The sequence below is a fragment of the Leptosomus discolor genome, chromosome 3 (assembly GCF_034619465.1).
Source record: "Leptosomus discolor isolate bLepDis1 chromosome 3, bLepDis1.hap2, whole genome shotgun sequence".
Taxonomy (NCBI): Eukaryota; Metazoa; Chordata; class Aves; order Leptosomiformes; family Leptosomidae; genus Leptosomus; species Leptosomus discolor.
Window position 1 is genome coordinate 36,872,339 of NC_141393.1, and position 144,179 is coordinate 37,016,517.

The 144,179-nt window shown below is 41.9% G+C and overlaps 3 protein-coding genes and 1 non-coding gene across 6 annotated transcripts; 2 read left to right on the forward strand and 2 right to left on the reverse strand.

Moving 5' to 3' along the window:
• Positions 1–4,414: 4,414 nt before the first annotated feature.
• Positions 4,415–45,732, reverse strand: GPR176 (G protein-coupled receptor 176). The gene is made up of 3 exons (XM_086463397.1): positions 45,504–45,732; positions 7,201–7,453; positions 4,415–5,522 (listed from the first exon to the last, which is right to left on the reverse strand). Exons 1-3 carry the CDS (start codon positions 45,730–45,732, stop codon positions 4,415–4,417), a joined length of 1,590 nt encoding a protein of 529 aa, XP_086319523.1.
• A 5,178-nt stretch (positions 45,733–50,910) lies between these two features.
• EIF2AK4 (eukaryotic translation initiation factor 2 alpha kinase 4) lies at positions 50,911–91,099 on the forward strand. 2 transcript variants are annotated; one of them, XM_086463549.1, is made up of 39 exons: positions 50,911–51,066; positions 53,199–53,314; positions 54,485–54,587; positions 57,156–57,329; positions 58,192–58,272; positions 58,772–58,920; positions 61,193–61,308; positions 62,363–62,520; positions 62,945–63,480; positions 63,881–63,990; positions 64,550–64,710; positions 65,044–65,453; positions 66,183–66,252; positions 67,347–67,430; positions 68,654–68,776; positions 69,230–69,334; positions 69,559–69,616; positions 70,319–70,398; positions 71,099–71,200; positions 71,816–71,866; positions 72,824–73,060; positions 73,680–73,755; positions 75,433–75,554; positions 76,731–76,780; positions 76,874–77,042; positions 77,525–77,641; positions 78,350–78,415; positions 78,965–79,135; positions 79,713–79,847; positions 79,982–80,089; positions 80,842–80,970; positions 82,579–82,665; positions 84,027–84,139; positions 85,742–85,800; positions 86,877–86,974; positions 88,223–88,291; positions 88,900–88,944; positions 90,021–90,145; positions 90,589–91,099. In XM_086463549.1, the coding sequence occupies exons 1-39, from the start codon at positions 50,911–50,913 to the stop codon at positions 90,641–90,643; spliced, it is 4,974 nt and encodes a 1,657-aa protein (XP_086319675.1). In that variant the 3' UTR covers positions 90,644–91,099. The 2 variants fall into 2 exon arrangements, with proteins under 2 accessions (XP_086319675.1, XP_086319674.1); XM_086463548.1 differs by having other exon boundaries at positions 50,911–51,063.
• Positions 88,156–95,841, reverse strand: SRP14 (signal recognition particle 14). 2 transcript variants are annotated; one of them, XM_086463551.1, is made up of 5 exons: positions 95,811–95,841; positions 95,231–95,303; positions 94,523–94,635; positions 93,195–93,227; positions 88,156–88,255 (listed from the first exon to the last, which is right to left on the reverse strand). In XM_086463551.1, the coding sequence occupies exons 1-5, from the start codon at positions 95,832–95,834 to the stop codon at positions 88,196–88,198; spliced, it is 303 nt and encodes a 100-aa protein (XP_086319677.1). In that variant the 5' UTR covers positions 95,835–95,841; the 3' UTR covers positions 88,156–88,195. The 2 variants fall into 2 exon arrangements, with proteins under 2 accessions (XP_086319677.1, XP_086319676.1); XM_086463550.1 differs by lacking the exon at positions 88,156–88,255 and adding an exon at positions 91,963–92,850.
• Positions 95,842–115,790: 19,949 nt separating this feature from the next.
• On the forward strand, positions 115,791–115,906 carry LOC147415814 (U6atac minor spliceosomal RNA). The gene has a single exon (XR_015183443.1). It is a non-coding gene; the product is annotated as a U6atac minor spliceosomal RNA (small nuclear RNA).
• Positions 115,907–144,179: the final 28,273 nt, after the last annotated feature.

Consider the following 144,179-nt stretch of genomic DNA (forward strand, 5'->3'; position numbering starts at 1 on the left):
ATCTCACTCTTCTATTGTTGTCCCTGAAGAAAGCAATCAGAAAAATCAGCCTCTGCATATTCTTCACCACCTTGGGCAGGTTTAGCAGCTTAAAACCAGACCTGGAGCAAAGATCACTTGGGGCTGGTTCTTGCTGTTCCCGCTCTGTGTCCTCCAGGGGAGGGGAGGAAATGGCTTGCTCATGAGTGCAAGCATCTGGATTTCAGCAATTTTCTGTAAGATGTGTTTTGTTCTGTTTTGCTAAACTGCCTTTGAATTACAAATTACTGCAGATTACAGTGACCAAACTTGTGGTCAAAGTTTGATAGTTAAAAGATATCATTATAACTCATTTAGAAATCCTGCTAATATCCCTACTTTGGCACAGAGAAAGTCACTTCAAAAATAAGCAGTCTTTTGAAGAGATAAGAATATTTAAGTTTGAAAGCAAAGACTTCAACCATATCTTTGGGGGGGGGAGTCCTTTATGGTCAAAAAAAAAAAAAAAAAAAAAAAAAAGAGAAAAACCTAAAACCATTGATTATCTCATACTGACTCCTACATGGGTTAAGGCACAATTACACAGTAACTTGTAACAAACAATATTAGAAGGCAGGGATTTTGCTTTTTTTATGTTTACATTCTTTATCAAATTATGCAGTACAAGGTCAGGCGACACAGATGAGGGGAACTACCAGAGTTATGTGGGACATTTAATCACCTCCACAGCTGGTTACCGTCACAGCAGCTTATGGGACAGCTCCTGTTGAGCTGGAACCAGCTGCTAAATCCCAGTCCTACTGATCTGGAACCACAGCCTGACTTTCTTCTCTGTGCTTCAAGATACAGCCCACTGATACAGGAATATTTTCCTAGGAAACAGGGAGCAGAACAGAGAAAACTCACTACAGAAATCCAGCCAGCCTCTTCTGCAAAACACTTTTTATAGGTGTATTTTTAAAACCAGAACAAATGCATTCATTAAATTACTGCTGCTTAATAACTATTAGATCTGTTAGAGAGTAGAATACTTGGGGAGTTTCTCTGCTTTTCTCTGGCAGTTTATCCCATTGTGCAAAATACACTGTTGCCAAGTAGCCAAACAATATAGCATTATTTGGTGCTGAAGGACTGTGGGGTTTTCCTTTTTTTAATTTTTACATGATGTTTGTTTGAATTTAACAATAGGAACGGTAAATTGACAGTCTCCCCATAGTCTTTTCATCCTTTTTAAGGGATTTCTTCCTTTGCCTAGTATGAACTCCATCTTCTGTTTTTCTCCCCTAAGTGCTACAACAATGATTTTTAACTTTCCTTCCTCCAAGTTTATTCTCCAATAGCAAGATTAAGCCATTAAATCTATTTGCACAGGCCAAATTACCCCAGGCTTTCACTTCAATTCCCACAGCTTTGCTTTGTACTTCACTTTCTTTCATCAATAATCTGGAGAGAAAAATCTATCTTACCAGCACCTGTGGTGGTTAAAAACAACCATCATACCAAAAAAAAAACAACCCACTTTTGCTTATCTTTAATGTGATGATAGAGAACAAGTCTTGATTTTTTTTTCATATTGGATGCTGCAGAACATTTTGCCCAGTAGAAATCATTTGAACAAGCCAACAGACAGCAGTAATGACTCAAAGTTACCACTGTCATCAATGAAGTTAAAAATCAAACTCTACAAGTCAAATATTCCATCTTGCATAAAGAGCCTCCTGAATGACTATTTTCTGATGACAATTCTAGCACAGAGGCTGTACTATGAATTTTACACAGATTATTTTTTCTATGCAAAGATGCTTTTGTGTACTTTTTCCACTTCCCTTAAACATTCATGGGGATAAACCGTTGAAAGAGGGACTAAAATAAAACATTCCCAAATAATTCTTCACGTATGAAAAACCACCTTAGTTAATTTCTTGGTGAAAGGTGTCAATGTCTTCAGACACAATCTGCTAAAAAAAAAATACAAGCAAGTTTTTACATGTGTCCCCTTTGAAAGAACAAGGTATTTTTGTCTCAACAGTCTAGTCAAAAAACACCACAAATCCCTTGCTTTCCAGATATGATAAAACCAAATCCTATGCAATTTGGCTTTTTGAATTTAACATTGGCATTTCATTGAACATGAGAGTTGAATGGATAAAACTAAGTTAGCTTTCCTCAAATGAGTTCAGATCTGAGTAACCATTTATCCACACTCATTAATCACAGGGACTTCAACCAGTATCTATATGTAAGTGGGCCATAAATACTAAATTTAACAAAAATTCATAAGGAAGCTGTAACTCCTACTTTGCTTTTGAGGTATTTAGGATTTTTTGAATGGCATCTGTTCTTTCACTAACTTTGGAAAAACAAATACTCCATTAAATTGCTTTTTATCAACACTTAAGAAAAAGTCAGCTATGATACTTCTCTACATCTGCCACAGAAGGAAACCTTTTCCTGGAATATGTCTTCTGCCTGATTTCAGGCAAGCTATGTCTGCCTTCTCATCTCTGTATCTAACAAGCAGGGCAGCTGGGGTTCCCACTACCCATCTGGACCCACTGCAGACTGCTCCTCACTCCCAAGCTGAGTTCTTTACTAACAAGAAGTGAACTGCACTGAAACGAAAGATGAAATGGAGAAAAACATCATTTACACAGTTACTTCTAAATTTCTTTTTTAAATCCATTTTTATTAAAACATTCACTTTTAATGCCTTGTAGAAATCCACCACCTTGGAGCCATCGGAAGCTGCTGACTTTCTTCAAACATGTCAAAGGAAGAACAGGTACATCTCCAAATTCTGCTTCAGTGGAATTTTTTCTCACTTTTAACGTTAACCGGTTGGATTTATTAAGTTCTGTGAACTTGGTAAGATTCTTCACCTTGTCCTTTTAAAAGTATGCTTTAAAGAAAACTACTTTCATAAACAAGCGGTAAGTACACATAGAGGTTCAGCATGCACCAGAGGGCTAAAGTACAGGAGAACCACAAGGAGTACACAGATAGTAGACTGTGCTTTTAACAAACTACCCACAGAGACAACAGTGAATGCAGATAAGGAAAGAGGAAAGACTATCTGCAACCGAACAAGGACTAAAATGCCATAGTAACAATGGTTTCAGGTCATCTAACACACTGGTACAGTTTAAAATTCACACTCAGTATAAACAAGACCTGTGATGATGCAGGGGGGCAAGCTGCAGTGCAATGCCTGAACTCCCACAGAAAGGCTGATACCAGGGATGGCACGACTCTGATTCACTCAGGAATTAGGCATCAGATTTGAAAGTCTCATGTTCATACAGTGGGGTGGTCTATGCTGTGAGACAAGCAGAGTAGGATGGTTGGTATCCATATCTGTGAAGGCAGAAGGAAAACTTCCACCTCTGACAATAGTGAGCAACGGCATCAGTGAACCTTGCCTTTTGGGATCTGTTTTCAGCTTCCTCACTCAGCAGTTCAGTACAAGGCTACTAGCATTTCTCACCCATTTCTTTCATTTGCTAGCTTTCCCATAAGACAACAGCAGAATGCATCAGCAGATGAGTCTATTTTAAGGTTGACCCCTTGGTTACTTTCACAATACATACACTGAACCGTTGGGACATTTGAACATGCCCTTTATCACAGGATCAAAGTGTTCTATTTATGCCCTTGGCACATACATACTTGTTTACTGGAGTCAGAATTTGTCCTGCATGGTCTCCAATCCAGTTTTTACTTAAAACTACAATGATACATGCTTTTTTTTAAAAAAGGTCTTTCTCAGGTTTGACACACATGACAATTTGGGTATCTTTGACTTAGCTGAAGTTTTAAGCCAAAAATAGTGGTTTAGGTTTTAAGAAAGTTTAGATGTTTGGCAGTACTTGGTAACTAATTTGTGCAAAAAGTCCAGCAAGTTTTAATACTGATTTAAGAAATGGGCTTAACAGAAAACAGATGCCGTTAATAGTCCATCTTACTTCATTAATGAAATGTGCATAACCTTGCTGTGTCTATTTACAGGAGGTTAGGACTTATCCATTTTGCATCTCTCTTCTGCTCCCTACAGCCTTTCATATTAACTTACTTTCATACCCAGTCCATTTTAATACAACGGGAGGTTTCCAAGCAAATTGACTGCCATATTTCCATACTTCAGCCATTCAAAGTGTTCACAAAGCCACATCTACTTTTTGAAAGTTAATCAGGCAGGTATCGTTGTAGGGATTTCACAGATAAAACTAAGAATCACCATCTTTTGATATATTATTTTCATGAAAACATAGTAATAAGGAACACTTGTATACACATTTCCCTTTTGTTTGTTTGTTTTAAGTTATATTTGGCACAAAAAAAATCAGCCTGTAACAAATTTCAGCATAACAAAGATCCATGGGATCACACATATAATAGAAGGTGACCTTCCTCTGTCACTTAAAAGCTCCTGCTCTTACTAAGAATCCACCTTGGGAAAGATACTGACTTTATTGTTTCTGCTGATTTTTCTTTCTGCTTTACACTTAGGCTGTTTTGTCTGGATCAGCTCTTCAGGGGTATTCCCCAAAGGAGGCAGGAGTCGCTTCTTACTATTTCGGTTTTCTGACAGCCACTGTGGAGGCAGTTCAAAGGGTCCAAAACCAAACTGCATGGAATATTTATCATTTACCACATCAGCTTCTGTGGGCACAGCTGGCGCCACCTGCGCTGCGGAGCCTGCAGTCATCTGTGGTATAAATTTATGAACCAAAGTCTCTCCTACCTCTAAACTGGTGGCAGGAATTTCTTTCTGTTGAAAGTCACCAGAGCCAACAGATTTAGTCTCATTCTCCTCATCTTCCGTTGACTTGAAGATTTGTTGTTGCCCAATATGAAACATCTCCAGAAGCTGGCTCCCCGAACGGACACTGGGCTCCAGATTAGCATCTGCAACACCACCCAGGCTGACAATGTTTCTCCTGCTATACCTTCGGTGCAGCCGTATTAGTGTCCCCACTAAGCATTTCCGTACTGATTTGTTAATAGTTAAAAATAACAAAGGATTGGCCAGCAAAGAAACCTTGGGCAACCAAATGGCAGTGAGGAGCAAGAAGACTGAAATATCTGAAATATTGAGTATGGTACGGTAAACCACCAAAGTTACGTAGGGGACACTGCAGAAAATAAATATCATAACCATGGAAAGCAGCATGGCATGAAGCTCAGCTTCTCGCTGGGAGGCATAAGGGATAGAAATTGTATTCTGAGGGGTCCTTAAGGCAGCTATGATGACTTTTTTCTTCTGGCTGGCACTCAGTGCCCTGCGAATAAGAATCATGAAGAGAAACACCACAGCCACTGGTACAATCACAGTGGTGATGTTATAGATGATGACATATATCAGGTGGCCAAGGGAGTAACTCCAAGATTCAGAACAGGTGGACATGGCATAAATATCAGACACATTGGTCACAGCAAATACTGGAATGCTGGCCACTATGGCATGCGCCCAGATATAGATAACCAGGTCTCGGGATTTTGCATCAGATATTTTTCTTTCCAGGGGGTATAAAACAGAGTAGTATCTGTTCAAAAAAAAAAAAAAAAAAAAAAAGAAGAAAAAAATTACAACTGATGATACAATGCAAAGGGTGAAATCTACAATGAGCATAATGCTTATGAGACACCTCTCAGGAGCTATCTAAGCATAATGCCCCAAATCCCTAACTGGATTGCAAATTGACTACCCGCTTATGAGAGAAAAAAAAAACAAAAAAACAAACAAGGGTCTACCTTTGCAGGTCTGTCTGTAGAAAAAAACCTGAATATTCAAACTTCAGGATCACACTATTGACGATGAACAATTCTTTCAATAATTGGGGCTATATCACTTTGGCTGATGTGTATAAACATTATTTTGAAGATTTCATCATTTACTTAACTGTAAACTGAGCAGTATATTGCACACAGCACAAAATTTCAGAAAACACTATGGAGGCATAGATTGAAAGGCCAGACTTGTAGTTAATTTGAAAAGCTGCTTTATGATAGATTTTGTCTCTGGATACCTGGAAAAAGCTGTTGGTCGCAAATTACATGTAGCCATCTACTGGAAGTACAACAGGGTTTTGGTTTTGTACAAGCTCTGGTTGGCAAGGCCCTGAGCAAAACAGTAGTCGAACACTGAGCATTCTGTGTGCATTAAAAAAAAAAAAAGAAGAAAAAAAAAAAGAGATCTCTGACATGCACTTCAAATTTCAGGCACTGATCCATTGTTTGTTTACTACCGTGAACTTTTAAGCTCACAGAATTTTCATGAAACCTATCCTTTTACACTTAAAAGCAGTAGCAGTTTGTGCTTTTTGTGAGGAAGATCTCAAGTTTCACTGGTGAAGGGCAAATGATACACTGTGCCAGTGGCCACACTGGTGTGCATTACAGATAGTGATACTGCATTTATCAAGACAATAGAGACATATCACTCTATTAGGTATACAGTTTAGTTCTGCAGAGCTAACGTATTCTGTGGTGAGACACGGTAACAGACTAACAATAATTTTATCTAACATATAAATCCACTGTTTTAGTAAAGTAAACTGCATTAAACCAGTACCTTCCTTAAAAATTAAACCTTCCTTAAAAATACATAACTTACAGTCACTGTCAAGATGTGCATTTAGGTAGGATTAATAACTGCTAATAATAATAATAATAACAAGCAAAATGAATGGAATACAAAAACTGGGACAGTCTGAAGGGACACTTTCATTTTAGACTGACCTGCATACAAAACCTCTCTGAATTAATTCTGGTTGTCTTAATATTGTTTGGGCTTCTTTAAAACAAATCTATATTTGAAATTTGAAATTAATGGACAATCTACCTCAGGCACTGGTAAATTCTTACAACAGGCAATGGCTTTCAACTTCCACAGTTAAAAATGCGTGCCTTGTCTACAATCTGAAGTTGTCTGCTTTCAAGTTCCACTACTGAACAAGAATTACTAACAGGACTAAAGAAAGGACAAAAACTTCTCTAAGACAAATCTGTAGGCTCAAAGACCTTTATAAATGTCCAGAGATATCCCAGCAAACTGAAAAATAAAGGTTTTCAATATTACAGAGAGGAATATTTATCCCAATATTTTCTAGAAAGAAGCTGTACACAGTGAGCAAAGCACTGGAACAAGAACAAGACCAATATGAAAGGGAGAAAAAGTTTTTCCAAGAAAAATCAAGGATCCTGGCAAATTTGCCCTCTTACCTGTCAAGAGCAATGGCTGGAAAACTAAGGATGGTCACTGAGCAGAAGACTTTGTGCAGAAACTTTGCAATTCTGCAGAAGAGCATCGTATAGATCCACCAGCAGCAGTGTGGACTGGCACTAAGAGCAATGTCAAAAGGCACACAGACTAGGCTGGCACAGATCCCCGAGCAGGCCAAATTCTTAATGAATCGGTTTGTTACAGATTTAAGTACCGATGTTCTGCAAGTTGACCACAGCACCATGATGTTACCTGTGAGCAGAGACAGTAGGATAAACAAAGCAAAAAAACCCCAAACACTCAAAAAAACCAACCGATCAACCACCCCCAAAACACAACAATAGTTTTAACAGATTTGAATGTTCTCTAGTACTGCATATAAAAATACTTGTTTGGAGTTTGCCAGGAGTCACTGATTTGAACCATCACACTGCTCAAACTAAAACGTCTGTAATGGCTAGTGGCTTTATAAATCTGATGCCTGAAAACAACAGGCACCCCAGCTATCTCCTCCCAGCTTCTAGTAATGAATGAACTAGGGAATTTCAGAGGCAAATGCCTAAGCATGATATCCAAACTGCTTTTAGATGCTTATGTTATATTGACTCCTGCATTAAACGAGCCATATCCTGAGAAATTTGCTAAAGCGCTCATATTTTAATAACTACTGCATAATTCTTTTTTAAAGATAAAAATACACTGTAAGTAAATATAAATATATAAATAAATATAAATATGGTTTTAATCTGTTTGTGTAAGTGGATCACAGCAGCTTGCTTTTCTTTTCATGGGCCACTTCAATGGCACAATGGCACAGACATGCCTGTGTAAAGCCACATCCAGAAGAAATTTGTCGTCCCGTCCCCCCCACCAAGAGATTTTATATCTGCATAATAACATGTAATGAAACAAATGGGACAGGCAAAAAAACAAAACAAAAAAAGACTTGATGCACATAACCACAAAAGTACACACAGAATGCAATGCACCATTTTGGATATTCAAGCCCTAAACTTTTATTTCAAATAGGGTGAATGGATGGCAGTGAAGCACAAGTGCAGAGAGAAATCAGCATTAGCTAGTGTTTTTCCCTTATCATTGTATCTTATTCTATCCAGATCTCATAAAGAAATATAGTATCAAGGAAACAAATTTTCCGTTGCAAATTTCCCTGTGATTCTAACTCACGCAGCAACAGCACCAGAGTAACTGAAGCAATCTGTTCTTACTGCATGCCACTCTGGGCCCCTTCAAAGGCATACCAAGATGACAGAAAACTCACACTCAGAATAAAAGATTTTCTCTCTCCTTTAAAAACCTGTCTTTAGCAAGATGTTTGGGGTTTTTTTAAATAAAATAAAATAAAAAACAAAACAAAAGAGTATTACCAGTAAAAAGAACGCTTAATAGAACTGTGCAAGAATGAAGATGATTTAAGTCTCACCTTGAATGTCATAAACCACCCACAATTCTCAAAGCTTTTGCCACTTCCAATTAATACAAGTTAAAGACAATACCATAGGTGAAGGAAATGCAGACACCCACCATATGACCACAGAAATGGTTGCTTGGCCAAAGTGCATTTTATGCAGACAGAAGGACTCCCACAGACAGGTCAGCCCATGATGGCTGGCGATGAAAATCACACATCTGTACTTAAGCACTTGCTGCAAACTGCCTGGAGTGCACTCAGCTCCATGGGCCCAGCACACATGGAACTACACCACACGTTGTCTCAGCAATAGCTCTTCCTTGGACTGAGAAGTCCCCATCCTCTGTGCCTCCATGGTCAGAGGGGAGTGATCTTAAGGAGGGAGAGGGCACTGGGCAGCAGACACTCTTACACCTGCTCCCTGTCTTCATGGCTCTGGCTTTACCCTCCCACGGCAGATGACACACAAGAGGCAGCAAACTCTTACGCTGATCAACCACTGTGGCAGACACTTTCTGTGGTACCCAAGGAGATGGAGATGTACTAGTGCAGAGCTGAGACAGAAGGATCTCTGCTAGCACAGCTGAGCGGGGCACACACAGTACATCATGTAACCTGGTTCCAGCTTTCCACCCATGTCTGCACAGACACCATTTTGGCTCAGGCTCTAGCACCTCATACTTGAACATTTTCGTGCCATCTTCAGACAGAGCTTTTGAAGACTCACTGACAGCAACAGGAAATACAAACTTTCAAAGTCTGTTAAAATGGGAAGGCAGCAAATGAATGTGCGAGTTGTCCAGAGCAACTTAAAAGCACACATTTTTGAAGATACATGCATAACATATATTTCTAAGCAAGTTGTCCAATCGAAACGGAAAGGTGCCTAATGTTTCAGCTAAATGTTTGTCACACAAACAGCATAAGAACAGCACTAAACTTTGGAGGTTTCACAAGCATTCTCTGGAAACTTACAAAGCATCAGAATTATTTTCAGAAAGCATTCACCCTTTTATGAAATGATCTGACAAAGAAATGAAAGCACCCCCCCCAGTAATTCTTCACAGAGGTTTTAATAGGGAAAAACCTCTAGTGGAGCACATATCTCTAGATGCTACTATCCCCTAGCTAATCAATTCTAATGTGACTTATTAAATACCTCACTTTCCATAAGACACTAAGCAATAGACAGTCATTAAATCATCTTACCAGACAGCAAATCCAAGACAAAAATAAAATGTAATAGCTCCGTGCATGAGACTGATTAAACTATGTTCAAATTTTCATACTGAAGAAATAACTGCAATCGTTCTTTGTTATCCAGTTCACTGTGCAGCAGGCAAGTTGTCCTGAATGCTGGGTATTAGTGAATTAGCAAAATTCTCAGCATTGGCCAAATCATGCAGCTGCACTCAGTGCCTAGATCGTGTGAGAGGTAGCTATTTTGCACTAGCATTAACTACATGGTAAAGGCCAGCATCATCTTAATAACATGTGATTCTCCTCTATTTTATTTCTCCCAGAGACATACTATGCAGTACCACCAGATCAACCAAAGCATAGCTATCAGCATGAAAATACTGCTTGTTAAGACAACTCCATTTACTCTGCTGCAGCTGGACAGCATACAAAGTTGAGTTTAGCTTCCTACCTCCAAAAAAAGTTGTTCTTACTGCAGACTGTATCAACAACACATGTTGTTGATACTATGCATTGTTGACACTTACCAGAAGCTCTTTTGGGTTGAACCGGAATTGATTTATGAGGCAGTCAGATTTGTTAGTATTTTTGTAGGGTACCTACAAATACAGACAGTGAGAGGAAACAGCATCTTAAGCTGCTGATTGAGACATGAAAAAGCAGCTGCAGTCCCTCATACTTCTCTCTGTTGACACTACCATTCTTTGGCTTGATTTTTCCTCTAACCGATAAAAAATCCCCAAGCTGTTATTTGCCGAGCACTGTTTTCCTATGGCTGCCCACACAAAATGCCAGCGAGATCATACCCTTTTTCACACGGCCAATGTGTCTGGCAAGTGGCAAGTACCAAGGAACGCTAGAAAGTCAAGTTTAGCTTCTTGATAAAACAGTGCACTGTTTCAACAGAAGCATGCAGTATTAACTTTAAAATCTACCTCACAGACATACTATTGAGGTCTGCAGCACTTGAATGTCATTTGGAATTCAATTTTCTATATATTGTGTCATGTGTCTTATGCAAATTCACTTTTGGTAGCTGACAAAATATTGAGTTATGTATTTACTATCTAACGTGTTTTAAAGAATGGAATCATCATCTGGTTTTGGCAGGTGCTTTGGGCTTGACAACATATTCCACAGGCAGTATTCAATCAGTTGTACTTAAAGCTTCTTAGGTTGCCAGGAGATGCTCAGTCGATCAAATCACTTGTTTTCAAAAATATCTCTAACTCTCCAATTATTAAAGAAGTATTTAATAATATATGATTACAATGCCCTGGAACAGGGGAGAAGCTGAGGGGTTTGTTTTGGTTTTTAAATTTAAATCTTTCATCTAGTTTGAATTGCATTGCTTTTATAATCTTACTTGCAAAGCAAGTTTCACCTCCATTAGAATGAAGATAAATGAAGAATCAAAAAACAAATCAGAGGGTTTTTCATTAATACTTCAGGAGCTCTAGAGAACTCCTAAGGTATTCTTCAGGGTCCCACAGAGGAGCTTCATTCAAGACTCCAGATTCTCAACTGTTGAATTACTTCTACAAATTTTCATTATACAGCAGAGAGTCACAAGGAAATGAAATTAGCTGTCGTGCTGACTGATCCTAAATAGAAGTGGAAAGACTAAAGCATAAAAAAAAAAAAAAAATTGGTTCTAAGATGAAAATCAACCCTTTAGGCAGACAAAATAAAGTCAGAGCCTGAAAGCGGAAAAAAAGCCAACAGAAGTCTCCACTTGGGACACTGGAAAATTAGCGAGTGAATATCCCTCAGAAAAACATTCTTTTTCCACCCACCAACTATGAGTGACTTGTATATTAATAAGTTGCTCTGATGAACCAGATCAGCTTTCAGTATAGACTGGCAGGTCTTTCTGCTCATGCCTTCAAATAAAGTATCTCCCTTCATGCATCTCAAAGCCACCCACTCAGAGAAAAAAATACACCAGTAAGTCTGCACAGCATTAAACATTAAGAAGCTTCAGAACAAAACTGCATCATCTCCCATTTCATTGCTCCTCACTTTCTCCCAGCAACTCCTTTCCATGGAAGAGGATAACAATGTTCCAGGCAACACGGTAATTCAACAAGCATTATAGCAATTGCGCTCTAAATCTTTTCACAACGTCTAGCGGCACTTTTTCTGTTCTGTATGTATTAGTCATTCACTGCTGAACCCACGAAAGCCACTAGTCTAACACCAGTATTCTCCTTGGCTTACAACTGTACTAGGCTCACCGTGGGCGAAGCTGTCATTTTCTACCATGGGTTAGTTTCTTAGGTGTTTCTGCTGGATAACTGGTCTAGGGCTACATAACCTTGGATTCAAACTTCATAATGGGATTGTATTGGTTAGCTGGGAGGCATCCAGGGAAAGCTGGAGAGAACAAGCTGCTGGAAAATGTAGCATCTTGCTGTTTCCTCTAAGTCAATACTGCCTGGGACATAAGCGTCACTTATAAATGATCACATGGGACAAAGCATATCCCATATTGTTTGCACAGAATTCCACCACTAAAAGACAAACATGAATTGTTTTTCATTTAAAAAGAAAAAGCGTACCTTTGGTCTTCTCAGGGAATGAGCTGTATCTACACAAAACCCTTACTATACACCTGATGTTAACTTGTCTGTGCCTTTGAAAATTCCTCCAAGTAAAAAAGAGGAACAGGAAATAGTAAAGGTAACCACTGCATGAGAAGCAGCTCTTTTCACATTAGAAACAAACACATGTATAAAGCCTGCCAAACAAGGTCAAACAGAGTTCATTTTATCCTCTTACTTTATCATAACTATCAACATTCAATAACATCTCCATGTACTATATACCAACTCCACTATACTCAGCTTGAAAGGATGGATGTTTCCAGTCATCCCCTCCATTTTTTTTTTAATTGAGAAGTATCACAGATAAGACCACACAGTTCGTGAAGTTGCACAGAAATACACTGGAAAAGTAAAGACAAAGGTCCAGCACAGCATGCTGCCCAGACGTCCGTATAGCCTTTAAAGTGTTTCAAGTTCACTGTATCTGCAAGGAGTAACGTTCTCTGAGCATGAAATGTTATCAGAACACAACAGTCTGACTCAAAGCAGCAAAACAATATTTTTGCTCCTCTTCCAATTTGTACCCTCCTTGGATTTCACTGCCAGACATAAAATGTTGATGCAGGCATCAATAGCTGAGATAGTTTTGAAATACTAGCTCTTAGCAATAATTCAAATAGTCTGAAAGATTTTTAATAATACCTTTAACAAGCAGAAGGATGATCCCCATGGAAACCAGAGACTGCTATCTAAAACAAACACCTTGCCATGCAGTTGTTCAAAAAAAAACCAAAAAAACAAAAAAAGAAGAAATACTGTTCTTTGTGTTCTTTGTTGATTAACTCATGGAACCCAATCCATTAGCTGGGCATGACATTCATCTTACATTTTTGTTAACATTAATCAGTGCCTAACTGAATCAAAACAAAGCCAACACTCCAGCAAAATCCTCCTCCTCACAGCTTGCCTTCCTCTGCTTGCTGATTTCCCTCCCATCCAGAGCATGGTTCTGAGGATTCAGCCGCCCTTCCCAGCAGAGAGCCTCTGCGTACCCCACGCACGCCCTGTGCAGTGTTACAGGGAAGGAGCTGCCAGCCCTCTCTAAAAAAAAACAAAGCAGGAAGCAACAAAAAAAAAAATCAGAAACCGGGCTTTAGCCATTAAAACCTTCCATTAAAAACAATTAACTGAAAAAGTCCTAGGTTCTGCCAACATGATGAATGGGAAAAACTTCTCTTGTTGAAACACCAGGATGATTACATTCCCAACCCTCAATCTCTTTGTTTTGTTTTTTTTTTTTAAATTTTCTGAGGTATTTTGAGGAAAGTGTTTTCCGCAGAGCTTATTTTGTTCAAAGACAAACCTCATTCAAAAAGTGGTTCATTGGAAACATTTTTGGCAACCCACAATAAGAAGGGTATTTGGTAGCTACCTATGTTAAAATGGGTGTTGTTTACTTACTCATCTCCAGAGGGAACAGGGTACACGTTGGCTCATGTAGCTTGAAGGAATGCATAACTTTATCACAGAATCACAGAACAGTTGAAGCTGGAAGCGACCTCTGAAGATCACCATCTGGACCAAACCCCTGCTCAAGCAGGGCCGAATTCTTGTGATTCTTTATAATTCTTGTGTATTTTAGTTTAAAAAAGTATAGTCATCAGACTAACAGAATTGCCTCTATAGATGAAAAAAACCCATAAAACATTAACTTCCTGAAACCAAACCCAACCTTTTTTAATATTCTAGCCACCAACTTCAAACTTCAGCGATACAATAACAATTGCACTCCAGTTAAAAACAGTGGGCAATAACTTAATTTGTTAGTTTAACATATTTCTTTCGTTTTCAGTTTGTGAACATGTACAACCAAATGTTCTATATCCAAGATGAAGTGTCTGCCACACGAGACCTACCTTGCAATAAGCTTTGCTGTATACTGAACTTTTTTTTTCCCTTCATAAAACAGGTCATCTCCTTAATTTTAAGATAATGTTTCTCACTCCTATTCTTAGAATTCTCAATCACATGTTCCTACTTACAGCCTATGTATTGACTTAGAAGTATAGTTATGTAAAAGATTTATCACCATGGAGCTCTGGTCTGGTCAAACCCAGCTCAACTGAACTACATCAAGCACGACTTTGCCCAGTACAGAGTAGTTACCTGCAGAGCATTTCAGCATTGATGTAAATTATATTGGAAGCCCTTTCATTTAGACTGTGATACTGGTCTACACGGTTTCTGTTCCCAAGAAAGTGTACAGTTACAAGGTAGAAAAGATTTTAGGGGAGGAGCTAGTCCACAGCAGCTTAGTCCCAGAAAGTGAATATACGATTACCTTGCAGGAACAGACAAGTCATTGACCTTTTTTGCAGTATTGCCTAGAACTAGTCCAAGGCCAACACCTGCTTACGCAATCCACTGGCAGCAGCTACTGTGATTTCTTGTGAAGATGGAGTAAAGTTTGACAACACATATGAAGAAAATTAAAACTGTTCTTACAGCAAGCATAACTCGTGTGATATGATAGTATTTGTAATGTCAAAATCACTATGGGAAAGGACCATTAATATAATTCCATTTGTGACTTTTTTTTTACTTCTGTCCTGTTTTATAAATTTATTGTCTGTAGGCAGATTCTAAAGTAACTGCATCGTGCTAAAGGTCTTGGATATCCACTTGTATTTCTTTCAGATATACCTGTCTGAGGGGAGATAAGAAAGTGCTGCACCGATAATTCTCCAGTCCTTCATACCCACTGCCACTTTTTCCCACCTCACTTTTTGTACTTACTGTCCCATTAAATGGACCAAATTTCTGAGCAGGAACAATAATTTTCTCCCTTTCAATATACTACAGTCCTTCAACAGCTGCCAGGATCACTTCAGCCCATCAAGGAAATAACCAAACCCACTTATTTTGCTGAAGTACACTTGACTTGTCTGAATTCCTTACCTCTATATTAAAACCGATGTCCCCAAAGAACCTGAAACTATTCAAGCTCCTCAGAAGTAAAAAGTTTAAAGAATATTAAGTCTGCAACTTCAGGACCTTGGATTGTTCCCATGTCAGGAAAATATGACAAATTTATAGCATTATCTTTGAAATCTAAGCTAGGAAATTAAAAACCTGAAAAAAGAATGTCCAGATTTACTGCTCTAACCATAACAGGAATATAAATCTTGTCGAAGTTATTAACTTTTTGAATCACAGTGCCTAAGGGACCTGGTTGTTTTACTTATTGCAAAAATATAAGCAAAAATTTTTAAACCCAAGGACTTCACATGAACCCCATAAAAGTCCCCCATGACACCAGTCCAGTGTTTTTACCTCTTCTATAGAGGAAGGAAATAGAAATAAAGGAAACAGATATAGAAGAGGTAAAAATATTGGATGTCCACTTCATCAATATACATTAAATCATTAACAGAAGTACTGAATCCTACATCTCCTTTGCCAGTTATCACATCTTGTGAACCATCTGGCCTTTCTTATACCAGGCTTTGTGCCAGTCGCCCTCAGAGAGCAAATCTGATGTTGTGACTGGAACACTACAAGGCCTGGGATGCAAGTGAAGCAGGCAATTTTTCTGAACAGCCAATCTGTCTGTTCTTCATCATCCCTGGTACAAGAGGAATAGTTTTTGTCCCTTTGTTTTATGAAGAGCTCAGAAAAGGGCCATTTTGAGCTTGTATGTCATGAAACAACTGAGGGGATACAATACTAGCACTTCTTATGCAAGGTGATGTCAAGCAACAAAGCAATTTACTTGAGCTCCTCTGACCGCTGTGCTGAACCTAATTGTAAATAGCAGTTTTAACAGAGGGAGCAAGTACGTTTACGATTTGCTTTTAAATAACGATGCTATCTGCCAGTACCTCTTTGTTTGCAGAGCCTGTAGCCACTTCTGTTGGCAGCCTCGCTATGTACATCCAGACACATCTCTTCAGATACTCCTTTTTTTGCCTGACTTTGCCCACGTGCGCCTGAAATTCACACGTAGGCATGTCAGTGCTGTTAAGGAGATGTGGTCGCTAAGATGTGACTTTTCACATCACAGATGCGGCTCAACTTTGCTTCATTTACAGGGCCAGCCCCAGTCCCTACTAGGTTATTCCAGGAGAAACTTGCAGGATCCCTGTCCTCTCTGTGCAACACGACAAGGTCAGATTCAGGAGAAGATGGACAGTTTTGCACTTGTGAGGCTGTGGACAAACTTGCGCCTTTTAGAGCAACTCCAGCATTTGGCCTGGGCTATAAGCTGCTCCAGCATCCACAGTAAACAGGAGCAATTTTCCACCTTCCTCGATACCTAAGGACCTCCTGTGCTGTTCAGAGTCTTACTCACTCCTGCCTTCACCCTCATATCCATACAAAATGCTACCAGACTGCAACGCGGACATGGCGCAACAACATCGTCCTTATACAAAACTATTTTTTCTGAATCTCATACTTTTCCAGTTGTTCACTCAAGATATTAAGAGAAAACTTATAAAAGGAATTAGTTGCTGTGCCATATTGTAGTGTAGTAGATATGTGAGATCTATACTGCCTAAATGTATACAACCAACTGGATAATTTGACTAAATAACTGGTTAGCTGACTTTCCCTGGCTTATTTATTGAGGAAAAAAGGAGAAATACACACAATTTAAAATGAATGATACTTAACAGAGGAGCACAATTTAAAAAGCCTGTGGTAATTGCTAGTAGTTGGAAGACAGATTGTATTTTCCCTGGTAATTGAGGCTATCTTCCATTCCTGATTAAAAAAAAATAATTCCTACCCATTAGCATCAATTTTCTGAAAATTATAGAGTTTGTAGCTGAAAGACACCATAGTAACAGCTATTTGATAGAGCAGAAGTTATTTTCTGGCCACCCCACAGTCTTGTGATGCTTTTTTTTTTTGCTTTATATAACCAAAAAAGACCTGATGTTATTTCTGCATCAGTTTGACTGTGCTTCCCTTTCTCCAAAGTGCCAGGTTATCAGAAACAAAATTTTATTCTTTATATAGTTTTGCCATGCAGCCATTCACCAGGTCACCAGCTGGGCATATTTGCTCTTGATTCTTTATACCCAGATGTCTTCAGGCAGAAATTACATATGCTCAATACATCCTGTGAAGTGGGATTCATCTACATTATATTTAGAAACAAGCTTTCTTTCCTCCCTCCACAGCTGACTGTAATGAGTGGTTCTCTCCACTCCTCCCAGCCCTGTGAATGGGCTCAAACAATACTCACTAGGAAGAAGAAAGTAGAGCTGGGGACTCTTGACACATGTCTGAAACACAATGAGTTATAAACTGAAAAAATCATTATGACTCTAAATCAAATACTATTAAAAAAAATCATATGGAAAAAATATTCGGTCTAGTTACCAGAGTGAGGCATTTCACTGAAGAAATAGGAATTTACAGAACAAAACCAGATTTATTCCAACTTGCCAAAGGGAAGAGATGCGTTCCCATGTGATACCTCGACACTGGCAAGGTGCTTCAGTGTCAAAATCATGGTGACATTTCTGGCCTGACTGAATGCAAGAGGCAGGGTTTTGGTTTTTTTGTTTGTTTGTTTTCTCCTTAAAACATATACAGCCCTGAAGTAAAATTTGAGATTTTGTTGATCAGGCATTTCAATTACAAAAGCTACTCTTGATTGAGACTTTCCCCAAATTTCCTCTCTCTCATTCTTCTACAGTCCCACATGTATGACAGAACTCCACTATAGGACTTCTGTAGAGTCCACTCTCCAGTCTGCTTTCTTTAACTCTTCTAATAACTGCCCTCCCTTTTCATTGCTCAAAATCTTTCCAGCAAGAGACACTGCTATTCCCAGGTTCATTCTCTGCAAGACAGCACTGTTAAACCCAGAACAGCATTTGGCTTAGTGAAATGGGCCACAATCATTTGTCCTTCAAATGCCTCCACAGAAAACACTAAGAAAAAAATAATGTTGTTGCTTACTGCTTCCCTTTTATTAAAAAAAGCCAGAAATTCAGCTTTTGTGTCTCCACAGCAAGGCCAACAGATACTAGATCATCTAATCAGGATTGATGACTCAAAATCCAGAGAGACATAGAAGTGCCCAGGATTGACTGAAGTAAAGGGAATCAGATTCAGTTGCACAAACTGAAGAAATACTGAAATTTTTCTTGATCTTAAGAAAAGTTTCAAAAATTCTAGGTCTGGACACCATCTAGCAACAAAATTGTTCTGAGGGTAAGACAAGCTGCAAAACTGCGTAACATTCATCCCAAATACACCCCTCACATATGGAAAGAATTTTTAAGTTTTCTTTTAACTTTCCAAGAATCCAGCTGAGTGCCTACTGGAAAAAGAAGACAACATGGTCATTTTTACTGTAAGTCTCCTTTTCTTCCCTAGGGTTAGAAATACAATTACCCATCCATATTTGTAATTCCTAAGTGCTGGGCACAGCAGAAGATACTCTACACTGAAACCTGCCATAACACTGCCAAAACTTTGCCGTATGCTTCCTCGCACTAGCGTGGGCTTATGACCTAACATGGGCTGATGACACAAACTCCCTTGACAATCATCCATATACAGGATAAAACTTCTAACTTGTGTTTCGCTGATAGATGCAGCTGAAGAGAATTTTTTTGCTGATATATGGAATTTTTAGGTCTGTTAGTATATTAAAATTAAACTGATTGCAATATGATTTTTCAATATGCAAAAAACTGATACAAAGCTGGAACAACTAAAGTTAGTGTCTAGTTTTATTTTCTGAAACTAAAAAATTGATTGCCTTGCTACATATATATAACCCGATAAGGCATACCACGTATTAGCCACTTGCATGTAAAAATTAAATGAACCTAAGACACATGTGGCATATAACTAACCCTATAAAAGACAGCAGCCACCAGCAGAAATGAGAGAGAAGAACCACATAAGCATATCCTACCTCTTCCACCAAAGAGGACTGCACAGAGGCAGTGACTTGTTTGATTGGGCTGAATCAGCAAGTGGGTGTATCAAATCACTTACAGCTTGCTTTGTTTTCCTATACACATCTACAAACATATGCTCTTTAGCAGTTTTCTGGGGTTCTTGCATCTGTTCTCTGCAGTCATCTGTAAAACAACATTTCTTGTTGTGACGCAGGCAGTAAACCCACAAATAACGCAGATGTTAGTTGCTGTATCGTTGCCCTCTCCTTATTAGACATTCAACCCACCTATCACTACAAATCAAGGCATGTATTATTTATATTTCAGCAGTTGTCTTTCATATTTCTACGTTTCTCACCCACTTCTTCCCTTTTGCTTTCCTACAAAAGTTACCATATCACAGTGGTTGGGAATGCTTGCAAGATACATCTGGGTAACTGCCTCTTTCTTTTACTGAATCATCCACTGTCAGCAGGTGTGGTGGGTTGACCCTGGCCGAATGCCAGGTGCCCACCAAAGCCACTCTATCACTCCCCCTCTTTAATTGGACAGGGGAGAGGAAAAAAAAATAACAACAGGCTTGTGGGGTTGAGATAAGGATAAGGAGATCACTCAACATTTACCGTCATGGGCAAAACAGACTTGACTAAAGGAAAATGTAATTTATTACCAATTAACTCAGAGAGGAGTAATGAGAAATAAAACCAAATCTTAAAACACCTTCCCCCCACCCCTCCCTTCTTTCCCAGGCGTAACTTTGATCCTGATTTCTCTCCCTCCTCCCCCCAGCGGCACAGGGGAGAACAGAGAATGGGGGCTGGGGTCAGTTCACCACTCTGTTGTTTTCTGCCGCTTCTTCCTCCTCAGGGGGAGGATTCTTCACACGTTTCCCCTGCTCCAATGTGGGGTGCACCTCACGGGAGAAAGTCCTCCATGACTTCTCCAGCGTGAGTCTTCCCACGGGTTCAGTTCTTCATGAACTGCTCCAGCGTGGGTCTCCTCCATGGTGTGCAGTCCTTCAGGAACTGACGGCTCCAGCGTGAGCCCCCCTCATGGGGTCTCTGGCAGCAAACCTGCTCCAGCGTGGGCTTCTCTCTCTCCACGGGCCACAGGTCCTGCCAGGAGCCTGCTCCGGTGCAGGCTTCCCACGGGGTCACAGCTTCCTTCAGGCATCCACCTACTCCGGCGTGGGGGCCCTCCACGGGGTGTAGGCAGTCATCTGCTCCACCGCCCATGGGCTGCAGGAGGACAGCCTGCCTCACCATGGTCTTCACCACAGGCCTCAGGGGAATCGCTGCTCTGGCGCCTGGAGCATCTCCTCCCTCTCCTTCTTCACTGATCTTGGTGTCTGCAGGATGTTTCTCTCACACATTCTCACTCCTCACTTGCAGCAATTACTGCTGCACAACAACTTTTTCACTCCCTTAAATACGTTATCACAGAGGCGAAAAACGCTGTCGCTGATTGACTCAGCCTTGGCCAGCAGCGGGTCTGTCTTAAAGCCGGCTGGCATTGGCTATACCCGACATAGGGGAAACTTCTAGCAACTTGAAACAGAAGCCACCCCTGTAACCCTCCTGCTACCAAAACCTTGCCACGCAGACCTGTTACAGCAGGTGAATATGTTTCAGATCTCTCTACACCATATGAAAACAAAACCCAGAAAATAAAACCAATCCAGCAATTTCTCTTGGCTTCTGCACACAAAGTAGCAACAAAAATGTATGCCAAAAATCTATAGCGATTTCATCTCTTCCATGAAGGAACTAAAAGGTGTCCACTTACAGATGAAACACCTTCAGCTTTTTTAACTCCATTGCCTGAATGCAAAATTTTTTATTTTAAGTAATAGTTACATAATTAGTCCGTTAACTTAAAAAGAAACATAGACACATTTTGCACTCTTCAGAGTGAATATGAAGAGGAAGATTAAGTTTGCATATTTTACTAGTCCCTGGGAAATCACTATTACAAATCCAAAAGGTCTTCCAAGATAGCAGAGCCAAAGAAAAAGCTCTTATTAATTTATCTACAGGCGTTTGGCCTACTTCAACTAGTGACCTAAATACATGAAAAACATGTAGATCCTTTTCTGAGGCATTTAGAGATTTGCCTGCAGAGATCTGCAACAGAAGTAGTAAGATCAATGTGAATGAGACATGAATGGAAGTGAATGTGTGTGAAAGTATCAGAAGCAATGTCACGTATTGATAAAACAAGGACACCACTGACAGCAATAAAACCAGTCAACAGGGAGGAATGTGCTGTTTGCATCAAGACCAGGAGGCCTGTTCTCTCTTAACAGCCACAGCAGAGATCACTTGTCAGCAGAGAACTCAGGTGTAAGACAGGAGGATGGCAAGGAGTTCGTAGCACAGCAGCACAGTCACTGGTCTCCTGCCTCTTCCAGCAGGAAGAGAGACTGCAGCTACGAAGCTGGTGAAGGGCCTGGAAAACAGCTCTTACAACGGGCAGCTGAGGGAACAGGGGTTGTTTAGCCTGGAGAAGAGCAGGCTGAGGGGAGACCTTATCACTCTCTACAACTACCGGAAAGGAGGCTGCAGTGAGGTGGGTGTCAGTCTCTTCTCCCAAGTAACAAGCGACAGGACAAGAGGAAATGGCCTCAAGCTGCACCGGGGAGGTTTATATTGGATATTAGGAAAAATTTCTTTACCGAAAGGGTTGTCAAGCATTGGAACAGGCTGCCCAGGGAAGTGGTGGAGTCACCATCCCTGCAGGTGTTCAAAAGACTTGTAGATGTGGCACTTCAGGACATGGTTTAGTGGCGGACTTGGCAGTGTTAGGTTAATGGTTGGACTCAATGATCTTAAAGGTCTTTTCCAACCTAAATGATTCTATGATTCACAAAACAATGAAACAAAGCAAAGGGGTAGCAACCTCGCCAAGGAATTACAGAGGGTCATTAAGAACCACAGTAAACAGGACTCTGAGGCAGAAGATCCTCCCGTAGTAACTGTTGACTCCTGACAAGTTTAAAAGACCTGTAAAAAACCCGTTTCATTGTCATCCTCCCCATTCCCCACAAGTAATCCAGACCACTTGAACACACACATGTTGGTGCTCGTGAGCATGTGTGAGAGAATAAGGGCTGAAATCAGTGTTGTTTAAAAAATAAAATTATATTTCCCTTTTGTAAGGTTTCACATCCATTTTTGTTACACTAAATTCTTGAAGAATTTAAAACACCACTTTAAATTTAGTTTTGCTTTTTATTTTGTTAAACAGAACCCCCTTCTAAGTAATACTGGTATTATCCAGCACCAATCCCAAAACATGTCAATGCCTTGCAATTTGGACATAATTCTTACTGATGGAGGTTGACTGAAGAAAAAAGGCTTAAACAATACTGAACTTCTACTCACAAGGTCTCAGTTACATAGCCTCAGCAACTGTTCGCTCAGCAACACATGCCCAGAGCCCACCGCAGCCAGCAGGAATTAACCAGGGAGCAGAATCCAGGCTACAATTAAAGCATCCTGAAAGAAAGGCTGGTCTTTGCTCCGAGTGCACCACACTTAGGTTACTAGGGTTTTTTAATTTCCCAGTTTTACAATTCTTCTTTCTGCTTCTTCCCTCATGTAGCTCCTTTTTTCCAGCTACACCACTCAGTAGGATAAAATATATTATTCCTCCCCAGAAATCTTACCTTGCTTAGGTAACAATAAACTAACCACAGTAACATTATTGCATCAGATAGAGGCAGTCCAAACCAGTTCTGCATCTTTTCCTGGTCTTAGTCAATTTGAGCTGTTTCATATGAAAAACTAAATTCTTCCTTACTGAAGAGTCAACATTTTTGAACCACACATTATTATTTTTGATATGGGCAAAATTTTAATTGCTTCAAAACGCATCTTTTTAATTTATTTATTAGGAAGTTTATTTGAATTTTTAGATAGCTTTTATCGCGCTGATTATACTCACTTGTATCAGCAATGAACACAAAAACAACTTAATAAATACATTCACAAATACAAACACAAAATCATTCCACAACTAAAAACCCCACAATTGTATTGTTTGGATTTGGAACGTATTTGGGTTGTTCTATTAAAATAAGTAACTACACATAAAACTAGTGTTGGAAACAAGCAAATCTCATCAAAAATATATGATAAATGAGTTGCGGAAGAAAAAAAAACAACAGGGTTGTTGTTTAAAAAAAAAAAAAACCAACCAACAGTATTGTACATGGTGCACAATGTCATGTAACAGAAGAGCTACTCACATTACCAAACTGTCACTGAAGTTCCAAAAGGAAACCATCAGTGTGCTTACACTAAGAATAAACTATAAAAGAATCTCAAATACAAACCAACAAATATGTATATGAGTTGTTTTTCTTGTGTCAATTCAATCTGAATGGGTCATTTTATTAAAAAACAAATTAATAAAAAGGTGTTAGAGAAATTCCTTTTCCTAAAAGACATTGTAATAAGCCTTTCAGGTGTTAAAGAGTGCCAATGCAAGCATAAGCAACAACAATGAGGAGGCGCTCAAATATCAGCACAATCTCCTGTCAGAGGTTATCTCAACTCTTTCTGATTTTCCAGTGGGAGACAACTCATTGGCAGGAACTGTTTTATACTGTTTGCTACGAGACGTGTACTGGGGAAAAACACATTAGAATCACTCTGTAAGCTTTAAAGACAAGTTTAATATAAGCAAACAGAGGGCTCCACAGTGATGGTCATTTTAGACTGCGTAATTCTAATAACCTCTCTTCCATATTCTGAAAATGATACAAATATAGCAGGAAAAAAAGCTGCCTGTGTTCCAAAATGTCTTCATTAAGGTGTCTTCATTTTAGCAAACTAGCATATGGACTTCTTTCAGATTCTGTTGAGGCAATCCCATTTTCTTTTTTTTTTTCTTTTTTTTTTTTTTTTAAAGATAATTATTATTGACAGACTGCAAGGCTCCAATGCTGTCCTAGAAAAAGAAAAATACTCAGCACAGGGAGCTATATGACAACTTTCTGCCCCGTCCTGCCAACCCACTCCTATGTATGGAGAAACCCATGGATGCTCCATATCTATGATCCATCTGGATCTTTGTGCTAACACTGTACAAGTGCCACAACCTATGGCACTGCTTTACAAGCTTTAGTTTAGAAGTGCCTTCAGAAGAAGTCTCTTTTCTAGAAGCATAGTAGAGGAAGACTTCATCAATACAGTAACAAACTTGGAATTGAAACAGTAGATGTTCTAGACTGTAAGTAAAGAAAGAAAAACAAAAGGCCCACAGCATTTTACTGAGAGTCTAGAATTGCCTCTGGAGCCTACTCAATAAAAATTGAACTTCAAAAATTAGCACTATAATGATGCAAAAAAAATTCATTACATCGTAGGAACTCAAAGACACGTTTTTAAACCCTGACTCGTTCTTCCACCACTTGTGTGAGCAGCCCCACAGACCACAGGAGAACCTGCACACTGAGGAAGAGCAAGGGTATCCCATCTGTATCCTAAAGCAGAATTTACAAGACATAGCACTTCCCTGATTCCTATAAAATTCTTTTTAGTGGAGATTATTCATTTTTTAGTCATGCCTCAATGTTCCAACAGCAAACAAATCAAAAATTTCAAGGAAGCAGAAGTCAATTTACCATTTCAAGCTTTATTGGTAAAATACGCTAATTGAGAAATGTAACTGACAACTACGATGGTTAGATAAGTATTTCATAAAGCATCTAGTGTATACATAAATGCAAAAACCATTAACGCAGTATTAATGTTTGAGTAGCATATACATTAATAATTACTGTTACTGCATTGCTGTATAACAGCCTACTTATAAGTCTTAATCTGGCAGTACAGAGCAGCAAATACTGCCAGCATGTCAACAGCCTGTTCTGAGTTTAAATGGTTAAACTAAACAATGCATTGATTATTTTGTATCTAATTTGCAACACGTCTGGGTTTGGGGCTTTTTTTAAAAAAAAAGAAAAGCAACTCCCTCCCAGGCCAAATACTTGACCAGTGATTTCTGCCACATGGCTCATTACACGTAATGGCAGTCACGTAGCTTTATCTTCTGCAACGTTTTGAAACCACATACCACAGATGTGCCTGCTAGTGCGCAGAGAGCTCCCTTACAAACGTCAGTGGAAGGCACTACTCTCTCAAGGCTGTATGTTTTTCATGTGACCTGATAATGATACTCTGCAAAGAAAATGGAAATTAAAAATAAATTTTATAATGCCATACACTAAGAGAATTGTGGAATGACTCAAAGGACTATTTCCATTCCTTAGAAATGAGCAGACTTAATTGGGAAGGAATTGGAATATATCCCTTTTTTTGTCATTCTACTGATCCCAGACTGCCTGATTCATGAATTTGTTGTAAAATATTTCATAACTAGTTTTCCTTTGCTGAGATGATGGAGTCTCTGTAGGACGCACAAGACGACTTACATTATAAATAAACCTACTAAGAAAAGCTAAAACCAAAACAAAATGCAAAGCTGAGACCTGAAGCCACTTGTCATCCTTCAAGCAGGCCACTGTCAATGGATTTGGCTGTCCCAATGCTTATTCAGGTGAACATGATCATAAAGCTACCTTATCGCCCTCTCAGTCCTGCTAAGATTGGGACACAAGCAGTGACGGGAAAGCAGGACTTGCAGATCATCTCTAATTCTCCCTGCTATGCCAACTGAACGAAGAAGATAAGATGGACAGTTTTCCTCTACTCTTTGAACCCTTTCATCAGGTTAGTAAGAGTAATGCCACCCACAAAAGAGGGAGGCAGTTTTTTTCCTCTGAAATACAAAGGTAGGAAAAAAGGAAGCGAGAAGGAGACTACCCCTCGTATGCATATCACACATGCCAAGTTCAAATTCCACTGGTAATATAAAATACAGCTTTAGCCTCCCAGAGGCACAAACTCAGAGACTCATCTGGTCACCATCTTTAATTCTCTCTACAACAAAGGACCTGGCCCAAGCCGCCAGCAGAGTCCTCTTGCATCGAGAGTTCATTCCTCACAGTACCTAACGTCACCTCGGTGTGATCAGTGTAAACAATACCCCAGTGTTCCTCCCCGCAGCCTACCAGAGGAACCAGAAGGCATTATCTGGTTAAATTCCTATTTCCTTCAAATATCACATTTAGATGAACACTGATAATAGAATTACCGGATTCACACTGCTCTGAAAATACATAAAAACTGTAACTCTGTGCAACTGGCACTAAAATTATTCCCTCTCCTCTATTCTAACTTTTGTTTTGTTAACTTACTGTTTTACCAATTTCATGTTGCTGGGGAACAGAACAAATGTTGAAGAAGAAATGCATGCCTTCTCCTCTTCGTCCACATATATATTCTTACAGTAATTTTTTGTTTCTAAGAATTCTTTATCACTTTTAAAAACATAAAGATTTATAAAGACTGTTTTCATGCTGTGTTTGTTGGCTTCAATAGGTATTAGTGGGTAATTTTTTTTGCCTGAATGTATCTTCTTTCTGCCAAATGTTATGTTTATGAACATTATTAGTTCCATTTACTTACTGATCTTCCATTTTTACCCTACTTAAATTGTTCATGTTTTTTTTTTAAAAAGTACATTTCCAATACCTATTACTAAAGCTATATTGGAGCAGTCACGTACATTTCATGGAATTGCTCTACGGGTGAGGTCTTTGTGGCTTTTCAGAGGATGAAGCAGGAAAAAAATCTAATCTCAAGTTACCATTTCAGTACAACACCCACAAGAACTACAGCTCTGCAAAGTAATGAGAGGCAGAGGTGGTACAGGAGGCAACATCTTTTACTGAACCAACTGCAAAAGTTGAGGGGGAAGAGAAAGAGAATCTTGCAGGCTGAAAACAGACCTGTCTTGGACACGAGAGTTGTTCCATACTCTTTGATCTGTATTATTTACAAGAGCTCTTTTTTATCTGGTTTAGCACAAATCTGGTAGGATATTTCTTACATTTACTGAAATGCAAGTAAACAAAATGTAAAACAAAGCAGCGTTTATGACAAATGTGAATACTAAGTAATCTTCAAAGTTAAGTTTTGTGACTTTAATGATGCTGTCATTGAGACAAATACCGCAATAACCCTGTAGTGTGTACACAGCTCACCTGTTCATTTGGATGGAATAGTAGTACTTAGCTATTTTCATAAGCACTTTCCAGCATATTTACCTAAAAACCTTTACTCATGTGCCTTTAAACTTAATTTTATCTATTTGGATTATCATTGCACTTGCTCCGCACAATATTACACAGCCTGCAATCAGAGCAGGTGGAGGTAAAACTCCAGCGTAATTGCCGCTTTTTTTGTTGTTGTTTGGTAGCAGTGGCAGGATCACCTGAAGTACTCTATTTTGCTTTTTGTGGACAAAACTGATTTACGCTTACTTTTGTGATCTTTAGCAAAAAATACATTTAAAAACCACAGGGGAACACATAACAATGAAATATATTCTTCACTCTGCACCTTCCAAAATCTTGCCGTATTTACCGGGCCAAGAGAGGCTTATTTCTAATCATGCTGACTCAAGTGAATTAAGGATAAGACACTGAAAATAAACTAACTTGATTAAAGACAACCTCTTGTTTACCCTGGAGAAGTTGAAAATTTACAAATCTACAGCTTTAACAATGTATTCTAAAGAACAATATTTCCTTTATCATGAAAAACCTATATAAATGCATAAAAACGTATTAACAACACTAGAAAGGCAGGCCAAGGGTTTGGGGTTTTTTTAGAAGCTTTAGGCCACCCCAAACTTTATTAATCTGCTGGAACAAAAGAACCTTACAAAATGAGCCCTCTCAGTACTGCAACATGCCACAAAGATTTTGTTTAGCAAGAAACAGTCATGAGGAGTCTGAATGCTTGTGTCTTACGCACAAATCACATCATGACTTCATACTTTTGGATGCAAAGGGTAATAAACACTTTAGCACACTTCCACTCTACCTTGAGTCCACACAGATGAGACAGAGCAGTCCCATTGCTCCAAGCATGACAGTGAGTTTCCTGACACCTACTCATTTGTGCAAGGAAAACCAAAGCAAACTCCCATACGTTGTCTGTGACAGTTCTGAGGTCCAAGATGGACACATAAAGGAAATCTCAGATCTGCCAACAGTTCCTGAACTCAGATGTTACAAAAAATATCAGCTGTTGTCCCTGTTAGCAGCAGTAAACAAATAAAAGCTTAGCCAGTTATAAAGTTACATTTATAACTTCTGAGCACCTTTTCTATTCTACTTTGAAAATATTTTGCTCTGGTGACTGACTGCCCTACAAATCTTCCTATGAAAACCTTCATGAAAAGGAACCAAGGCCTTTAGCATGAACTAGATCAACACATGCAAGAGCATATGACCTGGTATAACATCCCATACAATAAGGAGGCCAGCAGCTTTACTTACCTAAGACAGTAATTCATCATAATAGCTGATAGTAAATCAGCAAAATATTTCTTTTCCAGGCAGAAGAAAATACAGGAATCTCCCTCTTTCCCACTAAAACATCACCAATACATTGGGGCTCTCAGTAACAAGCCCATCTGCTTTTCTCCTACCCCTACTTCTATGCAGAAGAGCCTCTTCCACTCCAACACCCTTTCTCTACCCTTTCTCTCTGCACATCATGGTAACACTGCTCTTTCCATGTCACTTGTTACCTGGAGTGAGACTTTGCTTCTTAGCTAACAAAGCACAGACGCCTCTCTCAGCCCTCGCCATGACAGCCAGGCGCCGCCTTCCTCACAGTGCACAGGGGGTTCATCACCCACATCACCTCTACAGTGGTGCCAGCCCTGGGCTAGGCGGTGCAGCTTGTGCTAGCAGCCACACAGAGATTTCAGTTGCTTTCCCTTACCAGCTACCAGAGGGTGCGAGATGCTGCAGGGAGCCAAGTATACTTTTTTCCCTTACTGTGCCTGAGTGCCCAAAGCAGGGAGAGAGAAGCGTGTTACAATCCGGTTGCACTGCCTGACAGGTTACAGCACCTATCACTTTTCTTAGCTTTTTAAGTGGGAACATAGATTGGGCAGATTGGGCAAGAAAGGCAGAAAGAAGGCCATCCTCCATCTGCCAGAAAGGTGTTCAGAGAAGCACTAACCACTGCCACTAATGCTCAAAGCAGGTTTACAGACGTACCTTCACACAGACATAATGTCATGTATCAACATTCATCTGGCAGATGTGCTTTTTACAGTTACATGCAAAAGCAGATTTCACACAGGCTGACTATGAGGGCCTTACTGGCCCCAGCTGGCCACACCTGGGACCCCCAGCCCCTGCCCATGCCTTTGGCAGCTGCGTTCAAGCTCTGACCTGGGTACACAGTCCTGGCATCAGCTATGCTAGGGGTGCGCCTGTCCCCTGCCTCTCACCCTCTCTTGAGTGGATCCCAGACTTATGTCACTTTATTTTTCAGTTAAAGAGATTAATCATTGTATGCTGCCACCTTCCTCCTCCTTAAGAGAGGGAACATTAAAAAGATGGCAAATACCTCACACAAGATCTACTCTTAACCTGTATATAGCTGTTTTGTTGGTTTTTGGGTTTTTTTATTTTGAACAAAGAAGCTCCCCCTCTATTCCAGTTGGGGCAGCCATCTCTACAGCTGGTTTCCTAACATGACAGCAAGTTAAAAACAACAAATCAAAAGCTCTCATTTATAATTAAGATCAAACCAAGGTTCCCCACTGCTTTGCTGAAATATATGGCACTTTCTAACGTGTGTTTCTCAGGTAAGTATTGCTGCAGTACAGGTCTATCATTTAATACTCCCTGCTGACTACTAACACACTACTAATATCTGGGACTGCTATTACATGCTGCTCTTGCGGTAGTTACCATGCTAGAAAGACAATTCTGAAAAAAAATCTCTGATTGCACTCAGTAGGTTTAGCAACAAAGCAGAATCAAAAGGTTACAGGAATGAGAGGACACTCTTCAGTCCGACTGCTGTCTTCTCCATAGACCAAAGTAATTTTCTGTAACCCATGTCCATATCTGGAGTCAGATTGCAGTCTTTATTCCAGTTCTTTACAGGCTTTGCAACTGCCAGAGTTAGAAAAAGCACAGAATTATTTTTTTAATTGCATGCTCCTGTGATGGTCTCAATTCATTATCAGTCTTTTGGGAACCCCTGAGCAGCAGCAAATTGTTCAAAGGACTCCCCAAATCGTGGCAGAATTATCCCACACAGTGGCAGAATCCGATTAATCAGAATAACTGAGAGTACTCAACAGCCCACAGGGATTTCTCTAATGAAGACTTTACCAATGTAGTGAATCATTTTGCAAATCAAACTTTATTTTAAAAATAACTTAACTGAAGCAAAATAGAAGTAGTTTTATTTTGTGTGTGTGGTTTGGTTTGTTTTTTTTTTTTAATCAAAAGTATGTGAAAATTTGCTTTCTAGAGCTTCCAAAGGTACAGCCTGGCCACTGTCTAGAACAAGAGACCAGAAATAGGAGTATTAAGATCGCAGGGTTCTGTAAGTAGCCACATTATCTTTGGAAGTCACTTATGGCCCAATTTCGCAAGAGCAGATAATGACCATCCTGAGTGACACGTAAGCCTGACATTCAGGAGATGGTGAACATCCATCTGTAGAACTTCTCAGGACAGACAGCCAAAACTCACTCAATTTCTGACAACTGCAGCTGTATGGACATATATGCATACCACAACCACTGCTCTATCTGCTATTACCTTCAAGTACTCTAGTTTCTTTTACTGTTTCTTTTGCTCTTTGGACTTTAGAAATCTGAATTATAAGCTCTTCGGACAACATCAGGCAAAGTGAATAGTGACTTATATAGACATATTGAAGGCTTTCAAATGCTGGGGAAGCACAATTCCAAATATTGGTCCATAATGCACAATACAAGCTCATCTTGAGTTTAAAACTTAGCTAAAATTATTGTCAGGGAAGGAGAAAAGAACAGTAAATTAGTTCAAGACATAGCTAAGGAAACCACTCTAGAAATTAGAAGCATTATAGACATGAATTGTTAGGTCAAAAAGCAAAGTTACATAGTTTTGAATAGTCTGAGGCTGGCCACTGTCTAGAATGAGAGACCAAAAATGGGTTCAGAAACTTTGTGGTGTGTGAGCACTTTCCATTCATTGCTCAAAGGATGCTGACACTGGCTTAAATGCACAAAAATTTATTCATGGGGTCCATAGGTGATAGCATACATGGACTTAAAGAGTTAATTTAGAGATTAAAAAAACAAAGGGGAGAGAGAGAGAATGGTAATAGGAAAAACTCTGCCCCATGGCGACAGGGAGGGAAGCAATGGGGTTGCAAGACAAATATCCTCCCCTTAGTGTCCTTGCCAGTGCAGTGGGTGGCAATGGTGAAGATGATGAGGCTGATGATGACTTCCACTATGCTTTTCCCTAGTAAGAATAGTTCTTTTCATCAGGAACCACCCAAATGCCCCATGTCCCACACACACTTATGACACTAAGCACTGCCTGGAGCACACCTCATCAGGTGTAAGAGCTGCATATGACTCATTGTTAAGCTTTGTGTACGTATATGTTTGGGTGATACTTATCAGAAATTTAAATAGCTATTACATACTTTGATACTAAGTCTTGTTCTTCCCTCAGTGTTAAACAAAAGGTTACAAAACAAGAGGTTGGAGAAGGCAGGGGAAAGAAGGGGAGATTTTTTTCCATTGGTGGCAATCACTTGTGTGTGTGTGAAATTATAATGATAGAAGTATCAAAGCTCAAGAGAAATAATTGTGTTATCAGATTAAACTAAGTGGTTAAAGCACCTGTCACTTAATAAGGCCAGGCACCAAAAACCAGCACACTATGCCAATATACTTGTCCCCAGGGTGTGGTAGTTCAACTCAAGTATCACCCTGGCATATGATGGCTGGTATTCCACTACCAGGTGTGAAAGACCATTTGAACATTAGTTTTATTTTAATCTGAACAGAAGTGCTGCCTCTGAATAAGAGTGATCATTTAAAGCACATTTATGTAAATGAATTCAAGTTTGTGTGTAAACACGCGTTACAAATTATAACATCTAAATTAGCTAGGGTATTGCCTGAATAAGAAGAGACAGTAGATAAAAGCTTTGCTCTTAGATATGAGAGATATTGTACTAGGTAAATAATCTCAACTATTACTTAGCAAAGCAAAAATATGTACAAAGATGGATACTGCTTTTTTTAAAAACAAATAAACAAACAAAACAAACAAAAAACAGGAAAGCTGGCCTCTTGGGATAATTCACTGCCTCTCTCAGAAAACCCATCTTTACAAGTTTACTAGATAAACAGATTTCATTTTTTTGCACAGTAAAAGTAGGTTTTTCTTTAGCACGCCTGGATAAATCAAACACATCAAGTCCATATCTAAATGAAAACAAAGATATTTGAGAAATTCCATCGCTTAAAACCAAACAATTAAACAAAAAATACTTTAAAGAACTGCTGATACCTTATATTGATCATGTTGTACCGAGAATATATGGAAATGCAACAGCGTTTTTGCTACCCGAGGCTCCAACACAGGCTGCATAGAGCCATTTACTTGCACTATGATATGTGCAGAATCAGTTCACGTTCAGGCTATTCTTATTGCTTGGGTTCACATATTCTTTCTACCATGCTGCAACGTAAGGCAGCCATCTCACCCCAAACTGGCACACCAGTCTCAGAGATAATCTACATTTGCACCAGAGCTGGATATACAGCACAGAAAGCCTATACAGTCAGTTTTCAACAATTTGAAAAAGGAGTGATCTCATTCTTCCAGACTAGTATTATTGGATAGATACGACCACACAATATATGAAGATGGCCTTGACCAAAGACTGAAGCAGACTCAAAGTCTGCCTGTCTCCCGGTCCACAGGGAAGCCTTGCAGACAGCCTGCAAGCAGCCTAACTCACCCTAATTCACCTAGGTGATTCCACCCCTCCAAGCAAAAATGAAATAAATTCTTTTTCAGATATCAAATTCTCAGGACTGCAAAGTTACCTGCTCTCTGAAAATCATAGAATGTATGAACAGAGACTGTTAACAACACTTCATCAATGATGCTAAGATACATGTAATTGTAACATTATTAACAGACTACTATGCAAATAGCTACCACCTTTGTTAGCTCTCTACGTGATATTAAATCATGTAGATCATTTACTAGCAGCATATATAGATACCAGAAGCTCTAGGGCTGTATTTGCCCTTCCTAGACATTTCCACATATAATTTCTTTGTTTTAGACCCTATCACATAGAAATGTCTTTGACCATGTTACCTGTGTTTTCAGTCACAAAGCAACCACCTCTGACCATTAGCACCAGCAAATGTAAGATATTCTGAGATGGCTACTTACTTGGATCTGTCCATATTACGCTCTAAGGCATTACTGGAGAAAGAGAATCCAAAGAGTAGTTCAGTGTTTTGCAGCTCCTTTGGAACCTGAAGTGCAATTTTACTTTCTTAAATGCTTAAAATAATCAAAATAAGTCTCCAGAGACCGATATCACATCATGCAGTATCAGCCTTTGCCAGCTGCATGGGTGTTTTAGTACCTCCTTTAACCAGATTCTTTTCTTCTGGTGACTGTGTTTTAAAAACTCAGTAAAACAAAAGGACGTCTTTGATGTGCTATTAGAGAGGCTTGTTACAGTCAGAAAATTTTTAGTGTGATGGTAATTTACTTCTTTTTTCAAATTAAATTACAGACATAGAATACTGAACTTAGCCAAATCTAGCATGAACACTAGAGAAGTCTACTGGATGAAAATAAGGATAATAGATAAAAATTTTTTATAAGTGAAGCAAAAGAACATTCTGTAATACACTATTGAGTTCTGCAGCTTTTTCTCTAAGTATTATAGTAATTCTGCTGACCTGTACATGATGTTCCTTGCAATGTTCCCTTCTTCTATTAATGCATCAATGTTTGGGTGAAGCAGGCAAAATAAGAACTGTATCTTTTTAAAACACGTGCTCAAAAAATATATGGACATGTTAAAGAGCAGCATATGTGGCAACATCCCACTATAATTTCCTGGTGATTAGTAGTCATGTACACACTGTTACTGTACAGATATGTGTAGTTTCCCAGACTTAACCTACACAACATGGAGACGTGATGTATCTGCAAAAAAAAAGATGGACATTCAGCCATCACAGGATATCTGTGCACTCCAAACAAAAGAGGATGAACGCTTATCTTTCTGCGGTGCGAGTCCACATAGCAAACAAAGGGCAATTAAACAGGACAGGTGGCACAGCTGTTTTGCCCACAAAAGACAGGAACAGTGGGAAGGCAAGCAAGACTGGCGAGTTTGGGGCTGGCCTGCTTCCTTTGGTGGCCACGTGCTTTGGGTAAGTGGGAGTTTGCTGAGGTTGCTCTGAGTGTCTGCTAAGCAGCTGCTGTGGAGGATGTGAGCGGGTGGGATGCGAAGAGGTCTGCAAGGTGGTCCCTTGATCCTGCCAAGGGGGCTGAGCATACCTGGGGCAGAGGCAACAACAGCACAAAAGGCAAAAGCAAAATAACGAGAGGAGCACAGTGAACAGGGGCAACCAAGATGGAAGAGCATGCTTAGGAGCCTCCACTGGCAAAGGTACAGATGAGCTTACGTCTCCACACACACTCACACATGCATGCACTCACTCAGTTTCTCTCATATAGGCTACATCTTACTTCACTGCTAAGCATCTTACAAAGAGTACAGTACAGTAGGAGGACAGTGTGCCAGTCAAAGCCCAGGAACAACACATGGTGCCACTGGCTGGAGTACAGTGTGTGCGTGCGTGCGTGTGTGTGTCTGTCCTCGTCCATCCGTCCATGCCCTCATTCTCTTCAGGTGGGAATGGCTAAAGAGCTAAGAGAAATAAGAAGGTCCCAGATGAAGCCAACACAGACACTACTGCATAGTCTCACCTCCAGTGCAGCAGCTCTTCTGCTGGGGATGCGAGTCTCAAGGAAAGACAGTATCCATCTGGGCAAGAGTGTCCTCTTGCATGCTGGATGTGCCTGTAGTAGAAAGGACTCCAAGGACAGGAAGCAGGAATGGCAGAAGGTTGCTTTACTAAGCACAGAGATGGTTGGCTTTGAGACACTGGAAAGGAAGGGCTACATGGTAAGTTGCCTGTCAGGTGCAAAAGGAGCGGACCTCCTGGGATCTCCCAGTAGCTCACAAGGAAGAACATGGTCAATGGTCAGTCTGCATCAGTACCAGCAACACAAGGAAGTGTTGGAGGGACATTCTGGAAGCTCAATTTAGGTGATCAACCAGGATACTGAAGCCCAAACCTTCATAAGCATTGTCATTAAGAGACTTAATTAAGAGCTCTATATCCTAAGGGTAAGCAGAGATCTGGAGTCTCAATGCATGAATGAGATGGTGATGCCAAGAAGGTGGGTTTAGATACATTAAGAAATGGAGCACCTTTTGGGACAAGACAGATCTGTAAAAGAAGGACAGGCTGGCTGTACCTTAACCAAACTAGAGTTAGGCTCAAAATTGCAGGAAAACATTTAAACTGAAAGCTGGGAAAAGCCAAAGGGCACAAAGGAGCACCTGATTCAGACTGACACAATCTCAAAGGAGTTGTAGCTAATGCTCCTCTGAAAAGGCTAAGGGAAATAAACAGCCTAATACAATAAATAGAAAAGGTGAATCAGACTACCCTCTCTGTTCTAGATACTTCTTAAAACTACAGATACTAAATTGAAATAACAAAAAAACACCTTACCTCAGTATTTTCCACTTTTTCCAATTAATTCAGGCAGTAACAGTAGAAAATGTATTTTAGCCCCTTGTGAGACTGAGTGCGTTGTTTGTTCTACAGTATCAGAGAAATGATCCCGTTATGCCATAAGAAACACAGACATACAACAAATGTAAGGCCTGCAGGAGTCTGAACACAAGCCAAGTGACACAAGGTATGTAGGGAAAGATAGAAGAGGCTACACGAGATGCAAGATCGCTTCGTATTTTATCAGTCTTCTGGAAGAAATTGTTGAGTTCTTGCATGGAATTGCTTTCACAGACAAGAGAGTAAGTCAAAGGCGACAGAAAAAAGCAGACTAAAAACAGAGTCTCTGTCCCCCCCAAAATTACTGGCTTTTTTCCTCCCCAAGAGAATTGGCAGAAAAGAAGGAAGGACGACATCTGTCAGGAAGTAAGCCAGACTATTCATGATGGAGAAGAATGTAAATTACAATGTTGAATATCATAACTAATAAAGCATTTTAAAGGGCAGCTGTCCACAGCACCCTCCCAGCAATCCCCAACAAGTCCAAAGGCCATGAGCAGAGAATAAGACAATTAGAGCTCTCCCTGCCATCACCATTTCAGCTTCACTACTGCTTTTGTAAGTACTATAATTGCCATTTGCATTGTCTCGCTGATCTAATGCCCTACCACGAAAGGTTATGTGATTTCTTATCCAGCCAGCCTTCCAATCCAGGATATTCTCCTTATTGCAATGTTTCTATGGAAGCTGGCTGACTACAAGGCACCAGTTCTTGTCCCTGCTTCCAGCTGCTAAATCTAATTTAAAGATACTAAAAATAAAAAAGGCTTACATGTAACAGTACTGTTTGGAAAGCAAGAAGCTGTACTTCCTACAGGAACGGCATTTAATCAGCAGTGAAATGAAGAGAGGTACAATACAATAATTGTTTCACTAGTATTTCTGCCATTTGCAAACTTTCTAGCAGTACCTAGCCTGCTCTCAAAACATCTCGAGAACTCCTTCAGTGTCAGATATTGAGACAGCAAGTATAGAAAACATAACACAGAGAAGTCCCAGGTCTTCCAGTTCAGCTGTTGCCCCAGTGACCACCTATACTGAATTCCCAAGAATGCAGAGTCATTCACAAATTCTGTGATGGGCCAGGAGGGTGCGGGACAAGGATCAAAAAAAGTACAGAAGAAAAACAAAACGTTATCTTGATCATTTGAGAATTTTTCCTTAAATATATACAGGATGCATATAAAACCCACTTTTGTTTTCCTCTGCAAAATGCTTTACATTGCTATCCCCACTAATACATGTACAACCTACAGGATACAGCAGCACCTAAACACTTACCAACATCTTTTTTAGGGATGAGTGGGGAAAAAAGTATACAATTTCCTAGATCTTGAAAAGTGTTCCCAGTAAGTGGCAAACTTACTTTTTTCCAACACCAGACAAATAAGAAATTAATAATTAAGATGAACAGAAAAGAATAAAAACCTCTTTTAAATGCTCATGGCGCCTGCTCGATAGCAAACCAATAAATGAGATCTGTAGCAGAACATCATTTAAAATTCTTCCTAAGTGCTCGGATTCATTCATGGCTGAAATACTAACTTACCGCCCATAATATTCAATACAAAATCTTGATGTATCTAAACTTTCACTGAAGTTTGAAACAGTCAGTGATGTATACACCAGCTGGCATTTGAGCAAACATAACTCACAATGAAAAGCAAAACATGACATCCAGTCACTTAGTTCAACAGCTCCGGTTCATAGCTGTCATTACAGTGTTCACACGAGGACTACAGACAGTATAACGACTGGTATCAAAGAGTTTCACCCTAAACAGGAATCAGTTCAACATCCTCAATACACACGATGTTCAAAGCGGTTGGCTAACCCCAAGCATGTGTCTGAGGAACCCTTTAGCACGCACAATCCTCAGAGCATCAAGCACGTGCATTTCAGGTATAAATCATTGCACCTCACACACTTCCAGACTGGGTAACTCGTTATTTTCCCAAAGCCCCTGTTTCAAAACGCAGCGGTGCTGCCTGCCTCTCCCCTCCGCCCAAAGCAGCCCAGGCCCCTCTGCTGAAGGAAGAGAGGTCTCCATGGCAACAGGGACCACAGGGGCTCTCACAGCCCCTCTTCTTCACCCATACCCCGAACTCCGCTTTTCTTCCCCAAGAGAATTGCTTAGTAGTTGACCTGAAAACACATAAAAATCAAAAGCACAATACCTATTCCAGCCAGACTTTAACAAGAATGCAGCCTGAACCAGGCTTACTGCTGCAGGGTCCGTTACTCCTGCGGCTTGGAAGCACCCATACAAAAATGAAGGGGAAAATTATTACTGCAATGTTACGATACTGTTATTACTATGCAATCATTATTACATTCACCTGACGCTTCTTATTAGACTTGATTTTCAGTCACTTTTTGCTTTGCCAAACTTGAACTATTCCAGGTAATCGGCAAAGTTGATCTATGCAAAGTGCTTGTTTAGAAGTTTTCATTTAAAACAATCCCAAATTTTCTAAGAGAGATACCAGCAGAAAGAATACATCATCCTTCCCATCCCCGGGCCTTCCCCCCCACCCCTCCCCCACCCCTCCCCGGTTCTACCCTTTTTCCGTGCAGGGCTACAAATTTTTGCTGGAGCTACTGCAGATGTGTCACTCGTTTTTTAAAAATCCTCTCAGCCTAGCCTTTAACCATGTACCTGCAGTATTTTTTACTGCAAGACCCCCTGCTTCATTCTTTATAGAAGACATCTGTAGCAAACTTCACTGGTAGCTATTCCAAAAAACTAATATTTATTCCTTATGCTAGTATACATTTGCCTTTATAAACATACTACCTAGATTGACAGTTACTTTAGGATTGTATCCCACAAGGGATCTATCCCTTTACAAATCAGGTGCTGTGACAATTCCATTTTACATCTCTGTGCATAGATGTCAAGACAAGGAGATGAAAATCAGTTTCAAGGTCAGGGAGAGGCTGTAGCCAAACAGCTCACGGGAAATCCTCAGGAACAGTGGAGAGCCTGGAGGCCTTCCCTCTCCTTGGCCTGCAGGACACCGGAAAGGCAGCAGGGGTTCACTTTCCACTTGGAAATCTGGTATGTTTCAAAGCACACTGTTTTCTTTCAAAGGATGCCTCCCTTTGATATCGTCACAGCACGGTTAGAAACCGGGAGGTAACCAATCTAACCCACGGCTTCCAAAAAAGTGCTATGATCACTAGAATAGAGTTCAAACTGTATCAGAGCATCCTCAGACTTTCCAGTGAAATTTCTTTCTGTACAAAGACAGATTTGGGAATACAAAAGAGCAAGTAACAAAGAGCTTCATTCTCCAAACCCCAATTAAGGCACTGATCTACAAGGTCTGGGAAAGCTTCCTGGATTTGGGATTATTTGGGATATTTTCTGTGCATTTTTACTAACTGTAAAAACTGCATATTCAGTCTGGGGAGTAGACAGTGGCACTACGGACATCACTTTCTCATTATAATTCTCATCAATGGCCTAGTGCGGGGGTTTTTTCCTCAATGTCTGAAAACAATCGTTTTTTTAAAGAAGAAATTAATGCAGTTTTATCTACATGGCTAGCATAAAAATTGTGAACAGACTCAAATAACCTCAGGAGCACATGCAGACCCTCAGACCTGGGAAATATGAAAATAGAAACTACACACCATGATAATGGCATATAATCTCACCTAAACCTAACATGACACAAACATTCAGCTACACCCATGCTATACACAGTAAAAGGACAACTCATATAAGCTCCCCCATTTAACTGCAGTATGCAGTTTATGGTATGCAAACGTGTATGTAAATAAATGAACTGTGGAAAAATCCATGTTAAGAGTGACAGAGCCCATACCCTGATCTCCCTCAAAACTGTTATTCCTGGTCTTCTTTTCCCTTCTCCTGAGTATAATAGAAGGTGATATTGCCCATGGCATTTCACCCATCAATTTTATCTCCCTTTCAAGCTAAGCTCACTGTGCATGCTGGCTACAAGTGCTCTTTCAAGATCCTCTTCATTTCCAAGGTCCCCTCCCACTGCTTGCACTCCACTGAAAGCAGCTGTGGCCACCTCCAGCAACTTCTCCCCACCAAAGCTCAGAAGTAACAGTCCCTTCTGTCAAAGGTTTGGTTGCTCTGCTGAAGTAGTAATTTGTCTCTACAGATTGATTACATGTAATGGCAAGAGAAAAAAATCCTTTGTAGAGCAATACTGCTCTATTCCTATATTCACTGTAAATCTGATCTCAAGAATTTTCAATGATAAAAAGGAAGCTATTAAGAATGTACTCACTTTGAAAAGGAGCCCTATGTCATCCCAAGCTTAAAATAAAAAGCATCTTTGAATTGCCATTCATCAGTTAAGTTGTCACATATTTAAAAGTCACTGTCCACAGGTATCCTTTTTCAAAGCAGTGATAGCCCAAAGAGTAAAAGCAGTAACTCCATATTCTTCTGAATCAAATAGCTAATATTTTTTCACAGTTACCATGTTCAAATACTCTATTTTCATAAACTGTTTATTCATTTTTGAGTAGCAGCCAAGAATATACTAGAGCTTTTTGCTGTTTTCATGCTGGAGGAGGGGATGGAGGGAAGAAATTTTCTGAATTAAAAAATACTACAAATTTCAGGTTACAAATTTAAATTCTTAAATCCAATGAAAAACAACCTATAAACTTTGCTCTATCCCTCTGACGTCAGACTGAAGGATCAGAAACCTATTTCTTCTGACTGCAAGTGTGCAGTAACACCAACAGCATTGGTGATGGCCCTTCGCAGCCTGGCTGCTCTGCTGTGCATTACTGAAACATATGGCAGTGCTAGCTGCAGTCCTACCATGCTGTAGTTAATCTTCACAGCATGCTCTGTGTATTAGAAGCCCAAACAGCCTGAGATACACCGCCAACAATGGAAGAGTGAGATCACTGCACGAGCTCTATCTCACCGCACAGTCTTCACGATGACAGAACAAACAAGAGAAAATCTAGAATGTGCCCAGTTTACACAGGTCTCAGAAGGGGAGAATGGAAAACAAAACCCCAAAAAGTTTCCTAGGGTAATATAACAGAATTGCTGCACAGCACGCTTCTCAAATAGCATACATTTCCTTACCTCAGAGCCCTCTTATCTGTCAAGCCAAGGCAGACAGATCTGCACAGCCAGCTGTAGCTTCCAGCCTGTTTGTCACTATGGGAGAAGCCAGCAGAGTCTCACTTTCCCGGCCCATTGATCTCAGCCAGTCAAGTCACAGTTGCCTCTCCACTGCAGCAGCAGGCAACAAAAACTGCTCTTCCCTTGAACAGCTCCTGAACTTCCTGCTTTCTGTCCTTGCCCTGTCAGAACATGCCCTATCCACACATGGCGAAGGTACAGTCAGCTTAGCATGAGAGAGTCACAGGCACAACCATCAGTGTTGCTCTGGGACATGCCAACCACTATGATCACAACAAATCATACAAAAGCTGAAGCCTAAAAAGCTGAAGCCTAACTATTCTCCAGCAAGGAGAACCAACTTCCCATGGACATGGGAACACTAGAAATTTTCCTTCTGTACCATTCCAATGGTACTAGTCAGTCATCTTCCAAACAAATCCCTACACAATCGGCAAAACTCATCAAATCTCTTTTTTTTTTTTTTAATATACATAAAGAAAAAAAAAATCCCAAGCAGAACTTTAGTCCTGCTCAAAGAAGAGTAACTTGAGAAACCGCATGAAAAACTGTGCTTTTGTTATGAACTCGTGGCCCTCTTCTACTACAACAATAGGTGGCAGAACAACATTGTGAAGTGGACAGACTCAGAAGGAGGACTCAAGCAAGAACCCAGAGACAGGCAAACAGAGTAACATGACAAAAAAATCATAAGAATGGAGAATATGGTCTCCATCTTAAAACCTTCAGTAAATTCACAAGGCAGTAGTTCTAAACCTAAATTTTATTTTACTCTTCCTTTTATCAGCTTCACATGAACACCACCATCCCTTCGGTAGCAGCTATTTGAATTTGCCAGCTAAGGACTCTAGCCAGTATTACTCTGACTGCAGGCCATCATTCACTTCCACAAGTAATCCTGACTTCGTCATCTTAGCCACATCCATTTGGTGGCAGGTGGAGGGAACTGGTCTGAAACAGGTAGGACAAAACAAAACAGTTCTTACAAGGCAGAAAAAAATTATCTAACCTGGGTCAGGCAGAATAGATCTGTGCAAGATTAGTGGAAGTGAAGCAATCAATCCCAATGCAAATCTCTACCATTCTTGTTCTTTTCTGATGACTTCTACATCTTTCAAAACAAGTTAGGACACGCAAAGCTCGAACCTCATGACACCTTTTACCACACAGGATTAAGTCAAGCAAAGGGAATCAGTACTGACAGCACGTGTTGCTTCTTATGCCACACTGCTCCCATCTGCATCACGTCAGTGAATGCAGTGGCCAGTAAAATCAGCCAGGTCTTCCCATTCATGCCTTTCACTTTCCCTCATATTTAAAGTAATGGAAGTTGCTGCATTACATACAGAAATTCCACACATTAGCTTTCCTTTTCCTAAGCCAATCAGGGGCAACTGAGGGGTCCAAAAAACAGTCATTCATATGAGAAAGTTGACAGAAGCAGCACAATTATTTTGGCTTCTACTCTCCTATAGTAACTTTTCTTAGAAGGAACAGATTCAATCATACTGTACCTGCACAGCTATGACCTAAGCAGACTACTGAGTGCAGCTCACCTGACCCCACACCAGAAACATATCTCTACACATGCACTTGTCATTCCAAAGTTCCTGAGGCACCCACTCACTTGATTGCAGGGAGTACCAAGTACACGTGTGGATGAGAAAAGTAAAGCAGTAATGAGAGGCATGGGTCTTTTCCCAATTCTTCTCCTGGTGCTCAGTACGCTTGTATTCTTTTCTGTAAGATGTTCCACATTCCCTGATTCAAGCAGAGTTCAAACAGTGGAACGAGAAACACCAGTGGCAAGCGTTTCCACTGTTTTATTCTAGCCCTGCCCCGAGTTGATAGCTTATAGGCTACAAAATGCCATTACTACAAGAACTGCTGTTACCAGCCATGGAGCTGCACAGAAGACAGTGTTAACAAGGCCTTCTAGTCTCACACGTACTTGGTACCTCACCTTGTGCATTTGGTAAGTTCATCAACATGTGCAAAGAATTTAAAGCTCCCCAGATAAATTCCCCAGTTCATGCACTCAGCTAAGCATCACAGACAGAAATGGCTTGCAAGTCTTGAATATACTGGAAATCTTTCCTGCACAGAGGCAAGCCGAGCTGCTGATCAGGATAACCAAACTGACCAAATTCCTCCCTCCAATGCCTCCTGTCCTGTGCAGAAACCTCATGGGAGGCTACAGCCAAAGGAGTGCATAACGAGTAGTGCCAGTTGGGTTCGAAGTACAGAGACACAGATTTACCCCATCTTATTCCTCAGTCCTTGAATATTAAAATCATAGGAAGTCTGATAAGCAAGAACTTCCACACAAGCAGTGGAAGAGCAACAAACATTAGGAAGGTTGCACAAACAGACTCAAAGTCACATGAACAGCTATTTAAACTCTGTCATTTAAGCACATTATAGCTTTATTAACTCAGTAACTCATGACGAAGTTATCTGAAGAACTCTCATCTCTAACTGCCCTTAAACACTGGAAAAGAAGGCAGTTTCAAAAAAATTAATTAAAATTGGTTCCCATTACTGTAAATTCACGAAGCTCGCTGATAACATTTGTCATTGGACTACTCATTTAAAAAAAAAAAAAAACAAACAACGTGATTTCCTCTCCTGTTTTGCTCTTTGATAGGCCTGGAGGAGTTACTCATCTGGAAGTTTCATCAGCTTCCCAGTCATCCAATCTGCAGATAAACCCCTTAGAACAGGTCCAAATCTTTTCATAGGGCCCCCCTCTCGAAAGCAAATTGCAGGAGTGCCAAACCATGACTTACAGTCTTGCAAAACTTATAAATATGGTATTTTTTGGTTGGTTGGTTGGTCGGTCAGTTTTTAAAAACTTCTAGCTGCAGAAGACAGGATTACATGAGTGTCTATTTTCTTCAAATAAAACTGGTGGCTCCATGCTCATGAAAGTAAGTCTGAACATATGATATAAATGTACACTCGAGGCTCAAAATGCTGAAGAACTAAAATTCTGACTTTTGCCATCCAATCTTGTTAATTTTAGGACATTATTTGCTGGCTATCATTTTGTGCCATTCAGTATCAAATATATGGAAAAGGATAGTCCTTTCCCCACGCTACCTATACACTAAACAAAAAAAAGCAAGAACCATGAGGATTAGCTCCACTGGATAGAGGAGTAAATGAGGCCAAAAGACTCAGTGATTTACAGTAATAACCACTAAGTGTATCACTGACAGAACCCAGAGTTCAACACTGTTCCAAGACTATGCTTACCAGCTTCCTAGAAATTATTTAAGTGATATTAATTATTAACAAGAAGAAATCAGTATTAGGATTTATTACCATAACCACAGAAATGGATTTTAGCATTACTCAAGATCATGAAAAACAAAATCAAATCCTTGATAATAAGAGCCATTGACCATCAAACCAAATCCTACTGAACTCTCCTAAGAGAGCTGGAGACTTTCTTAGTCAAGCCTTGTGTGAAAAGCCTCATCATCGCCAGTAACCAGCTCTGAATGATTCAGGTAGCATTAGCGCTTTACTGAAATCCATACTGGTCTTCCAAACAGTGCTAACTTGACTCACCATAAGGCTTATTTTGCCTTTTTTTTTTCTTTTGGGGTAAGAAATGCACATGTATTCCTAACAAAACAACATATATAAGCATCTAGAAAGCAAACGTACACACATTTGTAAAGTTGTATATCAATGTACTAGCAGTTCACCACCACATATCTAAAGTGTACGATTACTACTTCAAGGATGACAAGCAGGCAATGTTGCACAGGGTCACACATATTCACAGCACAAAGTACTTCCAAACGATTTGTTTAAAATCTGCAGGACACAAATACAGAATTACTGCAGGGTAAAACAGAAATTTGGTAAAAGTTGTTTGAAACACTCCATACCCTTTTCTACAGTAAAGAGAATAGATCCTATTACAGTTTAAAATAAGGGTGTTAATCAACCCATTTGGTTTTTGCCCATTTAAATTGATAAAAAAGTTTACTAATACATACATACATATAATGTACCAGTTCTCATCTGCGACAAGTAGCATTTTATAGTAATAACTTTTACAATCAAAAACCCACCAGGAACTAGAAATCATACACCTGAGGACCTAAAATGCAAAAAGAAGAGTCCCTAAGGCAGCAAGTGAAGCTAGTTACCATTCGGTCAGCAGTCCCTGAGCATACGGATAAACAAACCCCACCAACAAGAAACTCCAGCAACACTCACTCACCCAGCAAAGAGCCTACGAAGATGACAATTTGCACCGTGGTAGTGAAATGCCTGTAGGTCTGCTCTTCGCCGTGCTCCTCGCTCTCCACAGCGCCGGCCTCACTGCCGTTCCCGCCCTGCCACGCCATCTGCCCAGCCGAGGCGTTCCTCATCCCCAGAGCTCTGGCGACAGCCTGGTACGGGCCATGCTCACTTTCGTTCCTCGAGACCCAGCTTTTGTCATACCCCATGGCGAAGCTCCTGCCTTCCTCGCTGCTAATAGCCACAGGTTATCGAGCCCTTGCCTTTAATGACTGAATGGAGCCCACAGGCAGAAAGGTGCTTCGGAGAATAAAGCCTCGTCTCTGACACTCTGAGGCATCTTCACATTTCTGCATCCTGGAAAGCAGGGTTGGCTTTTCGCATTTCTAGCTTGTAAATCGTGATAGCCAGTAAGGAAAAGCAGAAAATAAAGCAGGCTCCTCCTCACGATTAGCCATCCCATATTTCTTGCTTCGCAATACCATGGCGTTTCCTCAGCACGTTTTACTGCAATAAACGTGAACAAGGCCCACACTGTGCCTCGCCTCGCCTCCCCAACACCACCCGAAGGCTGCCTCACCCGCAGGCACACGGGCTCGCTCCACGTTAACACCAGTTCGGAAAAGCTGGCGGAGCACAAGTGCTGTCCCCTGGCTCAGCTCTCAGCCTCGGCCTTAGCTTTCCTCACAACCCCGAGCCAGGGAAGACACCTCTTTCCCCGTGGCACGTCTCCTAGCGCTCTCTTCTCTCCTTCTGCCCACTCCTCCTGAGGCGAGACATGGCTCCGTCCCACGTCCCTCCTTGCTCTGCGTGACACTGGACGCCAAGAAGACCCTTACACAGCGTCCAGTGACTGCTCAGTAGCTTCCACTGCACTCCAGCTACTTCTCGGGGAAAATTAATTTGGTTTTGAATCCCAAGGCAGGGGGCACTCGAGCTTCCAATGAACCAGAAAGCCTCCGTATGATCCTGCGGGACCCGCTCTGAGCGCGCCCCGCGCCCGGCGCGGCTGGCGGTGACACCCCTGCTTGTAAGGGCGCCGACATCCCGGTCCGGGCGCCGAGCTCCACCGCGCTGCGCTGCCGCCGCCCGCAGCCCCGCCACTCCACACTGCGGACAGCCCCCAGGCCCCGCCGCCCCACCCTCGGGAGGCGGTAGCTCGGCTGGGCGGGAGGAGGGCGGGAGCTCGGCGGCCCGCCCTTCCTCCCTCCCTCCACCCCTCCACCCCTCCACCGCGCTCCCGCGGGGCGCCGCCATCACGTGGCCGCGGCACTCTGGGGCGGCTGCGGGGCCGCCATTTTGCTGGGAAGGGCTGGGGCGGGGGTTGGCGAGGCAGGCGGGAGGGGAGGCGCCGGTGGCGGCCGCGGCGCAGCCAGCGCCGGGCAAGGCAGGCGGGCACTGTCTGGAAGGCTGGGTTTCTAAACCGGTATTTGAAAACAGGTCCGTAATTCTGAGGACGGAAGCTAACTGCTAGATACACATATGATTTGTTAAAATAGATTTTAATATATAATTTGCCAGGAAAGCTCTTCTATTGGCATAGTAAGTTTGGGGTTTAATTGTGCAAAAAGTGTGCATTTATATAGCAGGTGCACATTTGCCTGTAATTTGAAGGAGTATGGCTAGTTAAAAGTCAAGCCAAAAAACGTTTTCCAGCCATTGGCCAGCAAATCTGGAAGCGACCCCAGAAGAATAGCTGCCCGTGAGCATAACTCCTGCACAGCAAGGCTTTCCCAGGCACCCCAGCCCGGCACAACATACATATTTCTGGGATGTTTGCCCTGTCTCTGTGAGCTCGGGTGATGCAGGCAAGAGCTGAGCACTCTGCCGTGGGTTCAGAGACGTTGCTGACCACAGGGAACTGGGGACTGCCACCACCCCATCCCGCCCCAGGCCCTGGAGGCTGTTGGCCAAGCCTCCACTTGCACCACTGTGTGTTTGGGCCCTGCCCTTTTGCAGCCTCCCCTGCTCCCCTGGGAGCATGGGTCTCCCAGCTCATTGCTCCAGGCTCTTTCTAGGAATTCATGTCTGCCCCCCACTCCCAGCCTGGTCCCAGGCTCGCTCACCCTCCTGCCCTTTCCTCTCACCCCTAATCCCAACCCATTCACCTTGTCCAGGCAGTCTCAGTTTTTTCCCACCTTCCCCAGGCAATAGCCAGCAGCTTCCACTGTTCTTTCCCCTCAGCTTTGTTTCCCAGGACTCAAGAATTGGATTTTTCCTCTTTTTGGTCCCCCAACATTCCTGTGGCCATTTTGGCCAATCTCTATGACCAGACTCTGACCGCCTCTCATCCCCTTCACCTCCCAGCTGCCTACAAGGTGCTTTTCTTCACACCATGGGCCCCCTTTCTTCAGCTTCTCCCTCCGGGACCCTTCCCCTCTCTCCTGCACTTCAGGTAGGGAGACTCACCTCCCCTCACCATGCAAGGGGGGAAGTGAAAGCACACTCTCACATCATTATTTAATGGCGAGAATTAAATTTTAATGTTGTCGGATATGAGAGTTTTAAATTTTAGCTTACATTTTGGAAGGGAAGCTTTTGTCCAGATACCGTCTGGCACATGTTCAGGGCGGATGGACTCTTCAGTGATGTTCTTTGTACTCAGATAAATCTGCGGAGTGTGTGAATACCCACACACACACACACCCCCCCCCACCATAATTTACTTTATGCAGGTTTTCACAAGGCTAGCTAGCAAAGGCACAGCACTGAAAAAGGTTGTCTCTTCCCCCTCACCCATCAAATTTTCACACTTCTGCTGGGAGCAGATTTTTTTAAAAGCAATTCTCAGAATGTTTTTATTATGACCTTATTTCTCTCCAGCTTTCTTCTTGGAAACAATGAATCATTGTAGAAGAAATTAAGAGAAAAAAAAAAAAATAGCCTGAGGTAGACATCTGGTGTAGAACATTTCATCCCAACTGGTTAAAATTTTGCCAAGTCCCGAAGAACTGGGACTGTCGGGCAGCTTTAACAATGCATGATGTGACCTGCCTCCCCCCCCCCACCCCACCCCCATTGTCACGCAATGTAACACAGGAGAAGTTTCCCCTGTGTTGCAGTGTGTGCCCCGCACAAAGTGCTCGGGAAGTGTAAACTTGTAATTTCTGTTAAAGAAAACCTTCCTGAAGTTTCTTAATTACTTCAAGTATCTTCAAACTGGCCCTTCTTGTTGTGTCTTTGTGTGTGAGGAAAGATGAGTCTGTGGCCCTAGAAACTTTTATTTCTAGTCTTTAACACAGAGAGACTATTTATACAAATCGATAGATGAGCGTACCTGACAGCACCAGGGGGTCAAATACAGTGGTTACTTCTAAGAAGGTGCAAGAAACTCCAGTGGACAATTACAGAGCCCCAGGTCACATTTGACTGAGCAAGAGGAGATCTCTGTTGTTGTCAGATAAATAGTATACAGCTTTGGTCATGCATTTTCCCCACCAAAAAAAAAAAAAAAAAAAGAAAAAAAAAGATGAGCCAGAACATCGCTACCACATTCCAGGCATTCCCAGACATGGTAAGGAACAGAGACAGCATCAGAACAGGGATACAGTTTAAGATTTGGTTTTGGTTAGATACTAATGACATTCTGAAACTACTGGTTATTAAATAAGTTATAATCCCAGCTGGGACCATAAGAATTTAGTTTAAGTGAAACGGCAAGATAAACAAAAGTATGCATGTAACAAGCTTTCCGTTTCAGAAGGACAAATTAAGGGCTATAGAAACTATCAATTAGATTAAGTCCCTATTTAAGTGTTCTATTAGTAACAAAAAATCTGCACTTAGAAGGTCAGAGAGTAAAGTGAAGATCACCAAAACTCCATTGATACAGACCTTGTAAGTAAAATAAAGAGAAGCATCAGAAGGTTTTTTATGCGATTACAAAAGTAAAGAAAAATTGAGTCCGCTATACTGCAACAGTAGAGATTTAAAGTAATGCAAGTATGTCTCTGAAACTTGTTTGTTTTCAATTAAGATGGCAGAATTTGATCTTTAGGGGAAAGATAATATAACTAATGGGGATCCTGGTATGAACATGACTAGGTTTAAGGCAGAAGGAAAACTCAGAGATTGCTCGTTCCGTTTCAGCAGCCCACACTTGTTTCCTACATTTCCTAACAAATGAGATCACCTCAGTATAGCATACAGGTGCACGGTAGCCAGCTACAGACTACTGTAGCACTTTTCTTTGCCTGGGAATTACACACCTAACGGACAAGCTTGTATGTATGAATTTACTTGGGTTTTTTTCATTAAGATCACAAAACATTAACAGCCACATCATCTTGTGGCAATCCCTCCATTTAGTAGTTACCACACAAAGTGACTGAAGAAAAGCACATTTTCTTCTCTGCTTACCACCACTCCCCTGACAACCCCCAGCTGCTTCTCGCTGGCAAGTCCCACCGAGGAGACCCAGGGGCCGAGAGTCAGGCCTCACTTCGTACTTCGTGTCTGCAGCTTAGCCAGCCAGACTAAGGCTCCTTGCGCTCCACCTCCTGGTAGTCATTAAAGAAGTCTTCGGTGGAAATATTTTTTGTTTGCCACGTGAACTTGTATCCTGCCCCAGCTCTCCATTAAATCCATTCTGAATTTCGTGGTTCTTTTTCCCCTTTGAAAATCTTTCTCAAGGTCTATTAAAAACATCCGCACAGCAACTACTCGTATTTGGTGCCTATCTCTGTATTTGCAGATATACCTGGAGGCCTATCTTGGGGAAGTTCAGACTGACCATGAGGAAAAGATTCTTCACTGAGAGGGTGCTCCGTCACTGGAACAGGCTCCCCAAGAAAGTGGTCAAGGCACCAAGCCTGCCAGAGTTCAAGGAGCATCTGGACGACGCTCTTAGTCATATAGTTTAGTTTTTGTAGCTCTGCGAGGAGCAGGGGTTAGACTCAATGATCCTTATGGTCCCAACTCGAGACACTCTGTGACTCCACGAGGCACAGCTGCTCTGGGCCCACACGGCTGCGATGACAGGGCGCTTGGGACGAGGCAGGCGGGACCACGAGTGGCCACAGGGGCTGCGCAGGGCACACGGTGGCAGCGGTGGGCAACGCGCCACGGTCCCTCACCGGGTGGCAGAGGCCCAGAAAGGCCGCCGAGAGCCGTCGGGTCGCCATCCCTGCGGGGCCCGGGGCTAAGGCGGCCCCCCTGCACGCAGCTCCCGCGAGCGCTGCGGGACCGGCCTCCGGCCTTTTCAGCAGCCGCCGTTACCGGCCGCAGCAGCAGGCCCCAGGCGGGGCCGGGAGGCCCCGGCTCCTCCTCCCGCCGCCGCGGAGGCGGTGCCGGAGAGCGGCCGCCCTTGGGCCGGCGCCACTTCCACGGTGGCAGCGCCGCGGGCCCGCCCGCGATGGCTGCCGCACGCCCCCGCCCGGGGAGCTGACATGGCCCAGGCGAGCGGCGCGCAGCAGCTGCCGCTGGAGGTAGCCGCGGAGCCTGCGGAGAGCTACCAGCTGCGGCAGGAGAACGAGCTCCAGGTGCTGGAGTCCATTTACGGACAGGACTTCCAGGATCTGCGGCAGAGCCAGGCCTGGAAGGTAGCGAGCGGGGCTCCCGCGGCCGGCCCGCTGCCTGCGCGGAGCCCGCCGGGCGCGGGCACCGGGGCGTGGGGAGGCCTGCTCCTTGCCTGGCCCTCCGAGCGCGGCGGCCTCGGCGCTGCTCTCTCTTTCTCTCTTAGCGCTTCCTGCGCCCGTGAATCGCTAGAGAGGCCGAGCCGCCCCTTCCCCTGCCTCCCAGGTGAACGAGGAGCGGCCGGAGGCGGAGCGGGTCCTTGGCGGCGCGGGCGGGGGCGTAGGTAGCGCTTTCTCGGGGGTCCCGAGTCCGTGTAGCTCTTGCCTGGCGCGTCTGGGTTCTGGCTGTTCGCCTGTCATCGCCCCCTCCCCCGCCTGCCTTTGCAATTAATCCTCAGGTCGGTGCGTTCGTACCATAATTAATGCTGTGCGTATAACTTGCATCTTAATTAATTGTCAGGGTTTTTTTTTAATTGCCTCTTAATTCATCCCTTAAGCGACAAATTACATACTTTCTTAATTAATTCATCTCATCGGTATACATGTTGCTGATCTTTGCATGTTTATTATAAGCAGTGGTTTACTCAAACTGTGGCTGTTTCCATGATAACTTAATGCTTTTACTTTCACTTTTATAGGTTTGTTTTTGTTTGGTGGTTTTTTTAATTGGAACGAATTAATGCTCAGGTCTAGTACTCACAACTCTTTTCTATTTCTCTTTTGTGTCTACAACATCTAATCAATAATTTTTTTCCAGCTGCATCTGTGGCACTATTTTCCTGTACCCGGAGGTCACTCTTTTCAGTTCCCAAATTAGAATCATACAATGTATTGGGTTGGAAGGGACCTCGAAAGGCCATCTAGTCCAACCCCCCTACAACAAGCAGGGATATCTCTAACTAGGTCAGGTTGCTCAGAGCCCCATCAAGCCTGACCTTGAATGTCTCCAGGGATGGGACTTCCACTACCCCTCTGGGCAACCTGTTCCAGTGATCCACCTCCCTCATATTAAAGAACTTTTTCCTAATGTCCAACCTAAATCTACCCTTTTCTAGCTTAAAACCATTACCCCTTGTCCTATCGCTAGAAACCCTTGTGAACAGCTCTTCCCCTGCTGCTTTATAGGCCCCTTTTGGGTATTGGAAGGTCACTATAATTCACTGCTACTGTCGTTTCTTTTTACTGTCTTTTGTCCTTAGTTTCTACAAAATGCATCATGGCCCCTGCTGTCTTTTTTCTGCCATAAACCTGAACTTAAAATTCTTGCAGCAACCTATAACTTTTTTTTTTTTTTTTTTTTCCCTTCATGGAGTTTGATGTGAACATTGTTAGTGATTTGGAGGGTTTTCAGAAGTGTTGCAGACTTCTCTCCCTGTGAAATTCATACCTGACATCCTCTTGACTTAACCTATTCTTTCCCTGATGGAAATGCAAAGGGAAAATAGAGGGGATAGTGACTGTCTTGTAACCTGTTTCCATATTTGTTATTCCATGTGGTCTTAATTTCCCTACCTGTTTGTCATGTTACTAAGGTTTGGGTTGGTCGTGTGTCGTCCTATTCCCCGCCGCACCCCCCCCCCCCCCCCCCCCCAATAATTTTCTAATTGAAAAGACAGAAGTTTAGAATGTTTATATGGGCTTGTTTTACTTTATTCTGATTTTGAGTAGGCAATTTGGTCACATAAGGTGTTTATAGATGTGATGTTATAGTCTGTTCGCAAGTCAGAAAATAAAATATTGACTGATGTTTGTAGTGATCTAAAGCAAACACAAAAGAAACAACATTGTTCTTATAATTAATGCTTTAATTTGTCCTATTCCATAAATAACCTGTGTTACATTATTTATTTGTTCCTACTAGCCTACAGTAAGAGGAATACAAGGATTTTATTATAAAACTTGCTTTTTTCTCAGTCTGAGTCATCTTTCTAATAACTAACTACATTTATTTGAAGAAGTTCTAAAAATATACTGGATGAACTGTGATAATCAGTGTACCAGTTCAGTCTCATTGAGCAATGTGAATACGTTAATATATTTTTTTCACGGTTTGAATGGTCTAACCTGAATTCTGCCATAATATAGATTGTAAGAGTTGTGTGCTTTCATTAAAACAAAACCAAAAAGACCTTTTAAATCAAAAGTTTTGTTTTCCATTTTAGGTACGGCAGCCTCCTGAAATTAATTTAGTTCTGCGTCCTCAGGGATTGACTGGTGATAATGAAGTATATGCCAAAGTTGATCTGTGGGTCAAGTGTCCGCACACTTACCCCGATACGTGAGTGACTGTTAAAATATAACCTTTTTTCCATAACATTTTTCTCTGTTTTCCATATTAAAGTGTAAAGTTGAAAAAAACATGTAGTTTTATTCATCACTCTTATTCTTGATTTCTGCGTGTCAGTATTGTTAAGCCTGTGGTGTTTTATAATAGACAACTGTAAAATTTGGCGCCTGAATTGGATTTGAACTTTTGTGCAGTGGAGAATAATAGGGATGCATTTGTCAGTGCAAGAATGCAGCCCCGATTTGTACTCGGACTGACATAAACACAGGTGTACCTGCTAGCATCTCAGTGCCCTTTTTAAACTTTTTCAGCTCATGACCTGCTGAGAGAGGGACTGAATCTTCATTTTTAAAGTGATCTGCTGTCTTAGTTGTATCTGCTGTTCCTGTTTTCTGCTGGATTAGTCTTTTGGAAGAGTTCTCCGTAGAGAATGTAAAAAGAATCGCAGGTGATCAGCCCTTCCCAGCATTTTGGGTTGGCAAGTAATTTCTGGGTTAAGTGTTGCTCTGGTCCCATTTTGTTCAGTCCTTATGCCACTGGTTTTGTCCAAAGCATAACTCCCTTTAGCCCGTCCATTTGTGCTGTGGCATGAGCAGTGTATGAGGGAAGCGCTATTCCTTACCAAGTGGTAGTTCAGTTATACTTTGCAACATGGGACATGACAGCCACTCTATTTTTTAAAAAAAAAATTAAGATCACATAGCTACAGACATTTTACTTCTTTATTTTAAACCTTTTTAAAATTTAGCTGTTATTTATTTATTGCATATATTTCTTTAGGTTTGTGTAACCTGTATAGTGGTGATAAAACACCTAAATGTTATGCTAGTAATAATTTTAGAGGACTGTTGTGTAAATTATTGATTAAGAGCTGGATTGTAAGAGTCTACAGGGTTTCTTTGGTAGTTAGGTTAAATAAAACTGACAGGTAATCTGCGGTCAGAAAATTTGGTGGTAGGGAATATAAAACAGTGTTTGTGGTGTTATTCTATATTGTATATGTAACCCTTACGTACTGCTTATTTGAGCATTGACTAATTGCGGAGTGACTATGAACTCTGTTCCTTTTCCTTCACCCACCATTTTTGTCAACGTTCTGTTGCCTTTTTACACTCAATTTTTCTAATGAGTACTTTTTTATGTTTTGTTGCTGTCACCCAGTGTCCCTGAAATACAACTAAAAAATTCAAAAGGCTTGTCAAATGAGAAAATAAATGAATTAAAATCCAGACTAGCTGAGCTGGCGAAACAGCGCTGTGGAGAGGTAAGAGTTTTTCACTTCCTTGAGAAATATACTCTGGACCTAAACAGTTCTAAAAACATGTGTGGTGTAATGTAATGGGGTGCATCCACATGGGACATAAAGGTTGCATTGCTTCTAAGGAAAGAGAGACTTTCTTTCTTAAGAATGTTGCTAATTATTGAAAGTTTGGAATATGCATTCTCTTAAAACACAGTGCGTATGTAAATAGTGCAAGTTTTATCCCTGTTTAAAGACTGATTTAAAGGTTTGTGTTACTTGTGAGTTATTTCACAGTATGAGAAGCAATACTAACTCTAAAATTGAGAGCTTTCTGTAATGTTCAGGTTAATTTGAATATTATAGCAGCTAGCCCTGTTTAAGCAAACAGTGGTTATGTGGGGAGTTTTCAGTGTGATCTTGTTCACCTAATGCTGAGCTGAAGGGTCAGAGACCTTAGTTATAACACCAGCTCAACAGTTTAGGAATAGTGATACTTGAGTTCACCCCAAATAGGAAAAAAAAGAGAAAGATGGAGAAACACATGAAGCTTAGAACTTGTATCTATTTCAAGGGATTTTATAAGTCCCCAGGTATGTTTGGTATTAACAATACCTTTCCATTGTTGCTGAAATGATTCAAAGAATTACTAGCAAACCTTGAATTCTTGGTGAATACAGGGTTTACGGTATGTTTCTTATAGCTATTGGAAATGTTACAGGTGAACATGTTTGATTCGCTCAGTTTGCCTTTTTAAAAGTAAGAAACGCACGGCTGTGGAAGTTGTTATATGCTGAAATGGGATAATATTCTGCTTTCAGTTTCCTAAGCCTGTCAACTTTACAGATTTGGCAGGGGTTGCCTGTCATTCAGTCTTGCCACATCAAGCCTTTTTTTCCATTTGCATACTATACTTCTATTTTGATTGCCAATTCTTCTGCACATACTTTCAAAAGAACTGTTTTAGCCAGATACTGTTTTCTCCATTCTGTTCAATAACGAAGAATTTCCTCATTTTTTTTTTTCAGTATCTTTGGAAATTAGCAGTTTTAACAGTGGATTCTGGATTTTTTTTTTTTTTTCTGTTTCGTAATGACTGCGCTATAGACAATTGATAGGAAATACAAGGTTCAGGTTCTCTAGGTAACCACTGAACTGTGCAATACATACTCAGTCTGCTCACAAAGGACCCCAGGAGCTACTGGCCTGTAGGGCTTTAAATCCCAGTTTGATTCCTGATCTCATTGAAAGGAGCTACAAATGTGTCAGAGGTTTTCCTAATGTTAGTTTTCCAAAGCAAGAATAGTGCTTGCTCCAGGAATGTGTAGATACCGTTGTGAGTTACATGTATGATGCACGTTTTTGATGAATGACATAGACAATGTGAATGACAGACAGTGCGGTCCTGAGTTAACTTGCTCTGCAGGGAAAGGGAGATAACTGTTCTCTCTGACTTGACAGGTATTCTTTATTAAAGTGTATTCTGCGATATGGAAAGTTTGAAAGTACTGCAGTTACCCGTCAAACTGAACAGCAGATTGTGGGTTTTTAATTATTGACATTCCTCCTTTTTTTTTAATACATGTGTGTGGATGCATTATCGCCTTGCTCTCTGAATAGTAACTTGGGAAAGATATTTTAATTTGTGTATGTCAGATATATGCACATTGTGCTATTCTTTCAATTCTGAATTGCCTCCTGGCTTCATTCTTACTTTCAAGCAGTGGATTTGGTGTTGAGAATCTTCTAAACATCAGCCCGTTACAGGCAGATGGTACAATTTAGTTTGGCTGTTCTCCCACCTATACATGCAAATCCTGCTCTGTGCTGCTGCTGGGATGCATCCTTCCGATGTACTATTCTTTAATTTTGGAGGTCATATGATCTCTTAGCACTGTGGAATGCTTGAATTAATAAAGGGATGCTACTAGACTCATGAAAGTGTAAGCCCTGAGAGGTCAATAAATCATCAGTATGTACCCAGTTCAAGTAAACAGTAACGGAAGATTGATTCCAACCTTGCAAACCATGTAGCAGAATTCAGCTGAGTTTTCAGTGCAGTTTTTATTTTAGTAGTTGTGGTTGTATGAATGTGGAATGCCTTAACTGGCTTTACAATTCTGACTGGGAGGGCTGGTTTGCAGAGGAAGGGTTGGATTTCTTGTTAGCAGTGAAGTAACTGTTTCATAGCAGTAGATGCAGTAATAAGCAATTGCAAAGGATTTATTCTGTTGTAGCTCATGTGTAATAAACGCATGTCTTTGTGAATAGAAAAATATGCCTGAAAGAAGATGAGGAGAGGAATTTTTTTTTAATTTGTAATTATTTTTTTTAAATAGAAGATGTTTGAAGTTGGCTGTTCGTCAGTAATTCTTGCCATCTCTGCTACTGGGGTCAGGGATTTTTCATGTTACAGTTTATTAATAAATAGTTCTGACAAAAAAGACTGAAATATGGTAAACTCTCCCTGCTAAGTAACAAAAGCAGCAGTCATGCTGTTGCTGTATTGCTTTTTTGAGTTGGGTATCATTTTAGTCTGTGATTTACTTGTTCTTTGAACTCTGCATGTCATTCGTATTTATTTTCTTTCAGGTGATGATATTTGAACTTGCTGACCATGTACAGTCATTTCTCAGTGAATATAATAAACCGCCTTCCAAGTCTTTTCATGAAGAAATGCTAAAAAATCATCAAAAAGAACAAGAAAGACTGGCTCAGGAGGAATTGCGTAGGGCACAAGAAGTTAAGAGAAGAGAGGAGCAGGAGGTGAGAGAGACTGAAGTGTGAATAACCCTGTGTTCTTAAAATAAGATAAAATAATGATGATTTTGTAAATCATCCTGCATAGTGGTGGGTTTTAGTGAATTATTAGCTTGTCAGACCTGTCCACATGAGTTGATCAATGTGTACTATGTGAACTGTCTGCTGCTGCAATTGTAATGTTTTATTGATGTGTTTTTAACCCTGAGAAATATTTGTGCCTGAAACAAACATGAATGTTGATTTCTGATACTATGAAAATCACTTATAAAGAGAATCTTCTACAAAAGTGTAAGAAAATATATATATATTAAGTGCATTCCATCTTAAACTGGGACGTATTAGCCAGACAGGTAGGCAATCGTCCCTTCCTTCACCCATAGGGTGACTGGAATGTTCACTGTGACAGATTTCTCTAGAGTGCAATAAACTTAATCTAAAAAAAAAACTGGACCCACATATATTCTTCACTAGAAATGAGGGAATTCATCTAAGTCTCACAGAGACTAGTAGTGTGGAGTCTCCACACTGTGGGAATAGGGGTAGAATAGCTCTTTTTTAAAAGCCTTAACTTAGTCCTCTGTCTTTTCTGTATATTAAACTTTGTTGTTGGGTCTGTCAGTAGAAGTAATTTTCTTTTGTGTACAACTCTGTTCTCCTATATCATACAACTGATGCTGTTAACTTCCTCAGGAAACCTAATTTGACTTCTATTTTTTTATTCTTGTGAGATCCACAAGTCCTCTTTAATACTTTTGAAAAATCAGCAAAATCAGCATCATAGCTTTTTTTTTTGTTGACCAGGGTAAGATTAGCAATTGCATTGCATGTACTGTTGCTTCTCTAACAACAGCAAAATTCATTTCAGCAACGTGAAATCCTTAATGAGATTCAGAGAAGGGAGGAAGAGAAAAGAGAAGAAAGAAAAAAGAAAGAGATTGCCAAACAGGTATTCTTTCTAAGCAGGCGTGCAAAAACCATTGCAATAACTTTTTCCCAGTACTGTAGCATATGCTTATAAAAATTTGAGAGATTTACATGATCGAATTCTCCTGGACATCTTTCCTGTCCAGTGATTCTCATAGATCTAGGTTAAAATAGGTTCTTCATTATATGGGGTTTATTTCTGGAATAAAATCAATTGAAAAATAGTTTAATATATAAGCATCTTGAGTGTACTGAGATGGATATTATTAAACAGACATAGAAAAAAGCTAGTACATAAGTGTTTCTGGTTTCATTGTAAACAATCTTCACATTCTTGTCTGTGCCAGTGCTGAAATGTACTTTCTGAATCTCAGCACTTCTTCTTCAGCCTCATATGTACGTTTATTATGAAAACCTAGTTCTGTGATCTGGGTGACTTTGTAGAATAATAGTCAAGTACTCGCATGTTTTGCGGATAGGAGCAGTTTCTGTACTTACTTGGTGTTTTTGCTGATTTATAGGAACGTTTAGAAATAGCTGCTCTGACAAGTCAAGAAAATTCTCACAGGAGAGATACTGCAGGATACAGAGTTGCTTCCGGTTTAAACGGGAGCTGTTTGGAACATGGAGTGAATAATAAACACCGAACAAATTCAGCTGGACGTTCAAAGTAAGTGTGTCCGTTTGCATGTAGATTTTTTTTTTTTTTTTTTTTTTCCCCAAACATTAGATTTCAGAGTGAAATTTGAAGGCAAAAGAGTAATGTGCCATGTTGCTCAGCTGTTCATTTTGGTCTACACACACACCACCCCCTGCATTCCTCCCGCTCTTTATTTGGCGTGGTTTAACTAATTCATGTGCTATGGATAACTTGGAAACTTTCCAACTAAGGAGTCAGCTTGGCCCTTAGTTTAACTTAGAAAGTATTTGGCAATCATTGGAAGGTATATTCAGGGGTTACTTACATTCTTAGAAGTATGCAATATGTTGGCAATTGCAGAAAAAAAATCTTTTAAATCAGTTAATTAAGGTTTTGGAATAGCACAATAAATTAAAGCTTATCTTATTCTCAAAACATTTGCTGTAAAGATACACCGGTGTAAAGCTCCCTCTTGGAGACTTGAATAATACTGACTGCATTTTCAGAGCAACTTGTTGGAGGGAAGATTAGAGCTAATGGAGGGTTCTTCTGCTGGTACATAACTTGTCTAGGTTAGGATTGGTGATGATATAGGTAGGCTGGAGTTTTGGGTGGGTGTTTTTTTATTTTTTACATCCCCACCCTTTCCTGTATTCATGACTGATGTAACTGTCAAGGACAGTGGAGATACCCTGGTATTAATTTTCCTAATTTTGATTCAGATTGTGCCAATGACTCGTTATTTGGACTGTTGTTTTAATGGAAATAGTATATTCCTGGTTTTTTCTTGTCTGTAGACTTCAGAATTGTCTTCACATTATGTATCAGCAACACTATATACCTGAGGCAGAAGTTCTTTGATCTGTCCTCCTCTTGCTGCCATCTCTCTTCCCTTTGTCTATCCCAAGTCATATTTGGCAGTTGTTTCTGTATAGTATTTGATAGTCCATAAATCTCTCTTACTATCTTCTTGCTAATCTTAATACAACAAAACGAGGCACTGGCTGTGCTTGAGGAACAAGATGAGTGTCTAAAAAGTTCATTACTGCGCTTTAATGCAGAACACATACAATGGATTTATATTAAGTTTCCACACAAATTCTTACATTATATGTTCTTATTTTAAAACAAACAAACAAACCTGAAAAACAAAAAAAAACCCACCAAAAGGGCAGAGTTACTTATTTTAACAATGGTGAAAATAACCAAAAAGGATTATAAAGTGTTGAAACTTGTCATGATTCCACATTCATAGAGTTAAGCAAAAGCTAGACTTGTTTAGTTTTCTGAGGTCTCTTTTCACAAGAAGAGTGGTGCCATATGGTAGGCCTGAAATTTTAGCTATTGGGATACAAACTTTTAAAATCTGAAACAATTTAATTTATGAATTAGATTTGAATTCAGAAAGCCAGATGCTTTCTTTGTATATTTTTCTGTATACAGTATTAGTAAGGTGTTCCCTGTGTAGCACTTTTTGCCTTTTTTTAATAAATTCAGTATTTTGAAAGAGCTTCTACATTACCATTCATATACTCCTGTGATCTCTGTACGTGGTTGCATTTATTTAGAGGATACTCTTGCAGTGGTAATACTTCTAATAATTTTGAAATAGATTGTACTAAGAAGTAATGGAGGTTGGTTTGGGTTAGTGGTCTTGAGTTCTTTCTGATCTTGTGTGCAGCTCCATACATGTGTGTGAGAAGAAACACCCCAGTTACACTTGCTTTGAAAGTTTTTGGAAAACTTCCCTTTTCTTGAAGGAGGAGTTTAGAGTAGTAAAGGAGGCAAATGGGAAACCCATTTTAAGTTGGGAAAAATAATTAACCTAAAGCTGGAATGAACTTCCAAAATTTATTTTTGATAAATATATTTGCTTTTTCTAACATTTTGAAAGAGAATTCAAATCGATTCAACCTTATGTATTTTTCAGAGCTGTAGTATGATTAACTTTTTTAATTTTTTTTTTCTTTTTTTTTTTTTTTTTTTTTTTTTACCTCCACACCCACCCCACCCCCCAACTGGGAGTGTCATCCTAAAATGCAGAAGTTTTAATGTTTGGATTCAACTTCTGGCTTTGAATATAGTGACCTAGTGCAGCATGATGTTGCTGGTAAAATGCTGAATTTCTAATCAGACCTATATCTTTGGACTAACTCAGTATCTTTGAAATTGATGGATATTATAATTGTATACAAAAGTCTCTGAAAGCTAATCCTGTTGCAGAATTGATATCTTTAGGGACTAAGGACTGCAGCAGTACTATCTATCTGAGTTGGAGGAAAATTATCTGTTTGCATTGCAGACGAGAACGCCACCTTTCTGTTGGTAATAACAAAGAGTCTCCTGGAAATTATGAAGTTTTGAACTTCAGCACAAGTGGTGCTGGACAACTTACTGTCCATAAAGGGAAATGTCTAGGTAAGCAAAATTACAATTGCAGCTTGAAATACTAGGGTTTGGCCCGTTTTGGGTTGGTTTTTTGTTGTTTTTTTTTCGGGGTTTTTTTTGTTGATGTTGGTTTTTTTGAGAGGGAGAACTTAAACAATGTTAATAGGTGCAAGGATATTGTTGCGGATTCTGAAATGTCACAGTCAAGAGTGGGAGACAGTAATAGGAAAAGTTAATTTGTGGTAAATATTTTCTTAGGCCTATTTTAAGTAAGAATTCGCTTCTCCAGATACAATTACATAACTGAATAGCCGTGCCAAAAGAAAAAAAAACATCCTCACCTTCTCAACATGTTATATTCCCTGCATAACTAACATAATACTGAAAACTATTTGGTTTTTAATAGCTAACTTGTCAGATACACCTGGCTACCAAGCAAGAGCTCATTTAGCTTTTGGTAACATGTGAAACCAGTGATAAGCACAGGGTTGGAAATGCATACTTACTCTCCTTTTGCTACTAGCTTACTTCTCCATTGCTGCTGATAGCGATGGCATAAAAGCAACAGTTTTAGTGAAAACATAAATACGGGCCATGAGCTGAAAGGCTTCCATGAAGTGCCCATATGAATGGACCATCAAATATTTTCAGAGTTCATTTTCAACATAGCATTTCGTCACGGCAGGATGAACAGCCTGAAAGACTCTGGAGCAAAGAGAATTTTAGTATTTTGCAGTTTGAGGAGGGACAATTATGTTACTGTGTGTAGAGCTCAGCATTTGCTCAGCAGGAAGAGTATTCGTTTATTAAAACCTGGAATTCTTTAAAATGTGGAGCATTTTTTTGCCAATATGCTATTGCTTTCATTTGACTGCTGCTACATAGCATTCAGTCTTGGCCCATCAGTCCTGATATTTTCCAAACCTACCATGTAGGTATGGATCTTGTTCAGTTGTAAGTAGGTTTGTGTTTCTGAAATTGTAGAAAGCAGGCTTGGGGGTGTTTATTTAGCATTTACGGGAGCTCTTGTCAAGTCCTTAGAAACAAAAGAAGCCTTGTTCCTCTTCTCTCTCTTTATGTACAGGCAAGGATGAACAGCTTGGTAAATCAGTCTACAATGCCTTGGAAATTTGCAGTGGAGACTTTGTTTTAATATATGAGTGGGTTCTGCACTGGCAAAAAAAGATGGGAAGGTTTCTTACAGCTCATGAAGTGGAAAAGATTGAGAAGTGTAAGAAACAGGTAATGCCCATATTTTGCATATGTAACCAATAAAGGTTAGATGGGATTCAATGCTTTTCTTGAGGCTGCTAGTTTATATTAAACTTGAGAGGGTGGTGATGAGCCTGAAAATGCTAATGTTTAGAGTATCTGGACCACAGAAGAATATGGGTGTATTGGGGTATTCAGGAGTTCATGTACAATAATATAAATGCAAGAAAGTGTATTTTCAAGTATTCATAAATAAAATAATAAAGTATTAAAATTCTGAAGAAAGAGGGAATCAAGCTTACCTGGGAGAACCCAAAGTTGTTCTTGCCCCGTGTGTACAGTACTTTTCGGAAAAGAATGAGAATGTCATATATTTCGTATGTATTTTATATTATAGTAGTCATGTGCTCATGAGATATGACACTATGCATGTTATGTTGTGTTTCTCTAACAGCTTCAGGGTGCAGAAACAGAGTTCAGCTCACTGACGAAGCTAAGTCACCCAAACATTATACATTATAAATGTATGAACCTTAAAGAACAGGATGATTCAGTTGTGGTGGACATTTTAGTGGAGCACATAAGTGGTTGCAGCCTTTCTACATACTTACACAAAGAGACTCCAGTTCCAATTGAGCAGTTGCGCCATTATGTGACCCAGATCTTGTCAGCTCTCGACTACTTGCACAGTAATTCAGTAGTGCACAAAGTTCTTTGTGCTTCCAGTATCCTGGTAGATGCTGAAGGAAACATCAAGGTGACAGACTACAGCATTTCCAAGCGCTTAGCTGATATCTGCAAAGCAGATGTTTTTGAGCAAACCAAAGTTCGTTTTAGTGAGGATGGTCTTCCCAGCAAACCTGGAAAAAAAGGAGATGTATGGAGTCTGGGCTTGCTTCTGCTTTCGCTCAGCCAGGGCCAAGTAACCAAGGAATATCCAGTTGCTGTTCCTACCAGTTTACCTGCTGACTTCCAAGACTTTCTGGAAAAGTATGTTTGTTGCGTTCCTGTATCTTATTGTCTCTGATTTTTTTTTTTTTTTTTTTTTTTTTTTTTTTTTTTTTTTGAGAGAGAGAGACTTGAACAGTTTTTTGAAAGAGCAGCTAAATCCCCCTGTGTCGCTAGTTACAGTTTTTAGAGAAGAGGTGATTGCTCTCTCATGGCTCGGGCAGCTAATCTGCGATTTGGGCAAACAGGTCTGATGCTCTCTTCTCTGCCCTGCCACCAACTTGGTGTGTCACTGTGGATAAGTCATTTAGTCTGTCTTTGCTTCTGATTCCCATCTCAATGATAAAGGTGATAATTTCTTAAATATAAGGAGACCTCTTTGAACATTTAGGCCTGATATGGAATAGATCTTTGAACAGTTCTCTTCTTGGTTTGCAAACAGATGCGTTTGCTTGGAAGATAAGGAAAGATGGACTCCTCAGCAGTTGTTACAACATAGTTTTATAAACATTCCACGAATGAAAATACCTGTAGCTGAAGAAAATCTAGATGGTGAGAAACTTGGTTCTTTTCATATTCTGCTAAGTTAAGTGGACTACATGCCTGCAGTGACAGAAAAATTGAGCTGTGCTAGAGCTTCATGAGACTGCAGAAGTGTTTTACATTAACTAACTTAAAAGCTAGTGTGGTCTTTTAACTTCTGTATCCGTGACTAGCTGGAGTGGACTCACTGCTGTTGTCTCATCAATAGAAGCAGCTGATGCTTTAGTTAAACCTATAGGTTCATCCACCTCCTGCGTGGTGTAAATGTTACACTTAACTTTGTCCTTGGAAGATGCTGTTCCAATGAGACTTCTTCCCTCCTTATGGTCCTGTTAGAATCACTTCCTTTGTCCAGCATAATCAATGTTAGTAATTAAAAACTGTATTAAGGTTTATGCTTGTACCAGAGCATAACTGTACACAGCAGAGCACTTCTGTATTTTAGGTTTTAGTTGCACTTGAAGTTACTTAGGTTTTATCTTCTTCTTGATGCTTATTTGTCAGTCCCTTATGCCTTTGCCACATACCTGTACTGAAAGTGGTGGTAACTTTGGTATCCTCGTTACAGATTCGGCAGCGGGTATAGATTGCATCGAGACGGTTGTACCCAGCAGTCAGATATCCAGCGCTTCCTTCTTCACAGAAACCCAGAGACAATTTTCACGCTACTACAATGAGTTTGAAGAGCTAAAATTACTTGGCAAAGGGGCTTTTGGAGCAGTCATCAAGGTATAGTATAAAAATAATTTCCCTCTATGGAATCCTTTTTGGGGGATGTGTTTGTTTTTTCTGAAGCAAAACAATATATTCAATGTTTGCATGGTTTTATTTATTATCTTCTAGTGTGCTGTGCTTGTGTTGTGGTTTTTATCTGGAGTTGAATAGGCTGATAAATTTTGTGAGAGGTTGCTGGGAGTCTGGGGAGAAGCCGTCAGTATGGGGAAGCTTGCATTTGAATTGTTGTTTCCCAGGTGGAAGGAAAACTTCCTCTGCCGTGAAATTATTCTACTTCTGGCTTTACTTTGTAAAGCATTTGACTTTAGATTTATTTGAATTTTGCAGGTGAGAAATAAGCTTGATGGTTGCTATTATGCTGTGAAACGTATCCGCATAAACCCTGCCAGCAAGCAGTTTCGAAGGATTAAGGGGGAAGTAACATTACTTTCCCGCTTGAACCATGAGAATATTGTGAGGTATTACAATGCTTGGATAGAAAAACATGAAAGTCCTGTTCTCACTGTGTCACCATCTGAAACAACAGAAGAGAAAAGAATGCCCACCAAAGCTGGTCTCTTCCTTACCACTGAGGAGACAAACGATGTGGAAGCTAATGCTCCTCCTCCAGTTTTGACAAGTTCAGTTGAGTGGAGTACTTCGTGTGAAAGATCCTCCAGCAACAAATTCAGTGGAGCTGATCAGGAGTCCAGTGATGACGACGATGACGGTGATGGTGTGTTCTCTCATTCATTTTTGTAAGTAGACTTCAGTATTGGCACTGTCAGGAACGTGAGCAGAGTTGGTTTTTCAAATTCCTGTCTTTAATCATTCTCACTTTTGTCAGACGTTGTTCACTGCATTTTTGTTCTGTTGCCTGGTTCAGAAACTGTGTCTTTACCAGCATTCAGCCAGGAATAGGAAAATTTGCAGCTAAAAACTGTCAGTGTACAAGGAAAAATTGTCATTTAGGCTTTGGGAAGTTTCTTGTCGCTTGTGTCAGAATGCATGACTGTTCATGTTGGACTGTCTTTTCCAACCTTGAGAGTAAAGATTTAAAAAAATCCAGTAACAAATACTACAAATCCCGAAAAATACCTTCCTTGTCATTTCTTTTTTGTTTGGATTTTTATTGACATATTCCATACCTGCCTCTATGTATGGAGTGGTTCTTTCACTCATGGTGGTTTTTTGTTTAAGCACATAAGTAAACTTACATCAGTTTTGCTTATTTAATATAGAAATTAAACTTTAGGGATGCAAATATATACCTTCCCTTTAAGAGACTGGACTGTCAAAGAAAGTGTTGCTTTGCAAGCAGTATACTTTTTTGGGGTTTGGTTTTGGTTTGGTTTTTTGTTTTTGAAGGTCTTCAACAGAAGCTTAGATTTTCTTCTTTTCCACAAATGGTTTCCAGGTTTTTTAGTAAATGTTTCGTGGTAGCCAAAACTTTTGGGTTGTTTTTTTTTTCTTTCTCTTTTAAACAGGCCAACCACAGATTCTGAAAGCGAAATAATTTTTGATAATGAGGATGAAAACAGTAAAGGTCGTTCTCCAGTAAGTATAAAGATAAAGCTAGTGAAAATGAAAAGATCATAAAATTGTATTTGGCAAGCAAACAGGTCAGTCTGCAAATTTTGTTTCACTTCTGGTGTAAGTACAGAACCATGTAAGGTTGTGTTCCATCAGTGAATGTTGTGCCATCATGAGCTGCATTCCATAGAAATCGGTCTGATGCAGCTATTCTATAGTGTTCGTTGAGCTAAATGTGGGTTGCACTTTATAGTTATGAGCCTCGTTATTGCAATTTTAACGCTTTAGTATGTACGTGATTTATCAATTAACCATATGGATTGCCCTACATCGTCTGAAAGTGGAAATTCTGTTCTGCTTTTGGATGCTATAAACCACTATGTTTGCTCACGCAGGCCAGTTTTTGAAAGTTGGTGATGATACATATTGCTAGCAGTCAAAAAGAGACAGGAATTCAGAGTAGTGTGTAAGGTTTTAGTTGATTTTAAGATTTTGTACCAAAGCACGTGCTGTGAACAGTCAGTGCACTGTATCACGAGGAAGCTGATGTACAGTTTTCTACAGCATCTAGAATCTGTCATTGCCAGTCCTGGTGTAAAATGCTCTTATTAAAGCCTCATCTCTTCCTCGTTCTGTTGTGATGTATATTGGCATGAAAAAGCTTTCAATATAGAATTTAATAATACAGCAGCGCATTTTTTGTCACTATATCTATGTATACATTATACCAACATTGATGTGTGTGGGTTGCATTATTAATTCTGTTTTGTATATTTTAGTTTCAATTTTTTTTTTTTTTTTTTTTGAACTGACACACTTTGAGATTTAGGTTTTATCCAGATATTCTGGAATGTTTTTCCTCCAGTGTCTAATGATGGCAAAATGTTACTCATTCTCACTTTGGAAATGAGAGTTGGGTCACACCTGTTTTTCTAGTTTATTTAGAAGCAGTGGCATTACAAAAATGTCAATTAATTATTTTGCTGCTGTTCACACCTAACCATAGAAGGTGAGTTCTCATCAATGTGTTCCAGCCATTAAAAAACAGTAGTATGCATAAAAAAAACTCTGGACAGCTTCCTGTAGCTAACTATTCTGTTACTTTTATTGTGATAAAGGATGAAGAAGGCAACGAAAAGAATAGCCATGGAGGAGAAGACAGGACACCAGTCATTCAGACACTGCATTATCTGTACATTCAGGTAGAAACTCTCTTGCCTTTTCAGATAAAAGGATAGTGCTTATTCCAGCCTGCAGAGAGTAATTGCTGGTTTTCATGACAGAAGTAATTTTAAAAATGCAAATGAGACTTCAGTTGAATGGTTTTTTTTGCACTAGACAGGTTTTCTGAAAGCCTTGGTTGGTGGAAGGCTCTGTGCAGCGCACATGGCTTGTTATGCCTTCGAAGGCTCTATAGTTGTGCCTGGAGAGAGCCAAGTTTTGTAGTGCCATAGTGTGTAATGGAATCACTGTTGTTGCTTGTGTACAAGTAACAATTGGCAACTCCTACCTAACCATAGAACAACCCAACCAACCAGCCTTTTTGAGTCCATGGCTTCCAAAGCATTGTTTTGCCTTGTGCTTGTTATTTGTTTGAAATATCCATCCCAACCCCCTAACACTGGAGATGGTGTTCTTGAGTTTGGTTATGGTCTTAATTCCCAATGTGGAGTTGAAGTGTACTGTGTTAACTTCCAGAGGGGAAGTTGTATTTCACAGATGTGAAAACTTCCTCATTCTTTTCAAAGGCACTATATTGTCTATGCACTTTCTTTTAACAGCAAACAGTGATCAGCAAAGCCATTGCATGGCCCTACCAGTAGGCACAAAATAAAATTCCTGCAGTTTTGCAACTTCATACTTTACTACTGACATTTCCTTTGTGTTAGGAGTTAGACTGTTTCTGGGAGAAGCTGACTATTGTAGCTAACTGTTCTATGGTGACATGCAATGTTTTATAACGCACTTAATGCTAGAGCTTCTTTGGAAGGAAGATACAATTAGATGGAATTAGCTTTTAATAAGCTTGTTTGCTTGCGTTATGTATATTCATAATATACATGAGTTAAGACACCAGGTAAAATAAAGCCAGAGATTCTTTAAAAAGTTTGGCTTGAACGTACATTATGGCTTGGCTGTTTTCACCTTGTTTTTAACATTTATGTTAGAGAATATACCACTCCAAAAGCTCATACCATTGTCCCAGAAAATGGTCTAGGACCAGATAAGTGAATGCACGTTTTCTAGCTGAAGGACAGGAAATTTCCAAACAGCTGAATGTCTTGGTGATACTGTTTATCCCTGAACTGCGTGTTACAGAACCAGGTATTAATATACACACTGATACAAGTTTCTGATGGTCTATTTTCTTGACAAAACTGCTCTTTCTTCCCTCTCTCTGTCCCCTACATATGCACAACTGAAGATGGAATATTGTGAAAAGAGCACATTAAGGGATACTATTGACCAGGGATTATGTGAAGACACCAGTCGGCTTTGGAGACTTTTCCGAGAAATTTTAGATGGGTTAGCGTACATCCATGAAAAGGTTAGGAAATATGACAGTTACGACCTGTCCATAATATCTGTTATGCCTCTTTCTGTATGGGTTTCTTCATACTCTTTTCATTTTCGGGTGTTTATTAGCAAGGTTCGTTCCTTGGCCTTTCCATTTTTAAACTGTTCTAGGGGTTTAGAATATTTTATCATAAACTTGAATTTTATAATGAACTACTTCAGATTTTTCCCGTTGTCACAAAAATTTGACTGCCTTTAAAAAGTCTTATTAGATACCTGGTAGCACTGAAAATCATTTTTAGCTTCTGGGCTACAAACTGTAGTCGTACTTAGAAATTAATCATCAGTGACTTCATGCAGTATATTTCTCACTGTAGTAAGAGTATGTAATATGATTTTCCAGTCTATTATAGAGAGGGTTTTTTTTAATTGTGTTTGTTGTTTAATATTCTGTGGGTCTTTTTTTGTTCTCCTGCTGTAACAGGGAATGATCCACAGAGACTTGAAACCTGTGAACATTTTTTTAGATTCAGATGATCATGTCAAAATTGGTGATTTTGGTTTAGCTACAGATCATCCAGCAAATGCAGTAAGTACATCTGAAAGTGAATGAAAAAACCCTTGAATTTAGTGTTGCAGTAACATGGAAGATGAAAATAAAACATAAACTCCAATGAGCACTATGGTTTTATCTTGTGAATGCCGTAAACTTTTTTTATTTCTAAGGTTCTAGAATTAAACCATGTACGACAAGAAAAGCCAACAGAAGCATTTCAAGTGCTGTTTACAGTATGTCTGTTTTCCTGATTTCAGGTGGTCTCTAAACAAGAAGAAAGTCGCTCTGATAGTTCTGCTATGTCTGACCCATCAGGTTAGTTTACATAGTAGCTTGTTCTCAATAATTTTAAGCAAACACTTGTATTCTGTGCCCTTGTATACTCTGTTAGAACTGCCATTCATTCTTCGAAAACAAAACCTTTTTTTATCGAGGGGGGGGAAAAAAATCCTACCAACTCTTTGGTAGATGTGCTACGTATTATCTGGTGGTTTTGGCTGTTACCTGAAAATGAATTTGCTTCCACAGCTAGCCTTCTGCCATAGATGAGTGCTTTTCTCATGGTGAGGTATATAGAGATCCCATATATCTTGTTCCATCTGCGCTTCTGTTCTCTTGCCTCTACAGGACAATTTTGAGACTTCAAGGGATTTTTGGTTTGTTGGGGTATTTTTGGACACCTTCTGTAACAGGCTGAATTTTGTGTTTTGAGAAAACTTAAGTACATTGTGTGTCTTAAATTTCACTTCCATTAGTTACCTTAGTTGTATCGTTTGTGTGCTGACCTACTACAATTCTGTAAAGCAATAGATAGGTTTAGCTACTATAGACGGACACAGATACTTGACGTGAAAGTAGGAACTGTCTCTTTTGCAAACTGTTCTCAACTGAGTCTCTCAATAAGGACTGCATTCCAACCTAGATGAAATGAGGACAAATGATGAGTTTTTTCTTGACTTTGATGCTGCATTCTCTCCCACTTTCTTGAAACTTGTACTCTCATCTTTTGCCACGTAGGTAATTTGACAGGGATGGTTGGCACCGCACTGTATGTCAGCCCAGAGGTCCAAGGAAGCACTAAGTCTACATACAATCAGGTATGTTTAGAGTAGATTTAATAAAAAAGTAGCATGGAATCTAAATACCAGGTACAGTTTAGGTCATTCCTGCTCAGCAAAGGTGAATTCAAGGTGGAACAGGGTGTGGTGGGACTGCTGTGATAAGCAGGGGAATGAGAAATACTCCTTTGAGAGGAGACCAAGGGTAGAAGGATGTGGGCAAGTCAGTTTTTCTGCCTGTGCTGTGACCATGACTAGGTGCAAGCGACTTCAAGTTGAAAACAGATAATCATGGAGGACCTTTATAAATGAATAGGGTAGAAGTTTTACAGTCTCTAGCTAAGGTAAAAGGTCATCATCAGAAGTATATAGTGCTGTCCTGGATTCCTAGACTCTGATTTTTGGGAGGTGGGAGTGCATTTTTTTGTCAAAGAGGATCCTGTTTATATGCAGAGACGAGCTGAATTTCGAAGCAAGAATGTTTTCAAAGTGTCACTCCTTTACGTCATGGTAGTGCTGTGATAATAGAAGCCATTGAAGTCTAACAAATCTTAATGGATTGTGCCATTTAACAAAAAACAAAACAAACAAACCAAACCAAAATACCACAAAAGAACCCACCGCTCTCTCCAGCTGTAATATATAGTGAAATTTAACCAAACCATTTCTTTCTCTGCTATCAGCTTCTGTAGAGAATTCACAGGCATTACATTTAAGTTTCCATTTTTTGCTTCCTTAGAAAGTGGACCTGTTTAGTCTGGGTATAATATTCTTTGAAATGTCCTACCATCCCATGAGTACTGCATCAGAAAGGATCTTTGTGCTTGGTCAGCTAAGACTGGTAAGTACACAGATATAAAAGATACTAATTCTGTGCATCAAATAGCTCAAGAGAAGTAAAAGCACCCAAAACATAGCAAAAATGTTTTCACAGGAAGTGCTTAAAAAAAAAGTTTGTAAAATGTATAAAGAAAAGTGAAGAATAAAATTGGTGCTGGCATTCCCTTAATGCACTGTGGATTCCCTGATGGTATTGCCGTCAGTCAATGTTCTGTCTGTGAAATTAATTATTATAGTGCAAAACACTGGAGGTGTAAACGTCAGAGACAGACATCATGGCTTTAGTACACCTAGGTTTAGACCTGGTGGGCCTTTCTCAGGATCCAGTTGGTATTTGTAGTTGGTAAATGCTTGTGGTTATGAGTTGTGTCTTCATTATAAGAAAGATGATAAAAGCATTTCAGTGACAATTCTTTTTCCTTTAGCTCTTCAAACTAAATTTGCCATGTCGGTGTTTTCTGTTTGGTTTTTTGCTTTGGGGTTGTTTTTGTTGTTGTTCATGGGCAATAAAAATGCTTAGTTTCACTGTTTAAATATGTAGAAGTTAAAAATAAGACTAGCCTGAGCGAGCTGGATTGTGGTAAATCAAATGTGGGTTTTGTTTTTGTTTTTATAGCCCACTATTGTGTTTCCTAAAGACTTTGATGAAATCAAGCATGCAAAGCAGGTAATTTTGAAGACATTTTAACCATTAGGTATTCCCTGTCAAGAAATGTTAATTATTATTTTTCCTACTTAATTTTAAATTGGTAATCTCTGCCAAGTTGTTATTACATGACATTAGGACAAATTAAGGAAAAAAAAAAAAACTCAAAATTGCATACTAAGTTGATATGGAAATACACTTAACCGCAAAATTGCCTGAGCACAGTCATAAAGAAATACAGAGTTCCCTGGCATTCTTTTTAAGCTCTGTGGGGCAGTTTTGACTTTTAGGCTCAGACAAATGGCAGTTATATTGTTTAACTCTTAACTTAAACTTTTGAAAGAAATCTGTGTCCTAGAACAGAAAGAGGTGTATGAGCTAAATCGACTGCTCTGAGTTTGAAAAGAGCTGCCAAGAGCTGTTCTGGATGCCTCCATGGCAGAGAAATGAAATTATAATCTTTTCTGGACCACCTAAATAATTTTTTCCTTGTGCTAATGGACTCTTGTTGACCATTAGCATTAGCTTTTTGTCTGTTATGCCTGTGAAACAGCAATCTGCCTGTTACTAGTTCAATGGAATATGCCAGGAAGATCCCCCTTCTTTAATATCTGTAACTCTTGGGTCTGGTGTTATGCATGTGATTCTGCTTTCTGTTAACTTTGTTAATAATTAAGAGATGCCAGAGCTAGCATAACATAGAACAACAAAGGTTACTACATATTTTGTCACCCCAGGAGGCACATTTCTAATAATTTCTGTGTATTAATAAATTTTATTCAGATAATAACACAATAAAAGATATTTAGAATTTAATAAGCAAAGAATATCTACCCCAAAGTTTCAGATCCTGCTTTTTTTGTCCCATGTAGTGTCTTATATTTTTTTTTATTAATGTGATATGGTTGAGAAGTTTGTTGTAAATACTGCTACTATATAAAATTTTTCTAAACTATAAAATTTTGATTTAATTTTTAGAGATTGGTTATTACATGGCTCCTGAACCATGATCCTGCAGCACGACCAACAGCTGTGGAGCTGTTAAAAAGTGAACATCTTCCACCACCACAAATGGAAGAGTCTGAACTCCATGAAGTACTCCACCACACCTTAGCAAACGTGGATGGAAAGGCCTACCGGACTATGATGAGTCAGATATTTTCTCAGCGTATATCTCCAGCTATAGACTATACCTATGACAGTGATATGCTAAAGGTTTGTAGGTGTTTAGGGGATGCATTGGGGTCTTTTTGCCTGTGTTGGATTTAAAAACAATGTTTATATGGGTGAACTCTTGACATGTTGGAGAGAGTTGCATTATCTCTTAAGGTTAACTTTCACATTAGTTCCCATTTAAAGCTACAATCTGTACTGTGTGGGCTTGAATAACCACTTTCCATTTGAACCTTACATTCATTCTTCAATGAAGAAATGAGCAGTGTTTTATTGTAGCAGCTGAAGCTTTAAGATTCCATGCGGATGATTACTTTCTTTCTGAATTTCTGTCAAACTAATAGTACTGGCATCTGATTGCCAACAGAATGTGTTGTCTGTGGCTGTTTTCTTCCCTTTCTCATCATGTCAATCAATGTAGTCCTTCTCAGTTTCTCAACTCTTAAATCTTTCTAAATCTAAAGAAATACAAGGTAACACAGTACAATAATGCTTTGTATAGCTGTTGTTATTTTTTGTTATGTAAGCATTACAATTTATTGTAGTGGGACAAGATAGCAGAATGCTTATTGCCTATATTACATGGAATGATTGCCTATATTACATGGTGTTTTCATGGCATATGAATTATATATGTACTTTTTATTTGTGATGGTTTCAGGGTGGTTTTTCTATTTGGGCAGCCAAGATACAGCAGCATGTATGTGAGATTGTCAGCCGGATATTTAAAAGACACGGTGGGTGTGTTTACAAAAGTCATTCATTTCCTTTTTCGTGATTGAATGGATTTAAGAGAATGGAATGGTTTTATGCTATCACATGAGTTGGAAAATATGTTTGTTAGTTGCACATCATTTGCATTTTTATATTGTTTTTACTGTTATTTTGGCATCCCAGTAATAGCTGTTAACCTCAAATCAGAATGGCTTAAATTTTCTACAGAAAGAATGGTGAAAATGTTAATTATATCTTTGAATGTATTTGATTGTTCTGATAAGTCTGTATGAGCTTTTAGAGGTAGGGAGTGTTATGTAAAATCTAAATCTGAATACAAGGATAGCTCTATGGTGAAAGCCCAAGCATCTACGTAGCACAGTAACCTCTCTCTGAACATAGCCAGAATAGGAATGGCCTAAGACTGAGCATAGAAACAAAGCAAGTGTATAGTGGCACTTTCAGTGATACTGCAATCATTTGCTGTTCAGGAGCTTCCTGAGCCAGAGGTGGTGTCATGGTGTTTAATAGCCTTTGATGTTTTTTCTTTCCAGGACTCTATCCAGTCATTGGTTATAATAGTATTTGCTTAAAATAGTCTTTAAGAGAGAAAGAAAATTTATGCACACGCCGTCACATCTGAAATGTTATAAACTGTATTGTTTTGTCGGTGTTCATGATACTGTTTTATATAAAAATAGAGAATTTAAATAAGTAAACTGTGAGATTTCCTAATATATGTCATAATCTGATTAAGCATGATCGGTGTTTGGCAGTACAAAAGAATGAGAAACTGAGAAATGCAAAGTCAAGTAACGAGAAGTTACTCTCCCCACCCCCCCGCCCCATTTAAAGCTTGACAAGACTTTGGAGAGTGTTTGTCGGCATTTTAGAGATTGACATGTTTTCATTCTTTTGGAAAAAAAAATGGGGGATTTTGGATATGTATTTTTTCTGTTAGCTTGTATCTTCCATCTGTAATGGTTGGAAGCATTTCCTTGTATTTGAGGCTTCTTTTTTTTTCATGATTTAAATGTTTATGTTGGAGACATAATTGAAGACACGAGTAAAGCTTCTATAATAAAACAGCTGTTCAAGAATCAGTAGAGAATTTAAAACCAGAAAGTATTTTTCAGTGATTAGTGATATTATTGCTAATAGTAAGGTTTCATTGAAGACTGGATTCATACAGATAGTTGGTTGCAAAATATTGCCAGGAAAAAAAGGTATTTAGGAGGTTTTAAAGTGAACCATAAACACTTGTAGTACATTTTTGAGACACAGGATGCAACATGTCTGAACAACGTTTGTTCTCTATGCGAGTGGCTCTAGACCAAAACAGTACAACTGGTATCTGTAGAGTTTCTCATCTGTTTCACATGCATGCTTTTGTGAACACTGGTGTTTAAAGAGGGAGGGCAAGGTGAGGATTCCACTAAGTCTGTGGAATTGGCAGTTCTCTGTTTCTCTGTGGGTTGCCTGCTGAGCCCAGGAAGCATGCAAGGTAGAACATCAAAGTTTGTTTGATGGCTCTCTTTAAACGGTGGAAGTGGCAAGTCGATTAAGGACACCTAAAACAATGTAATTTTCAAAAGGCATTGGTTGAGATTGTTAAGCCCTGCAGGGTGGTTCATGAGCTTGTAAAAATCAGATGTTATTTCTGAAATAGGAGATAATAGTATTTTACTTGTTCTGTGCAGGAGCCATCAAGCTGCATACTCCACTGCTAATGCCCAGAAATAAAAAACTGTATGAACATAATGAAGCTTCATATTTCATGGATCACAGTGGGATGCTGGTAATGCTTCCTTATGACCTCAGAGTAAGTAGTATCGTCTCTGCAGGCAAAGCTGGGTTTGAAGAGTGTTGTGGTGTTTGTAGGTACCTTTGATTCACTAGTCACAAATTTGGTTTAGGCTTATACTTCTTCTGACTGAATTAGTGTATCTTTCAGCGTCTGTTCCTGCATTCCTTAGTGCTGTACTCCTGGCCTTGACAGCTGGAGCCCTGACCACATAGGGAAGAAAGAGACTTTTTTCTCTTTCTCTCTCTCTCTCTTTTTTTTTTTTTTTTTTAACATAGCTGAAAATAATGCCGTATTATAAAGGTGATATATGTCACTGCTGGTTTGGGGTTTCTTCTTGTGGTTTTTTTTTTCTTGCATATATAAAAGACAAGATTTTTTTCAATGACCAGTGAAAACGCTAACTTTCCCATCCCTTATTTATATGTCTTTATGGAGAATGTGGGTAACAGTCTGTCCACTTCTGTGTTCTTCAAGCAGGTGTTGTCAAGGATCATTATACTCTTGAGAGGAATTGCTGTTTGCGGAGTTCAGATTTTACTGTCTAGGATTCCTCTATGAGTAATACCCAATTATATGCAGTGTTGGCCTAATTAATTACCTTGCACTTCGTTTAACACCTAAATGCTTTAAGTTATATTTTTTTGTTTGTTATTGGTTGAAGGTTGAAGAACCTGCCTTTTTATTTTCCATTTAAGGTCAGTTTGACTCGCCCTTCTTTTGCATTTATAACATCAGGCTATACAGTATGATTCACTATTAAGAATTTGTGCAGAATCTACAAAATTGATCTTTCTGTTGGAATTACTTGTTTTGGAAAATGTGTTAACCAAAGATTTGTTAAAAAATACTCCTTTAGATCTTTATGCAAACAGCAAAATAGCTGCTTGTACGTTTTAATATACTCATAGTCAATTTATGGTGCATTTTGCATTCATTAAGTAATTAAGAGATGTCCTTGTGTCCCTCTCTAAGCTCTTCTAGGAACTTGGCGGGGGGGGGGTTGGTGTTTTTATTTAAGGCTTGCAGCAAGGATGATGAGATTAATATTACTTGGCTATGGCAAATATTTAAGGCATGATTACACATATAAGAGTACAAGTGTTACTGCACGGTAGTAATTCATCTCCAGTTTCAGAGCCTAGTCAGACTGAATGTTTTGTTTCAACAATTCCCATGTATTTTGTTTTTCAGATTCCTTTTGCAAGATTTGTTGCTAGAAATAACATATCAAACTTGAAAAGGTAAGGAACATAGAGATGATGTTTTGCACAGATGCCGTGCTTTATGACAGTGACCACTGAGGATGCTGATTCGTTCTTCAATGTTTCCTTTAGGTACTGTATAGAGCGAGTTTTCAGACCTCGGAAGTTAGACCGCTGTCATCCCAAAGAACTCCTAGAATGTGCATTTGACATCATTACATCTACTGGAAATAGCTTTTTGCCTATAGCAGAAACAATTTATGCCATTTCAGAAATCATTCAAGAGTTTTCAGTGCTACAGGTAGATTCTCTAGTTATCGCCTTTGCTCTTCTTTCCATCCTAAAATTTTAATCTAAGTAAATACCTAGTTTAATCTGTTTAAAAAGGATAGTTCCTTTAACCTTAACAAGTACAGAACTGTTTTCACATTTTCTCGATAGTCAGTTATAGAACACTGTCATTTAAATAAAAAATATGTTTTGTAGATAAACTTAATGAAGCATAGGTTTGTGTGCAAAGGAAGTATTAATTTAATCCTTACAGTGCCATTGAAATAACGTCTTTCTTCTGTCAGGCAGGTGATTATTGTAGAATGGGACAACCCTTGCCATTCTTTAGTTATAGATGGAAGGTAAGGTGGTGGGAGGAGAGATCTGAAGTTAGTTTTGAACTATTACTAAATGTTTAGGAAACTCTTTTTTTAAGCAAAATAAAATGCAAGTAAAACTTCTTTTTTCCCCTATTCTTTCTTTGTTTCTTCTTTTTTCTTTACCTTTCATTAGGAAAGAAATTACAGTATTTACCTGAACCACACTGCCTTACTGAAAGCTATACTTTTGCACTGTGGGATACCAGAGGATAAACTCAATCAAGTCTACATCATTCTGTATGATGCTGTGGTAAGATATTAGTTACTAATCTAATCTGTGTAATGATCACTGTAAAGTATCTTACTTTGTGGAACTATCTCCAAAAAGGAGTTAACACCCCATTGCCAGCATAACCAGGAATATCCTGTTGATAGGTAAAAAGGCTTGGCTATCTTTGCGTTGTAAATTTAGATTAATTACTTTTCTGTTACTTCTGACTTGGGATGTTTTAGGATGATTTTTAAACGTGTATTTATGAGAGAATTATTCACCTGTATAATTAAGAACTGATAGGCTCTTCAATAAAAACTTCAAAATGTATCTTAATGTCATGTTGGTCTTTTCTACCTTATAAGCAGAGAAAATAGGTCAAATTCATTTGAATAATTAAGGTAATGTTTCAGTCCCAGCAAAGTGCCTTTTTTATTTCCTTTCATGTTACTCTTGTTTGTTTATTGATTTACATAAGCAGTTCCATAATTATGCAGAAGTGCTCTGCAACAAAGTTGAGATTTTTATACTTTTTGTTGCTTCTTGAAACCAGGCCAAATATGACCGCACTACAAGATTGGTGGAAAATGTGTTATTTATTGGTTTTATTCTTTGACAGTATTATTGCAGTTTGTAAATGCAACCTTTAATCAAAAGTATCGGGAAGTTGCGTTTTAATTCTTCTCAGTGATAGAAATTTTTTTCTAACTCAGTTGTTGAATACATTTGAATCTGTTTCTCTTGTAGACTGAAAAGCTAACTAAAAGAGAAGTAGAAGCCAAATTCTGTAATCTTTCTCTCACGTCAAATAGCGTAAGTAATTTTAATTTAGTTAATTTCCCTGTAACTTGCCATAAGTCAGTCATATTTTATTTACTTTGCAGTTTAATCAGCCAGAGTAAGGAAAAAAAAAAAACCTGTTACATCTGCTGTTCAAAACAGATCAGTCTCTTTGGAAGTGGTCTGATTTGGTTCTCTGTTCTCTCTGGCAGTCAGTATTGCAACTGTCCGAGTTTCTTCTTTTAAATGTATTTTTCAGACTGTGGAAACAAATGGTAAATGGAATACTGTACAGTAGTATTTAGTAAAACAAACTGAGAGAAATTTTAAGAAAAGTTATCTGCAAATGTTGACAAGTGCATAAAGAGTTGAGGTTAACTTCTGGACACCCTGATGAGATTTGTGCCTGTTCATTCCTTTCCTCAACTCACTAGGTAGAAACAGCCTGCTAGGCAGAACAGGCAAAAAAAGACAGATATTTTACTCATACAAAGTCAAATATTTTTTGCTTTTTTAGATGTGACCTATTATGAGTGCTGTCATTGGTGCTACCTTTGGTTTTTATGTGATTTTTGGTTTTAGCTTTCTCGACTCTACAGATTCATTGAGCAGAAGGGAGAAGCAAGTAATGTATTTCCATTTTTAAACACAATGATAAAACAAAAACCAGGTGTTACTCAGCTGTTGAAGCATGGCATGAAGGATTTAGAGGAAATCATTGGTCTTTTAAAGCAACTTGGAATAAAACTTCAGGTTTGTAGAATACTCTGCTAATAAATTAATGGATTTATAGGCTGCTGGGCCTTGTAATTTGCCAGGAAAGAGAATGATGAGCTTTTTCTATTCTAAAACATCATTAAGTGGAAAGTAATAACACTGGCATTGATTTTTTTTTTTTTTTTTTTAAAAAAAAAAGACACATTTTAAGAGTAAGACCTCTTCCAATCTGAAGTCTCTGGCTTAACTTCTGTCTGATGACATACAGGCTTTTTTTCCAACCAAGATTGAAGGCATAAAGGAATTTTTTAAATTTTGAAACAAACTATAAATACAGAAAGCTGATGACCATTAAAGGTCTCCCCTTCTCCACCTTCCTTGAGTCTTGCTGTTTGGGTTTTATGCTAAGGTCTCTGGGGATGCCTTAAGATTAAAGCATCATTTCCTTATTTAAAAATAATGGTACTTTAAGTTTTTTGAGATAAGGAGTGTTTCCGTATCTCTTCCTTATGTGGGAACAGTGTTTTCAATCCATACTGGAAATAGGAAATTAATTATATTAACTGGTAATATTGGTAAAGGTCTTGTACATGTATTCATTTTTATTTTACAGGTTTCTATAAATCTGGGACTAGTTTACAAAATACAGCAGCACAATGGTATTATCTTTCAGTTTATAGCATACATCAAAAGAAGACAAAGAACTGTGCCTGAAATTCTTGCCGCAGGGGGCAGATACGATCATCTGGTATGTGTTCTTCTCTTTTAATGAACTTAGATTTTTATTTATTTTTTAAAACTATGGAAAAAATACAAAACACCTTTTTGACATTCTGCAGAGATAACTAGTTGGGTCTTCAATTCTGTTTTTGTTGTTTTGAGATTCCGCAATTTAGAGGGCCACAGGCGGTAGGACCAGTTCCTTCAGCTGTTGGAGTCAGCATAGCTATAGATAAAATAACTGCTGCTGTTTCCGGTGTGGAGGATTCTGTAAGTCTGTTTTTTGGGAGGTGGGGGTTGGGTTGGTTTGTTTGTTTACTCCTGACAGTTCAGTTAACCTAATTGTTGCCACAGATGGGTAAAAAATAAGATGTTCAGGTGTGTTCCAAAATAATCCCATACTGAAATAGACAGCAAACATCAAGATGACATGTTGTCTTCTGTGTTTCTCTACTAGTATTGAGTAAAATAAGAATTAAGGGCAGAGAGGATATTCAGGCTTATACCCTTTTGTTTTTAATTTAAATGGGACCTTTTTCTCAGCCTGTGGATTCCTTCAGGTGGAAGAGTACAGCTGTAGATATTTAGCTAGATTATTACACTTTTGCTCCTACCATTTTGCCATTTATAAAAGTAGAAGGTGGAGATGCAAGGAAGATTAGGAAAATGGACTGCTTTGTACAGCATCACACAATTTCACTACATAGTGGAATGTGTATTTTATTAACTTTTTATAAGAATAAATGAACATTGCTAAGCAGAGTGGGAAGGAAGGAGCAGAATAGCCTAGGCTACTTTGCAAGCTGAGGCTGTGCAGATGCTTTTCGTCAGAGATTAAGCTTCAGTGACTTTAGGTAGGTTGTCGCTCTAAAAAGAGGTGGATCTAACCCCTTTTTATCAGCTTGATGCATTTTGAAAATTGTTAGTATATTTATCCTTCTTTGTTACTTCAGCTGCCTTATGAAGAGGAACGGGTGGTCTTGTGACTTAGATTGTCCCCCTTGCTTTTACTTTCACTTCAGGTTTCTGTCAGCTCGTGTGACCTGCTGGTTGTAAGTGTTGGTCAGATGTCAATGGGTAGAGCTATCAATATTGTTCAGAAACTCTGGACTACAGGAATTCCAGCTGAAATAATGTATGACTGGTCCCAGGTAGAATTTCTGTCTCCTTGTGTTAACTATACTGTTGTTCTCTAATATAAGTACAGCCTGACACCATCCTTTTTCAACTTCTTCTAGTTTTTATTGAGTTACAAACTGATAAAACTGAGCATGTAGGGTGCTATTCAGATACAATAATGTTAAGAAGGTCTCACTGGCCTTGCAGCATTCTTCTTCTCTGCCTCCGAGAACATTAAAAAGTGCAATGGAAGATCTTTAGGAGCTCCTCAAAGCACATAGGAATTAAGTGACCTTCACTAATTATGCACTGAGTGTGGAGTCCAAGGCCTGTTGAAATCAAGAGGGAAGGTCGCATAATGAATTTAATACGAGGCCAGTTAGCTCCAATTAAGTGAAGTGAGGCTGCTTCAAAGCAGAAGCATATTTTGTACCAGTGAATGCAGTAAGTTTTCCTTTCAATGAGGGCTGCAAGCAGGATCCCTGAATTAATGAGTTAATCCTTAGTAAAGGTCACTTTTGGAATAGAACGGTGGTATCAACTTAAATATATCCAGATGGCTGAAGACTATCAGCTACAGAGGGATATTGACATCATTCTACTGTTAGAAAAAACATTTAGTAAACTGAACTACTAGATAGGCTATGGGGCCCCTTTTACTCCCTGGAGAGATGTGTGAGAGGGAGAGGAAGCAGCAAGCTGAGTTGTGCCCTTTTTGCCCCAGTTGAAGCCAAGCACACCTTCAGCCACTACAACTCCACTGGAGTAGTGAGCTACATGGCAATGCTGAAGTCCCTTTTAATAGTGGTGGCAGTTACCTGAGGATTATCGGTCTGGTTCACCTTTAAGTATGCCGGTTGGTGACTAACAAAAGAAATGCTGTGTAACTGCCTATTCTGAGTCATGTGCTGCAGAGCAGTGTTGAGCTCACTCAGTCACTTGCCTGAGCTTTTTGTAATCTTTTGCTTATAACCTTTCCAATGGTTTCAGTCCCTCAGAATTGAAGAAAATCCAGATCATTATGCTTTTCCTGTGATCACCCTGGGTGCTCTTTGCATTTCTTAAGGAATGAAGATTTGGGTAGTTCTTGCCTCTGTCTAATGCTGTGCTGCAACCCACTGCTAAGTCAGCATAGCAAGTCCTTCCGTAAGCTCAGCACTGAGAATGCTGTAAGTCAGCCTCAGGTTTACATGAAACCTATCTGGAGTCAGCCTTCATGACAGAGCACCAGCCGTGCAGGACCGAACTATTACTTAAAGTTGCTGACAGTGAGGTGGTTACTCTTTGACTGATGGCACATTGCACATTTTTACAGTTATCTAGACCCTGCACTTCTAGATCCAGCTAGCGCTTCCATGTGGGAGCTGGGACTGCAGGGCCTAGGCATTCTCTCCATCTAGTGTAGGCTTAAGACAGATTTCAATTTTTAATGAGCATTAGGTGGGTAAAGATATGCATAAAGAAGCTTCACCTCCTGGACTTGTTAATAAAGCTTTCCTCTCTCAGAAGCTTATATAATCAGTGTAACTACTGCATATCAAGTTATTTTAATTAAGGACAAGAGATGTGGATTACTTAAGTGATCATTTTATAATCTGTCAAATTTCTATCCCATTCCCCTTTCCCTGTTCCCATTTTAGTCCCAGGAAGAACTGCAGGAATATTGCAGATGTTCTGGGATTACATATGTGGCTCTTGTGTCAGACAAAGAAGGAAGTCATGTGAAAGTAAGTATGGGACCAGAGGATGCTTGATGGCATTTCAGATTTATAATCCGTTGTTCTAAGTTGGGTTGGTTTTTTTTTTTTATTTTAAGGTCACGATTATTTTCAATAAAGTGTTTAAATAGATGGAATTCGGGTAAATACAGTTTCAGTTGCTAAGTAGTAGAAAGTTCTTCTTTAGAAGCCTGCTTTTTATCTCTCCATAACACTGTTACTTACAGACCTCCTTTGCTCTAGGAAAGTCCGAAAATTAGTGCAAACATTGCTTGACTTTGAGTCATTGGTGTCTTTATCTGGAAAAAGGTTTCTCTTGTCTCTAATTTCTTTGACTCTAAAAACCGAATTAGTTGACTCGGTGATCTTTCCAGCTGGCAGCTTTCCATGTTACAAAACAAATATAACTAACATGTAAATCTAAAAAAAGCCACGTAGTTCAAACAGGCAGAGTCGGAACCACACTCATCTCTGTAACCTAGGGTTAAGATGGAAAGACTGGACTGCAGCAACATGAATTACCACCTTCTGTGCGCTGCAGCCCGTGGTTCTTTTTAGAAGTTTTAAAATGTGCTTGATTCTGGATCATTAGGAAAAAGATCATTATTCTTTGAATAAAGATTCACTCTTTGACTGAAGAAAAAAGAAAAAAGGTAACATTTGACAGCATCTGTTGTGACCGTGTTACCACCTAGCCCATGTGCCTTACTAAAATATTTTTCACTTGTTATTCTCTCTCCTTGTCATTGTAACAGAGATAGCAAATAACTGTGCAATAACATGAGCAAATAACTATGATGAGAATGTGATATATCAATATCTTCCACAAGACTGTTACAGAGTGTTCTTTTGAATATGGCTTTATTGAAGCAAAACCAGCAAAGAACATGCTAATGAAATGAATGGTGGTGTTACTGATTAATCTCTTCCCAGTAAAGATGGAGCAGATACTCTTACGTTTTGAATGTTTGAGTCTAACTTTTGCAAACTGAAAGGCAAGCCTTACTCTAACAAAAGTCCTTAACTAAAAAAAAAAAAAAAGCCCCAAACCAAACATGCTATTATTAATATGGTATTTGCAGCTATAAACCATTCTGTTAAAAAAAATAATTGTCACATACTAAATGTAAGTAGCCAAGCTAGTTTAAGCTTTGGGAATGCAGAGGAAATTAGTTGGTTGAAAAATACTAAAAATTTAATCAAAGATTTAATTGGCAGTGATGGATTGGTAATGATGATAGCTTCCTATGTTTGACTGCTTCACCTTTAATGGGTCAATAATCCAGTTTGGTTTTGATTAAATTTGATAAGTTTATTCATACGCCATTTTAAGAATCAACAATCTTAAGAACCACTGAACTACATCACAGGTGAAATCCTTTGAGAAAGACAGACAGACAGAGAAAAGGATTTTAGAATCTGACTTAATAGATCACCTGATCCAGAAACTGAAAATTAAAAACTGTGACGAAAGATGTAGCAGGTAAGTAGCATAACATGTCAATGTCGGTAGTCAAAATCGGAAGGGAATGTATGTTTGTTTTAATGAAATAATTTTAATATATGCTTAGTTAAACCTTGATTTTATTTTATAAAGAGTAAGAGCTTTGCTGAATCTCTTTTGAGGGGAAAAGAAAGCAGAAGGCTTGGTTGTAGAATTTTATTGAGATTAAGAAAGAGACTGATTTCCCTAGCTGCTGTTAACATTCAGACATCCATAGTGCTTCATAAATTAAAAGGCCATGTGGTTATCCAGCTCAGATGCTACTAGAACACCAGTATTGTTTGTATGGCAGGACTGCCTGCAAGTCCCTGGTACTGACCAGAAGTCCATTACATTCGTATACTCTGTGATCAAAGAATTAAAGCGGCAAATCGCTTTCATTCTGAGGCTGTATTGATAGGGTCAAAATGAAGTGTAATGGTGGCACACCTGTACACTTTGGCAGAAGTGAAAGTAATACCTGGCAAAGACTTGAGAGTACACAGCAACACCCCATCATCCCATCTTTGTTCAAATTACTGTTTATTGTCACCAATAGAATTTAGAATGGAAATCACAGGAGAGGCTAGTCACTCTTGTGTCCATAAGCAGTATAGTTGTTATTCACACATCTGCCTTTGTAAATACATACTTATACACACATCTCTATATATTTACATGTGTACATATGTATGTATGGGCTGGCAGCAGGAACAGAGCTGGTTTAATCACACAAACTAGAATTCAGAAACTAACAAACAGATTTGACATCCATGGTATTTCTGAATAGACTTAACAATAAAGGAAATCATTATGCTGCAAAATGCTTAACTCGAGCAGTAGTTTGTGCAGGTGGTTGACGTCTCCTGCTACCCACCTCTTCGTTCTCCTTTGCCTGGCCTTGGCCAGTCTTGGCATTTAACTTCACAACTAACCTGATTCTTATGTGTTTTGTGACAGATCCACAGGATCTATTAGAAGATGTGAAAGAAAATCATTCTTTCTAAAAGTTACCTTATTTCTAGATCCTGAGAACAGAATATAGAAAAACTGTATTTGGTAATACTAAACAGAGAAATGCAGTAACTGTGATTGTAGTAACACTGGCAGATTTCTTTGTTAATGAATTCTGAATGTGGAATGTAAAGGGATCCAAACTAATTATTGAAAGCTTCTTTGAATATGTGTGATCTTAATACTAAAGTATCAAAATAGTATTTCTACTTATCTCACAGAAACCTGTAAGAAGTTGTAGATTAAATTAATAATTTAGGGAGAATATTCTTATTATACATTCTGGTGTTAGGATCTAAATCACTCTTGCATGATGAGGAGCACAATTTTTTTTTTTTTTTTTTTTGTATCTATAGGAAGCATAAAGATTGCTTCTAAGATCTGATTTTGTTACATAATTTTGTATGATTTCCTGTCTGTTCCAGGATAGAATTTAATCTGCGGGTATGTGCTGGGAAGTATCCATAAATTTCTTTATCTGTTGGAATGAAATAAGTATGTTTGTATGATAATCTGAAACTATGTCTTATTACACTATTTCTTCATTATTGTAAATTTATTTCCCTAACTGTCTTTGTTTATTTTTAGAGAAACCTCAGATAATCTTTCAGTAGCAAATCAAAAGGGATCGTTTACTAATATTTCAGGTATTTAGTCTGTAGTTACCGAACATACAAACTGTTTCGCTTTCTGCTTAAAAACTGTTTTATAAGAAAATACTGCTGGAACATAAATTTTAGAAGTATTACCAAAGTCAGAGCAAGAAAGTGTTTTCAAGCATTGCCTCTGGTTAGAGACACTTCTTCCTCATCTCCAGTGTTGCTCCAAGTAATCTAAACCTGAAATTCTCCAAACTAGCAAAATAAGTGCTCAGACAGAATATTTCCCATACAAGCACTCCTTGATGCAGTGATTCAAGAGCGGGGGGGGAAAGCCAAAAACCATGAACATTTCCTAGCTGAGGAAAAATGAAATGTCATCTTGAAAAATGATGTGACCTGTGACTATTACGGGGTTGAGACCCATGGACATTGACCTAATGTTCTCCTAAGGCTTTTTTTTTTTCTTCAAATGAAAATGCCTTTACACTTCTAGCTGCAGATTTGCATTCCTTAGTTTGATAATATTTAAGTATTTGTTGTGTGGATAAAGTTTGGCTTTTTGGATAATTATTTTATTGTATTGCAAGTGCTGATACAGTGTGTGGTGGTGGGTTTTAAAGAAACACTCTTTTCCCTGCCTTGCATAACAGTGAGGAAGAAAGGTGGCCATGCTTAACTTGGGTTTGGGGACTTTTTTTGTGTGTCTAGTTAGCAGAAGTGGCAATTTGGATTTCAAAATAAACCATTTCAAATTTTAATTATTGTTATTTGGGGGAGCTGGGGTTTATTGCTTGTTTTGTCATTGACTCTGCTATGGGACCAAGCATTAAATAGTTGCCTTATTCTTGTAATAGCTTTTCTTCTTCTGATATTTGGTATCCTACATTCCTCTAAAATTCTGCAAGCCGTTTGGAACCTTTTATTAGTTTCAGGGCACTTTCTTAGTCTTACCAACCAGTCCTTCAAAGTCGTAAGTAAGCATCTGAGAATTAGCATGCACGTTTCACTGTCCTGTCCACTTGACTGACTTTGAGGGTTTTTAGCAACTTTTTGAACCCTGTACTATACAGATTTTAGTTTATTAACATTTGTGAATTTTGTTTCTTCTGTTTGTATTTTAGGTGTATTTGAATCACATGGAACTCTTGTAGTGCCTAATGTTAGTGTTATAGCTCCTGAAAAATTATCTGCCAGTGCCAGGCGTCGACAAGAAATTCAGGTACACACATATCAAATAAGTATTAAGAAATGATCCTTAAAGGTTAAGGAATGGTAGAATTCATATTTTCACTATCACCCAAGTTACACAAATGTGTACTGTTTGTTCTTTATTCATAAAATAGACTATGAACAATACAAAAGGTTGAAGGCACAGACCACCTTTTTTTAATATTTTTGGATCTTGGGGATCACCTGTGACACTGTGGCTCAGCCATAGATACTAGAAATCTTATTTTAGTAGGAACCATGGTTCTGGAAATATCTTTTTTTAATAAATGCTAAAGTGTGTTAAAGGTGCAAGTTCAGCATACTTTTAATTTGTACTATGTACAATCCGTAACAGATACTCTAAATATTTCATTATGTTGTCTCAAACTAAAGGCCTAAGAAAAAATTGCAGATTTAAAAAACAAAAAAAACAACCCTGCCCAAAATGTGATATTATAATAATATAGAAAAGATTCAATGATGCTAGAAACTATTGTCATAGTTTGCTCATTTAGGATTATTGGCTTCAAGATACCTAGAGTACATGGTAAAACAGAACTATAATCTTAGCCCCTTTTCAGTCCAAATTTGTGTGTGCGACAAAAAAAATCCCCCCTATAGTTCTCAAAACCCAAAGAAAGAAGTGTTATTCTCTGAGCTTTGAGCTAAACAGACTTGCTGTTTTCAGGTTTTTAATACATAAAAGGATCTTCCCACGGTACAAAAGACAACATAGTGCAAGGCTGCAACTACATTTGTGAAGTGCTGCCTTTGCAGGATTACTTGCTTGCTCTGGAAGAAGGCATTAGAAGGCATGACCCATACTTTAGTTTGGCTTTCAAACCAGTCATCTTTCTTCAGCTAGAGATGATTCACTGTGTCGAGTTAAAGATTTTCGCATTCCTCTGAAAAGTCATCTAACACCCAGAAACAGGCAGTTTCTACCGCATACACGAGAATTCACATTGCAACGTGCGGTTCTGTCTGCTTTCTGTCTGTACCACTATTATCAAGTCTTTTACCATGCTGCAAGAGAGGCTCAACCTCTCCTTCTGGTCTACTCATCAAGGATTATTGTGGAATTGTTACTGAAAATTATACTAAAGGTGAATTTTAACTTAAATATGATGTAGTTCTACATCTTGTGTTAGAAGCAGCCTCTTCTGTTAGAAGCAGCCTCTTCTGTTCTCATCATCTGTGAAATAAAAAATGTGTTCCCAACCAGTGTATTTTACTTTTGCCCATCTTTTGTTGCCAGGTGCAAACAAGACTTCAGACATTCATTTGTAGCCTGCAACAGAAAACAAGTGAGATTGAGATTTTAGCAGTAAGTATTTGGCAGAAGCCTGAATTAATTTCAAGTTCTTAATTGAACTGGATGATGCAGTTGCTATCTGGAACAAACTACTGCAAATAGCCTCACTTTAGAGATACCAAATGAACGAAACTTCTGGTTAAATAAGACCCATGGCATGTTTCTTTAACACTTGAAAAGTATCTCGACTTGGGTGTATTGGACAGCTGCATAGGACAAAATTTAACAAGTATTTAGTTGTAAATTCTTAAGCTGTACTTGTGCTGACTACTGTAATAACCTGTTCCTGCTAGATCTGCTCTTACATTTAAACCAACATAGCTTTTGTTTGAATATAGCTTTTACACTTCGCTGACCATGTCACAAAGGACTTGAAAGTGCTATGTGCTTTTCAGGAAACACACTGCCTATTTGCCTATGCTTATTTGGAACTTTCCATAATGGAATCTGTCACAGATTGTTTAAAATGCTTAAAATCTTGGTAAATTCCCAGTTCTGTCAGCACAAGTGCTTCTTTGGAAATCAAAAAGTCTGACTCCCTTCAGTACAGCTAATCTCTAGTTGGCAAACTGATAACAGAAGAACTGTTAAGTGTTGATTTCTTGATCATATTTTTACAGGTAGATCTGCCAAAAGCAACTGTGATACACTTCTTATCACTAGAGGTAAGCAATTGAACAATAGATGATAAATTCTGTTCCTAATGAAGTGGAATGTAAAATTCACCCGTTGTAGTTTTTCCTCCTTCAAGGAGTCTGAATTAGGATTTAAAACTTGAAAGGATTATTTTTACCCAAGGCGCTTGACGTAAAAATAGCTGAGACTAAAAGAATCTTTTTGTCAAATGCCCAAGTTGGGCAAGACACCATTAGGAAGTCCTAACCTAAAGCTGTGGGTTTTTTCCTCAAGGATAGTCAACTGAAATTAAGTCTTACTGCTCATTTTCAAAAACAAATAAGCATTAACAGAAGTTTCAACAAAGGTGTTTCTTCAAGCTGTTAACAGGCAATTGTTTCAAGGGCAGTAACTGAAACGTTGCTCAGTGAAGCCAAGATAAAAAGGGGATGTATTATATTGACACCTTTAACAACTCAGAAACTGCTTGATGAGGGGAAAAAACCCACCAAAGACAAAGCTCCCTTCTTTCCTCCAATTGCAGCAGTAGCTTTGAAGTCAGAAGTTCTTACTAGAGAGAAGGATTCCTCCCACCCCCCAAAAAAACAAACTCAAGGAAGGCATCCTGCCTGGAAGTGGATTTAGTACTTCCATACTCTGAAGCAGTGCTTGTCTGGTAATCAGACCCCAGTGAAACACTTGAGAATATTCTCAAAATACTTAGTTCATCCAGTCTATCCAAATCATGGGAGATAGTTCCATCACCTTTTACTTAAATACAAAAATGCACACGATCAGTTTACATCATTTGCTCTTGACCACCCTTACACCACGGTTCTCACATTCTATCCAGCATTGCAAAACCGCTTGAGCCGTTGTCATGGCTTATGCCTTTTTATCACTAAACTATCTGCGTTAATAGACCGATCACTAAATTCGTAATACATTTTGTTTAAAAAAAAAATAAAAAATCAAGTTGCACATGTTTGAGTTTTGTTTGAAGCCTGTTTAATTAAGGAGCATTGACATTACACAATATTTAGAGGACTGAATCCTATCGGGAGAAGTGTTTCCTTCATGAGAGAATGCAAGACTGTCATAGTTCCTTGCATTTTTTTTTTCTTAGTTTGATGGAGATAGACAAGCCTTTGATGCCACTGTGAGACAACTGATGTCACGATGGCCAAAACAGAGATGTTCATACCTACAAGCAATTTGTGATGAAATTTACAGCATCAAAATGGAAAAGAGGTAAATCTGTTAAGCTTTTACAGGTACATAAAGTATCTCCATCATTTCTGCGTTAAAACTTTACTAAATAAGCTGCTCTTAATTTGTCCCCACCTTTCCCTGAGGAAAAAAAGAAATATTTGGGAAACGTGTACAGTTCCTTGAGTACTACAGGAAAAGTTTACTGGTCATCTAATCTCACTTGTGGTAAAATGTAAATTCTTGGCCATATAAATTCTTCATTTTTATCAGCCTTTTCAAGAAATTCTAAAATGTATTCCCACTGTTATCTCACTTGCTGCTTTGCTCACAAAACTGAGTAGCAAACAACTGCGTACGTTCAGGTATATAGCTGTTCTGCTGCATCTCTGCTGTTAGCTTAGTGCTAGGATTGGCTACAGGTATTGTAGCTTTCAAACCTGCAGTTTCAAAGCTTAAAAATTCTCTTTTCCTTCCCTCTGCAGGGTTCCTGCACTTATCCTGTACAGTTACCGAGACGAATACAAGGTTTTGTTCTAGTGCTTAAAGCCTCTTTCATGAGATGCTTTTACTAACAGACAAGTGTTTTGTCAAAAGGAATTTCAAAAAGCTCTAATAATGCAAGATGAGCAACTACTGCCTTCTTATGTGTCCAGATTGAATTTCATGTGTAATATACAACTGTAAACTTATGTCAAAAAGTGGAAATAAATGTTTTATAGGCAATTAAGGAGCAAGCCTGACTACAGCCACAGATAGGTATTATTGTGTAATTCTTACCCCTTATGCCACAAAAGAGATTATCAGCTGTGCAGGTGTAAAACAACTTTTTTTTAAGTACAGTTTCAGAACACCTTTTATGTCAAGGTGCAACAGTAGTACTGAAATGACAAACTGTTCAAGGATGAGAGAGGATGAATTATCTTCAACTCTAACAAACTGGTTTTAAACTTTTTTGAAGAAGGGTTTTTATTTAATAAAAGGTTTGGCTACTGAGCCTTCTTGAAATGTGTATTACAAGCTTTTTGTGGTGTGTGTTTGTTTGTTTTAAATCTACTGTTTTAATTTCTATATAAAAGATGGTAGATTTCAAGCAGTGAGAGTTGTTGCAAGCCTAGCTGCCTATGCCTGTCCTGTCTGTACTTTTGCATTCAAATCAAGCAGCAGCTTCCTAGGAGACAAAGTAAGACCTGATACAGGAAAATCTTGTTTCAGACCTAAAGGACCTAAACGTAAGTCTTTTAAGAGAAACAGTAACCTGCATATGCTAGAGGCATAACCGGAGTTTTGAACTAGCTTTTGAACTAACTTAAGTTTGAATTTAAAGTCATGGTAATGATGGGAATCTTACAATTATCTTCTTGAAGCTGAACTGTAGCACAACGCCATCAGGAAAAGCAAAGCTGAGCAAATCTGAAGAGTTACAGCAGCCATGCTTCCCTACGCATTCTGTTTCACATCAAACTACTTATACTACAGCAGTGAATATGCAGAAAAGTTAGGGTTTCTGGAACTATACTGGTGGTTTACCCTCCCTCCCCACCTGATGCCTTCTGTTTAAATAGCTTACTCCCATTTCTTTCTTTAACTCAAATGATTGCCTTTAGCACTGCAGGCTCATTGCATTAAGAAAAACCTACTGACTTTTTCTGTGCTTTTTTTTTTGTAGTAAAGAGGAGGGCAAAGTTAAAATATGTAAAGAGTTACCTTTAAACACAAACTCAAGAACTTCTGAGAACAGTGGAAGTTGTAACAGCACCACACAAAGTAGCATCAGGGGAGTCAGTCCTGAAGGCACAGGTAACCATACCAGTCCTCATAATTCACCGAGACAAGTCACATCAGTCATTGCAACCAAATCCATTTCTCATTGTGTTTAATAGGGACAATTGCATATTTACCTTTTACATCTACTCATAGGAAGGAGCTACTTTAAGATGTGAGGTATGGGGAAATTCAGATCCCTGAATATACTGAAGGATGGAGCTTTAAAACCAGTTTAGGTGACATGAACATTTGTAAGCCATGTCTGAAGGGAACATGATGCAGAGTCCTGTCCTGCTCTCCCTGCACCCCAAGCCAGGGTCAGGCCAGCTGGATCAGCACAGAGCAAAGGCACAGCTGCCTGGCTCTGCAAGAGCCCGAGCACTGCGCTGGCTGCCTTAGCAATATCTGCACTGCATCACCTAGACATGTCCCTCAAAATAAGACAGAAACAGGAAAGCTGCTGTTCCCCATAACGTGTTGGCACCCACTTTCCCTAGCAGTACTGAGGCTTACCTATAAACTGGGCATCTGTCACTGAGACTCCCCCTCCAGTCTTACTTTGCCTCTGGGATGGCGCATTTCTGTTCACCCCGTGTTACCCCCAAACAGGTTTTACACTGCTCACTTGTACAGTACAAAACAGGCAGCAGGAGAAGTACAAAACTAGTTGGCAGCTGAGCGTAAAGTTATTTCAGTGTAACCCTGTGAATACTCCTGCCATACAACAATCCACAGAAAGCACCTTCTGCTCTTGGTTCAAACAGAAGTCCTGATCGCATCTCAGTTTCCTGCTGGAAGGAAAGCCAAAGACAAGTGGTAACTCAAGAAGAAATGGACTTTGCTTTGAGCAAGGGTCAAGTCTGTTATAGTGGTGGTAGGACACTATTCCATCACTGTGTTGCTTTACTCTTCTTGTTTTTGCTTTTCTTGTCTTTCTTCTTCAAGCCATCCATGTTAGCTCTCAGCAAGTTTGAGTATGCCTGAAACAACAATTGGAACCATTAAAAGAAAAATACTTAAGTGACAACATACTAGAGGTGACATTTTACATATTGCTAACAAATAGGTATCTGCATTTTCTCACTTAGAGAACCATGCTTTTACACCCCACGCTGGGAAACTGTTGTTTCTAAAGCAATGCAGAAATTTAGATAAAATACAACAGGATTTTTTTTCTTTATACAAATGCAGACAGATGGGTAGTCTAAGGTTAATCTGTGTGGTAGTTCAGCACTGAATCAAGCCGTGCACAGCTGTCCAGTGCTTCCTACTGACCACTCCCCAATACCTAAGAGAAGGAAGATAAAAGGCATACAAAACTCACCATCTGGAACTTATTTACTTCCTTTGAGCTCACCTACAAAAGCAATACTGGAGGTTAACCAAGAAAACACTGGCTTCTATTACAAACCAAGTTACCCATCAGTGACCATCTAGTCATTTCAGCAGCAGTCAGATCAGCCCATCACACTCAGGCAGGCAGGCTGCGCTGACATGTCCTAGCACTTCCCTGATTCAGAAAACTGAACACGCTCCTTACTCGACTATTAAAATCCTCTGGAGTTCCTTTGTAGGATCATCAAATGGTTTGGGTTGGAAGGGACCTTAAAGATCATCTTGTTCCAACCCCACTGCCGTGGGCAAGGACACCTTTCACCAGACCATGTTGCTCCAAGCCCCATCCAGCCTTGAAGACTGCCAGAGAGGGGGAAGCCACAGCTTCTTCTGGACAACCTGTGCCAGTGTCTCACCGCCCTCACAGTGAAGAGTTTGTCCCAAATCCCTGTGTTTTCAAATGGGAAGAACATGAAGAAACATTCCAAGGAATGTTTTATTTATTGTAGGGCCATAAAAATACATTGCAGCCCAGATTCTCTCCAACAATTTCTCAGTGTCACATTTTTCCTTGGGTTACATCACTGAGGTCAGCTAACACCCTTTCCAGTCTCTCCTTACAAGTAAAAGCACATCAGGTTTCCAACTTCTAGTTAACATTTCCTGAAACACAAATAGCTTATAAATGAGAAAAAAATAGGTATGCTAAGCAAGGTTGAGGCTTAGAAGAGGCTACCCATGCCCACACATTCTTGCCAGGAAACAAGGTTCCTTTTCCTGTTTCACAGTCTGAGAACACTCAGTTCTTTCCTGGGTTGCAAGAACCTTCATTAATTCCATCACGGTCTATGTGAAACTACCTCTTTGTCACTTGAGGCTTAAGTGTAGGTGTGCAGCACCTTTCTCCTCCTTGGAGCTACACTGCATACAGGTCCTGCCATCTGCCCGTGTCTCTAGGAGCAGTTTCCCCCTTCCCTCCAAACAGTTCCACCCGACTCAAACCAAAACAGCCAAAGCTGCTGAAAACAGCAGATTCCCTTTCCACCATACCCTTCTGAAGCAAATTCCAGCACACAGAGCAAAACTACGAACTGCTGTCCCCTCTGTAACACCAAGTGTAAGCATTAAGACTTTGGGCAGGTGTAACACTTCAGCACCCCAACTTCAGCGTTGTGTTTAGCTACCATATGGTTTCTCCAGAATTCAGAGGGTAGTTCTTATGAAATTCATGTAAAGATAAATTTCACTTAAAATACGGGGCATCAAGTAACAGACAAGTAGGGCCACTAATCTTTCTAACCCACAATTGTCTCTTACCACTGTGCTAATTTTCTTCTTTCCATCAGTTGCTCTTAGAAGACACTTATTGTCCGCTGGTTCAAAACTTTCTACGTGGCCTTTGCGTGGGACTGGTTTTGTTCGGCCGTCATCTGTATTGAAAGGCAGAGAACATTTATTTGTATTTCACTAAAACCACCGGATGCCTCCTAACATGAGATGTTAAAAATTGCTCATAAGGAGATCTGTAAAACACCCTGGAATTTCAGGCCATCTGAACTGACACTGCTGCCCAATTGTTCACAGACCTTCCTCTACAACCCCAGGAGGATCTGTTCCATAAACTACATCTGCCAGGAAAAAAAACATAAATCCTCGCCCCGACATGTTGCGGTTTAAATGCATGTCAAACTGCAGCCTAGGACACTTGACTTCTCAAGTAGTGCCAGCTAGCCAGAAACCAGAGAAACATAAAGACACAAAAGCAACACTGTAATTCTCCTTTATAGAAATTTAAGGAGTTCCAGTTATTGTTTAATAATTAGGAAGTCCCAATATTGCCTGTAGTTTGAAATAGTCTTACTTCAAGGTTAGTAGTACTGCAGCCAAGATGACTGATTTATCCATATGGCCACTCCTGTTTCCAGATACTCTGAATTACAACTGTACCTTTTAAAATACATGCTATCAACACTAAGTTGGAACACAGGAACACCTCCTTAATCCAGCTACAGACTTAAAACTTACATTTCTTCAGCGTTATGAAAACACTCCCCGAAGTTCTGCACTTTTGGAAGAGTCTGGTAAGCTCCGTCAGGAACTGCAAGAGAAAAAGACCCCATCCTTGCTTGGAGGCCACCACGCAGGTGGCTGTTTCTCTCTTCTCCCTGTGCAGCCCCGCGGCCCGCGGCGCTGTCCCCACAGCCCGCGCTCTCCCGGTTCCGCAGGAACACGCATCAGCGAACGGAGAACTCCCGGCTTTCCCCACACTGAAGCTGTAGCACACGAGGCCCCAGCCAGGAGCGGCCCAGGCCAAGGTTCTGCCTCCGGAAAACAGGGTCTAAACCCCCCCGCCCCACCGCGGCTCCAGCGTTCCTGCCCAAGCCACCGGGTTCAAGGAAGCCCCCTCCCCCGCCGCGGCCGTCGCTTCCAGGCCGCCGGGGCAGGCGAGGGGACGGCGCCGCGCGGGCCTAGCGCGCCCCAGGGCCCTGCGGGGCCTCCCTGCCGCCGCAGCCGGCACAGGGCACACCCCACGCGGCCAGTGACCGGCCGGTGACCAGCCGGCTCCCCGGGACCTCCCGCGGCCGCGGCCCCCGCCCGGCCCCACCTGCTCGCTCTCCAGCAGCACCATCCTCCACGGCCCGCCGGAAGCACCGCCCGCGTGTGAGCACGCGCACCACTGCAGAGGCGGGTCCGCGCACGCAACCACACCCCCTCCCCCGCTGCTCGCACTGCTGGAAGAAGGGAGCGGGCGGGGAGCTGAAGGGGCGGGGCCGGCGGCGAGGCCCCGCCCCGCGGCGGGGAGCGCCACGTCAGCCCCGCGCTGCTGCCGCCCGCCCCGTCCCGGCCCCGCCCCGCGGTAAGGGCGGCAGCGCGGGGCCTTCCCCAGGCGGGCCGGCCGTGTGCGTGGGCCGGGCGGGCGGCGCCGGGGTCCCGGCTTCTCCGCAGGCCCTGCCTTACCGTGGCTGGCCCGGGGCTGCCTCACCCGGGCGGCCGCGGCCCCGCGTAGCCCCCCGGCCGCGCTTGGCGTCGGGGCGACGGCCTGCGAGTAGGCCTCGGTGCGCTCGCGGCTGTCTGCGCTCGGCCGGCCGAGAGGCGGGAGGCCTGCCTGGGCGCTGCAGCAGTGGCAGGGGTGGGAGGTCACAAGCGGGCTCCGAGGCCCTGCTCCCGTTTACGGGAGCGGCTGTTTGAAGTCGTGTACGCCTCGGCGTCCCCGGGCACCAGGGATGGCCGTCGGGCTGCCACGTTAACCTCGCTCGTTAGCCTCACACGAAAACGCAGAGCTGCCGCTGGCCACCATTTCCAGTGAAGCGTTGAAATGTCTGGTGCAAGGGGTCCTGGGGAGTGTGACTGGCTGGAGGCCTGGAGGGCGAAGGGTGTGATGTGAGACTAAATGAACAAAACTTCTAAATTTGTACAAGAAGCAGCTAATAGGAAACCTGCATCTGGGTGGGGTGAGCGCATGTCACAGCCATAGTACCTGAAGCTCCTGAGGGGCAGATTCTGGAAAGTGGGAGTTTTCTGTGAGGCTCAGGTTAGTTGACCTGGGAAGACACAGAAGTAGCATTTGATCTAGTGCCTTTTTGCGTTTCTCACTAGGGAAATTGATTTATTTTTCCTCCATGGACTTAAGAAAAGTGGAAGATAATGCCTTACATCCAGATAAAAGGGAAAAAAATGCTGTCAGGCTGATAGGTGCTTGAGTCCCTAAGGAATTCATACTCTTCGTTTAGGAGCTCAGGACTGCTCTAGACAGAAGTCAAATACCTTCCTCCGTTGTCATTCCCATGATGGGGGTGTTGTTTCATATGTAAAATAACACTTCATAATCAGAGAGTCTAGTCACTCCAAAAGTCCTTTTTAGAGTTTACAATCATTTGCTGTCCTTCTGCAGGTTAAGCAAGAAGCAGTAGAGGGTGCTGTGATTGCATACACAGAAATGAAGCTGCCTAAAAAACAAGGAAACAAATACCCAAGAAGCAGGTCATCACAACACGGCTATGGTTTATCAAAATCTGTCAGTTTATTAAATTAACTCCATTATGTTGTATTCAAAGAAAGAGAGCCAGCACTGCTTTTCCCTAGCGGTGGATGGTATTATCCTCCTGATGTTTTTGCACTTGTATTATTTGTAGTTGAGGAGGAAAGACTTGAGAAAAATAAATTTCATAGCATTAAAAAGTCTCATAAAATCTGAAGTGGGGAATATAAGTTATTTAAGTCTTCTGAAAACGGGGGTTCCAAGGGGACATCATCAGTGCTGTGGTCAGAAGCACTGACAGGCCAAAGCCTTGTACAATCATAGAAAGTGATGGTCCCTGCCCCTGGAAGCCTACAGTCAGTGTCCACAACAAGTGAAGACCAGTGGATGCGAGGAGTCATTGCTGACACGTGGTTCCTCTAACTGTGCCTGGTTGCAGGAGCAGTCATAACAGTCTCCTAATTACAAGAGGTTGTTTTGTCAGAAATCAGACTAAGGTTGTGTTTTCAAGAGAGCTCTGGGTGAGGACAATGCAGTACCAGTGCAGATTTTTATAGGCAACTTGTTAAAGAAGAGCAGAAATGGAAAAACTAAAACAATTGCAACGTAACTCCCCCTTGGAAACTACCATGGTCACAGGCACTGGAAGGCAGAAGAAGTGCATTTCCACTCATGCTTGCCAAAAGAGAAGATGGGTGGTCTCCTAGCTGAAACACAGGGACTACAACTCTCACCTGAATTCTAACTCTTGAATTCACCAGAGAAGTCTTGTGTTGCCTTGAACCAGTCTCCTAACTTCGCTGTACCACAGCTCTTCTTTCGTAGAAGGTGGAGAAAGTTACATAGTTATTCTCTATACCTTTTATGCAACAAAAATGCTTGTGGGATGACCACTATGGATTTTTTTCCCTGTTTGCACAAAAGTCTCAACCCACTATTAGGAGCCACTTCTGTTGCTGAGGTGTGCCTTCGATATGCTGCGGACATAGTTGTGCCCATCTTAATGTAGCTGAGGTGTCCGTAGCAGTGCAGCTACTACATCAGAGACTGTACAAGGGTACTGGGCATCTACCTATCTGGGTAGATTCCTTGCAGGAACCTGTAACACCAAAGCTTCTGGTTCTGCTGGATGCTGGAAGAAGGGACTAAGGGGAAACCACTATGAAGAACTCCAGAGAGTTGCATAAAGTTTACGTTTTTCAAATCTGTTGTTTTATCAGCAGTTTTTCTGAAAATATATTTGTCTCACTGCTAGTAAAAAAAGTGGCTCCACTGAATTGCTGAGTTTCTTTCCATAAGAAAGGAGGACTTCTTTTTGTGTGTGTGTGTGAGCTTATCTTCCTGATCTTGAAGTTGTTTTTCAAGCCAGAATGTCACAATTTAATTGGGGGAGAAGCCTTCATCACAACTTGCAAACAAGGTGAAAATGGAATATTTTTAACGATTCTTTTCCAAAAAATAGATGGAACAGGGGAATGCTGACATTGCTTTACTTTTGCCAAAGGCTGCCAACACTCAGAGGGAATAAGCTGTTCAGCTGGCAAAAAAGTGCTGAACAAACACTGAAGGAGCTAAAGGGATACTCCCAATCATGATATACTTGCTTTTCTTTCTATCTCCTGCCCCAGTCTAATGCCTTCCCCCTCACCCCCTGCCCTCAGGAGAAAAAAAAAAAAAAAAAAAAAAAGGGAAAAAAAAAGGGGAGAAGAAAAGACAGGTTGGATTAAAACAGTAGCAAGAGGAATTGGTGGATCCTGAGATTTGGCAGGGGTATTAGTATTTTGTAACCTGATCTGTCATGTGACTAGAGCCAGGCAATAAAAATAAGTCTCCTACCAGCCCTCCTGTTTGCTCAACTTTATTATATGGTGTCAGTAGAGAACTACTTTTTTTTTGGCAAAAATTTAGCAAATGAAGCCACCTGAATCATTAAATCCTGAAGGAAATCTGGCAGAGAACTGGAGGAGGTTGTTGCTGCACTTCCAAGTTTTCCTGGAAGCAAGGATGTACCGAAAAGAAACGGAGAAGGTGAAACCTTCTCCTCTCCTAAATGTGGTGGGAGGGGCAGGAAGCAGAAAAACAGAATTATTAGAAGCAAATTAAATTCTTGATTAACCTTAGTAGAGGTTGGCAAAGATCTATTTGAATTAGCTAGAAAAAATTGCTTCTCGTTATGGACTACCACATGCGCACATTCAGCTGCTGCACACCACAGTGAGCAGAAATGCAATAACATACTGTAAATTACAGTTTGCTCACCACAGTGCTCGAGATGAGTTAATAACAGATAATGGCCCACAATTCACAAGTGGATCATTCTGGTAATTCTCTTTGATCTGTAAGTTCAAGCATACCACGTCAAAGTATAGCTATGCACAGGAAAAAGAGCCAGTGTTATAGCAAAACCCCAGTTAACAGCCTCCCCCCCTTTACAAGTCTATCATTAGCACTGTAAAAACAGAGATGCACACCTCACTGCCTTACTGGCCTCACCAGATCTGAGATTAATGGGCAAAGGAAAAGCCTTTCAGAGCCAACATTTAACAGCGGCTGGCTGAGCAGAAAGATTATTAACCCTGGAATAGCTACGAAAACATCCTCAAGCTCTGTGCCAGAGAAGAAAAGAAGAAAAGTTTTAACAAAAGCAATGAACAGTTATTCTTTTTTCTAGTGCTAGGTGGATTTCCAACAGGAAAAAAGCAGGTTACATGGGTACAGGTGAATGTCAGTCCCAAGACGGGGTCTTGACCTTCTTTGTAAATGGCCCTTGTGGAAAGAAATAAAGGACATGCAGGGGGATGATGATCAGAGAAGTGTTGAATAAGATAGATGTAGAGGCATGAAGCGGTGTTATTTGCCTGATGAGCCTGTAACCATGAAAAAGAGAGAGATTCTGAATCCCTTATAGATTCAGACAGAGAACTAAACAAGGCATTTTTGAAAGATCTTTCTGAGACCAGGATATGCCACCAGAAAGCTGCTGAGCTCCTGGTGAGGAGGCCAACTTCCAAAGAGAAGCTCTCCACAAGAAATGGGAGGTGTTCTCTCATGTCTTAGGAACCAGTTCATGTACCCTGAGTTCTTTCCTAAACAGTTCTGTTCATCTTAGCGAATTCCTCCCATTTTATTTAATACTATGTTTCATTTACACAAAATGAGTTTCAAAGATAGGTTAAGTGTAACCTTGAGTTCAACAGGCACCGACTTTCGTTGTGTAATATCGACGTTAACGGTGATTTATACTTTGTGAGGGAGACGAGGAAATAGATGCAGATACGTTTCTTAAAACTAATGCACCACATTACTATTGTAGTGCAAATGAAAGCCTATCTGGAGTGAGTCACAAAAAGGTTGTTTGTTGGAAAAAGGCTTCATGGTTTTGAAGTACCATCCAGATTTTAGAAAGCTTTCTGTCAGGGAAGATAAGGGATGTATATTTACTGTATTGTTAAGTGTCTCACACGTGCTTAAAATGTTTTTGTGACAAGCCCCCATCTCACAAAAAAATGGGGGAAAAAAAAGGCCAGAAGAAAGGCAGCCCAGATGTGGAACTGGTCGTCTGTACAACTGATGGTGTCACCTATGCTCTTGAGGGAAACCCTGTGGCACAGCTTACCCTGGGGATGAAGCAGCAGAGAGAGTGTATCCCTACAATGACATGTATATAATGAATCCATGAATTATGCTGTAGTGCATGGCACACTTCTGGGAACAGTGAAATTAAAGAGGCAATTCAGTTAACTCCCAAAGTATGAGGAAGGGCCTAGGGAGAAGAAGCAACATGTGACCATATGTGTTTACTTTTGAAGGACAAAGCAAACAAAACACAGTCTAACAGATCTCCAATGCGAACACTGCAGTAAATCAGTCACATAAAAAAAAAAAAAAAAGAGAGATGCAAGATGGGCATCCACAATGTGTTTTGAAGGTACATTTGTCCCGGTAACTTTCAGTTGCGAGCAGAGCAGAGGGAAGTGTAAGAACAGCCTGTTCTGAAGGAGTGCACCTGCGAGGTGACACAGCTGAGCCGTCCCCTCCTGTCCCCACCTCTCTCCTCCGGCAGCCTCTCCGCTCCGGTTCTTGGTCAGCAGCTGCCTGCTGCCACTGCTGGAAAGAGAAACCTCCCTGTATGCACATTCGTGAACTGGAGACTGCCTGGCTGAGTGCACTGAACCGTGTGGCAGAATAAGTCTTTAGAAATGACCTAGCAATAGCATTGGTTTTGAGTCCAGATAAATGAGACGCTCGTATAGAAACAAACAAAAATATATCAGAATATGCTCATATTCTTACAACCCAGAGATGTCTACTGTGGTTGAACTCCCAGTTTACATCCTCCATGGCCAAAATTGTATTATCTTGGTAGTTATATCTCATATTATTTGTTACCCTTAAAACTAATGTATTTTAAATTTTTAGGGATGTGAAATTAATTTTCAGTGTACACCTCACATATGTTTTGAGGGTTATAGGGCTACTCAAATGGCGGACCTTGGTCTGTGTTTGTACCCGGAGTAAGTTTTACAAGGCATTCAGGCATATCCCCTCCACTTTGGGGTATGAACTTTCACACAAGGGTCTCAAAGACTTTCTGAAAATAAACTATCAAATTCTTCTTCCTTGCAATCCCACTGGCATCAGTACAGCCATAGTGGTATACAGGAGGTCAGAATTTGGGAGCTGTTCACGTAACTCTGTCTTTGGAGCTGTAAACCACAAATTCATTTGGGTTAAAACTTTTCTGTTATCTTTAAACCAGTTTTGTGATGCAAGCTTTCAGCATGCTTTCAGTGGGTCTTTGTAAGTCATCTGTGAACTCCAGTGGTGCAGGATCAGGCCTGTACAATATGATGCACCTTCTGGGTGCTCTAGAAATTATATTTACCGAACCTCACAGCTCATCTCTCTAGCAGGAAGAGGATATACAGTCATCACTTTATTTTGTATGGCAGATTTCTAAGCAGACAGAGAATGTCTGGTTAAGAGCTGTGCAAAGCATCAGGGAGGTAATTAAGTGGGAGCTCAAGAATAATGAGGTGACAGAGATTGGGTTGAGCATCATTTCTTTCACGTCGATGTGTCCTACTTTCAGAAACACAGAAATGCAGTTGTGAAAAATTTCCATCAGGCGTTCCCAGTGAGGTTACAAGATTTTTTTTTTTTTTTTCCCATGGAAGTATTTAAGAGACAGAATGAAGAATATCACACCATGTTAAGAAAAAAAAAAAACAAACAACAAAACGAGTCAATGGGAGTTCTAGGTCAGCAGAATGTCACCAGGGAGGACAACATTGTCCTTGATACCAGAGAAAACCAGGGCATGTGTAATTAGAAAAGAAGCCACAAGGTCTTTGCTATCCTCCATTTGCAGTCTCCTCAGGATAGAAACCCAAGCAGTGTATATTCTCTTGATGCTGTGGGGTGTTGCTGTCTCAGAAAGAAAAGGGTCGCCTGCCACTTCACCAGCACTGTTTCCTGCCTCTGCTGAGGCTGCCCGGCGAAGCGAGACCTGGCTGGACTTCTGAGATTTAAGGATCACAACACAAGCTGCAGTGCCTGTAAAACAATAGCTTCTTCACAGCTCAAGTAAGGGTGCCTGATACAAGAGCTGCAGGCACAACAAAGAGACAATTAAGTTAGTTACCAGATGAGTGAGGTGACATAGATTGGCTTAGACATTATTGCTCTCACTTCCATAAGCCTAATTTTGGAAAAACAGAGACAGTTTTGACTGTTACCACCAGGTATTTCTAGTATGATGCCCTTCTTGTAAGATCTGCCAAGTGTACCTGCTTATTCAAGCTTTACTGGTATTTCTTGCTCTTCCCTAGTGCTCCTCCAAATGTCCAGACACTTTCTAGGAACAGGGTGGTGTGGGGAGGCCACTGCGCAGCCAGCAGCTGCCTGGGTTGGCTGGGTCAGTGGCTGGAGGAAGCCGTTTCCTGTTTTGCTGGTGCTCAATGCCACTTAACAATAGGGGGAAAGAAAAAAATGCAGGATCTAAGCATTGCAAAACTGTTTTCTACATGAGCTGTCCGCCTGCCTCCCCGCTCTGCCCTGGCTGCCCCCCACCTCACACGCCGACCCCGTCTGGTGGTAGGCAGCAGAGGAGAGGAGGCAGAGACACTGAGGTAACAAGGGCTTGAAGGCATCTCTGCTGTATAAATGGCCTGGACCCCTTGGCAGCGGGTCTGAAACAGCAGGCTGAATATTACTAGTTTGTATCTTTTCTCCTGCATCCCGTGAGAGAGAAAATTAAATCCACGTGCAGCGCTTCTGGAGCATCGGTGTCAGCAAGAGTCACTCATACCTTCTTACAACACCTAAAACATCTCATCTGTCGCAGTAGATGGTTTTCAGCACCATCCTGAGATAACCATTTCCAGCAGCGGTCAGTTCATTAGGGCGGGAACAGCGTTGGCAGAGATTCCTCACTCTGCCCTTCTGAACAACATCCTTCTCCTCTAATGGTTTGCTCAGTGCCAACTCCTTAATCCACCCTTATCAGCTCACAGAGTGCTCTTACTCTCCTCCTCTCCTCCTACTGCCTACACACTCAGGCAGCATCCCTTGCTATCATGCCAGAGTTTGGCTCTCATGATCCCTGTCCATATCCAAATCCAACTTCACTTACTGGCCTTGTTTTTCGAAAGCATCTTCTGAGATCAGGGGCTGTAGGGGGTAGCTCTGTAAGGCAGATTAAACTAAGCATTGCAACTAAGGCTGGAGTCTCTGAGAAACAGGAAACACAGGTACTCAAACTGTAATCTGAGTTTGTTGTTATCCCTGTCCCTTTATTTCTGCCTCCCCCTCTCTGTTTCTGAATACACGTTGTCTTCAAAGGCACACAGAGCAGCAGACAGGAGCCCCAGGCAGATTGGAAGTCACAGACTCTTTGTTAGTGCTCAGGCTATAGAAATCCCAGGTGAGTCACCCCTGCTTGCAGCAGGAGGTAACCCAGCCATTGCCAATCAAGCTCACAGAGCCTTAAATGCAACCCTGCCAAGGAAACTCTCAGAAGGGCTGCAGGTATTATAAATGCAATTCCTTTGTTATTGCCTGTAGCCTTAAAAACCTGTGACAGCTGAGTCCTACTGCTTTTAAAGTTCAGGAGTGGCATTACTCGAAGATATGGCATGCAAGTATTGCACCAGGTTTGCAGAATAGTGTGCCAGAAAACTCCACATTGAAGGGTTTTGTTAAGTTTTTTCCTTTTTCGTGTCTTTTTTTTTTTAAGGGAAAATTCACCTAAGAAGCCCACCTGTTGGTTTTGATTCGGATTTTTTTTTTTTCAGACAAGTTGTGATTGGGTTATAGTGCCAGTAAAAAGCAGGAAAATTTCCAGGACTTAAACTGCCAAGCACACAGTGAAGTTTTGCATAGAGCTCAGTCAGCGAGACATAGTAATGTAGGGCCTCTATCATGCTTAAACCTTATAGTGACCCAACAGTGTTTTGTCATCATCTGAACATAGCAGGAGAGGTTGAACTCCATTGAACTCCGTTGCAGGCAGAGTGCTCTAGGTCTTTATGAAGAACATCACAAAAGGATATGTTCAAGACCAAAAAATCCCTCCCACAAATCCTATGATGAAACAACTTCATCTACACTAAAGGTTTACCTAACATTATTTTGCAATCAAGGTATGATGTTCTCTCACCTTCATCTTTTCTTTCTTTGTTTTCCCAGACAAGATTGAAGAGTATCATTAACACAAGTTTCTCATAAGGCATCTGTCACCTGTCATACGTGTTTATGTATCCATGCCTACTGTGTGCAGTCTGGGAAAATCCCCTAGTGCTTTTGAGGCAGGATAAAGAGCACAGGGCTGAGCAGTGGCATGACACCAGCTACGCATGGAGCAGCGGTGTCTTGAATGTTGTGTTGCGCTCAGTGCTGTTAGGACAAGTTAATTACCAGGTTAGAGCAAGATAATCAACATAGGAAACAACATCATTATTCAGCAAGACTTCAAATGCTATCTCCGGTGCCTGTTACTCTTGCTCGACCAGTTCAGTTGTTACCAGCGTATTAGTCATCTGACCACACTGAACATCAATCTTTCACTCCTCATTACGCACTCAACTACAAGCTACAGTACAGGTTTGCTCTATCCTGTAATTACAATATATAGCTCTGCTATAAAATCTATTATGTCTAGAGGTCAGACTCAGAAACAAATTAATTAATTGCACTTTCTCCACTTCTAGGCTAAGATAAGATTTTTTTGCTACTTTTCAGTAAAAGGCTCTGCTTTTTCTGTAAGACAAATGGTTTGACATAATAAGCAGCTTGTCAGCAAGAAACTCTTCATACAAAGGCAAGTAACAGGCATTTTATCATCACAGGGCACCTGATTATCAGTATTATGAAGTTATCTTTTGGCAGAGAAGTCTTGGCAGCAAACAGCCTCTTCAATCTGAAAGAGATTAGCAGTTCTGCACCAGGCCAGCACCGAAGTGACAAGTCAGCCTCCTGGTGCGTGCCGTGGCGGAGCGCTGCATGGAGGACGCACCCTTCTCCACCAGTCGAGTGCTTTTCCATTCGGCTTGGCGACAAGGATAGCACTTCATGCCTTTTCAAAGGCGTACAAATTGAAATGCTGAGTTTAAATCGGATGACATGATTTGTGGCATGGCAAATGTCAGGGTGGCTTTTGGACTGTTTAAGCATAAGAGTCTGGAGAAAGCTAGTATTTAGGTGGCTCAGTAAATAAGGGTTTCCCTGCTGTGTGGAAGACAGGACTCCAAAACTGGTTCCCCAAATTCTCACTGCTTGGGGATCAATAGTGTGATCCTCCGAGGGACCGGGACTGCAGTGTGGCAGAAGAATGCATCCTGGGACAGGTCTGCGCTCATGGGTGCTCTGGTTAGACAGTGTGGGTTCAGAGAGGCACCAGAGGGACAACCCTGCCCTGGCTGAGGAAGATGCTCATTCTCCCAAAAATGATTTTGCCTTTTTCTGTTTTTCCCACATACACTTTTTCGGGGGGGTGTTTCAACTCCTTTTTTCCTTCAGTCTTTTCCCTCTTGTTCCCCTCTGTCTCATCTCTCTCCTCCCCATCAGTCAACTCTCTGTCACCAGTTGCCTTTCTTCACTACCCCCTGTTGCATAAGTGGCTGTCACCCGGGATGGTTTTCGCTAAGCAGGGCAGTGACTTCACTAACACAGGGGCTCGCCTGCCCCTGCCCCCCGTGTGAGCCGTGGCACTAACGCCAGAGCTGGGGTGGCCAAGGCGCGATTCAGCTTGGAAGGTGGATGTTTTTGCTATTCAAGACAAGACAGTTCTTACATCGTAGCGACGTGAGAAGGAACGGCCGTTGCTGAAGGGAGAGCTGTTGTGCTGCTTGTGGTGCAGTGGGTCCAGGTTACTGTAGGAGTTACGCACGCCTATATAAAACAATGGTTCCCAAAGCGCTTGCAGTTTAAGTGACTTTCAAAAGCTAAGCATGCTCAAAATCTCTAGTGAAAGCTGCCACACATTCAAAGAGCAAGTTGGGGAAATCCCGCTCTCTGCAGAATGAAAGTCCCAACTCCCCGGGTGAGGAAGAAGACATGCATCACTTTCTCTCCTTTTCTCCACTGTTTTGCTGCTGGCCATAAGCTACAAAACAAACCCAGGATTTCAGGGAACATTCAATCTGCAGCTTGTTCTCAGCTGATCCTGTTGCAGGGAGCGAGTTCCTGGCTGATTCACGAGCAGTAAAAATAAACACAGTCTGGGGAAGGCAGGGAGGAGGGAGGGAGACTGGTGGGTACAGAGGAAAAAGTAGGAGCTACAGCAGCTGGTGTTTTCTTTGCTGGTTCTTTTCAGAGGATTTAGGCAGGTTGGAGATGTAAGTGATTAATGGAGAATGATAACACCTCATCCCCCCTCCTCCTCCTGGAAGGAACACGAGTCTTTATGCATATCGCTGGTCTCTCAGCTTTAACCTTTCCAAGATTTACACACTCCATCCACTCCGAAGCAGTGCTGTGGGGCTGACAGCACATCTGGGTGTATTAACTGTACGCTCTGCGGTTTTTACAAATGCTTAGGGTTTGTTCTCAATGTTTGGAAATGCTGCACTCAAAGCCCAGAGACTTCCCCCATGGAGCTGACCAGACTGAAGACAATGAACCGCCACACAAACTCGAGACGGGTTTTTTTCGAGCCTCTTCTGTGCTTGGATTAAAGGGCACAGCTAGATATTGCTGAACCCCAGTAAAAAGTGCCTCTGCAATGGCTCCCAAAGTAGCAGAAATCCTTTTCTGTCCCCCTCCATAGATATGTTAACCGCTTTGCCAAGTACATGTAGGGATCCTGCCCTTGGCTGTGCTCAAGGATGAGCGTATCATGGCATGCTGCTGTTCTCTGCTATGTGGTTAAGAAGTCTGCCTTCCTCTTGCCTTTCTTGCACTGGAGAAAAGCATTTGGCAGAAACAGACGAGCAAAGGTGCATGCAAAGCTTCTGCCATTGATGAAAAAGAGTTGCAACAGAAGTTTCATGTTATAACTTACAGAATGACGTTCCCACCAGGAACAGCAGAAGATGAAAGTTAAGGAGCTTTTATTATAATTTGTCTTAAGCAGGGCTGATGGAGGCATAAAAGTAATAATAATGTGCTAATGAAATTTACTGAAAACGAGATGTATCATCAACAGAGAGGACAAGTAGAATATCAGGAAAAAATCTGATGACTTCAGAAATTCACAGCGCAAAAGGTCGTACATCTAGGCAGCAGGAATTCCTGCTGTAAAGACAGGGACACAGCATTTGGAAGAAACAGTGGTGAAGACAGACCAAAATGTCGTCACCCATTACAGGGTAACTGAGCCACCAGCATGACACAGCCACAGAAGAGGTAAATGCAATCACAGGTTGTATTAGACAAGGTACTTCAGCTGATTAGAAAAGCGTTACCACCATTGTGTAGGGCAGTATGAAAACATCATCCAGAACACCATACACAGCACTTGTTACCCATATTTAGAAAAAAGATAGACCAGAAGAACTGATGATCAGGGAAATGAAGAGTCTGTCTTAGAAGATCATCAAAGAAACTGATTTATGTAGCAACAAAACAACAAGAATGGATGAGCAGGGACAGGAGCCTTTAAATATGTCAGAGGAGAAAACAACAGGGAGAGAAAAGTAATTGTTTAAACTAAAGTATGACCTTAACACAAAACCAAGATGTATAAAATAATGACTAGGGGAACAAGCTTATATAAAAAATTTCCATTAAATTTAGCAAGGGGAAAATAGAGAGCAAGTGTAGGATGGAGCTTCACAAATTATTAACAACCTTTATGGTGTGGAAGGCCCAGTCAGACCCTTTCCATCTGAAGGCCTGACATGGACTTTACAGATGCGTATACATTAAGAACAGCATGGATGTTTACTCACAGGGTGATTTAATTTTTAATGATCAAGACACTGTGAGGTACTGGGGATGAGAACTGAAACCTGTCATATCTCGGTCCCTGGTTGAAATCCAGACGAGGCTGAGTGTGGCTGAAGGAGAATTAGTGCTTTATCACCTGACTGGTAGCTTCCCTGGAAAATGCGCTGTTGTGCAGCTCCTGATGGGGCAGTTTTCTCTGTCAGGAAGTCCCCACCGCCAAAAGTGGCAATGGTGGTAAGTTTTACAGGCAATCTTTCTAGAAATGCCAAAGATTGCCTGGATAGGGAGAGCGAACAAGCCAGTAGCTGGGTGCAGCGTAGTGGAGGGTGGTGGGTGGAAATCACACAGCCATCAGCTGATGTTACCTGCCCTGATTACAGAGAAGGACCCAGGTGCCTACGACTGCCAGCAAAGCACTTGTTCATTTGACTTCCCCACTGAAAACCCAGGCCAAGACCAGACGGAATGGCAGTACCTTCTTATTGTCCCACGGCTGGTGGTGTCTGCCATGATCTGCCTGTGGGGCACGTGCATTTACACACACTTCCACCCTGATTTGAGAGAGCATGAACTATGTGCTTGCAAGGCAGCCACAGGGTGCTGGGCACAGATGCCCCTCTCTTGCACCTCCCCAGGGCACACCGCCACCACCACGTACTGTTCTTGTGGTGCAGGCTGGGGCAGGAGGAGAGGAGGCCTGGTAACAGCTGAGCTAGTCACAAACACACTGGAGTTTCCTTCAGTTTTAAGATCCAAGACTGGCTTTTGCCAAGACAAGTGCTGGCGCATCCCGCAGCAAAAGGGAGGGGGAGCACAAGGAAGATGGGGGAGCGGAGTGGAGAGGGAGACCAAGAGACACAACCGATTATCTTTTTTCTTACTATGCCGGTCCTGTGAGATAGGGGGAATTTATAATGCACGTACATACTCCAGGTTTTTCAAGGGCTGTCTTTAGCTGCATATCATATTTCCAGCGGTCAAATGTTTATGCATTTTGTCTACAAGAGTAAAAATGTATATTTTTAATAGGGAGAGACTGATCACAACGGTGAGCCAGAGTTCAATACATTAAAACAAAGGCAAGATGCTTCACTTCTGCTGTGAGGTTAGCTAAATGGTGTAGGCTTTGTGCCCCATCTTGACCAGAACTGGTTTATCAGTCAGACCACAACACCTTGACTGTATTGCATTCTTACTTCTGAACAAAACCAAACCACCTTGAACAACACCTGATGAGACTTGTTTATTAGGTTTATACCGGTTTTGAGAATTCTTACATCTTTTCATCTGTAAACACTTTCCCCAACTCAGTCTGCCCACATCACTTCTTTAACCCACAAGACACTGCCATTGCCAGGAGCACGCCACGTATCCATACAACATATGTGTAAATGATGCTGTGGCCATACTCGTGAGCTCTGTCCAGAAGGGCACGCTGCAGAGAAGGTCTGGAACACAACTGAACTTACTGGCTAACTATAGAAAATGATGTAGCTTCTCTAGATAAGTTTTGAAGGAGTAATGTAGTCAGATCTTTAATGCTGAGAGGAAGAGGGGAAATTAGAAGATTACTGCATAGAGAGCTCTTTACTTACTTTTAGAAAATGCAAATTCTCAAGCACTGTTTGGATGCACCCCACTATGAGACTATCTCTACAGGCCACTGAACACAGGTGTCATCTGAACCGTTTTTATCCAGCTCCTTTTCAGGAGTCACCCCACCATTCCTACATAGGGTGAAGGAAGGATTGCTGCTTCAAAACACAGACATTGCTTATGACTCATCTTTACTGAGCAAGTTTTAGGGAATAAGGTAGGATTTCTTCTGCTAAAGCCAGAAGTCCTATTAAAAGCCTGGGGAGAAAATGAATAAACTTTTCTCACAGAGCAAACTAACGGCTTCTCGCTGGTCCTGCTTTAGTCACCGTCTTCAAGGTATACAAAGACAATTTTGTTATTGTCTATTAACAGCCTGTCTCAGAGGTGGTGGAGAGATGCCTGCCATAGTACGGCGAGCCCTGCAGCCCTTCAAGCTGCTCTATCCTCTTGTATGGATCAAGCATGCAGCAGACCAACAAGCCTTGTAGCATTGCCTGTGCCATCTCAGCTCTGTCTCCCCCTGACCCCCCAGCTGCCTAACGCTAGGTGCTTATTTTCCGTGCTCAACCAGTTCACGCTCCATCCACTCAGAACTGCAATACGTAGGGTCTTTTTCATAACTGCCCTTCAAACAGACTCACGTGGTCTGTCCCAGCTTGGCCTCAAGTATCCTTCTGGGTAACCTACTACAAGTCACACAAACACAGGAACTTGCCAAATTACCACGTCAGCGAAGAGCAGGCTGAGGTGTGGGCTGTTAGGTATGGAGGGTTTGCAAGAGCTGACAACACGCCTGGCACAGCACAAGGCACTAAGGAAGACAAAGCTGAACCTCAGTGTGAAACTGCACCCGACTCCCATGTGTGTTTGTTTAAGGCAGACAGCTCTTAAGGACAATGTCATGCTTTCAAGTGTGTTTATACAGTGCCTAGCACAACAGAGTCCTAATCCAAACCGGAGCTCTTAAGTGTCACAGTAATGCAAATTAAATAACACTAATAATACACTTTCCCTCTGTGCTCACCAGGTCAGGCAGGAGGGAAGGACCCTTGTCCTTGTTGGGAAGGACCAGGGCTTCTCACACCAAGCTGAGGCGCATCTTCAGGCTAACCTCAGCTAGTGAGTTACTGCCCATCAGCCGAGCTGCACTGCCTGACCTGCAATCATGTCTCCTCCTGAGAGGTGAAACATGTTAGTTTATACCCCAGAGAAAAGTTAATGTCATTTATCTTGTGTTTGCCCCAGCTAAAAGAACATGTTTGTACAATTACCAGGGTTCAGCTAACACTGGTATTTTAGCAAGCCACAGCAACTTGGCTATGTCAGAGTCTACAGGGCCTTTTTTTAGATAACAGATAAAAAGGAGTTGCTAGAGAAAAGCCTTCTGCAGACATTTGCTGAAAGTGTTTTCCCTAGAACTTTATAAAATAGTCAGTGTGAGTTGCTGTCACAGAATTTAATGAAAATTTTAGAACTTCTAGTAAAATATTTCTGACTCCAAAAGAAAATATGTTTCAGTCATTTCCATCTATTCTTTAATCTAACATTATTAGCTGGCCCACTTCCCACAAGCAGAGTGCTGTACAGCGGGTAATCCTACAGACGTAAAGCTTGTAGCAGAGTTCACCTCCTGCCATGAAACTGCGTTATAGTGAAAGAACGCTAAGGATCGGATACATGAGTGTGCATTTCACCTCTTCTAGTTACAAGAGGCAGAAAAGAGCTATTAAAATAGTTAAACATCCACATCTAATCAATAACAAAATTTTACTAGAAATTTGACAAACAATATTTGGCCACTCACTGAACTTGCTTGACAGTAGAAAACTACCTTCACAAATAATACGACTGTCAGAAAAACATAAATAGATACATTATTGCAAAGTAATATAGAAAATAATTTGTATAAAACAAATTTGCAGCATTCAGATAGTTCTATCCAACAGATGTCTTCAGTTAGGTGTTCATATAAGGGCAACATCTTTTGAGAAGAGACCCCAGACACTATACAAGATCAGCATTGTGCCTATTAGCACTGTGAAGTTTTAAATAGAGAGGTTTAAGAAGGGAAGCAAGATTGTAATTTTGCTTATCAGTAAATCAGTAGCAGTTTTTTTGAAAGTAAATGTTGAGAAAGATGAGCAATACTAGGATAGGATTAAAAGTATGTCTTTTGGTAGGACATTTGTTGATAAGGTCTGTAGGTAAATGCACTGGTTTAATGGTCTCTTTCATATTGTAACAGTATCCTCAGTGGGATTTGCTTCCTCAGCTGCTCTCGGTCCCCTCCCCCAGCATTGTGAAATGAGAAATGCAGTGTTTTTAATGACTGGAGCAGGAGAGATCTTGTTATTGTGGCTGCATCACCCCTCCAGGACACAGTTCACTAGAAGTTTGTCATGTGGCTGAGCAGGAACGATGAATGCAGGTTTTATGAAGTTCATTCCCCAAATACAAAAGAACAGAGATAAAAAAAACCCACCACATTCATGGCTACAGGCTGTGATAGTACACAGTTCAGAGCCTGAGCCCCACATTGATCACTGTCAAGCTCCTGGGCTGCAATGCACCTGTGAGCTCTCCCCCACTCCCTGAGCAGCAAGCCTTTACCTGCACTCTCACCTCCATTCACAGCATCTCCCCCCTTACGCATTTCTCACCCCTCTTCTTTTCTAGCTGGGGGGATGCGGTGCATTAATGTCCCTCTGACACCCGGCTGGGATCTGGGGAGAACTAAATCACCCCTCTGCTTAGAGGCAAGAGGATATTCACCAGCTAATACCCCCACACACACTTGTTTCTTGGCAGCCCTACTGCCCTTTGCCTCCCTTGCCCTGGGGATTGCTTCATTTCCTGTTTGCTTCCAGCAGCCACCTCCTTTGCCTTAACTCTGTGCCATTACGCAGGCTAATATCAAACAGGTGGGAGAGGTAAACATTAGAAAAACCCCAACAACCCAGCACGTCCTTCCTCTCCTCAATGGGCACGATGATATTGTCAGGAAATGGGTAACAGCTGCAGGTGCTAGAAGTGAACTACATGTATAGGAACGGCTGGAGTTTGTGTGCTGAAAACACATAGACAGATAATATGTACTGTTAATAGGTTATCTTAAATGGCTAAGCACTAACACAAAGTGAGAAAACACCCCGTGCGCACTCCTGCTGTAACAGCAGCCATCTTGCCCTGACCGAGCCCCCCGAAACGAGGGTCTCTGGGCAGCCAGGCTGGCTCCCCTGCGATGGCCCAGTGCAGCAGGAGGGAAGCGGCCAGCACAGGCACCCAGCACACATCATCATGGGGCTGAAACCTGGAACAGGAACTGCCACACCACCACCTCCCTGGCCGCGACCTTATCCTCATCTTTCCCCAGTGTGTTTCTCTCTGCGGGATTTTGGGGCTTGGTTGCAGGAATTGGCAGTACTGGGGAAAAGCAAATGCCCTCCTTCTGTGGAGGTCCATATGCAAGTCTGCATAAACATCTGCACATATGTCTGCACATGCCTACATCTGCATGTGCTACATCTGCGTGTGCTACGTCTGCATGTGCTACGTCTGCACGCGCCGGTCCAGTCTGACCATTTGAGGTTCACGAAGGCATCGAATGCTGGGCTTAGGCACTCAGCTTAAAAATTTTGCTGCATGAGCTGGAGCATTTAGTTTGTTGATCTCTATGCAACAATAATGGAAGGCACTCTCTTCCCTAGGAGGAAGGCAAGCAGGGCATGGCAATCTCAGGAGTTGCTCCCTTGGCTTTGCTTGTTCGCTCAAGTCTGGGAAACATATCCCTAAGCCCATTTTGGAAATCAATATCATTGTCAGCTGTCAATAACTCCATTTACTACTCTCAGCTGCTCACGAGGACACAGCATAGCTAAGCCGGGTAAGGTTACTGCGTGATAACAGCAATTCTTAAGTCAAAGGGTATAAGAAGGCTCTCCCTAGATGGTGACAAGCCTTGGATTTCGTATAGGAACTGGCAATTGTGCTGGTGTCTGTTTGTGCCTGCTGTGTTGTGGACACTTACCCCTCTCCTCTTCCACAGGTCTGGCTCCCCAGCCCCAGCCCAGCAGTGGTGGAGCTGAGCGGCTGTGGGCACTTGATGCTGATTAAATTCTGCTGACTGAGGAAGATGTCAAATTCTACCCAAAGCAGAGAGCCGCCAAGGAAAAGCTGCTTTTCTTTGCTTTTGACAGCTGGAGCCATGAATTTAAGCAGAGGTCTCACCTTCAGGCAAGTCAACAGCTGGGCAGGGAGCAGTCTTTCTTAAAGAGAGAGTGCGCTCTATTTTCTGGAGTTCAGTGTTGCCAGGAGGTGAACAAGTTGAAATGCAAGAGAACATTTATGTAAAAACCCAGGTGCAGCTGGGGTTTTTGTTGTTGTATTTTTTTTTGTTCTTTTACTAGAGAAGGACCAAGTAACAAACAAGAAAGAGGAAATGAAAACACAGTCTTAATTCCCACCCTTGATGTTTCTCGTTTTCCATTTCCCCTGCCGTACGTACAAGGAGGGGACACAGCCTGTGTCTGTATGGGAAGTTCACGAAGTCTTTTCCCTAAGAACACAGTGCACTGTGTCACATCCACTTTTATATTTGTGTGCAGGCAATGCTTCAGGAATCAGTGGCTCTGTTGACCAGTAATGGGGCCTGCAAGACTTTTCCCTGGTTTTAAACCTGCCTGTGCACAAGAGCCATCCAAAGCTCTTACTACTGGAGAACTGCTCACTTGCCTTTGTGATGTGACAGCCATGGGCTCAGTTCAGTGGGCAGCAGACGGGAGTTCCCATAACAAAATATCAGTGCCATAACTCAATGCCCATCACTGTGGTCATTACTGGCAGTATCAGCTAAAAGACCGAGAACTGAATGGTACAAAAATCAATTGGGCTTCACTCCCTCACTGTACTTGCTGGGTCCAAAAGAGGAACATTGTCAGTGCAGGGCCAGGCTTTGTGATACTGAATTTTCAGCCCCACAGAGCAGAAGCCAGCACCCCAAGGAGGTTCAGACCTCCTAGGAGGCAGGGACAGCCACAGCTCTGAACTAAGCGCAGAGGGAAATATGTAGCACACAGTTGCATGGCCACTGGCACATCACATAATTCATGTGTGTGGTATCTTAGCAGGTGCAATTGGCCAAAAGTGTGAAATGCAGCGAAGCCCTGCTGTTGCCCTTTCCTACCCCTCTGCCGCCCATAAAACCACAGCTGCTTAGAGCACTCTGTCCACCAGACAAGAGATTTGGGGGGACTCCCAAGCTGTCTTGTCAGAAGGGTGACTTTAGGAAAGAATTAGAAATTAGTTGAACCAGAAGGAAAGTACGTAACTGTTTAGTTTGCACTCAGGTGGTAAGGGACATTCTGGGCTGATCTCAGGGATGTTTAGGTACCTCATGCAATAGCTGCTTAGTGCAAAATGCAGAAGCAATCCTGAGGCAGGGTGAGGAAGCCACAGCTCTGGCTAGACCAGTAGGCTTCATAGCCATAACCGCTCTTCTCTCTGACATGGTGAATCCAATTTTCTTTCCCTTCCCTGCTGGAAGAGGGGAAATGTCCCACCCCAGTCACTCCCCTGATCAAAGCCCTTCAGAAGGGAATTATGTCCATCTCCCCAGCACCTTGGAAATATGAAATGAGAGTAGGACAGCACTCTCTTTGGTTAGGATGGAAGAAGTCCTGATGGACTTAACCATGTTTAAGACTGTCACTTTCTGTGTGGCATCTAAGGTGTATTCTGGGAAGACTGTTGCAACTGTCAAGCTCTTGTGTGAAAACACAGGATCATCATCATCGTCACTGTTGCTTGGGGGGGAGCAGGGAGGGAAGCAGCAGGCATCCTCATCCAGCTCAACAGGGAAAAGGAGGGAAGAGCAGAGAGAAGAAATATTTTGTGTCTGGATCTCCACTGACCTTCGATGTTGGGTATGTCGTACTTCTCTGACCTACAAACACTGAAGTGGTAGTAAGCATGTGTAGGTACGGAACTTTAAGAGTGCTTAAATAGGATTTTTTTATGTTAAAAGATGAAGTGCCTATTGAAAGTAGGTATTTGCAGAGTTAAGCAGTAGCTGAGGTTACCAAAGTTAAAATTTAGGGTATAGGAACCAAAATTCATCCAGGCCCCAAACTTAATACAGGCAGGCCTTTTTTGGATTTAGCCTGATCCATTCAAGCAATTTTTCCTAAAATTTTTCATCTTTACTTTAGCTCCACCAGTGGTAGGAAAAGCGGAAACTCTTGAAGGTAAGTGGTTGTGAATGTGTTGTTTTATTTTTCAACCAGACAAGGAGGCAAACATAAAAAATAATTTTCGTAACTACTTTGTTGTCGTGACATAGGGGGAAGATAAAATTCCAATTCTGCCATCATTCCAACAAGCTACCACCCTAAACCTCCAGTAAACCTTGTGCCAAATCTAAGCTTTCAAACGTCTGTAAGTGCAAAGGCATTTGGAAAACCTGCAGAAGTTATATTTCAAGTAGAATTGAAAGACGGAGGCTACTTTCTGCTCTGCTTGAAAGCAAGAAGTCATGGAAATCTGGTGCCAGACTTCTTTCTTAGTAGATTTTCTGCCTGGTTTTACAGCCTCCTGCTGTTCAGGTGGGGCTTTGTAAGAGCGGAAACTTGGATGCCTAAGTATTTTTCTGAATCTCATTTTTAAACGCTTAAGGAGCATCCACCATCACCACCTCAAGTAAAAAAGATCCTGGGTACAGGATCCAGGTACTGGTTGAAGCCAGACAAAGACATGAAATTAAAAAGCAGTTTGTTGTGAGCATTGCAGCTAGAACTGCCAGCTTTGTGATTTGAAAAGAGAAACTTGACCATCAGCACATCATGATATTTTGCTGTGATGCATGATGATGTGTGGGTGGATTGCAATGCCACATGTTGTTATTTCAATGCATTATCATCATCAGGGTTTATTGGAGCGTTGCTGTGTTTCAGCAGAACATTGTTATCTCCTGCAGCAGCTTCAGCTCAGCCAATCCTACTAGGTTCACAGATATTAAGTGTATACAAAAAAAATCTACTTTGTCTAGATTTGCATCTTAATGTTCTAGCAAACCGGATAACTGGAAGCAATTTCATAGAAAATGATTTTAAAATGTAGTTTCTGTATGCATTCATACCGGAGGCCTGATTCTCACTTCAGTCTTTTCAGAGAAGGGAAACATGCCTTGTTACTCTTGCAAATAAACATACAGTTTCCATTTCAGACAATAATTGTAATTAAAGAATATATTAGAAGAATCAAACCAGACAATTTTGTTCAAAAAAGATAAAATTCTCCTAAAAAAATATCAATTATGAATTTTTGTTCAAATTTTCAGGTACCTTATGGGCACAAAGAATGATCCTGCTGCAACTTTTGGTCAAGGAGAGATGCAAATAATATGATTAGCTTGTTAAAAAAAAAGGATCTGATCTTGAAATACTGGGGTAAATATCAACTACGTCTTCCAGACACCAAACTTTAAACTAACACTAATGGAAGTTGTAGGATGAAAGCTTTCCTGCCACATTGAAAATATGGGGCACACAATGCACAAGCTTAGCTGAATTTGAAAGAGAATCCAGAATATTTAGTCTGTAGTCATTTAAGTTAGGATCTGTTAAGCACAGTTGTGTATTCATTTGGATAGTAGCTTCCCACACGGGCTGTGTCCTGGAACTGTGCTGAGATTATTTTATCCACGTGAAGGACCTCTGTGTCCTTATTACCAGGAAATAGTTAATATTCTTTCCCACTGGGGCCCACATGCACCTGCACAACTGTGGTGTGTGGTTTCTTCTTGCAGCTGCATCTGTGACTGCTGCTGCCTGTGTAGAGGTTTTAAAGTGTAAATGGAGAGTTGGTGAGGCTACCCTTCAGTGGTAATGCAGCCTCAAGGGCTGCTGCAGAAGCAGTGAAACCACTCTCTGAGTAAAGAAGCAGTTTCAGCAAAGCATGTTTCTCAGCTGTTAATGTTATATCCCATCTTACTCTGGAAAATTCAACATGTATTATAGTACCAATTATTGATGTATCCTCACAATGCCATTCTGGAGTTGGTGTCTATTAATAACTTGATCTTTCCAGAGGAAGAAAACGAGGCTGTGAGATATTGACTAATTTTTGTAAGGCCACCAAGAGCAAGCCCGTGGCAGAGCCAGATACACAATGCAAATCTTTCCCAGCCCTGTAGTTTGGCCACTCAGCCACTCTGCTGCTCCCTTAGTTCGCTATCTGAATTCCTTGAGCAAAAGGAGAACTATTTTTGTCCCAATTGCTAAAACCCATCATTCACAATATCTGCTCCTTCTCAGGAATGAGAAGATTATGGGGGTCAGTAGTCAGAAGAGAGTTATCAGCTAGCCCTGGGCTCCAGGACTGGTGATTAGAATCATCTGTTATTAACCGCAGACGCATGCTCTGGAGCAGAAGTGCTCAATTCTCCTCTGCATTTGAGATCTGTCTGGTGTGAGGGTGATATATGGGAGGGAAGAGATTGTGTTCACTGATTCTACAAGGTGATGTGATTTAGAGGAGCTAGATGCTTGTTTCACTCTATTCCCATCATGTGATCCCCTTAAGGCTCGTATACCACTGAAGGATCACCAGAGCCAAAGCACTGCTTGCCCTTTGCACTCCTTTTTTGCACCGTTCCTTCCCCCAGCATGCTTCCCATGGTGTGGTGGGAGAGTGACAACTGGCACATGAGCCAAATCTACTGCCTTTGGGCTGATGGAGACTTTTCTCCTCCAGGCAACATTTTTAAGCCAAGGATTTTAGTGTTAACCTCACTTTTAAGAGTGTGTGTGCTGTTATCTTTAGGTTTACAACTTTCTGAAAAGAAAAGGAGATTTATAGGAAGAAAATGAGAGTGCATATGTGCACCTTATCATGCGAGACAGGCAGACAAACGTAGCTACACAAAGAATTACTGCGTGCAGTTGTTGGTGCGTGGTTGCACAGGAAGATTTACTTCACGTTCACGCACAAAGCTCCTTGTTTCAAGCAAAAAGACTACTGGGGTGAGAGATCATGTAAGTGGAAAGAGATGCTGGCTGTGTTTTCTGTGTGTACCTTTTGGTGTAAAAATTCTCCCGGTCTGCTCTAACAGTAGCTCTATTTAGGTTAAAAACACAAAATGTCTCAGAATAAATCACTGAGGTTTTTCTTTCTTTTGGCGATTTGATTTCCCCCGTCCCCAACCCCCCACCCCACTTCTTGGCTTTGTTTTATTTAACCTAAAATAAAAGTCTCCTGGTTCTTTTTTGTGAGTAGGAAAAACATATCCCTCTGTTGCACAGCAAATGACCCTCACTTTAGCTGGTGCAGAAGAACAAAAGTTTAAGGAAAGATTCCTGGGAAATGTCTTATTACTGCCATAGCCCTAAGCCTTGATAAGAACCCTTTCGAGCTGATATACCGACACATACGTATGTAACAGGTGGTCCCTGCTCCCAAACAACCTGCTCCTGAAGAGAGTGAGGCATTTTCTGACATCATTTATATGCTATAAAGATTTTGAAACTTCTGCTCAGAGTCTTCATGCATACAGTTAAACCCCTGCTCAGCAGCAGCTGCCCCCAACCCCCCACCTACACTGTCCCGAATGGCCAGGCCACATTGCAGCAAGCTTAACTTGGTGAGAAGAAAACTGGAGGACAAGGCTTCATGGTCACCTGCCCTTTATCACACCCAGCGTTCAAACATTAGAGCTTCCCTTAAGGAAAGTAAGGGTCCGCCTCTGAATTTCCCTTCTGGTAGCTGCACCTCTGAGGAGAGCAGCTTTGTCATCAGGCTAATAGATGTCCTGGGCAAGTCACTCATCTGTGGAAGCTTTTCCACTCGCTATAGCTTATGTGTAGGGACTCAACTGCAAATAAATACTCTCTGCAGGAGGCAAGAAAATCAGGGGGTTTTTCTCCACTTTCACTCTGTGTCTGGCCCATTTTAGGCAGAAGACAAGAACTTCAGCAGGAAAGCAAATGCTAGAGTGAACCTTTTGCTTCAGCTGTGGAGCGCCTGGATCCAAGATCTGTTACTAGCCAGGCTGAATAGGAATTAAAAAAAGAGAAAGACTGCACAGCTAATGACTCAGATCATGGTGGGAGACACCCAGCTTGGACACCTAGCTCAAGGACAGCCTCACAGCTGCGAGCAGTGAGGGAACAGCAATCCCTTCCTCTGCTCTGGAGCTAAGGCACTTGAATACTCTTGCGAGTCTTGAGGCTAAAGGTTGCTTGTAGGCTGGCTTGGCAGCCTTTGCTGGACTCCAAGGTGCCTCCTCTCTAGCAAGGAGAAGGAGCTCTTCTGCTGCCTGGTGGGGAAAGCCTCAGTGCCTGAAGGTTGTGCCTCATCCTGGGCCTCCGCTGAGCTCTGCCTGGAGGTCAGGTGCTGCAGCAGAGCAGCCTTCATCCTTTGCATCTGCAGACACGCGACCACAGGCTTGCTCCCCAGCACCTCAGCGGGTGTCACTTTTTATCTGTGCCCCATACATTTCAAATCTGGTATTAAATGCAACGACGCCGTCTGCCTCTGGCCATACTGAAGAAATTCATGCTACTACCACTAACACCAAATAAGGCAATAAAAGACATTGCTTAGTTTGCACAACCTTTTATTTTCCTCCCTAGAACTATTTTTAGTTAAACAATTTTCTGCCAAAAAAGCTCTGTCTGTGTCCAGAACTGCCCTGGTCATCGGCGCTGTTACCAGGGACTTGAGCTTTATGGCCCTCATAACTCCGGAGGGCGAAAGGTCGAGCCGTGGAGCCTTTGTGTCAGCTCCACATTTCTCTTTAAACACATGTGAGAGACAAAGCTCCCCTGAGACCCCCATGGAAACTGCCTCCGGGGGAGGGGAGAGGGTGAGAGAGCTCTGGCCTGGCAGATAAAAGCAACATCAAAAGGAGGAGGGAGCAGCTGTCCATCTGGAGAAGCAAACTTTTTTTCTTCTTCTTCTTTTAGGAGAAAGAGACTGTCTCAAAGGATAGTCTCAAAAAATTTTGCATGGAAGGAGAAAAAAAAAAACAACCCACCAACCAACCCACCGGTAAGGGGGGGGAGGGCAGAAAAGCCCCCGCAGCAAACAGAAGGAGGTGCTGCTTGGCAAAAATCCCAGGCTGAATCATTTAAATCACTTTTAGTGCCTCCAAATGCAAGTCGCTGCCTCTGTTTATAGAGTCACAGCGAGAGACCTGAAGAGAATACATTTCCCAAAGCAACATCTGAGCTTGGGAATGAATCAAAACTCATTTCATACGCTGCAAACCCCCCTCCCTCTGACCAAGCTTTTGTTCTGTTGCTGGGTTCGGTGTCAGCCTCCACCCCCACGAGAAAAAACCCACAGCTTGATGACCAGATAGCTAAGTATGTTTACGATAGGGAGGGTTTCACCACACAGGCCTTCCAGTACGTGTAATTGCCAATAATAAACAGTCTGCATATCGGTAGCTGTTGATCAACACACCAGCATAGGTGTAATCCTTCAGTTTTTCAAACTGACAAATTATACGTCCTTTCCATTGGATTTACAGATACAAAAAGCTCTTCTCCCAGGCTGTTAAAATGATTACTCAAACACAGCACATACCCACCCCAAAATCAAAAGAAAACTGCCGTCAAACTCAACAAATTCAGCAGCAAATCCCAGTCTGCATCATAGCCCCCGACAGGGCTACCTCCCACTCCTGCCCTTGTTCAAGGGCTTCCCATCATGTCTACTTGCACTTGAAGACACTTAGGAAGATGCTGACGATATATTTCACCTTTCAATGTTGGTCAAAAATACCTTTTCGGAAACAGACAGTGAGTGACATAAAAATCAGGAAAGTCTAATTCTCATTTTTCACCAATCCAACTCCTTCAGTATTGTGAAGCTAGTTTGAAATTAAGATGATGCCAGGCTGCAATTTTAGAAACTCCATTAAACTCTGTTTCAGCAAACTGAAGATGTTGCAAATGGCCTGTATCATGTTTATCTATCCTGTGTGATCTCTAACATGAAAATACCTGATGGCTTCCCACACATCCAGCAATGTGCCTTGTACTGAAGGAGGAGGAATGAAGGATGGGTACAATAGCCCTTCACCCTCAGGAGGTGGACAGCACCCTGGGGTGCTCCCTGCCTGCAAAGTCCAGTGCTGCATCAAAGTCCAGTGCTGCATCGCTGTCCAGATGCAGGAACAGAACTTCCTTCCTCTCTGCAGTGTGGGTACAAGCCGTGGCCAGAGGCAGGTACCCAGCAAACGAGACCAGAGCAGCAGTCTGCCCCACAATGGCAGTCCCTGACACCCTGTGGGGTGCTTCGCACCTTGAATCAGCTCAGCCTGTGCGATAGCATTTATGCAGGGCTTCTGCATGCGTGGGAAAGCAAGGGGAAGGAGAGCACGACCCCATTCACAATTCACCCTGGGACATTTGTCGGCATCTCTTCATGCCTGCCACAGCCTCCCACAGTGGCAGCGTGGGGTGCTCCCAAAAACCTGCAGTGGCACCCAGAAGGCCGGCGAGCATGCCTGAGTGCGTCTGGCATGCTGCATGCGGCGTATTGCAGGCAGTGCTGGAGGCCTCGCCAGCCTGGAGGAAGAGAGGCGGAGCGGTGGGGAGATCTCCGGGGAACTGGGCTGCAATGTCGTCCTAAGCGGTGCGGGGAGAGGGCAATGCCCGCTCCATGCTGGCAAGGATTATTTTAGCCGTCTTTCAACAACAGGCAGGCACCTGTGGCATCCTGGTGTACCTCGAGAAGACAGAGGTCTCCATCCGCAGTGCCATGGTTCCCGCAGTACCCTCCTGCCCCCAGCTCAGGCGTCCCCCGCGCCAGGGGCAGAGCCAGCCCCTGCGTTCCTCGCAGATCTGATTCCCACCTCACGCCTCCCCGCTGCTGGGATAATAAATACCTCACGCCTGAGCACGGCGCACGGCCCGGCTGCTCTCCCGCTCCCCGACGGCACGTCCAGGAGCGGCAGATTGGCAGGTTGCTGGAGGAGTCGAACCTCGCGGGCTGGCGGGCGGCCAGGCCGCCGTGGCCTCCTGCCACAGCCCCTGCATCTCGCAAGGCCAGCCTGCCAGACACGTCCCCCCGTCGCGTGACAGGCCACTGGGTTGTCTCACACGCTAGAAAAGATTTGAGAGGTCTGCCTCATCACTGAGAGGCCCGTGCAGGGTCCCCTTGGCTGTCCTCGCCCAGCCTGGGGTTTAGAGGGGCTGGCGGGTGAGCTTCCTCCTGGTTTTGGTCCAGAATTGGTGCCCAGAGTACTGCAGATGACTTCAGCTCTTCATCTCCCCTTCTTTCTGATGGGGATAATTTGTGTGTACGCTTGTTTGTGTTTTGCAATCCACTGCCAACATTGCCAGGGCAGAGACATTCCCTTCCTGCTCCCTGTCGGTGCAGAAAGGCATGCAGTCCAGGAGAGCCCAGGACCCACACCGACCCACTCACGGGGACATTGGTATGGGTAAGCACCTATCAAATTTGGATGCAGAAAGCCAGAAGTTCTTCATGCCTGAGGTGTGTCCATAGTTGCTGGCTGGTCCAAAAGCCTTTTACCCGAAAGTGGGTTGTGTGTGAGTCCCCACATGTCAAACTGCTACTTGCAGCCCTGCTGTCCTGGCATGTCTCCAGTCCCAGCTTCCACAGTGGGAATAAGTGCAGAGCCTCTCCTTCCAAGCAGCTCCAGCGCCCGGTCCCACTTGCAGCCCCACAAACCCAAAAAGTTGGCTCTGATGGCCTTGGTGAAGAAGAGAGTGCTGTTTTTTCCTCAAGGGTGGGCTATCTGCCATGAACCACAGATCCAAATTGTGGTGAAGACTAGGGCTGCCCATACATCTACATTTTCAGATATGTCCTCTTTTTCTACACATAAATATCTCTGGTTGGATCTTTGGGGATTTTTTTTGTTGTTAAAGCTTTATAGATTTCTCATAGTTTTCTGAATATCTGGTTGGCCCATCAGGTCAAAAGCCCCTTGCTATGCTGCAGCATGTCTCAGACAGATGCCCAGGAGCCACCCAGGGTATCTAGGACAGGCAGCATCCCAACTCACACTTTGTGTACATGCGCTGTGCTAAACCAGCCACATGAATTAAGTCCAATGCACAAACCTACTGTGTGTGTGCTGCCTGATGTATCTAAATATCAATCTAAAATGCAAAGAATAACTGTACAGGGCACATGCAGCACACCTGATGATACTTCCTGGAAGCACCAGACTTACTTCCACTATGCATTTACTGTGCATCTGTATGCAAAATCTTGAACAGAAATATGGGAGCCCTAGAGACTTTGCTGCAAATGTGTTACTTCATCTGTTCTTAGTGTCTTCCCATCTGTAACAACAGGTCACATTAACAGGTTGGTACTTATGTGATCTCTTTGATTCCTCACGATTATCTCCCAGCTGTGTCTAGAGCAGAAGTTTCTGACATTGCTCACTGCTGTCGTGGCCACTTCTGCTCATGTGGTGCACACCATGATAAGGCTACTCATCTAATTTCCCCATGACCCTGTGGCACAGGACTTGCACCCCACACTCCAATGGCTTCGATGGAATTATTCCAGGCATAGCTGAATATAATTTTCATCAGAATCTGGCCTTTATTTCAACTGCATTTATCCCTTGACTGTGTTTCAAGTATGCTTCATCTTCCACAGACCTTTAAAATGCTCTTGTATTTGCACACTGTTGTAGTAAGTGCAGCCCAGGAGCTGCTCTGATCAGCTGGGCAGAATGTGTCGATGCAAGACAAGGTGTTTCTGATGGCTGGAACAAAGCTGAGACATGTGGCTCTACTGGACAGCCATCTGAGCCTGAATCTTGCCCCTTTTATCAAGCTTCATTTAAGCATGAAAAAAATTGCCTGCAAAAACAACATCTGAAAAAAAAATCCTTCCACTTTTAAGGATAACTGTCCAGAATGTTAATTTATTAATGAAAGTCCCACCAGACCATGCACAGGCTCAGAAGAAAAGGCCCAGAGGAGCAGAGCAGACTGAGAGGAAAGCCTGAGAGTTTGTCAGAGCTCTTGTAAGAGTCACTTTCTTGCTCTTTCCTCATGGAGCACCCCTTGTGCTCTGCAGGATTTAAAAGACCCCGAGGAAGATTTTGTGGCCTGCCTCTGCATAATGAAAGCACTAACGTTAATGCAGCACCCTCGTCAAGCACGTGAGGCTTTCCCCAGGGCCTTGAGAAGCCCCTTTCCTGACTCTTTGTTTTGCTCCGCTAAAGCTCTGCCTGTACTGAAGGGGTTACTGTCTCGTACAATATAACAGTGGGGCTGACTTGGCTGGAACAGACATTAACTTCCACAGTAAATCTGGCAGGAGCTGGTAATTACAGAAAAAGCAGCCAGGGGTCATGGCCAGCCAATGCTCTGGAGTAACAGAGCAGAAAATCAAAACAGAGGGGGAAGGGAAATCATATTCATCATAGTCTTAGGGCTGAGGTCGGTCTCCTCCAAACTATCAGGAGCCTGTCGTCAATTGTTATGTTTAGAAGGAGCCTCTGGAAGATGAGGTAATAATAATGTTAAACATTAACTTGTTAGTGCTCCCGCTGCACTGGAAATTCACCTCCACCCCAGCACAGCTGGGAAGGGGGAATGAACGCTCCCTGGAAACAGCCGGGAATACGGTCGCCTAATTGCGCTCCTGCATTTGTCCCGTTCCTGGCAGGTTTCTAGCGCTAACACGCGACCCAAAGGTTCCTGCTTCGTGGGTCCTGTGCTCTCCCCCCCAGCCCTGCATTGCTTCAAAGTCCTCCAGCACACACTTCGCCCCTTGCCACAGGTCCGGAGTGCAGGGAGTGGGGTGAGGGAGGTCTGCTTGCCTGCAGTGCTTCCTGCGAGCTGGCAGGGAGAGCACACATGCAACTCCTTGACAGGGTGGCAAAGATTCAAGTATGGAGGAGGAGCAAGCACCAAATGTGTGCGTGGTGTCCCGATAAAGCCTGGGAGAAAAGGTGGTGTTACTGCTGTCTATAGCTCCTCACAGCTCTGCGCTCCAACATCCCTCCTTACAGCCTGAGTTAAATTAGTGGCTGCCCTGTAGCTACGCCTGTAAGCAGGCTGACACTGCCTGGGAGCCCATCCATGAAGAAGTGAGGTCATGGCAGGATGGGAAGGGCTGTAAAATGCAGAGCAACTGACAGGTAAAATAGTTACTTTGCCACTGGAGAAGCCAGCAGCACTTCAGTGCTCATTTGGGCTTCTGCTTGGGCTCTCACCTGCAAACAAACTATCACACCGTCCTGCTGGGAAACCCCATCCCTTGACACAGTTGCCTGGATTAAACGAACAACATCCCACTGCAGAAACAGAGAGAGGAAAATGGGGCTTTATCCCTGGCCATGATGCAGCTTGACACGTACCCTCCAAAGGCTGCCTGGCCTCACCCAGCCCTTCTGTAAACCTGCCTTAAAGATGTGCTGAGGCTTAAATAATCCACAATTACAGAGCACTGCTGACATCTCCAGAAGATGAGAGCCACTAAAATGGAAAATTCAACTATCAGTGGTAATATAAAAAAACTTGGGGTCTAATGCACAGAAAACACAGATTAACTGATGCAGGTTGAGCTGGCCTCTGGAAAAAATCATTGGCATGGGTCACCCCACGCGCCCTGTACACAGTGGGCTCGCTTGTGTGGCAGCCCTGTTCTGCTTCGAGGGACAAGCCCCTCGCCAGCTGCTGCAGAGGAGGGCCAGAACAAGAGCCCCTTTTCTGCCAGGCTGGCATCCCAGCTCAGGCTGAGTGATCGTGGATAACGCTGGAGAAATGGTTTGTTTACTCATTAAATGACTAACGAGGTGGCCCCATCTGCCTGTCTGCATGTTGGCCAGTGCTCAGCAGAGCAGAGATTCAGCAGGCGAGCGGTGGTGGGCTACCGACTGGCTCAGAGAAGAGAGGGCAGGAGCGTGCGTGATGGCCTGAGGCCAGCCTTTGCTCAGAGCAGAAATTATCTGCCGGCACCATCCCACCGGCTGTATCCCGATACACTTAACTCTCGAAGTAGTGCTGGTGTTGCAAGTCCCATAGGCAGTGTGCAAGGGGGTAAAACAGACACCTGTAAGCAGGTATAACACAACAAAGTGTAAATTGTGGGGTTTTCACATGCACGCTGTCTGCTACCCGCCCTGCTGCATCTCATCTTTGCCTTCATAAAAACCTGTGAAAAATGGAAGAAAAGGGATACAAGGCTCAGAGTGGTTTTTATCTGCCAGTAGCCACTCGGTGCTGTACTGCACAGACCACCTTGCAGATCACCCTATCTCAGCTTGCACATTCACTTTAGTCATCTGACACAAGTTATCAGTTTAATTCATGACTGCATATGGAGGGAGCCTTGGTAGCTGCCTGTCACTAGATGACGGGGAACAAGTGCATGTCTTTGCTTACAGCGGATGTGATTCAGCCAGAGAGACACAGCTTATGGTGAGGAGTGTGGGTGAGAGGTAGCCCTTGCACTGGTGGGCCGGGGTTGCAGCTGGGTGATAACCAAGCTGTGGCCCCAGATCATGATGTTCTTGTATTTCCAGGCTGCTTGGTGAGCTGCAGTGCACACCTGGGGCTGGGGCTCTGGCTCCTGTTCCTTGTGTTTCTGGTCAAATAAGAACTGGGAACTACAAATATCTTTTTTACAGGAGCTTTCTAGCCCAGTTTTTGCAAGCCAGGGGTGTTAACGTGAGCTTCAGGTGTTCACACAAACTCTGGAGCGCTTCTCTGAATTGCAGCCTGCTTCTGGCCAGGTGCATGCCAGGACAACGTGAGCCCATGCAGCTGCAGCCCAGGACCCACTGGTGCTCTGCCACCCAGGCTCTGAGGAGGCCAGCCGGCAGCGGCGCGGGCGGACAGGCTGTGGGGTGGTCTGAGGGAAGCCAGCACTGTGACTGCCCACGCAGCTCTCCACTGTCTAGGCACAGTTCCTCCCACGTAGCATCAAGCAGGCATCGTTTGCTAGAATTAAATATCTCCAGGGTAAAAGGTCCAGGTTTGGACCTCTCTGAGGAGGCCAAACCAAGTGCCACTTGAACTTTTTTAAACCATGGACATGCAAAAATAATAGTCCAGGAATCTTCAGAAGATGTGGGAACAATTCTTACTTTAAATACAAGTGCAATTTTCTCTAACCTCAGTGTCATGATTCAGCATTTCTAAAGTAAATAATTTACAATAACAAAAGCAAGAAACTAAGAGGTTTGTGTGGGATCAAGGTAAAAACAAATTTTGCAACGTGAGAGAGATGAAAGGTAGATTATCGTGAAAACAGGACATCTTGATCCTACCGCTAAGGAAAAGTTGAATCCTTCACCACAAAACCTTGTCTGAGTCATTGTTTAATCAACCGAGCACTGCTCGCAAAAACTCAGCTCTGAGCAATTTTTTTCAGATAATAAAAACAGTGCTGATATTTTTATATTGAGTTAATGGTCTTGAAGAAGAGCCACAAAATTGTACTTTGCTGTACAAACTCCTACTAAAGAGGAGAAGTAAATCTGGAGGGTAACAAAAAGATTCTGGATGCACTGTTTACTTAACCACACCACACACCCCCCCATCCCCCGCCCTGAACCTCTTCTCTCCCTCCCACACAAGCACCTAAACCCACTTGTGTGCTTGTTGGGAATTACGAGATCTGTTCTCAGGGTTGCGGGCTTTTGCAGTATGAGTCAAAGAAGAGTAGAAACCGTCCTGTGCTCTCCTCGTGTTTGCCAGCTCTACTGACACCGAGGAGGAGGATGCCAACATAGCTTAAATCTCAGCAGACCTTAACAGAGCTGGCTCGGTGTTTCTATCCCCATTTTACAGCTGGAGAAACACGTTCAAAGGCAGGACCTTGACAGTACCAGTGTGCTTTTACAAAACTGATTCAGCTGCTCCAGAGTTAGCAGAATGAGCCCTGGCATAGGCAGGGCTTCTTTTCCGCAGCCCCGAAGGCAGCTGAAAGCCCCCCCGTCTACAGCCATCAACCAGCAGCGCTAACGCTGCTGCTCCAGTATTAGCAAGAAAATTTTGTCTGGGTGGGGTAAAGCTTAAGCGATTTGCCCAGGACCAGCGTACAGGTTAGTGTCAGAACCAGGAAAGGTAGCTAAATCTCTAGCTCCCTGCAGTTAAGGATGTGTGTAGACAATTGGGCTGGGAGCCTGTCATCACCTCTTATGAGGAAAGTGAAAGGGGGAGGCCTCTTGGAGAGCATTAGTGCTTTTATTGCAGAGAGATATTACAAAAGATTGCACAGTGGAACATGTTCCAGGATCAGGAGGGAACTCAACCCTAAATCTTTTGATTCCTTTTGCAGCTGGAAACATGTCACAGCAGGATCCACTGCAGGTCCTAGTGTTGGAAAACAATGGAGATAAACGGTATAAGAAGGTCTTTCTCATATGAAAACAGCACCTTTTTTCTTTTCCTAACATGAAATCGTTTTAACACCAGGCCTCTCCTTGACACTAGGAGAAGGACCTCAACAGGCTGAGGGATGAGTAGATTATGTGTGTGACACAAAGGTGGAATTCAGCAGTCGATTGAAGAGATGTTGATCTAAATTATACTGCACTTTACCGCTCTGTGACCCTTTTTCTTACCCTTTGACTGAGCTTTCTGAATGCTTCCGACACAGATTTCCATACTTGGACTGCAATTATTTCAGGTACCTGCAACTGTAAAACTTGGTGAGGAACAGCCTGAGAGCTTGACTCCCTCACCTTGAACCTCCTTGGATGTGGTCAGGGCGTAGCCAGCCACTGATGTGTGAAAGCCAGCATTTGCTTGCTCGCTCATTTGCTTTCAACCTCCACCCCCCATAGCCATTGAAATGTTGCTTTTGGCAAGAACTGGGGCACAGGGGAGGGACAATTACAACGAACACTCATTGTTTGCAGAATGTTTTTCTTAATGCCTTAGAAAAAAAAAAGAAAAGGGTCAGGTTGAAAGGTCACCCGACCTCTTTGTTTTCTTTGGAAGGAGAGATTCAAACCCTTCAGAAAATGTTTTATTAGCTCTTCTGAATTTCACTTTCCGCAGAGTTTTTCTCTCCAGGCAATGTTTAGAGGCACCAGCAAGGAGTGCCCACGCTCATCAAGCTGAAGGTGATTTAAGGAGAAGAACAAAATCTGCACCTTGGCTAATGGAAAGCAATTCTCTTCTGCAGATTTTGTTATGAAACAAAAAACCCACTTGCTTGCTGAGGAAGAAGGAGCTTGGGGAGTGAGCAAAGGGCTGTGGAATCAGTTTTACCTTAGCCCTGGTCAGCACTAAATGGAAGACTCCTTTCCTTGACCCATCCATCCGCTACTCACACCAGCAGCGTTTGCGGTCTCATTCATGGATAACGAATGTTTACAGGACAAGTCCGCACAAGAGGCATTTCAGCATTTCGTTCTCTGTGGAGCAGGGCTGGCTGGCAAGGGCACAGCGGTGGCCTAGGAGGGCAGTGTGGCAGCAGGCTGGCACTGAGCAGAGTGGGGATCAGGCTATGCCTGTGTGACCCCCTTTCTCCCTGTGGAAAAACACAGAAAATGAGATTCCTCTCCTTTGTGAAGGGCTTTCAAACTTGATGACAAAAGGCAGTATTCAGAGCTGGAAACTATTGTTGTTTTTCTCTGGAGGCATTCAGTCCAGGACAGGTTGGGGATTCAGCAGTAAATAAGGACAAGAAATGTCTTTTACTATAGCATATATGTGAAATAAATGACTTCATTCTTTTCATTTTAGTAACTTTACTGACCACCGTATATTTGGTAAAGTGTGTTTTTGAAGCAATCCAGGTAGTTCCATTCATGGTAATGGCACTAAGAAAGACTTATTTCTTCCTGTTTTTCATTTCCAGGGTTGCAGTCATTGAGATGCAAAAGACATCAGCTCCAAACAGAGATGTTCTGGCAGTTAAGGCCATCAAAATGATGTGGAGACCCTCAGGGATGGCTTCAGACCACAGTCTTCTCACCATGTATGAATGAGAAGAGAGTGGTTTAGCATACAGCTTCCCTTCTTCAGCAGACATTGAAAAAGCTTAAGTTTTTAATTCATACTTCTCAAAATGCTTCACAGCAGGAGTAGGTATCACTTCCCCATCCACCTATACTCCAGCACACAAGTGCCAAGCCCACCTGACGTTGCTAACAAGTTTGTGGCTTATTGTGGGGATCTGAGTTGCAAACACAGGCATGTCTGTGCATGGCAATGAGCAGAGCCATGTCAGAGATCCAAGAAGCAGGTCTAAATAAACTAGTACAACAGTGGGTGAAGAAAGTAGCTCAGCTTTTGGAAGCAGGATGGCTGTGTCAGCAGTGTATCCATGCTGGAGATAGCCCAGCTGATAAACCTGCTACCTGAATTTGCTGCAGTGCTCATCCAGCCTGGCTGCTGGGCTTCCACGCTCCAAGGTGATGGCTCTTCTGGTTGGAGAGAGCGCTCAGGGGCTGCTGCATCACCATCCACAAAGCCACACAGACACCATTTCTTTGGATGTGGGAACTGGGGGGATAACTTACCATCCGTCCACAGTCCCTTCCTATTTACACCCCCTTCATTAATGCGTCTGAGTGACAACTTCTATCCAGCTGAGGAAGAGGCTGGCTTAGCAGTGGCTCCCCAGAGGTGTCAGCCGACCCCCAGTGCAAGCCATTACGGGGGCTTTCCTTCCTCACCAGACCTCCTGCCTCTGGATTCAACCCCCAGCTCAGAAGACAAGCCCAGATAAAGCTTTTCTTGACAGAAGCAAGTCTTGCTCCCTCACCCAGAAAAGCACTGCCCCGCTGCATGGCCTGGCTGTCCCCTTCGCAATGCCACCCAGCCCTGTTTCACCCAAGGACACCAGAGTCTCTAGGTGATGGAGAGGACAGGGGTGGTGCAGGCTCATTCTCTGTAGTTTCCCCAGACAAGCATTTTGGCTGACTACCTTGGTTTGAGATGGCAATCTGATCCTGAAGAATAAATCTGTGGATTACAAACCGGAGCAGCACGAGTCTTGGAGATAGGCAGCCTACGTGAATACGAGCAACAAAAGCAGAGTCCTGACCCTCTCCTCAGGCAGGGTAACCAACGCCCTGGCAGCTCCGCCAGTGCTCGGGCTCTGTTACCTAATCTCCAGCTGTGGGCTCTGCTCTGTGCCAAGTCTCCTTTGGCTCTGTCTAGTAATAATCGTTTCTGGAGTCCCGCCAGGGCCTCCTGCCAGTTCCAGTCACACTCTGCTAATGCGAGAGGCAGAGTTTATTAATTCATCGCCAAGGCCCATTGTCTGGGACACTGCCTGGCTGTTTATTTACTCCAATATGGTCTGTATTTACTCAGACAGAGCAAGCGAGGGGACTTTGTTTAACTTTGCAAGACCTTCTGCTGGAAGAGACATGTGACCTTATGCAGAACTTCAGATAAATGTTCAGGGCTCGGGAAGGACCTTTTTTTTTTTCAAGTGTGGCCTCAAATAACACCGGTAGCCAGTATTGACAAACTGTAGCAAAGTGTAATAAAGGAAAGGAAAACATAATAGAGTTCTCATTTGAAATACATTTGCGAGTGTTTTGAAGATAAAAGCAGAAAAACAAGCGTGTACCCTAGGACTGAGGCCACGAGATAGGGATTTGCAGCAAAGGGAAAGGGCTTTGCTTAAAGGAAGGGACAAGTCAAGACATGTTAACCTGAGGCCACCCTCCCCTTTCCACTGACCTCCAGCAGTGTTTGGCTGGGATTGGAGGTGGGAAGAGGCTTCTGCAGAGGGCACGTAATGTCACCTGATGGCAGCATGCTGGCTGTGATATGAAAGGGCACACAAGGAGACCAGCTGTAAAGGCCAGTAAAACTTTGTCCATCGGGACAGTATTTTTTTACAGGCAATGCTGCTGTACTGGCATAACCCTCGGTGTGAATTGCTAATGCAATTGAAGCTGAAGATTAAACATTATGTTTTCTTCAGCAATAAATCCTATTTAAGGAACTCCTGCCTTTTTGTCCTTGCTCTCACCTTTGCACTGTTCTCAGCTGCACCTTTGTTTGTTGTGCAATTGTGCTGTAGACTGAATCTTTGCAAGGATCTCAGTTTAGGAAAGAAGAAAAAAAAAAAACCAAACAAACTTTTTCCCCGTAACATATGATATTTGTGGTCGTGGCTAAAATACCTTCATGTACATGTACACCAGGTAAGCTCAGTCCAGAGAAAGGCTACTGTATTATTTTAATTCTGCTGGTTTATGTAATGGGGTAGAAATTGTGTATGCATGTACATGTGTATACAAACATACACTACCTACATGCACGTGTGTATTTATAGAGACAATCCCCCTGGGAGTGGGGGTAGGGAAAAATACGGCAATCTGAACAGTGCATGCTCTTGTCTGGCTTGTTTTAAGTCAGATCCTCAATGCTATTGTAACATGGTTTTGTATTTAATTTCCTGTGTTTGTAACTCAAGCCAACTTCCAGTATTGCTTGTGTGAGTGTTTGTTTGGGTTTCTCTGAGGGCCTTTCTTTTGTTGGAAAGTGTGAGGATTTTAACATAGCTGTTAACACCGCACTAAAAAGCCTGATCTTGTTTTCACTGGGGCAACTGCTAAAACACCCTTCTGTTCCCAGCCGGAGTGGCACTCGTCCCCTATCCAGCATCAGCATCTCCGCACACACCGGCCCGACCTCTGTCTGGGGACACCATACAGCCAACCCCTGAGAGAGGTTTTGCTCCCACTTTGTACCAACATGAAAGACTCAGATGTCTTTGGGGCAGCAGCAAGCCAGGCTGTGATTGATGGAGCAGGTGGAATTAGTTTCTGCAGCTCCAGAAGTTTTCTTACCTTTGCTGGATGTGCCCCCACCTCTGCAGGGAGGTGAGCAGGACACCCTGCACTGGCCACCCCTGGCCACTGCTTCGCACACTCACGCAAACCAACCAAATGTGCGCAGATGTCAAGCCAACACGTCAAAGCCCGTGGTCCGTGTGCTTTTCCCTTTGGCCTGGCCAGCGAGGCGTCTCTAAGCATGAACGAGGCCACCGCCTCCTCCCCGCTGCCTCAGGCCACCCCAGAGCCTGTGCGCACGCTTCATGCAGGGACAATGGACCTCACAGCATCGGTGGCACCAGCTGCGGGACACCACGTTTGCCGGGGGGTGCATGGGGGAGGTTTCTGTGGCTGCCAGCTGACCACCATGCTGGCTTCGCTTCGGGCGGCGTGCTGGCTCGCTCCCACTGCCCTGCCATACCGCAGGCAGCTGAGACGGGCTGCGGCACGGCCGCCCCTTCAGCCTGCTGCCATCGGGACTGCGCTCCCTCCCGAGGTCTGCTGCTCCTGCCCGTCCTCCTCCACAAGACAAAGCTGCCTCTCCAAATATGCCCAGTGGCTGATACCATTTGTTTGTTTATTGGAGAAGTTTTGCAATGGTGTGTGAAGAGAGGGCTATAGCTGTCAGGGTACCGAGTGTAGGGTAGTACCAAAACAGTGGGAGGGAGGTGATGGGTGGGTTTGTGTCTCTGTGCAGAACAGCACATGCTGCCTCCCAATGGTTTTCCTTTACAGTGGGAACCAGCAGCCTCTATGGTGGAAGGTGCAGCAGAGGTTTGGGACCCTCTGGTCTCCTGATCTGTGTTGTGTGGAGCACATTATACTTACTCTCCTTTGAGCTACGTTCTCCCGAAACACCTAGAAGTGAGAGGATCAGTTCTTGGGAGGTGGACACCTGGGCTGGGCAGAGCCCAGCATTTCCCTGCCATACCCCACCATCGCCGTCACTCCTCCCGAGGGCTCACACTAACACCTGCTGGCTCAATCAGAAGAGTGAGCCGGTGCTATGAGTGAAGGGTTACCATATATATTTTCTACACCAGCCCATTTCCGTGCAGATTAGTGAACTTTCCATGCTTTTGGGGCCTAGGGCTTGTACTCCCCAGTGGTATATTTGGAGTAGCACGTGAATCCTAGAGGATGTGTAATCTTATGTTGACCATTGGGCCTCATTTGTGTATTTTATTAGTTAATTTTTAAACACTGACCTAGAGCTCTGGATCCATTTTAAAATAATCCAAATTATAAATAAACAGACTGCCTAGCATGGGCTTGGAACAATAAATCAGGAGAAAAACAATTAAACACAACAGAAAAAAAATTGATCTTGAGAGAAAACAGACACTGAAAGAAGAAAAGGCACACCAACATGTATTCTAGAGGGAGAAGCAGAAATAGTACAAGACTGAAAGAAAAAGTAAGAAAGGTAAAGAAACTTCACATGCTTTTTTTTTAAAAAAAAAAGGATTGCATTTGGGCAATAAATAACACAGCATTAGCATGAACATCTCTGTTAGGCTTAATTACAACAGATTCATCTTAATGAAAAATCAATCCTCTAAGGAGCTTTTAATATTCACCTTCACTGGTTGTACCTGCTAACTGAGCCTAAGCGTAACAAGAAGAGCCTGTACACGTATCACATTAAAGATTACACACATCTGAGCTTAACCTGGGGTGGTGAAGGCAGCCCTGCGGTGGGGGTGGAAGGTGACCTGGGGAGCAAGGAGAGCCGGGCAGCCGTGGAGGGGAGCAGAGGGGCCTGCTGCCCTCCCGCACAAGTAGCCCAGGCTGTTTGCTGCAGAAAGGGGAGGGAAAAAGCAAGGGTGGCTTTTCACATGGCCAGCTGATCTTAATTACCTCCAAGTTTGGTGACACAGGCAACAGTATTTTGTTCTCACCTCAGGAGACCTGTTTAGCAGTGCAGTGGGTGATAGCCATTTGGTGCCACTGTGGCCCATTCACTCAAGGACCCGAAATGTCATACCTATGCACAGTCTGTTTATTCTGGTATTGTCTTTCTGGCAGCAGCCAACATTTCTTTTTCCAGAAGATGCAAGAAATCTTCTGCGGTAATCTGTCCTGGGGAAAACAGCTTCTCTGTTGCCAATAGCGAGAGTTTGATTTATGTTCTTCATATCACATCTCTTCTTTAATGGTGAAAGTCAGTGTTCTTGCACAGAACTATCTAGCTTCATTTACTCACTCTTGGACGCAGTGATGTGGCTGTGAGTCCCACTGATTAATTACATACTGCATCTGAAAAATAAAGGCAGTGCTTAAATGGCCCAGCATACTGCTGGACCAGCAGCAAAATGGTGAAAATGGACTGTCAACCACAGCCCCGAAGGGAGTAAAGCCACCACCGCCCCTCCTGAGACACATACACTCACTGCAGATCTACAGACACAATGCCAAACTGTAGGCATTTTGCTAGAGCAGTTGGGTCACAAAGCATAGGGCATCCCTCCTGTCCCCACCAGGACTGGCATTTTCAAAGCATCCATCAAGCTCTTCATAAAAGAGCACAGAGGACTCACTTATCCTCTTGAGCAAGGTGTGCTTGGCGTACACTGCTGCTGCAGTAAGACCAGAAGGGGACCTGGTGGCTGTATTGGTCCATAATCCACTAAATTTATGAATCCTGTGATTTAGGTGGGCTACAGCACTGTGTCTTCCTTCAGTTTTCCGCCTCTTCCCCTCTCACAGGCAGGAAGGCTGACACATCCAGCTGTGCTAAGCTCCAAGGAAGAGTCCAGCCCTTGAGAGACCCACAATTCTTGAGAGACGGTGCTCCCAGGCTTGCATCAGGGAATGGTTTAAATCTTCAAGGGGCGTGCATTGGGCATACCACATAACATGCAGATTTTCCCCAGGACCATAAAACAAGTAATCCTTCCTCCTGATAGCACAACATGTAGACCTTGGCGAGAGTAGTGAGCATCACCGCCATTTCCCCACCTCGGCTCCTCTGCACAGCTCTGAGCTGGGCTCAGGAAGAAGAAGGGGATCCAGGACCACAGCTTGTCCTATGAATCACAGAGTCCACCACTGATCCCATAGCTACACGTGCTCTGAAGCATGTTCCTCTCTTCCTGAGTCATTTTCCTAACCCTTCTGCATGGACCGGTGGGTTTACCTGGCCCAGGCTCGTCTCTGTTCCTTCCACCAGCAGCTCCTCCAAGCCTTCCCTTTGCAGTCAGGGGTTTCCCCAGCTTCCTGCGAAGAAGCAACTTGCTTCTCCCAGCTTTGGCTAAGCAAATTGACATCCCAGGGTGTTTCCAGCTGTAAGAATGGCCCATTTCAGAGGAACACACACTATTCTGCGTTAGATCACACCTGACAGGGATGTGAAGTGGTCAATCCCAGCAAACAGAGGGGTTTGCCCATATCCTGGGCACTCCATGATACAGCACTCCCCCCCTCCCCCCACCCCACTGCAAGAAGGGGAATTCCCAGCCGGATAAAGATGGGCACATCCTGGTCCCCAGCCTCTTTGCACAGGACGGAGGTGGTGTTTCAGGCTGGGGAAGCAGCACCCCAGTAGTGGGTAAGGGATTGCTAGGAGCTAGAAGACTTGCGCAGGATGATAGGAACTAAACTGAAGTGCAAAAGCTTCAATTTAAGTATTCCGGCTGAACTCCTTAAATTAGATGGGATGAATGGTGCGTTAAATACCATTTGTAAAACATGTTGGGATCCCTCTTGCATTTCAGTGAGCTGCGTGGTATAGCTGGCTGTCCCAAATATTTAACCAGCAGGACTGATAGAAGCAAACATCCAAAGATTTTCTTACACGATGTCTGCAGTTGTGAGGCTACCAAAGCACTTGGCAGGCTGAAGGGCAAAAGAAAGGGACAAACCATGTGTACTGTGCACTCATGGCTGCTTCCTTCTGGGAAGCAGCGACCTGTCTGTCCCAGCACAGTGCAGCATCTTGGAGCATAATATCCCAAAGCATGAATAGCAGAGATTTGCATCAAGGAGTGCTCGCCATCATATCTACAGGGACATGAAATAATTAACAAAAGGAGGCTTGAAGCAAATGTTCTCAGACACCAGAGGTATGCCTACACTGCAACCTAAAGGCATGACCAGAGACTTTGTGGCTGTGCAAGAGCTAGCTTTAATTACCTAGCTCAGGTACTGATAATGTAGCCTAGATTAGCTGCTCAAATATTTAGTTTTCTCGGGCCAGTCTACGGGTAGACTGCTAGTTCTGGCAGATCCTGCCTAAACAAGCTGTACTCTATCATCTTCCTGAAACAGAAAGGCTGCTCAGCCTTTCACTTTCAGATCAATGATTGAAAGCTGGTATATCATGGAAACAAGTACAAAGCAATCCAAAAGTCCCACCATGCCACCAAGCTCTTCCCATTATCCCTTTTTTTCCTGAATAAGCTCCATAAGAACCTTGGGTGAAGTTTTGTGAAAGGCAACCACAGGCAGGCTGCCCTTTCCATCTGTGGCCTGGTGGATAATTTGATGTCTCTGCCTCCATCATGGCACATCTGATGCCTTCCACGGGTGCTGCGTGTTCAGCAGCATGTTGTTTGCAGATGTGTGTGCAAGCAAAGGGGTTGTGGACCCAGCACCATCTGGCTGAATGAATTGCCAAAGCAGCTCTTGCACAAGGACCAAGGTGCTGCAGGTGGCAGAGGGTGCAACTCTGCAGTGGGACAGTTGGTGAGGAAAAAACTGCTGCTTCAGCATTCACAGACCAAACCAGAGTAATAAATAACTGCTATAAAGGGTTGAGCTGGGGACTCCAAGTACCTGTAACATGATAATGTTTGGAAACAAACATCCTCTGGAAGCACTGAGTAAACGGGTCAGAAGGTTCAGTGACTTCACGTATTGGAGAGACTAAAAACTACACAATACAGCATAAGGAGGAGCCAGATCTTGCTCCTTGCTGACAACCAACCAAAGGCCAACATGGCAGCGCAACCTTCACGCTAGTAGGGATACGACACCAGGCCTTTCTCAGCGGCCTCTGAGCACCTGCTATTGCTTTGTTATCTTCTTAGAGGAAAGGATCAGGGCTTATTTTTCTGTATCTCCTGCTACCTTTGCTGAGGATCCAACTGCCCCAGTTTTCTTGCACAGGCAGCGAGAAGCAGTTATTTGCTGGGTCAGCTTTAGATCCCTGGCTTCTCTATGAATCTCTCACTGGGCTACTTCTATTCTCAAAGAGCCTTCTAAATAACATATACAGTTTCAAGCCAAAAGGGAATTACGCTGTCCAGGCAGCTGTGGTTTATTTGTGTCAAGGTGGGGGCACTAATGTGTATTTGGCCATTCGGAATCACAATTCTTTCAACGTCTTCTAAATCTCAGCTTCATCATTCCTACAGAAACAGTGTCTGGTAACTATTCCAACAGCTTAACTATTCAATTGCTGGAATCGGTTTCCTCGTTCCCTGCCTTTGTGTATGCATTTTTTTCTCCCAACAGGTTAAACAAAAAGCATGCACATAATTCCCCCACCCACCCAGGATCAATATGACAAAACTTATCATTTTCATGCAGTAAAGAACTTTGATGTTAAAAAGTTGGGTGCAAGATGATTTCTTTGAAAAGCTGATGGTTCTATGCTGCTATCATTTCTCCAACTAATATTTCCTTCTGTTCCCTAAATTTTCTTTCCTTAAAGCTTTCATTTTGTGGCCCTGCCAAGCTGTCTATATTTTCTTAAATTCTCATTTCCTCTGGCACGCTTTTCCTGCTTATAGTTACAGCAAGTAAAAAAAAAAAAAAAAAAAAAAAAAAAAAGACAGAAAAAAAAGATTTTGCATTGAGCCCAATTTCCAATCTGTAATCTTCTTTTTTAATATTGCTTTACCACCCTCTTTATTCTCATGTTTCTGCTTGCTGCAAATTGCAAATTTACCTGCTAGGTTTGGAAACTATTGATTCACTTTGTTTTCAGAACTGTTCAAAAAGAACTAAAGAAGCATCATCCTGGTCTGACACCTTTTATAAATTTCTGTTTGCTGTGCAAAGGCTTATTTTCTGCTTTGTTCTTGCTGGTTTCTCAGGGTGCCACATCTCTACCCTCTGATGCCTCACTCTGTTTTTCACAGCACCAGCATTTTTGTGTTAGTCTGTCTCTTCCTTCCTTCCTCCCTCCCCAGCATAAGTTGGAGGTTAGGTGTGTGTCTCATCAACACTTAGGGCTAATTCTGGCAATGGATGCTGAGCTTTCAGGAAGAACTGATCACCACTTAGTACAGTGCTGAATTAGGTATTCAGTGGAGCAGGTTAGATAGAAAGGTGTTTCGTGACTCAAGATTTTTTGGGGCTACATGAGCATTCCCTGCTTATGCAGGAAGTGGCAGAAAACACTATTAGGAAAGAAGCAATGAAAGTAGCACTGCTTTCTTACGGAGTGTTAACACCATGAATGAGGTGAATGACCAAAGATTTTATTTGTAATAGTACTAGGAGCAGCAATTTCCCCCAAAACACTTTCTGAAGTATTCTCAGTCTTCACAACACTATGAAGAAATAAGTATTTTTCAGTCATTATTTACAGAGATAAAGTGAGTCATCAAGATGTTATTGCCCAGACTTTCAAAACAACGAGCTCATACTTTGTGCATTGAGTTCTCCATGTGCTTACCATAATTGTACACTTAATCACAGTAAGGATACACACACGTACATGGGAGGCATAGTCACGGACACTCCCATTTCCTTGAAAATGCTGCACCCGTGCCGGTGCAGGAGCTGGGAAGGACCTTGGCATCCAGCTCCCTCAGGCCTCACAGAAGACCTGCACTGCCTTCACTAATGTAATCTACAGCCAGGACTTGCAGAAGAAGACTTTGCTTCAGTCTCTTTCAGTGTGCAGGGTAAAATAGTGGCAAGACGATGTTATCTTCCTAGGAAAAGTAAGAGGAGGAACACAACAAAAACCAGCTGCACCAAACCAAGGTTACCTGTGACAGAGCTGAGAGCAGAGGAGAACACCCTTTAAGGGGAGCAGGGATATGAGCAATAAGAGGAGAAACAGGAGATCATAATTTTTACACTTCATCTAAAATTGTAACTCTCCCCCTCCTTTAACATTAAAAAAGTCTGGCATCTGCCACGCGCTTCCTTCAGACAAGGCAGCTTTCCCTCCCTGATGCTGCACTGCGAGCTGAAAGAGCAGGTGGCAAGAGACTGCAGAGTGCCCCAGTCAAAACCAGACCTTGGTGCCCCTTTGAAACCAAAGTGCGCAAGGAACACCCTTTTGCTCCTGGTATCTTTTAGATGCACATCATAGCTTGTTCTAGCAACTGAAACACCAGAGCTGCTGGCTTTCGGCTGTTGTGTTTTCACTCCTGGTGGGAGGAGCGGTGCTCATAAAGCCTGCTCCAGGCTTGTTTACTTTCTGTCAGAAAGAGCTGCTTCTGTTGGGAAAGTCTCTCCTTACCACCCATCTCAAGTATTTTCAGTAAGCATTTCTGATCAAGAAATATCAGGAAACAGGTCCAAAAGCCAGAGGTAAATCAAACTGCTCTACCTAAAAGCAAAGGACATTATTTTTTGTCTCCATTTTAATATCTTTTGCTCTGGTGATGAAGGAGCTGATTCTGTTTTCAATTTTATGTATATTTATCATCTTGCTGACTTGAACTGTTGCAAAGAGAAGGAGATACTAAGTTCCTAGCTGAGAATTACTTAGCAATAGCCTTTCAGAGACCAAGCAGGAAATCCCTTTAGGGTTGGGTTAGAAAAAGGTGGTAAAGCATAAAGAGAAGGCAAATATACCCAGCAAAGACCCCCCAGGTGAATCCTCCTTGGCTGCAAGCCTACAACACAAAGCCGTGCTCTGATGAAATCTATCACTTTATGAACGTGATACCTGTAAATGTTTCTGAGTCAAACACCCTTGAGCCATTTTCCTCTAGCTTTGTGTTTTTTCTGTACATATTCAATGCACTGCAAAGAAAGACCAAAATCCTGGTATGTAAGAGACTTGTGAGGGCACTTACAAGCAGATCTCGGGAGACGCCACTGGGAGCTGAGGGTCACTCCCCTGAGCAGAGATGCTCTGGTGGCTCTTGCAGGAAGAGCTATAGTGACCATGCAGAGCTCTCCCTGAGAAGACCAGGTTTCTGGTATATTCAGAGATCTCGATGGGGAGTGAAAGCTTTTGATAACTCTATAGGAACTTGGCGTCCATGCATTTTTCTCTCTCTCTGGATAAAGTCTTGGCAGCCACTCCAAGTCTATTTTAAACAAAGCCAGTGATTTCTGGAGAGATGGAAAACACATGAAGGGCACAATGAAAAACAAGAAGAAAACCTGACTGCAGGACAGGGCAAAACAAGAGTGATAAAGAACACTGCTTCCTCCGGCAGGCAGGCAGGCAGGGTGAAGCCCCTTTCACCACACACAATCACACCAGGGCTTTTCACTATGCTGCCGTCATGGGTCCTGCTCAAAATGCAAGAGCTGTTCTCTGCCGAGCTCCCTTCACCATGCTAGTGACCCATGCTGCACGTCGCTTGTCCTGAGCACTCAGATGCTGCTGGCAGCAGGAGGTGGCAGTCGTGGCAGAAAAAGGGAGCAGGAGACATAAACAGCCATGCAAAGGCCAGGTCCATTATAAAAGCTTTGGTACCCCAAACAAAAATAAGTTATCTACAAAGAATGTAATTATGGTCAAAGCCATACATCTGACCTAGAGCCAAGAAAGCTGTTTATAACCGTCGGTACGTAGAGAGATGAACCTGTAATTTATGTATGCTGAAACATTATAATTTTTGATCCAGAAGCCTCCTTTCCTGTTGAAAAGCTTGGTAACTAAGCTTTGGTCACTTGGATCATGTGGGATAACCATGCAAATCCTTTTACTAAGCTCAGTTTAAAACATTATGTATGTGTATAGTGCAACCAGTGGGACATGTCTTGGCTCAGTGACCAGTCCTGGGCTGCATCCCTCCTGTCCCTGACATGAAGTGCTTCCCAGGGCCGTGCACCAGGGAACTCCAACAAGCCAATAACAAAGACAAGCAACTAATATGGCCTCACATCTGTCTTTAGGTCCTGCCTACACAATCCATATGATCACTGCCTCCATTGCTTCCCATATGCACAGAAGATTGCTGTTACATGCTGGGTAGTCTCTGTTTGCACTGTAACCTCTCTGGGACAGGGAGGCTATCTCTGCTTTGTTTTGGAAGGCACCCAACTTGCTCTCAAGCATTCAACAAGCAGTCAAGAAGTGATTCAGATGGAGAAGCAGAAACATAACTCGCCCAGGCTTGACAGCATTTCTTTATCAGTTCCCTGTTCAAATCAAATTAGGCTGGCAATGACCGAAAGTAGTGACTGTCTGGAAAGTGTCTGGTAGCCCCCAAAGCTGTTGCTGTTTTGTTATTTTGGTACAATTCTTTCAGGACATGTCCACAATAAAAAAAAAAAAAAAAAAAAATTAAAAAAAAATTCTATCACATCTGCTGCTGGTTGGTATCCTTAGAAGCCATCCCAAAAGACAGATCAAGGACTGAATAAGCATGAAAACTTTGGAGAAAGGATTAGATGAAGGATAAGATATATTAGGTTTGGCAACACTATAACCTACCACAAATTTAAAAATTGTGAGTCACTCAAAAAAAAACCCCAAACAAAACCTACACTAAAAAACAAGAGTAGAAAATGCTTTAACAAATCCTTACTCTTTTTTTTTCCCTTGCCTTTCCATTTCCAGTTCTACCTGCCCACTCCTAGGGTCCCTGTCAGTTTACTAACATTGCCAGCACTCCAAAATGTCTTGCAAGGGAGATGGTGTTGTTCAAAATCAAACATCAGAAACCTTCCTGCTATTCTTGGCTCTGAGCAGATTGTGGTCTAGTGGTTACAAGCATTGTGGCCAACTGAAACACACCCATGTTTGGGTCATCTGTAAGACATGAACCATGGATGTTTGGTTGCAAGAGCATGAACGTCCAACCTTAGGGCTAACGAATCAGATGCTAACACAGAAGTAGGAATAAGGTCAAATTGCTTTGTGAATTTCTCTTGCAGAAGGGTGACAACATGGATTGTAGAAGGTCCTAATTTGGGATTTCCTTTTAAAAGGCTATGGAGCAAGTAGCTCAGACGTAGTTCTGTGGATTACAGAGCTGGGTCATGTTTCAAGCTTTGCTCAAAATGTCTCAAGTCTCCCAGCTGTTAAGTGGACCATTCACCCTCCAAAGCTTCAATATAGCATTGAGCATGCTGAAAGACATCTCCGGCAGCATAGGTACTGTAAC

Bases quoted from the DNA above. Each gene is read 5' to 3' on its own strand.
- SRP14 (XM_086463550.1), bottom strand. From the start codon at position 95,834: ATGGTGCTGCTGGAGAGCGAGCAG. The intron at 93,228-94,522 runs GTAAGAGACAAT...TTGCTTTTGTAG, and splicing joins AGAAGAAAATTAGCACAGTG to GTGAGCTCAAAGGAAGTAAA. The intron at 92,851-93,194 runs GTGAGTTTTGTA...TTGTTGTTTCAG, and splicing joins AAGTAAATAAGTTCCAGATG to GCATACTCAAACTTGCTGAG.
- EIF2AK4 (XM_086463549.1), top strand. From the start codon at position 50,911: ATGGCCCAGGCGAGCGGCGCGCAGCAGCTGCCGCTGGAGGTAGCCGCG. The intron at 54,588-57,155 runs GTAAGAGTTTTT...ATTTTCTTTCAG, and splicing joins CGAAACAGCGCTGTGGAGAG to GTGATGATATTTGAACTTGC. The intron at 80,090-80,841 runs GTAAGTCTGTTT...CTTTCACTTCAG, and splicing joins TTTCCGGTGTGGAGGATTCT to GTTTCTGTCAGCTCGTGTGA.
- GPR176 (XM_086463397.1), bottom strand. From the start codon at position 45,732: ATGGGGTATGACAAAAGCTGGGTCTCGAGGAACGAAAGTGAGCATGGC. The intron at 7,454-45,503 runs GTGAGTGAGTGT...CTCTGCTCACAG, and splicing joins CTTCGTAGGCTCTTTGCTGG to GTAACATCATGGTGCTGTGG. The intron at 5,523-7,200 runs GTAAGAGGGCAA...TTTTTTGAACAG, and splicing joins CCAGCCATTGCTCTTGACAG to ATACTACTCTGTTTTATACC.